The sequence below is a fragment of the Triticum aestivum genome, chromosome 7D, assembly GCF_018294505.1.
Source record: "Triticum aestivum cultivar Chinese Spring chromosome 7D, IWGSC CS RefSeq v2.1, whole genome shotgun sequence".
NCBI classification, from domain to species: domain Eukaryota; kingdom Viridiplantae; phylum Streptophyta; class Magnoliopsida; order Poales; family Poaceae; genus Triticum; species Triticum aestivum.
The window spans coordinates 607,219,059-607,341,405 of record NC_057814.1 but is presented as its reverse complement, the minus strand read 5'-3'; the positions used below and the strand labels follow the sequence as shown (position 1 = coordinate 607,341,405).

Below are 122,347 nucleotides of genomic sequence, written 5' to 3'. Positions count from 1 at the left end.
CCACTAGCAACACGGCGTCGTCTTCTCTTCCCAAGTCGACTGATGCAAGTTGCATTTTGCAAATAGCAAACGCGTATTACTATTTATAAAACATGCATTTTAAAGAGAAAACCTGACTTCAGGTTCAGTCAGGAATTACAAACACAGATCTCAACCCAGGATTATTTGAAAAGCGTGCAAGCACAGCACTGAAAAATTACAAACGCTTTGAACATAATGTCCGCAATTTACCATTCGACTTTGCACAACACGATCACACCACACCGCTCCTTCCAGTTGACGGCACCGGAATCTTGCATCATGCCGCAGCTCGAGACTGATGCTCAGATAGGCTTTCTAGGCACTTAGAGCAACTAGTGTAGAATCTGGGCATATGGTAGAAGAATAGAAAAACGAATCTGGGCCATCAGATCAAGCATGGATGGTACAGATTCTAGTGGAGGCAGCTCAGGTAGATTTCATGAAAACCCCCTGATACTACTTAGATATAAAACTTCACTTTTGCAGTAACCACCTTAACTTTCTCATATCCAATCATTTTGTCCTTGACTATTTTTCAAACCTGACAGCGTTGATGTCTCCTCTTTGGCTGTGGAAAAATATAAGACCATTTTCATATATGCACAAAACGCTGATGCCCCTCTCCTCTTCATAATACAAAGTCCTAATTATTCAAGAGAGTTGAACATGTTGACCACAAAACCCCCTAAATTTGAGCACATGAGGAAATTAAGCCATCCCAGATCAAGCTAAACTTTGTACATTTACATGTAACTAGAAGCATCTGAGTAAGTTATCACTACTCAACAAGCATTCGAGTATTTGAGTACATAAGAACACAACGCAAGAGGCAAACATATATCATTTTTAGTACATTTGCATGAAGACCAAGTATTAAGGACCTGATGGTACATGCCAAAAAAGATCTATCATTTTGCCTCCTATTTTAGTGATTCTTGATAATCGAGCTTTCATCTGTTGGAATATATGGCAACCTCCATGGACTCTATATACCCTTCATCGGTTCAATCCACCTAGTTAACCACAGAAAATAAACATGAGTATGTTAGAAACATGTACGAATTGCATACAACACATTTTGAGAAGAGTGGTGGTCATTATGTCCAGCTTCGTTTGCTGCTCCAACCCATGATACATAACCTAGATGTCAAACTTAGGATGAAATTCCTCAAACATATAGAAGGACCAGATAGTACTTTAAGCCATTTGCCACAACTGACCTAATAAAGAGCTCAATAGTTATTGTTCGGATACTCTAGTAGGCCATGGCATATGTAAAATACCTTGCAAAATTAGATACAAGCAAACTGGGCATGCAAAAATCTATCTGGATACCTTGAGAAAATATGAACGTAGGCTCCAGATTCACAGGGGGTCAAAGCTTGCACATCCATGCATAGACTTCCGATCAATAGATTATAGTTTCATGGAATAGGTTAAACATATAAATGGTAAGGACAAATAGAAGGACATCGAGAAATTTAAAGGGAGATTTATGATAGTCCTACAGATGCAGATTATAAACAAATAATTAGATGGCATGCATTATGCTATACCTTGTAATAATACGAAAACTACAATAGCACAGGAAAATAATAATAAACAAGATACCAGATATGCTAATGTCATCGAAGAAGGATTGATACTAAATCACATACATACATCTTTAGCGATACCAAAGGCCAGTCAAACTGAAAGGCATACATATCTTGGGTAAATGATCTATCTAAGCCGGAGTTTCAATCAACCTAGTTGAGGAGACAAAGCAAAACAAATAAGTGGTAGTCTTCGAAGCAAGAAGAAGCACATACCTCTACTACAGTGTCGTTTCTTTCTTAGAGTATGCTCTTGCATCATGGAACACCACTTCCTTAGAAATGTTGCATCATCAATTGCAAGTTATCTTTCTCAGGACGAAAGCTTTCGTTCGCATTCAAGAAGCGCTTCCACTGAAGCACATTATCAATGACCTTTTGTTGTCCAAGACGTACACCAAATTCAACATCGTGTAATATGTCCTGTAAAAATCTAGTACCGAGCCAATATCATCAAATATCATCCCTACTTTGGGCTTCAATTCGTCGTCACACTGGGGGTTTATACAAAGAACCCTGCAACAGCAATTGCAAGTTTAGTACCACTGACCTCGCATGAAAAACATGATGTCATATGGACTTGTAAAGACCACATGCTATTCACTTATGAGATCTCATTTTATCACAACAAACAACACAATTTGAAACAGACAAAATTGAACTACTATTGGCCTTATTCAAGGCATTTAACGAGCATTACAAGCTGTGGCCAGTGTGGGTACCTCTTGAGAGAAGGATTGTTCCGTTTTCGGTGTACCGAAATCATCAATGAGAAGCATTGGAGAATTAATCTCTGCTAATGAGGTAGCATCGCTGAAATCTTGATTTTGAACACTGTTGACAGATTCCACGGCTGCAAATAATTTTCAGCAAACAACATCAAAGAAGGGATTAACATAATATTAGGTAATGACAAGATACTCTTGCCTTTTTGGATTGTGTGTTCTCACATGATAGTGCTGGTACACAGTTTATGATTATTGGAACTGTAGGCTCTCCTAAAGGTGACGTCGCACTACTTCCCTCCAATTAGATTGACATGCAGTAGCAGAATGGTAGTTGCGGAGCGTAGCACTAGTCGACAAGCTCCGATGTATCCATCATACTTAGAACAGAAATTGTGTCCTACAAAAAAAATCCAAAAAGATAGTGAATTCCCATAAATCAGTGAAGTGCCACATATTTGCATGTATTGAATAAATTTCAGTCTTGTGCCTGCATGCGCACTTCACGTTCAGGTACTTTAATAGGTAGATGAGATTAGTTTCTTCTCATGTACAGTACCCGGTGAGTTTGCAGAATTTCTGTTTTTGTGATGGTAAATGAACACTGATAAAGGTCTCTCCAAATTAACTGAATTCGGCTCAGAAAAGTGCAAGTACATACTAACCAGGATTTGCAGTATAGTTGACATGTATCACAGGTGATTTTTAGCTTGATCGAAAAGATGTGAATAAGCATATATGCTGGCAATATGGTTATTCCGTTGGATTGATGGATTTTCTGTCCTAAGCAATTTCCTTTAGCTCCCTATATATATAGCATAGTGTCCTGCTAGTGGGTTAGCTACTGTACTGCTCAGGCATATCTATGTGAATATTGCATTTTCTCAAAAACCGTTCCAAGCTTCCAAGCTACTGCTAGTGACGATCAAATTATATCATCTACACTGTATGTGCATATGTTCAAATTTAAAAAATGTAGACATTCATATCACTTCCAAACATTCAAAATTTATAAATCTTCTCTCGATTGGAGGAACTCAGGTATTATTTACATGATATGGACAGTTGTAGTAAAATCTGAACCAAAATACTTTCTAGATAAAAGGCTACAAAATTAACTCTGAAATTGACAGCAGACTCACAGATGAGCATACCTTCAGATTGGAGTTTTCTTCTCCGACGTCGGCGGGGTGGGTGGCGACATGTGGAGAATGGCGGGTTGAGGTAGAAAAAAGAATGGGGCGAGGTCGACCTCTGGTCGCCAGAGAAGAGTACCATCCAGTTCTTGTTCTCTTAGGACAGAGCGAGGTCCGCCGGGGCAGCCAGACCGCCGGCGATGAGACGAACAGAAGCTGGAACGGGACCTCCGCTAGGCATACTCGCCCAGCTAGGCACCGGATCTGGATCGCCGCCACCGTCGGCAAGCCGGAGGAAGATGGACCAGAGGATTGGTCCAGGAGGCGGCTTGTACGCAAGCTAGGGTTGGGGAATTTGGGCGTGAGCTGCTGGCCTGGTGCTATCGGTACGAGAGGTAAATAAGTAGAAGTGAGGGAGTTTTGTGCAAAGAAGCCAGCAAGTGTGTGCTCACATCCACCCCCCACAATCTGGACCATCCATCCTGGAACTGACGGCTCATATAGATTTTTTCTATTTTTCTACCGGTGGCTGTTTTTCTATTGTAGTAGCTCCCGCTTATCCACGATGTCCAAACCACACATTTCCTTCACATGGGTCATCGGCGCAGGGACGTCGAGCTGGAAGATGAGCTCTGAGCTTCCAAACTCCTTCCTCGCCGCTCGGATGGCCTCTCTCACCGCGCAATGGACCGATGCTGCGAGAACCAGGGCAGGTTCCCCAGAGGCTGGCAGAGGCAGACTAGTTAAATCACTTTAACCAATGATAATTTCAACTGGCAAAATAGTAAAACTATATTCATGTTGCTTCAGTTCAGGGGAAAGCACTATCCTACTACATACCTTTTGACGAAAGAACACGGTTCTTATGGTACCCACTGTTGAGCACCTCAGCGTTGAACTGCTTCGGGATGGTGTCCACGCTCGGGATCTTGTAGACCCATGTGCTGTCGCTCACAACCAGTCCATCGGCATTTGTTTCGTGTTCTTCGTTTATGAAGAAACCAATTCCTTGTATGAAGGAGCCTTCAATCTGTAAGGTGGACGGTAGAGAGATCAGATATGAATATGTGATGCCATCATGTACTATAATGAAGAAAAACCCTGATCAGGGCTGCAATCTAATGTACTCGCTCTGTTTCGAAGTAAGGCATTATCAAATAATATCCATGTTCACTACAAAATGATAAAAGAAGAGCATAGCGCTGTGGAAAATATCTCAAACCTGGCCCAAGTCCACTGCAGGGTTCAAACTCTTTCCACAGTCATACACAAGGTCGCTCCGTAGTAAAGTAATAGCTCCTGTAAGAAGATCAATCTCTACCTGATTTTTTAGTAAAAAGTGAAAAGGAAGTTAGAAAAGTATCACAATATCCCATCCAGTAACAATTGAACTATACTAGTGTGATTGACATTTAGCAGAATATTTCTGTACCTCACTTATAGCAGCTCCATAGTTTAGATAGGTGCTGGATTCTAGGCCAGGTACCCAGTATGCACTTGAGGACAAATTAACATTATCCTTAATGGCCTATTTGGGAAAGTGTTAGCAAGTATAAAGATAACAATTTCCACACACAAACATTTTACACTTCTGTAGCATAAAAACCCAGAGGAAAATAAAGAAAATAACCTGAGCAATCAAAGCATCCCATGAAACAGCACCGCCGGATTGCTGCTTGAGCTTCTCCATGACTGGCTTTAATCTGTCAACCAGCATGTTGCAGGCCTCAAGGGTTGCTGCACAGCTAGATTCAGACGAAGTGCTGCCGGCGGTGAGCCCACCTTGGATCAAGTTCAGTGTATCAGCCTGAAGAACACGCACTCTATCAAGAAGGGATTCACATCCATCAGGCCACAGCTGTCCCAAAGCGAAAGTTGTCATTTGCTGTACTTTGGTCCACAGCCCTTGCCCAATCTCAATGCCTCCAACCTCAACCACAATGGAACCATCGTTGAGCACAGAAACTCTTCCAGGAGCTGGCCTTGGTGCCACCTTGAAGACGAGGGGCACACAAGAGATACCCCGCTTTCGCCACTTGGTGCAGCTGTTGAACTGCCTGATGGATCCGGCTCGATGCAGGTAGCTCGATGTCATGAGTAACCTATCAAAGATAGAATGCAATGTGTACGCAGAAGCTTCGCCTGTGCTTTCTGGATAGAACAGCACAAGACTGTCATAGGTGTGGAAATTCTTCTTCCTGACACTATTAGCATCGAGTGACAACACCGAAGCGACATGCTCAATGATAGCTTCAGCGATAAAAGATCCTTGAGCGTCTCCAGGAGCACGCATTACTGACTTGGATGTGTTGTTTGTTTTGCAGAGCTTGATGTCGAACGAGAGAGCACCCCAGTTGTATTTCTTCAGACCTGAAATGATGGTGTCTGGCATTATGGGGCTAGCATCTGGAGAAATTCCAGCATCGATTAGTATGTCCAGATGCAAGGTTGTGATTCTCCAATCAGACCTGAAACCAACAGAGTAATATGCTTTTATGGGGTGACGACCCCCGATCATGATCATGTCAGTACTGCGGTTGAGATACATCCGCACTGGACGACGTAACTTGAATGCACAGAGTGCAGCTGCCGTGGCTACCTACAAAAACATAAATTGTCGGATCACTGAGCACAATACAGCTGAAATGGTTAATGTCTTTTGCTTTCTTCGAAGTTGAATGAATGGTAAAATGGCCAAACTTATGTTAAAACCTATCACTAGAACCCTAATCCACCATAAAAAAGGAATGTTAGTTGTAAAAATAGATTTTTTTGGCGAATATGTTGTAAAAATAGATGACGCGTCGTGAACTCATCTGATGCGAAACCTAACTTATACACTCATGTTCGTTGAAGGTATATACTAGAAGTAAAAAATGCAATTATTCATATAAAGATACTACCTCCATCCGGAATTAGTTGACGCTCAAACGGATGTTCCGAACGGAGGGAGTACTTGTTAGATTCTTTCAGTTGTGCCGCATGGGCTATGAATTTCTTTTGTCGCTTTGTCGGGCTGTTGTTTAAACTTGTTAGATTCCTACTTACATTGCATGATCTGAATGCCTTCCCACCAAAGCCTCCTCCAACCCTCCTTGTAATGACACGCACGCTGCTGAACGGAATGCCGAGGCACTTGGCTATTGCACTCTGTGCAACCTCAGGGTACTGTGATGAAATGTATACGACCATGCTGTTATCTTCATCTGGAATTGCTAGAGTCGCTTGTGTTTCCATGTAGAAGTAGTATTGAGAGGCAAGTTTCACCTGTGATCATTGAAGGTATACATATAACTTTGACAAAGTTGCATCACAACAATACGAACTTTCATACAGCTACTATGTTACCGTGCAGATTAAATTTTAACTATAAAAAAAGAAGAATCAGATTAACTACAAGCACCATACCAGAAATGATAGTGACTGTAAAGTTATATATGTAATGAAAAGTGGCATCCACTAGTAATGCGTACGGTTCAGTTGAAAATAGATACTATCAAAAAATAAAATTTAGAAGTTTGTATTGCTAAGTATAAAAAGTTCCATTAAATTTTCAGTAATGCATGTTAAGTATAAGAAGTTCCATTAAAGTTATGAGTAATGCAAGTGAGATGTTAGAATGGAAAAGCTCTCATAGTATTTTGAATTAACATACTTCTGTTGAGAGGATCTTGTGGTCAGCTTCTGCCATGCCCTTGCAAAAGTCACCAACTTGTTTTGGATACATCTCAGGAGGAACTTCGAAATAGCTGTTGTTTTGTACTGCTTGTTCTACAGTTAAGATTGGTGGCTTCAAATCCTTTGTGTCATATTCAACAACAACCTGTTTTCCTGCCAAGTTGGCGTATCTCTGAGTTTCTGCAATCTGAAGTAAAGTCTCACATTTTAGGACATCAGTACTGAAGAAATACAGAATATGTATTTTCATTCTTAAAGGAAAAGGTAGCTAATGCTCACTTGTAGTTAGGGGCAAATGTGCACATAAATAATTAGTTTAATTTAACAAGATCACCTTCGGTGTTTAATTCAATACAATATATTTTTGGCATATCCACTTGCATTGAGTTTCAACAAGCAATCTTGTTACGAAACAAACAGAGATATAGGTTGTTCCTTAGGGCATTTTACAAGCAAATTTCTGGGTATAAATAATATATACGGATTTTTGAAACTAGGGTTTCATTATTTTAATTTTTACGGATTTTCCCCTCATCAAAATTTGCTTATTCCATAACATTCACAAACGTCTTTCTCAAAGAGAAATAATGAAGAAAAACCCATTTATGAATTTCCTTTATTATACAAGAATTTATTGTTGAGTGAACATTAAAATATGAAAAGATAAGTACCACGACGCCAAGAGCTTGTCCAGCGTACTCAGCAACTGGAGCACCAAAAAGTGGTTCGTCCCGAAACATCAAGCTTGATCCGATATTTTGCCCTCCACTTGGAACATCCTTTGCAGAAACAACCGTGAGGATCTTCTGTGATGTCAAAGAAGGCTTGAACTTGATATTCTTGACATATGCAAGAGGTTGCGTGCTGTAAATAAACTCTCCGTAAAGGCAATTTTTTGGAGCAGGAATATCATCTATATATACCGCCTCCCCTGCAGTACAGAAAATAAATGATATCAATCTGTAGCCTCATACCAGAAGGATAATCTGGAGAGGAAGAGAACTTCTAGATCCCATTAAGAGTTCTGATGATGTGAGATAACCACATACCAGAAGCCTGAAGCTCAACTGCATACTTTTTAATCGGCTCACCAACTGGTTTATATTCCTCACTGGAAACTGTTTCTCGACGTGAAGACAGTGGAAGGTTACACATATCATCTATATATAAAGAACCAGCAGAACTTATGTTCAGAGTTTTTCCAGGCCATTTGATTCCTTTAGCAAATGGAGACAGGTAACTGAAGAGAAAACCAACAGCCACACTGACTCTGTATTCAGGATGTGATGTTCCTTCCATTGGTACAATTGTTTCTCTAAGTAGCTGAACTGCTTCGAGCACAACAGATGGAGTGAGCACTTTTCCGTTCAGGTGTTGTTCGACTTTTGTTGCTCTAATAGCATGGTCTGTCCCATAGGCACCAAAGGCCATGTGTAGGTTACTCAACACAAGATCACCAGATGGTTCATTCAGGGAGACATGACCCAGCATAGCAGAGTTAGGGGGTGTTTGGTTTCAGGGACTTTTTTGTGTTGGGACTAGAAAAAGTCTCTAGTAAACCAAACAGGGTGGGACTTTTTTGAGACTTTTTGCTAAAAGTCCTTAGAAACACCTCCTTGAGAGTCTTTTTCAAAAAGTCCTAGGGACTAGAAAAAGTCTTAGGACTAGAGAACCAAACACCACCTTAATATATGAAACAACATTGCCAAGAGGGCGCGGGGCTGCTCCAATTTCAATACCACTGTCAATATACTTGTTATATAGATCCTGATCCTTTGTATCCCTTTACACCAGAACTTGTGTTCCCGACAACCACTTTAACTGTGCAGTCGCTAAAAATGCCAGAGTTCAGCAAGTCATAATACTGCCCGATGCTTTTAGGATGATATCCGAAACATCAGTTAGATGAATGAGCGAAGATTTTATCTCGGATTTCAGGAAGTCCGGGAAAGTGCAGACTCCACCACCAAGAGTGTAAGTTGGCAACTTGCAAACGTCGGCATCCTTATCACCTTTCTTCCAGAATATATTGAGGCCCAAATCCTCCAGGTCAACATCTGAAGCAAAACTTTTGCACGCATCGACGAGAATATATTGAGGCCCAAATCTTCCAGGTCAACATCTGAAGCAAAACTTTTGCATGCATCGACGATCGGTCGGTAACCAGTACATCTACACATGTTGCCTGAGAAAGCCCTTTCTGCTTCAGATACCGTCAACTTTGAGAACCCCTTTCGTGGTTCAGGCTTCTTGGATTTGTCAGCATTGGCAAGAGTAGTGAAAATAGACATGCACATGCCAGGAGTGCAGAAGCCACACTGGGAAGCATGTGTTGGGGAACGCAGTAATTTCAAAAAACTTCCTACGCACACGCAAGATCATGGTGATGCATAGCAACGAGAGGGGAGAGTGTAGTCCACGTACCCTCGTAGACCGTAAGCGTAAGCGTTATGACAACGCGGTTGATGTAGTCGTACGTCTTCACGATCCGACCGATCCTAGTACCGAAAGCACGACACCTCCGCGATCTGCACACGTTCGGCTCGGTGACGTCCCACGAACTCTCGATCCAGCTGAGTGTCGAGGGAGAGCTTCGTCAACATGACGGCGTGATGACGGTGATGATGAAGCTACCGGCGCAGGGCTTCGCCTAAGCACTGCAACAATATGACCGAGGTGGATTATGGTGGAGGGGGGCACCGCACACGGCTAAGAGATCAATGATCAACTTGTGTGTCTATGGGGTGCCCCCTCCCCCGTATATAAAGGAGTGGAGGAGGGGGAGCGCCGGCCATCTACTATGGCGCGCCCTGGGGAGTCCTAATCCCACCGGGAGTAGGATTCCCCCCTTTCCAAGTAGTAGGAGTAGGAGAGAAGGAAGGGGAGGAGAGAGGGAAGGAGGGGGGGGGCCCACCCAATTCGGATTGGGCTAGGGGGGCGCGCCCTTCACCTTTTCCCTTCCTCTCCTCTATTCCACTAAGGCCCAATAAGGCCCATATATTCCACGGGGGATTCCGGTAACCTCCCGGTACTCCGGTAAATGCCCGAACTCATTCGGAATCATTCTGATGTCCAAACATAACCATCCAATATATCGATCTTTATGTCTCGACCATTTCGAGACTCCACGTCATGTCCGTGATCAAATCCGGGACTCCAAACAACCTTCGGTACATCAAAACACATAAACCCATAATACCGATCGTCACCGAACGTTAAGCGTGCGGACCCTATGGGTTCGAGAACTATGTAGACATGACCGAGACTCACCTCCGGTCAATAACCAATTGCGGAACCTGGATGCTCATATTGGTTCCTAATATTCTACGAAGATCTTTATCGGTCAAACCGCATAACAACATACGTTGTTCCCTTTGTCATCGGTATGTTACTTGCCCGAGATTCGATCGTCGGTATCTCAATACCTAGTTCAATCTCGTTACCGGCAAGTCTCTTTACTCGTTCCGTAATGCATCATCCCGCAACTAACTCATTAGTCACATTGCTTGCAAGGCTTATAGTGACGTGCATTACCGAGAGGGCCCAGAGATACCTCTCCGACAATCGGAGTGACAAATCCTAATCTCGATCTATACCAACTCAACAAGTACCATCGAAGACACTTGTAGAGCACCTTTATAATCGCCCAATTACGTTGTGACGTTTGGTAGCACACAAAGTGTTCCTCCGGTATTCGGGAGTTGTATAATCTCATAGTCATAGGAACATGTATAAGTCATGAAGAAAGCAATAGCAACATACTAAACGATAAAGTGCTAAGCTAACGGAATGGGTCAAGTCAATCACATCATTCTCTAATGTTGTGATCCCGTTAATCAAATGACAACTCATGTCTATTGGTAGGAAACTTAACCATCTTTGATTCAATGAGCTAGTCAAGTAGAGGCATACTAGTGTCACTCTGTTTGTCTATGTATTCACACATGGACTAAGTTTCCGGTTAATACAATTCTAGTATGAATCATAAATATTTATCATGATATGAGGAAATATGAATAACAACTTTATTATTGCCTCTAGGGCATATTTCCTTCAGTCTCCCACTTGCACTAGAGTCAATAATCTAGTTCATATCGCCATGTGATTTAACACCAATAGTTCACATCACCATGTGACTAACACCCATAGTTCACATCGTCATGTGACCAACACCCAAAGGGTTTATTAGAGTCAATAATCTATTTCACATTGCTATGTGATTAACACCCAACGAGTACTTAAAGTGTGATCATGTTTTGCTTGTGAGAGAAGTTTAGTCAATGGGTCTGCCACATTCAGAGCCGTATGTATTTTGCAAATATTCTATGTCTACAATACTCTACACGGAGCTACTCTAGCTAATTGCTCCCACTTTAAATATGTATCCAGATTGAGACTTAGAGTCATCTGGATCAGTGTCAAAACTTGCATCGACGTAACCCTTTACGATGAACCTTTTGTCACCTCCATAACCGAGAAACATATCCTTATACCACTAAGGATAATTTTGAGCGCTGTACAGTATTCCACTCCTGGATCACTATTGTACCCTCTTGCCAAACTCATGGTGAGGTACACAATAGGTCTGGTACACAGCATGGCATACTTTATAGAACCTATGACTGAGGCATAGGGAATGATTTTTCATTCTATTTTTATTTTCTGCCGTGGTCGGGTTTTGAGTCTTTACTCAACATCACACCTTGCAACACAGGCAAGAACTCTTTCTTTGATTGTTCCATTTTGAACTACTTCAAAATCTTGTCAAGGTATGTACTCACTGAAAAAACTTATCAAGTGTCTTGATCTATCTCTATAGATCTTGATGCTCAATATGTAAGCAGCTTTGCCGAGGTCTTTCTTTGGAAAAACTCCTTTCAAACACTCTTTTATGCTTCCAGAAAATTCTACATAATTTCTGATCAACAATATGTCATTCACATATACTTATCAGAAAGGCTGTAGTACTCCCACTCACTTTCTTGTAAATACAGGCTTCACCGCAAGTCTGTATAAAACTATATACTTAGATCAACTTATCAATGCATATATTCCAACTCCGAGATGCTTGCACCAGTCCATAGATGGATCGCTGGAGCTTGCACATTTTGTTAGCACCATTAGGATTGACAAAACCTTCTGGTTGTATCATATACAACTCTTCTTTAATAAATCCATTAAGGAATGCAGTTTTGATATCCATTTGTCAGATTTCATAAAATGTGGCAATTGCTAACATGATTCAGACAGACTTTAAGCATCGATACGAGTGAGAAAATCTCATTGTATTCAACATCTTGAACTTGTCGAAAACCTTTTTGCGACAATTCGAGATTTATAGATAGTAACACTACTATCAGTGTCCGTCTTCCTCTTGAAGATCCATTTATTTTCTATGGTTTGCCGATCATCGGGAAAATCCATCAAAGTCCACACTTTGTTTTCATACATGGATCCCATCTCAGATTTCATGGCCTCAAGCCATTTCGCGGAATCTGGGCTCATCATTGCTTCCTCATAGTTCGTAATTTCATCATGGTCTAGTAACATGACTTCCAGTACAGGATTACTGTACCACTCTGGTGCGGATCGTGCTCTGGTTGATCTACGAAGTTCTGTAGTAACTTGATCCAAAGTTTCATGATCATCGTCATTAACTTCCTCATTAATTGGTGTAGGAATCACTGGAACGGATTTCAGTGATGAGCTACTTTCCAATTCGAGAGAAGGTACAAATACCTCACCAAGTTATACTTTCCTCCCACTCACTTATTTCGAGAGAAACTCCTTCTCTAGAAAGGATCCATTCTTAGCAACAAATATCTTGCCTTCGGATCTGTGATAGAAGATGTACCCAACAGTTACTTTTGGGTATCCTATGAAGACGCACTTCTCTGATTTGGGTTTGAGCTTATCAGGCTGAAACTTTTTCACATAAACATCGCAACCCCAAACTTTAAGAAACGACAACTTAGGTTTCTTGCTAAACCACAGTTCATACTGTGTTGTCTCAACGGATTTAGACGGTGCCCTATTAACGTGAATGCAACTGTCTCTAATGCATAACCCCAAAACGATAGTGGTAAATCGGTAAGAGACATCATAGACCGCACCATATCTAATAAAGTACAGTTACGACGTTCGGACACACCATTATGCTGTGGTGTTCCAGGTGGCATGAGTTTGTGAAACTATTCCACATTGTTTTAATTGAAGACCAAACTCGTAACTCAAATATTCTCCTCCATGATCAGATCGTGGAAACTTTATTTTCTTGTTACCATGATTTTCCACTTCACTCTGAAATTCTTTGAACTTTTCAAATGTTTCAGACTTATGTTTCATTAAGTAGATATACCCATATCTGCTCAAATCATCTGTGAAGGTGAGAAAATAACGATACCCGCCGCGAGCCTTAATATTCATCGGACCACATACATCAGTATGTATGATTTCCAACAAATCTGTTGCTCGCTCCATTGTTCCGGAGAACGGAGTTTTAGTCATCTTGTCCATGAGGCATGGTTCGCAAGTACCAAGTGATTCATAATCAAGTGATTCCAAAAGTCCATCAGAATGGAGTTTCTTCATGCGCTTTACACCAATATGACCCAAACGGCAGTGCCACAAATAAGTTGCACTATCATTATCAACTCTGCATCTTTTGGCTTCAATATTATGAATATGTGTATCACTACGATCGAGATTCAATAAACCATTTATATTGAGTGTATGACCATAGAAGGTTTTATTCATGTAAATAGAACAAAAATTATTCTTTGACCTAAATGAATAACCGTATTGCAATAAACATGATCAAATCATATTCATGCTCAACGCAAACACCAAATAACATTTATTTTAGGTTCAACACTAATCCCGAAGGTAAAGGGAGTGTGCGATGGTGATCTTATCAACCTTGGAATCACTTCCAACACATATCATCACCTTGCCCTTAACTAGTCAGTGTTTATTTTGCAACTCCCGTTTCGAGTTACTACTCTTAGCAACTGAACTAGTATCAAATACCGAGGGGTTGCTATAAACACTAGTAAAGTACACATCAATAACATGTATATCAAATATACCTTTGTTCACTTTGCCATCCTTCTTATCCGCCAAGTATCTAGGGCAGTTCCACTTCCAGTGACCGTTTCCTTTGCAGTAGAAGCACTCAGTTTCAGGCTTGGGTCTAGCTTTGGGCTTCTTCATGGGAGTGGCAACTTGCTTGCCATTCTTCTTGAAGTTCCCTTTCTTTCCCTTGCCCTTTTACTTGATACTAGTGGTCTTGTTAACCATCAACACTTGATGCTTTTTCTTGATTTCTACCTTCGCCGATTTCAGCATCGCGAAGAGCTTGGGAATCGTTTCTGTTATCCCTTGCATATTATAGTTCATCACGAAGTTCTAGTAACTTGGTGATAGTGACTAGAGAACTCTGTCAATCACTATCTTATCGGGAAGATTAACTCCCACTTGATTCAAGTGATTGTAGTACTTAGACATTCTGAGCACATGCTCACTTCTTGAGCTATTCTCCTCCATCTTGTAGGCAAAGTACTGTCAGAGGTCTTATACCTCTTGACACGGGCATGAGTATGAGATACCAATTTCAACTCTTGGAACATCTTATATGCTCCATGGCGTTCAAAACATTTTTGAAGTCCCGGTTCTAAGCCGTAAAGCATGGTGTACTAAACTATCAAGTGGTCATCATACCGAGCTTGTCAAACATTCATAACGTCTGCATCTGCTCCTGCAATAGTTCTGTCACCTAGCGGTGCATCAAGGACATAATTCTTCTGTGCAGCAATGAGGATAATCCTCAGATCACGGACCAAGTCCGCATCATTGCTACTAACATCTTTCAACTTAGCTTTCTCTAGGAACGCATTAAAATTCAACAGAACAACAGCACGGGCCATCTATCTACAATAACATAGACATGCAAAATACTATCAGGTACTAAGTTCATGATAAATTAAAGTTCAATTAATCAAATTACTTAAGAACTCCCACTTAGATAGACATCCCTCTAATCATCTAAGTGATCACGTGATCCATATCAACTAAACCATGTCCGATCATCACGTGAGATGGAGTAGTTTTCAATGGTGAACATCACTATGTTGATCATATCTACTATATGATTCACGCTCGACCTTTCGGTTCTCAGTGTTCCGAGGCCATATCTGCATATGCTAGGCTCGTCAAGTTAAACCCGAGTATTCTGCGTGTGCAAAAACTGGCTTGCACCCGTTGTATGTGAACGTAGAGCTTATCACACCCGATCATCACGTGGTGTCTCGGCACGACGAACTTTCGCAACGGTGCATACTCAGGGAGAACACTTGTACCTTGAATTTAGTGAGAGATCATCTTATAATGCTACCGTCGAACTAAAGCAAAATAAGATGCATAAAGGATAAACATCACATGCAATCAATATAAGTGATATGATATGGCCATCATCATCTTGTGCCTTTGATCTCCATCTCCAAAGCACCGTCATGATCACCATCATCACCGGCTGACACCTTGATCTCCATCGTAGCATCGTTGTCGTCTCGCCAACTATTGCTTCTACGACTATCGCTACCGCTTAGTGATAAAGTAAAGCAATTACATGGCGATTGCATTTCATACAATAAAGCGACAACCATATGGCTCCTGCCAGTTGCCGATAACTCGTTACAAAACATGATCATCTCATACAATAAAATTTAGCATCATGTCTTGACCATATCACATCACAACATGCCCTGCAAAAACAAGTTAGACGTCCTCTACTTTGTTGTTGCAAGTTTTACGTGGCTGCTACGGGCTGAGCAAGAACCGTTCTTACCTACGCATCGAAACCACACCGATAGTTTGTCCCATGTTGGTGTTGTTTTTAACCTTCGCAAGGATCGGCGTAGCCCCACTCGTTCAACTAAACTTGGAGAAACTGACACCGCCAGCCACCTTTTGTGCAAAGCAACGTCGGTAAGAACAGTCTCGCGTAAGCGTACCGCGTAATGTCGGTCCGGGCCGCTTCATCCAACAATACGCCGAACCAAAGTATGACATGCTGGTAAGAAGTATGACTTGTATCGCAAACTCACTTGTGGTTTCTACTCGTGCATTACATCTAACGCATCAAACCTGGCTCGGATGCCACTGTTTGGGGAACGTAGTAATTCAAAAAAAATTCCTACGCACACGCAAGATCATCGGTGATGCATAGCAACGAGAGGGAGAGTGTGTCACGTACCCTCGTAGACCAAAGCGGAAGCGTTAGCACAACGCGGTTGATGTAGTCGTACGTCTTCACGATCCGACCCGATCAAGTACCGAACGCACGCACCTCCGCGATCTGCACACGTTCGGCTCGGTGACGTCCCACGAACTCTCGATCCAGCTGAGTGTCGAGGGAGAGCTTCGTCAGCATGACGGCGTGATGACGGTGATGATGAAGCTACCGGCGCAGGGCTTTGCCTAAGCACTGCAACGATATGACCGAGATGGATTATGCTGGAGGGGGGCACCGCACACGGCTAAGAGATCAATGATCAACTTGTGTGTCTATGGGGTGCCCCCTCCCCCGTATATAAAGGAGTGGAGGAGGGGGAGGGCCGGGCCTCTACTATGGCGCGCCCTGGGGAGTCCTACTCCACCGGGAGTAGGATTCCCCCCTTTCCAAGTAGTAGGAGTAGGAGAGAAGGAAGGGGAGGAGAGAGGGAAGGAAGGGGGTGGCCCCCCACCCAATTCGGATTGGGCTAGGGCGGCGCACCCTTCACCTTTTCCTCTCCTCTATTCCACTAAGGCCCAATAAGGCCCATATACTCCCCGGGGGATTCCGGTAACCTCCCGGTACTCCGATAAATACCCGAACCACTTCGGAACATTCCGGATTGCCGAATATAAGCCTTCCAATATATCGATCTTTACCTCTCGAACATTTGAGACTCCTCGTCATGTCCGTGATCTATCCGAGGACTCCGAAAACCTTCGTACATCAAAACACATAACTCATAATACGATCAGTCACGAACTGTTAAGCGTGCGGACCCTACGGGTTCGAGAACTATGTAGACATGACCGAGACTCATCTCCGGTCAATAACCCAATAGCGGAACCTGGATGCTCATATTGGTTCTACATATTCTACGAGATCTTATCGGTTCAAACAGCATAACAACATACGTTGTTCCCTTTGTCATCGGTATGTTACTTGCCCGAGATTCGATCGTCGGTATCTCAATACCTAGTTCAATCTCGTTACCGGCAAGTCTCTTTAACTCGTTCCGTAATGCATCATCCCGCAACTAACTCATTAGTCACATTGCTTGCAAGGCTTATAGTGATGTGCATTACCGAGAGGGCCCAGAGATACCTCTCCGACAATCGGAGTGACAAATCCTAATCTCGATCTATGCCAACCAACAAGTACCATTCGGAGACACCTGTAGAGCACCTTTATAATCACCCAGTTACGTTGTGACGTTTGGTAGCACACAAAGTGTTCCTCCGGTATCGGGAGTTGCATAATCTCATAGTCATAGGAACATGTATAAGTCATGAAGAAAGCAATAGCAACATACTAAACGATCAAGTGCTAAGCTAACGGAATGGGTCAAGTCAATCACATCATTCTCTAATGATGTGATCCCGTTAATCAAATGACAACTCATGTCTATGGCTAGGAAACTTAACCATCTTTGATTCAACGAGCTAGTCAAGTAGAGGCATACTAGTGACACTCTGTTTGTCTATGTATTCACACATGTACTAAGTTTCCGGTTAATACAATTCTAGCATGAATAATAAACATTTATCATGATATAAGGAAATATAAATAACAACTTTATTATTGCCTCTAGGGCATATTTCCTTCAGTCTCCCACTGCCATAGACGTCAATTAATCTAGATTACACAGTATGATTCTACACCCAGGAGTCTGTTGTTGATATCGTCTTGCTCGTGGAAGAGCTTAGTCAATGCCGTCTGCAACATTTAGATCTATGTATTCGTTGCAAATTCTATGTCTCCCACCTGGACTTAAATCGGACTATTGTTTTTGATGTGCTTTGGTTTCTTGTAAAATTACCTTTCCTTGGAATTGAAGCAAGTATTTGTCCACAAGATTCATTGGTCCGACTCTCGGTTGACACCTAGCATCGGTTGAACTCTTTGCTACTAGGCTTTTCTCTGTTCCGATAACCTTCATTTCATCACTGAGGGAAATACCTACCATAGCTGTGTTGCATCATCCCTTCCTCTTCGAGGAAAAACTGACGCGGACACAAGCCATCACCTTACCTCATGGTAGGCTCCGTGGCTTTGGTTTCTCGGCGTGACATCGGGTAGATACCAAGCGAAAGCTTTGCGCTTCAACACTAGTGTCAGGACGCATGTGGGTGTTGCATTCCTCTCTTGGGGCACCACAGTGGTGTTTCTCCCCTATGTCGGGCCTCTAGGTGAAGCTCTGCCCGACTCAACAATGGTGGCACATTGTGCATTCTGAAGTGAGAGGAGGAAGAAGCTAGAGGTTGTCTCCAAAAAGCTCAATTAATGGTGAACCATAGTAGAGGTGTGTGGGCTCCCTGGCAAGCCACCAATATGTATCTCACAAGTGACCACTGGTAGAGAATAGGCCTTTAGTCCCAGTTCGCAAAGGCCATTAATCCCGGCTGTGCAACCGGGACTAAATATGCGCGACTAAAGGCCCCCCCCTTTAGTCGCGCCTCTTACGAACCGCGACTAAAGGCCCGTCCACGTGGGCGCCAGGAGTCCGTCGGGGCGGAGGACCTTTAGTCCCGGTTCTCGTGGCTAACCGGGACTAAAGGCCTCCTCCGCAGGTTTAGGGTTTTAGCCCCCCTAAACCTGGTTTCTTTTTAATTTGTAGTGTTTTATTTCTTTTATATTTTATTTTGTGTTTTATTTTAATTTTGATGAAGTTTCAGTACACATATTCTACGCTACTATATACATGCATATGAAATTTCAAACAAGAAGAATTCAAGAGGAATATATAATATATATTCAATCTCGGGTGACCATATACAACTTCGAACAAGTTTCCATACACAATTAGGATGGATGACCATATACAACTTCGAACAAGTTTCAATCTCGGGTATGCATATAAATTTCTTCGTCCTCGGTATAGTGTTCTCCTTTAGGATTGATGACTTCCCTCATGAAAAATCCTGCTAATTCATCTTGAATTGGTCGGAAGCGAGCTTCTGGACTAAGCCTCCTCCGCAAGTTATCCGTCGCCTTCCGCACGCTATCCGATGCCTTCCGCTCAGAGGTGTGTCTCCGGATGTTCTCACAAACATAGTATCCACATAGATTGGTCCCCGGTGGCTGCTTATCCACATTAACTAACCTTCTAAAATCTAGCTCATGTTTGAATTCACCGACAATTTCTTCTGAGAACCGTCTCCAAACCCTACAGGGCAAAGAAAATTAAATGAACAAGGGAGTTATTAGTTACTTGATATTAGGAAATGAACGAAAGAGACCGATCGATATAGAGCTCAAATGATTGAAAATAATTACTTTTGCAGCATTTTCTCATGTCGGCCCAACGCTTTGGATCCGAATCCATAGAGTCCATGATTAGAACTCTGGAGGTGTGAAGTTCAATATTTAGCAGAATCCAGTGGAACCTGCGGACACGTTACATGCACAGTCATGCATAACTCATCGATTAGACATACCATGCATGGAGTAAACAAAAGAGAATGGGCACAAGAGAGAAACACTCACCCAAAATGGTAAGGAAATAGAATATGACTTTTGAGTTGATGCTTTCTAAGAAACTTGTACAAGTCTTTCTCCACGTCTTCGGGGTGATTTTGTAACACATGTCCATTAACGATATGTGGGTCAATGAACCCAACATCATGGATGTTTCTTATTTTGCATTCCCAAATCTTCAATCTGCATAATAGCGTACGCAACAATATAGTTAGGACAATATATATATATATAGTGCAGGCAATGAAGAACGAGATGAGGTAGAAATAAATCACTTACAGAACGTAGCAACTCAGCATAGATTTGTCGAGGTCGCGCAGATTGAACAGCTGGAACAATTCACTCATATGAACTTGTACAGAGTACCGTTTGGTGTGATGCTCCTCTGTAACATCCGCATAAACATATTCTTTGTCGGCCCATGTTATGAATTGCTTGTACCAACGTAGCAGATTTCGCATTTGTGGTGGTAGACTCTTTTCCCGCGCAGGCTCGACGAGAGGCCCATTCCGCACATATTGTAATGCTATCTCACATACTGGCGCATCCTCAAGGCCTAAGAAGGCACGAAGAGTCAAACCCATCTCGGACGCTTGTTTCATGGCACTCGCTACAGTCAATCCAAGTGCTGCCGCAGCTGCTATGATCTCGGGGTCCTCTTCCGGACCGGCTTTCACTATGAGCGGGGGGATCGATTGTTTATTCTGCATCCCGAGCTGGTCAACTTGTTTCCCGCTTTTTTTACTTTCTTCTTTCTCCTCCTTCAATATTTTTGCTTGCCTACGAAGTTCATGTCCATAGTCGTCAGGCATATTCAGCTCGGCTTGGGACGGTGTCGTCAAAAAATCCTTAGCCCACTTCTTTTGCTTCTCAGTGAATACTTGCTTGGGCTCAGGCTCTTTTATCGCCTTCATATCCGCCTTCCATTTCTCATAATGAGCAGACGCGGCCAATTTGGTTTCAGCTTCACTAAGTTCCCAAGGCCTTGGGAGGAGAGGCTTCAGTGATGGCTCCGGTACCCTTGTGGTCTTAGGTACATAAGGGTCCGGGTTAATAGTCCAGGAGCGGGTTTCCTTGCTGTCCGCCTGCTTCTGCTTCTTCGCCGGAGGTGGATTGGGGGGCGTCGTACCCGCCGGAGGAGGATTGGGGGGCGGCGGCTGCGTACCCGCCGGAGGTTGTGGATCGGGGGACGGCGTCGAATGGCGTGAAGGAGGTGTAGGTGAACCACCACGACCACCACCACCGCCACCACCACCACCACCACCACCATCGGAGGGGGGTGGACTTGTTAGCCTTGGCGCCTCGCCTGGAAACACTATGTACTTCTTTTTCCATAGAATGATCTGGCGCTTGACATCTCCAAGTCTTCTCTCCCCTTCGGGTGTAGCTTTGTCAATCTCCAGGTCCTCAAACCCTTGGACTATGTCTTCCACCGTGACACGAGCATAGCCATATGCAATGGGGTTGTTGTGGTGGAGTGCTCCAGGTGTACAGGGTAAAGCACTGCCGGTAGCTACCTTCGTGGAAACGTTCCCCACGGGATAATGCAGATCACATTCTTTCATCTCCTTTACATCATCCACGGGGTAGTGAGGCTCCGGTGCACGAATCTCGATCATCGGTGCATTAGCACCAGGCGGGGCATCCGTGGAAGCCACGCTGCTTCTCCGCTGCTGGCTTCCGCGATCCGCTTCATGATCTTCATGCGGCCCTGCAGCCGATTTTTCTTTTACTAGTTCATGCACGGTCTGCTTCAACTCATGGAGTTCCGATGCAAACTTCGCCAAAAGATCTGCATCCCGGTCCGTCTTTCTCTTACGGCTTCTGTAACAGTACGGGTCATTGTCCTGGGAAAACCCTACTTTCCACGGAACTCTGCCTTTGCCTCGTACACGTCCTCCGTGTTCATCATTCCCGAGGGCTGTTGTCAGTGCGTCTTTCTCTCTGTTGAACTTGATCAAGCCCTCTTGAGCTTGGGTCATTGCGTCAATAAGGGCTTGGGTGGGAGCAAACTTTTTCTTCCGGTGAACACACACCCCTGTCTCCGGGTCTAGCGATCCCCCATGCCCGTACCACCAGCTTTTGGCCCTTGGGTCCCATCCCTCTGTACCTAGAGGGATTCCTCGCACCCTCAGGTCCTCCTCCATCTTCTGCCACTTAGGCTCCGAAAGGCGGTATCCTCCTGGCCCCATAATATGATGGAACTTTTTCTTACTCGCATTATCCTTATTTTTTTCGATATTTCCTTGAAATGCTCCGATTGCTTTTGCCTCACAAATTCTGGCCAATCATCTTTCAGTTTCTCATGTTGTCCATTGAAATCCGGAGTCTTGCCCTTGTTGACATAGTCACGGGTTAATTTTTCTTGAAGTTCCGGAATGCTTCGCCCATCTTCTGAAGAGCGAACTCTTTAACTAGCCTCCTCCTCTCACGTCCACCCGGAACCTCGTTACCGAATTCATCGACTTTGTTGTATTCCGGAGGTAGAATGAAATGTTCCATAAGCTTTCTCCAGCAATCCTTTTTCGTTCTCTTGTCGACAAAACTGAAACCAAGACGTGCCTTCTTTGGCTCCTTCCATTCCTGGACGGTGATCGGGACGTTGTCTCTAACAACGACTCCGCATTGGTTGATAAACTTTGAGGTGTGCTGTAGGGGCTTGCCGGTTTCACTGACAAAATCAATGGCATATGTTTCTCCTATTTTCATCGCCTTGGATTTGCCACGCTTTGTCGTACTCGATCCGGCCGAGGGCTAAAAAAAGAAAGAGAGTCGCGCGCGTTAATACATATGTATTCACATTTCAGTAAGTTTGTATCACGAGAGGCTCAATGTATATATATACCTCGCCGGAGGTGGTTGCTACTTGCAATTCGAGATCGTCGTTTGTTGACGGTTGACCTCCGTCGATAATGTCCGTTCCTTCACCTTCTTGATCATCGACAATGTCTGTTCCACCGTCAAGGTTCAGAAAAGAAGAGACTACATCCTCTTCTTGCTCATATTCTGAGCCCGGCACATAAGGAATCTCGTTGTTTATGATGCCCATTAAATAACGTTCAGCCTCCGGATCCCTAAGCGGCTCGGCTCTATCGTCCGCCATATGTCACTCCTGCATGTAGTAAAAATTAATTAAGTATAAAGGAATTAAAAAATAAGATTAAGGGGACATAGAGGAGGAGGAATTAAAAAATAAGATTATTGAGCACTGCCAAGTATTTTGTTTTTCCTTTTCTTATTTTGTTTTTCCTTTTCTTCTTCCTTTTCTTTTTCCTTTTCTTCTTCCTTTTCTTTTTGCTTTTCTTCTTCCTTTTCTTCTTCCTTCTCCTTTTCTTTTTCCTTTTCTTCTTCCTTTTCTTCTTCCTTTCTTTTCCTTTTCTTCTTCCTTTTCTTTTTCCTTTCTTATTTTGTTTTTCCTTTTCTTCTTCCTTTTCTTTTCCTTTTCTTCTTCCTTTTCTTTTTCCTTTCTTATTCCTTTTCTTCTTCCTTTCTTATTTCTTTTTTCCTTTTCTTCTTCCTTTTCTTTTTTCCTTTTCTTCTTCCTTTTCTTTTTCCTTTTCTTATTTTGGTTTTTCCTTTTCTTCTTCTTTGTTTTTCCTTTTCTTCTTCCTTTTCTTTTTCCTTTCCTTATTTTTTTTTCCTTTTCTTCTTCCTTTCTTTTTTCCTTTTCTTCTTCCTTTTTCTTTTCCTTTCTTATTTTTGTTTTCCTTTTCTTCTTCTTTCTTTTCCTTTTCTCTTTCCTTTTCTTTTTCCTTTCCTTATTTTGTTTTTCCTTTTCTTCTTCCTTTCTTTTTCCTTTCTCTTCCTTTCTTTCCTTTTCCTTTCTTATTTTGTTTTCCTTTTCTTATTTTGTTTTTCCTTTTCTTCTTCCTTTTCTTCTTCCTTTCTTTTTCCTTTCTTATTTTGTTTTTCTTTTCTTATTTTCTTTTTCCTTTTCTTCTTCCTTTTCTTTTTCCTTTTCTTAATTTTATTTTTCCTTTTCTTCTTCCTTTTCTTTTTCCTTTTCTTTTCCTTTTCTTCTTCCTTTCTTTTTCCTTTTCTTCTTCCTTTTCTTTGTTTGAGGAGGACGGCAGGCGGGGGCGGGCGGCGGAGGACGGCAGGCGGCGGCGGAGGCGGAGGACGGTAGGCAGGCGGCGGCGGGCGGCGGGCAGGGTAGGGGCAGGGGCAGCGGGCGGCGGGCAGGGGCAGGGGCAGGGCGGCGGGAGGCGCGCAGGGGCAGGGCAGGGGCGGCGGCGGCGCGCAGGGGCAGGGCAGGGGCGGCGGCGCGCAGGGCAGGGGGAAGTGGGGGGCGGCGGAGCTCACTGGGGGCAGGGCGTCGGCGTCGGGGCAGGGCGTCGGCGTCGATCGGCGTCGGGGCAGCAGCCTGGCGGCGTCGCGTCGATCGGCGTCGGGGCAGGGCGTCGGCATCGATCGGCGTCGGGGGCAGCAGCCTGGCGGCGTCGGCGTCGATTCCGCGTCGGGGCAGGGCGTCGGCGTCGAGAGGAGAATGGGAGGTGGGGGAAAATGCTAACTGCTGTATATATAGACAGAGCCTTTAGTCCCGGTTGGGGACGCCAACCGCGACTAAAGGTTCTTTCGCGCCGCTTTCGTTCCCAGCGCGGAAAGAGCCTTTAGTCGCGGCTTCGTGTCACGAACCGCGACTAAAGGTCCTTTTTCATATACTTTTCAGAAAATACAAATAATATATCAAAAAATTCAGAAAAATAAAACTATTCATTTTAAATCTTAAAAATAGAAATAATATATCAAAAATTCAGAAAAATAAAACTAATTCATTTTAAATCTTAAAATAGAAATAATATATCAAAAAATTCAGAAAAATAAAACTAATTCATTTTAAAATCTTAAAAATAGAAATAATATATCAAAAATTCAGAAAAATAAAACTAATTCATTTTAAAATCTTAAAAATAGAAAATAATATATCAAAAAAATAAAAAAATAAAACTAATATCATTTTAAAATCTTAAAAATAGAAATAATATATCAAAAATCCAGAAAAATAAAACTAATTCATTTTAAAATCTTAAAAATAGAAATAATATATCAAAAAATTCAGAAAAATAAAACTAATTCATTTTAAAATCTTAAAAATAGAAATAATATATCAAAAAATTCATAAAATAAACTAATTCATTTTAAAATCTTAAAATAGAAATAATATATCAAAAATTCAATAAAATAAACTAATTCATTTTAAAATCTTAAAATACAAATAATACATCAAAAAATTCAATAAAATAAAACTAATTCATTTTAAAATCTTAAAAATACAAATAATATATCAAATACGAATCATCCGGATTCGCCATCGTATGTTTTAATTCACATGATCCATTGAACAAAGTTTGGTACAATAAATTATTACACATCAATTCTTCCCTTGTGTCCCTGCTTGCTTACGATTGTGCCGTATCCATGGAGCATCCTCATCATTTAACTTAATGCTTGGGTCAGTGTTCACTTTGAAGGGCGGAATTTCACCAAACGTATTATAATCTTCTGACATGTCTGTCTTGTCCTCCACTCCCACGATGTTTCTTTTCCCTGAAAGAACAATGTGGCGCTTTGGATCATCGCATGATGTACTGATCGTTTTCTTATCTTTCCGTTTCCTCGGTTTGCTACTCATGTCCTTCAAATAAAAAACCTGAGCGACATCTTTGGCAAGGACGAATGGTTCGTCAAGGTAACCAAGATTGTTGAAATCCACCATTGTCATTCCGTATTGCTCGTCCACCTTTACCCCACCTCCTGTTAGCTTGAACCATTTGCACCGGAACAAAGGGACCTTAAAGGAGGGTCCATAGTCAAGTTCCCATATCTCCTCTATGTAACCATAATATGTGACCTTTTGCCCATTCTCGGTTGCTGCATCAAAGCGGACACCACTGTTTTGGTTGGTGCTCTTTTTATCTTGGGCGATGGTGTAAAATGTATTCCCATTTATCTCGTACCCTTGGAAAGTGGTTATAGTCGAAGATGGTGTCTTGGCCAACATGTACAGCTGATCTCCAACATCATTGTCATTCATTAAATGTTTCCGCAACCAACTGCCGAAAGTCTCCATGTGGGCCTTTCTAATCCAGGATTCAGGCTTCCCCGGGTTGTCCGAGCGTAAAATATTCTTGTGTTGCTCGAAGTACGGAGCTACCAAGCTGGAATTTTGCAGAACTGTGTGGTGTGCTTCAGTCATAGAATGACCGTCCATACATATCGTTGATTTCCTTCCGATCGTGCCTTTTCCACTTAGTCTCCCCTCGTGCCGCGATTGAGGAATACCAATCGGCTTAAGGTCAGGAACATAGTCAATACAGAACTCAATTACCTCCTCATTTCCATAGCCCTTGACGATGCTTCCTTCTAGCCTAGCACGGTTACGAACATATTTCTTTAATACTCCCATGAACCTCTCAAAGGGGAACATATTGTGTAGAAATACATGACCGAGAATGGAAATCTCTTCGACTAGGTGGAGCAGGAGGTGCGTCATAATATCAAAGAAGGATGGTGGGAACACCAACTCGAAACTGACAAGGCATTGGACCACATCGTTCTTTAACCGTGGTAGATCTTCTGGATTGATTACCTTCTGAGAGATTGCATTGAGGAATGCACATAGCTTCACAATGGCTACTCGAACATTTTCCGGTAGGAGCCCCCTCAAAGCAATCGGAAGCAATTCCGTCATAATCACGTGGCAGTCGTGAGACTTCAGGTTTTGGAACTTTTTCTCCGCCATGTTTATTATTCCCTTTATATTCGACGAGAAGCCAGACGGGACCTTCATACTGCTTAGGCATTCAAAAAAATGACCTTCTCTTCTTTGGTAAGAGCGTAGCTGGCATGACCTTGAAACCATTCCGGATGCCGGTCATCTGGGTCTTTCAAAAGTTGCTGGTCCGCCGTGCTTCCTTTGTATCATTTGTCTTCCCATACACGCCCAAGAAGCTTAGCAGGTTCACGCAAATATTCTTCGTAACATGCATCACGTCGATTGCAGAGCGGACATCTAGGACTTTCCAATATTCTAGCTCCCAAAATATAGATTTCTTCTTCCACATGGGTGCGTGCCCGTCAACTCCCCGCGGAACTGATTGTCCGCCAGGACCCTTTCCAAAGATGACTTTCAAATCCTTGACCATATCAAATATCTCAGCACCAGTACGTTCCGCAGGCTTCGGCCGGTGATCTGCCTTGCCGTTGAAATGCTTGCCTTTCTTTCTTACGTTATGATTTCGGGGAAGAAATCGACGATGACCCAGGTACACGTTCTTCTTACAATTAACCAAACGTACACTTTCAGTCTCATGTAAGCAGTGCGTGCATGCATTGTATCCCTTATTTGTCTGTCCCGAAAGGTTACTGAGAGCAGGCCAATCGTTGATGGTTACAAAAAGCAACGCTCGTAGGTCAAATTCCTCTCCTTTGTGCTCATCCCAGACACGTACACCAGGTCTGCCCCACAACTGTAAAAGTTCATCAACTAATGGCCTTAGGTACACATAGATGTCGTTCCCGGGTTGCTTTGGACCTTGGATAAGCACTGGCATCATAATGAACTTCCGCTTCATGCACAACCAAGGAGGAAGGTTGTAGATGCATAGAGTCACGGGCCAGGTGCTATGGCTGGAGCTCTGCTCGCCAAAAGGATTCATGCCATCAGTACTTAGACCAAATCTTATGTTCCTTGCGTCAGCTGCAAAATCTTTGAACACTCTGTCGATCTTTCTCCATTGCGTTCCATCAGCGGTGTGTCTCAACTCCCCGTCGGACTTACGGTCCTCTTTGTGCCATCGCAACGACTTGGCATGCTTTTTGTTCCTGAACAGACGTTTCAACCGTGGTATTATAGGAGCATACCACATCACCTTGGCGGGAACCCTCTTCCTGGGTTTCTCGCCCTCAACATCGTCACCAGGGTCATCGCCTCTGATCTTATAACGCAATGCAGTGCATACAGGGCATCCATTCAAATTCTCGTATTCACCGCGGTAGAGGATGCAGTCGTTAATGCATGCATGTATCTTCAGAACCTCTAAACCTAGAGGGCAGACAACCTTCTTTGCTTCGTACGTACTGGCGGGCAACTCGTTATTCTTCGGAAACATATTCAACATTTTCAGCAAATTTTCAAATGATGAGTCACCTACACCTTCCTGTGCCTTCCATTTTAGCAAATCCAGTGTGCAGCCCAGCTTTTTCAGACTATTATTGCATCCTGGATACAACGACTTTTTGTGATCCTCTAACATGCGATCCAAATTCTCCCTCTCCTTGTCAGTTTCGCAGCGTCTCCGTGCATCAGCAATGGTCCGACCAAGATCATCAGTGGGCTCATCATGTGCCTCTTCTTCACCTTCACCTAACCCTTCCCCACCTTCAGCATCATCCTCCATGAAAGTATCACCGAAATGATCATGATAGTTGTCATTGATATCATCCCCTTCTTCATCTTCTTCCATTCTAACCCCTCTTTCTCCATGCTTGGTCCAACAATTATAGCTTCGCATGAAACCGTGCCGAAGCAGGTGCATGTGAACGTCTCTTGAGGAGGAGTAACCCTTCTGATTCTTACAGACAGCACATGGACAGATAATAAAACCTCGCTACTTGTTCGCATTTGCCACTACGAGGAAATCTTTCAAACCCGTAGTGAACTCGCCGGAGAGTCGGGGACCGTACATCCATTGCCGATTCATCTGCATTATTATTATATAAAGTATATAATTAACCATCATGCATTTGTTAAACTAACTAGCTAGAAATAATACAAATTAAACAATGAACTACACACATGCATATTTTATCAATGACACATGAAAGGTTCAAGTTGCTAACCGCGATCGCGGAGGAAAAATAAATGAGAAAGCACAAGTGTGGCTCGGACACTTCATATCATGTTTGTTTCATGCTCTCGGGCATTTCATCGAACACCTTGTGTGCATAGGAGGAACCAAAAGCAAACCCACCACCCCCCTTCTGAATTGTGGCTAAGTGAAGTGAGCTGAGTCCTATATATAGGGATGGGCCTTTAGTCCCGGTTGGCCTGGCCAACTGCGACTAAAGGCCTTCGGGCCAGCCTGAGGACCTTTAGTCCCGGTTGGCCAACCGGGACTAAAGCCCCTCCCGTCCGCCAGCTGTCGACCGAGCGCGCTGGGCCCAGATAGTTGGTCGCGGGTCTCCTCCCGAACCGCGACTAAAGACCCCTTTTGTCGCGGTTCGATTATTTTAGGGACTAATGGGGGCGTATGGAAGTCTCTTTTTCTACTAGTGGACATTCATGCAAATTTAAACGTGACTACGAAGATACCTTTTACTAGCGTGTGTGTGTGTGTGTGTTTGACAAATGCATTAGAAGTGGTGAAGGTATTGGTGGCGTGGTGTTTTATTACCACGCCACTAGTAACTATTGCCCTTATCCTTCCTGGGTTGCACACAGCCGTGGCATTCGCCATCGTCTGCAGGCTTAATAAGTCACAAGTGGTGTTTTGTAACTTTGGCACGCCACTGGTATTTTCAGCAAATACATTCGCGTGGCACTTTGGTTGCGCGCCATAAATGTCGATTGTCTATAAGCATTTCTGCACTAGTGTAATCTTCTTGGGGCATCAGGTATATACCTTTTGGTTCCCCATTGACAACATTTTTTAATGGGTTCGGTTATAGATCGAAGTATCTTCGGCGCTGACACATGGCGGTCTTGATGCCTCCTATCTTTTAAACATTGTGCTCATGCTTGCCAGCGAGAGGGTATCATCCGATAATGCATGTCTTGTGCATTATTTTGCGTTGTCTTTCTGTTTTTCTGGCTTTGCTTTGATTTTTCTAAGTGGGCTGCGTGATCACTTTGTGTCGCTTGACCATATGACTATGTGTATAGCGTGGCATAAAAATCTGTTTCGGGAGAGTAGGCAGAATTAAATTATAAGCCAGTAAGCCACATGGTCATTAACTCGGTACATTATGCCATAACAAACGCGCTGATAGACATGAGAGAAACAGGTGATGGGTTGTTTCATCCTGGTGACAAAAACCTTCTTGTGTCATTGATAGAGGAAGAGATGGCAGGATAGTAGATTGATTGGGGTGGGCATATCTCTTTCGAAACAATTTATTATACGAACATGAAGGCAATAGAATATGTTGGGACTTTCTCGTGTCTAGATGGCCCTTAGTGGTACTACAAGTATATCGCGTTAGAATAAATTTGAGGCGCACAGCCGGTCTATTAAGGACCAAGTAATCATACGAGACACGACACTGAGAATTGTTAACGAGGTCCACCGAACTTGGTTACATCACGGGGCATGACTACGGGCGCTCCTTCCCATGATACCGTCACAATACCACACACCGGTCACCCGGGAGCCTGTACACGTCGCAGGCTCCCCCCTGTGTGTCTGTGCTATTATGTTGGCATAGGTTACATTGTGTCTACCCCGCATTATATGAGAGGCATACTCCCTGCGTCCTTGAAAGGGTCTACTTTCAACTCTGTTGGAGAGTCAAACTATCTCAAATTTTGACCAAGTTTGTGCAAAAATATATCAATACTTGTGAAACCAAATAGATATATGACAAAAATACATTTTATCATGAATCTAATGCTACTAATTTGATGGCATAAATGTTGGTATATTATTGTATAAATACGGTCAAACATAAAAAATGTTTAATTTTTCAACAAAGTTGAAATTACACTCTTTTAAGGACGGAGAGAGTAGGATACAAGTGTCCTACTAAGACACGATTACATACCATGTAAACACAATATAACTCAGAGTCCAATTGAAACCTACCTTGTACAATATTCTGACACAACTGTAAAAAACTCCACTTTGGCGAATATTCTTCACCACCATGAATTCGTTAATGCGTCAAACTTTCATGTACATTGGACTTGAGCTTACCCATGAGTATCACTGCTACTCCAAAGACTCCATATATATGACTCCACTTGCAACTTGTAGTCGCTTATTTTCTTGACCACAGTAAATGCTCGAGCGAAATTAAATTCCCCTTACTCTAGTTTGTGCTCCCAACTTTTAGAGTATCCGTTCAACGTCATCACACACCGATCACTAACCTGCGTGAAAATGAACAACTCACATATTGGGTGTCACATATAAGAGTTACCTGAACTCAACATCACCGCTCTTCCTTGACCGTCTGTCTGAAACTTGAAGGAATTTCACTGTTGCTTGTAGTCATCTCGAGTCAAATTCGCAGTCGTCACACCACATGTATGACCATCAGAGCCCTGATCCGTCTCCATGTCCCGTGCTAACCACATGCCTCGCTGCTATTACCACATCGAGTATCTGTTATCCCGGTCGAGTCTCAAGTGTCACGAACTCACACCACTCAACCCCCACTGCAGAGTACCACCGACCATCACTGACCGATGACGAGTTTCACATTTCCATCAGACAACTGGGCTCCAGTCCGAACTACGTGTCACCTCGCTTTCTCCCGCTGAAACAGGCTTCGACTCTCTAAGCTCTTACGCCGTAGCCCCTCAATTAGCACCGAGTGAAGGCTTCCATTAGACCTCAACTCCACCTTCAAAATGACTCCATTGTAGATGATCAGTCCACCCCGTGCCCCATCGACTTCAAGTTCTCATGTGCATAGTCCTGAATCAATCTCGCGCCATAGTCTTGTCAAAACCACACAAACCCTCGGGCATGTCCCACGTGTTTCCACGCCCAGAAGTCGGTCACCATTAGCTTCACACTCCTATGTCGTCGTCGCTGATCCCATCACCGTCTTCTATACCCACCGACATCCATGATGATCCGTCAGAATGTCTAGTCCAACCCTATTGAACTTGTCCAGCTGCATGACATGCTCAAGGCTCCCAAATCGTTTGCAACAAATTTCCATCCATCACATGATAATTCAATTTTAGCTGACATGACTTCCCGCAACGCTTTTTAGCATCCCTATTGTGACAACAAATCTTTCACCCTTGTCTACCATAACCCAAGGTTTCTAGTTCCATCAACTTCTTCACCTCAAACCTGGTACCCGTTGACGCCATGGTTCTTTGTACAACTGACCCTATGGAAAATTATTCGAGCTCACCTCACGTGATGCCCAAGTAAACAAGCAAAACCTGATGTGGTACACCCTCGTGCACTAAATAGCAAATTCCTACCAAAGAACAAAAAACTTTTGGTCTTCACGTGTAGCTCCGGTCTTGGCTCAACTTTCCAACGCTAGCTAATTGCTTTGCCAAAACCTTTGTCGCTAGTCCCTCATGGATGCATATCAAACGGATATCTCTCTTCGCCCAATCGATCTGCTATTGCCTCCCTTCACGTCATACGCACAGCACACGAGAACCCGGTCCTCTTCTTTTGTATCCAAATAAATCCACGGTATAGCTGCTCTTGATTCTTTTTTTAACACAGTACAAACGCACGCGCTCATATATATGTGCATATACTCATTCCTATGAACACGAGCGCACACACACTCTACACTATGAGCACCTCCGAGAGACTGCAGCCTTGTTTGGTTACAGGGACTATACTAGAAAATGGCCCTTTTAGTCCCTATGTAACCAAACAGGTGGGACTTTTCTTTAAGGGACTAGAAAAAGACTCTACTGGAGGGTCTTTTTTCTTTAGTCCCTGGGACTAAAACAAGTCTAGTCCCTTGTAACCACACACCCCTGAGCTGGCATATCATCTTGAGATTTTACAAGTCACCGTAGGCGCCTCGTAGTCGACAGAAACGTCTCCTTCAACTGAACGCGCATCGCCGGATATTCTGAAATAAATCCAAGATAAATGCGAGCGGCAGGACTTGAACCCTGGTGGGCTGGGGATACCACTGTCCATCTAACCATTTAACCACAGGTCAGCGTGTACGGCCACGCAGCCAAAATCATCGCCCAACTCGGCCGTGTCTCGCCTGGCTCAGCCAGCTCCTCGCTGCTGTTGCTGCGCTGCGATCCGATACGGATCCCGTCACCGCTGTCGCTACGATTGATCAACCAAGCCGCTGCTTCCGATTGCTTCCATGAATATTAGAACTCGGTCACGTCTTTATCCAAATTGTAACTCGCCGATGTACGACTTCGTCTCGTATTACGATTGCAAACTCCTGTCGATGTTCTTGCTCCTCCAGATCAACTCTGTGACCTCCTCAAAACCTGGCTCTGATACCACTTGTTACAATAAATCGGAGACACACATTCGATCTACTAAGGACCAAGCAATCATACGAGACAAGACACCGAGATTCATCAACGAGGTTCACCGAACTCAGACATCCCCAGGGCATGACTACGGTCACTCCTCCCCGTGACACCGTCACAATACCGCACACCGGCCACCCGAGAGTCGACACACTGTCACCGGCTCCCCTATGTGCATGTGTTGTTATATTGGCATAGGTTACATTGTGTGTCTACCCCGCATTATATGGGAGGCACTACAGGAATCAGCTATTTTGCCGTCTGCCACGGCGGACGGCAAAGGCATGAACGGCGGACGGCAATGGCCTTTGCCGTCAGCCGCGGACGGCAAAAGGCTCCGGCAAAGAAAGGTCCGGCAAAGAGCTACTTTGCCGTCTGCTTCCGGGCGGCTGACGGCAAAGGGCCTTTGCCGTCTGCAGCGGACGACAAAGGGCCTTTGCCGTCTGCAGCGGACGACAAAGAGAGCAGATGGCAATAATTGCGCTGTCAGTCCGTTAAGTGGCTAACGGCAGGCCTTTGTCGTCCGCCGCTGACGGCGAGTCTTTGCCGCCTGCCACTGATGGCAAACTTTCTAGTGTCTTTGCCGTCTGCCACTGTAGGCAAACTTTCTAGTGTCTTTGCCGTCTGCCACAGTAGGCAAACTTTCTAGTGTCTTTGCCGTCTGCCACTGTAGGCAAACTTTCTAGTGTCTTTGCCGTCTGCCACTGTAGGCAAACTGACCAAATGGGCCAGCTCCCAGGAAGCACAGTTGGCTGCCACGTGGCTTCTTTGCCGTCTGTGACTGACGGCAAAGAGCCCGTTGCCGTCGGTGGCAGACGGCAAAGAGCCTGCATATTGGCTCTTTTTTCTGTTTTTTATTAAATCCAACAATTTTCACAGCAAATATATATGACATATATAGATATATTTCACAGGCCTATTTAACAGCAAACATATCACATATCCAGCACATAACTTTCATCCATTCATACATAAGCAAGTTCCATCCATTCATACATAAGCAAGTTCCATCCATACATATTACAATGCAAAGTTTCATCAAGATAGCAAGTTCCATCATAGCAAGCTAGAAGAATAATTGAAGAGAATGAAAGAAAAAACAAGCACTCCATAGCAAGCTAGCTTCCATGAAGTGAATGAAATCTGCAAAATGGCAAAATAAGAAAGTTAGAAATAGGTGACTAGAATAAGAAGACTAGAACAAGAAGAGTAGAACAAGAAGAAGACCAGAACAAGAAGTATATGTCATTTATGAGCGAACTTACGTGAAATGGATCATATATGAGCTAACTAAGTTGAAATGGGTCGTTTATGAGCTAGCTAAGGTGAAATGGATCATTTATGAGCTAACTTAGTTGAAATGGGTCGTTTATGAGCTAACTAAGGTCAAATGGATCGTTTTTTAGGTAACTAAGGTGAAATGGATCGTTTTTTAGCTAACTTAGGTGAAATGGATCATTTATGAGCTAACTTAGGTGAAATGGATCGTTTTTGAGCTAACTTAGGTGAAATGGATCATTTATGAGCTAATTTAGTTGAAATGGATCTTTTTGAGCTAACTTAGGTGAAATGGATCATTTAAGAGCTAATTTAGGTGAAATAGATCGTTTTTGAGCTAACTTAGGTGAAATGGATCGTTTATGAGCTAAATTAGTTGAAATGGATCGTTTATGAGATAACCTAGGTAAGATGGGTCATTTTGGAGCTAACCTAGGTGAAATGGGTCATTTTAAAGCTAACGTAGGTAAAATGGATCATTTAGGAGCTAATCTAGGTAAAATGGGTCATTTTTGAGCTAACTTGGATGAACTGGATCATTTATAAGCTAACCAAGGTAAAATGGGTCATTTTAGAGCTAACTTAGGTAAAATGGATCGTTTATGAGCTAACTAAGCTAATTATGCAATTTTTGACATAAGTAAGCTAAGTACAGATCGTTTTAGAGCTAACTTAGGTAAAATGGATGGTTTTGGAGGTCAGTAAGCTTATTAAGTCATTTTGGAGGAGAAGAAGCTAAGTATAGGTCATTATGGTAAGCATTGGAGGAAATAAAGCTAAGTCTAGGTCTTTATGCATGTGTTAAGCAAAACACTAGATAAACTTACCATGATCCAGGAGGTGTAGGAGCGGGCTGGCTCGTGTCGGTAGCTGGAGAAGGATCGTGCGATGCTTGTCTGGAGTTACGCTGCACCAAAGATCATTTCCAATGTCTTGTTAGCATGATGACACTCAAATGTTAAGACTAGCAAGTAATGTCCATTCAAATTAAACTCACCGTGGTCCCAGGAGCAAACACTGGCATCGGCGGAGCGGTCTGACCGGTCTTCTCGCACACAGACTGCAAATTTGGTTTTGACGACTCAGTCATACTAGTTAGTAATGAGACAAACACTACATGAATGTTTTGGCTAATCTGCAGAAGAAACTTACCACAAGGAGCTCGTACATGGCCCTTGCCTGCATGTCATTCCGTGCCCTCTCCTCCTCCAACATCTTTGTCGTCCTCTCCTCCAACTCCCGCTGCCTCTCCGCCGCCTCCGCCAGAAGTTTCTCCGTTCTATCTCTCTCACTCTGTATAGCAGCCTGCAACACCACTCACATGACCATTTGTAATCATTGATGGAAGCGCACACAATGTAATGGAGAAAGATAGCTGAGTACGTATCACTAACCTTGATGGCGAGTTGGACTGGCCGTTCACGAGGCCTTATCTCAGGAGCGGAGCTCGATTGGCGCGCCTTGATCTCCGGGAGAGTGCTAGGACAACGGATAAGTCCATCTCCAATGGCTATGGAGCCATGGGACCTCCCGCCACCAGATATCATCACCAGCTCTGGATCAATGGGACCCTGGCTCGGGCTAAAGTCCTCCCCTTTCCTCGCCTTCCCCTCATCTCTATATCTCACGAGCTTGTTGTGGGAGGAGATGTTGGTGAAGTTGTTTGCATCATCGAGGTCAGACGGAGAGAATGCCTTGACTTTCTTGAAAGAGGCAGTGTGGGCCATGGCATACAGGTCGTACACCTCTGGCACCTTATCCACCTTATTGTAGCGTGCCTGAAAGAGAGAAACAATATAAATTAGTAATTAAAGGGCTCAAGCTAGCATGATGAATGAATTGCATGAATCATGAAGCAAACCACATACCCAGTTCCGCCCGAACTGATATAAGTTGGAGCTGCCTTGATGGTGTGGCACACCTTCCATTTGGGCACGTTTGTCCTTGGCCTCGTTGTGGAGGGCTAGCCATTCTTTTGAGCACCACTCATTGACCAACACCTCCCAACAATCCATCCGATCCGCACACCATCTCGGAGGCGCCTAAGTTAGCAAATAGAAACTTGAGCGCTACGGCTAAGAATTACTAAATGAAGGAACTTAAGTAGAAGGCCTTAAGAATTACCTTCATGTACTGCTCCTTACTCAGGAACTTCCCGCGGCACGCCGACTTGGTCTTCTTGATACCACGCAAGGCGTAGTAGTCTCGAACAGCCTGCACCCGAGCCTCGTGCCGTAAGTTATGTAGTAGGCGCTTGCAGACGTTATCGATAACATTTGCCGCGTCCTCGTATCCCTCCTCACACCTGTAGAATGTCTGCAATCAAATGAGACAATATTGATTAGTACAATTAATAACTAGCTAGTTCAAGATTTTTAATTGTGTAAAGGAGAAATTACCCAGAACTTTCTGATCACCACGTCTGCCCTCGTCTTGCACAAGACACCGTCGATAATCTCATCCGGCGGGGCCGAGGCAGCCAAGTAGTGCTCCCAGCTCAATCCAAGCTCTGGAAGCCGACCCTCACCAGGCAACGTGACAAACCCCGGGAAGTTTTGCCGACAAAGAACTCCAAGGACGGAGTTGGGCCGGCGGACACAATGATGGTGGTCCCAACCCCTGCAGCATGACAAGGCCAACGCATTAGTTATTTGAAGAAACGTGAATGCAGAAGGTACAAAAATATTAAATGTACCTCTCCCCATCAGGGAAAATTAACCACCTCTGCTCGCGGGTCGCCGGCACGGACGGGAGCCGTGTACAACCACGCTGGTAGACGGTGCCCCCCTCCTCCTCAATATCAGTCGGCTCCCCGCCATCATCAGCATGGCCACTCGGCTCCTCGGGCTGATCCGGCCAGGTACCCCATCCAGACGTGTGCTCCTCCGGGGTCTCGTGGGCCGAACTCTCGTGGGCCGAAGGCCCGTCGACCCGAGGCTCGTGGGCCCAAGACCCGTGGACCGGAGGCTCGTGGACCGGAGTCCGTGTAGCCTCCTCCTCGGACGAGTCCACCCTAGCAGTCACGTGCTCGGGTGAAACAGCTGGGGGTGGCGGCGAGGAAGGCGCCGTAGCAGTCACCCTACCTCCTCTCCCGTGACCACGTGCCCCACCTCCTCTCTTCTTACCTCGTCCCCTGCTGGGCACCGCGGTCGACGAAGAAGGGCCCGGCGGTGTCGCCATACTGTCTAGCAACGCTCGACGGAGAGGTGCGTGTGGAATGGAAGACCTCACACCACGCGCCGACGAAGAAGGGGCCTCGGCGCGCTCCCGACCAGCGCCCACCATCTTTCAACACCTGCCATGACAAACAGTAAACGAAATGAGTACAACATAAAAAAAGACCGACATGAATAATAATATGTGTATCACTTAAGTGTATCATCATCAAGTACAACATAAAAAAATTTAATACCTGACACTACTAATAATCTCGATCAGTATCATCAATAAATGCATAATCATCATCATCACTATAATCAATGACGGGCTCATAGGGTTCAGTGGCATCAACATGTGGAAGGCCACCTTGACGTAATCGGTCAAGCATTGACAGGTCATCCGCAGCAGTAACCTCTTCTTGTTCCGGCTCTTCTTGTTCCTCCTCTGGGGTGATGTCGTATTCACTGTCGCTGTCTACTTCAATGTTTTGGGGTGAAGTATAGCGGTTCTTGAAACGCTTTTTGGAAAGACGTGTCTCTTGGAATAATTCTCCTTCATATGTGTCTGGGTTAATGTGAGGTTCATAATCCTCTTCCTTTGGGGGAGATAGTCTAGCACGTGGCGGCACTTCATAAACGACATCCCAAGCTTTCAGATTTGGATTAGTTTGGCAGGCCCACGGTAGATAGAATACTTGGGTCGCCTGTTGAGCAGTAATATAGACATCAGGAACATCTAAATGGGTGCTTTGGTTGATTTCAACTAGCCCTATATGTTCATGAGTCCTTCTAGTCTCCTTCGGCTGAAACCAATAACATTTGAAGACTATGACATTCGGTGGGTTTTCACCATAGAATAGAAGTTCATAAATTGCTTCAACTCTCCCATAATACTCGGTACCTCCTTCGCCGATAGCAGATACACAACAATTTGTAGACTTTCGGTCGGCCATAGATAGCTCTTTGCCATAGGTACGAAAGCGATACCCGTTGATGTCGTATTTGTCAAATGAACAGACCTTATAGTCAAAACCATTAGCGACTTGTCTCAATTCGGCGTCCATAGACTCTGAATTAGCCTACAAGTTTAATATGAAAGGATTGTTGCATTACGCACAAATTAGCGAATGAAATGAAATTGTCTAATAGAAATTACCGTTTGTTTGAACCAAGAGATGAAACCAGGATAGCCGCCTCCTTGCTTTGCGAGAAGCTCATACTCTTCAACAGAATCCTTTTGGATCACCGCTCCATACGAGAATAAGGCGACGTATCGACTGTATGAAATATCCAGGAATAAGAGCAGTTCAAAGGAAATAGAAGTTGCGAAACAATGTACCAAGAACTTACTCGATGTACGGACGCACTTCTATCAGGTTGTTGAAGATATACAACGAAATGGTCCGCCATTCTTCGTTATCCAAAGATACTGGATTTGAAACACTGGCTGGTGCGAGATTCCCTTTGAATAGGCTGAGGTTGGATCCACCCTTTTTAGGGTCATCAGCATTGTACCGAGGCTTCGGATTATGCAAATGACGATTTTTGGCTTCGTAGTGTGCTGTCATGAAGTTTGCCGCCTCCTCAGTGATGAATGCCTCAGCCATCGATGCTTCCATTCTACGTTTATTTTTACATTTTTGTCGAAGCGTCTTCTGCATCCTCTTAGTTGGGTAGCACCAACGATTTTGCACGGGCCCCCCCAATCTTGCCTCGGTCGGGAGATGCAAAATCAAATGCTGCATTGGATTAAAGAAGCCCGGTGGAAAGATCTTCTCTAACTTGCAGATCAACTCCGGCGCCAACTCTTCCATTTCTTCTAGCACGCCAGGCGATAGTTCTTTCGCACAAAGAACACGGAAGAAATAGCTGAGTTCTACCAGTACTAGCCATTCATCGTTAGGGATGAAGCCACGCAACATCACCGGCATTACCCGCTCAATCCATATGTGCCAATCATGACTCTTGAGACCAAATATCTTCAATTTATCAAGACTGGCTCCCCTCTTTAGATTCGCTGCATACCCATCGGGGAACATCAACTGCATTTTCACCCACAAGATAATTTCCCTCATAGCTGGCCTTCCAAGATTGAACCATGCCTTTGGCTTCGTCCAGTTCTGCTTTCCTTTCGGTTCTTTCATGTTTTGTAACGGCCTATCACATAGCGCCTCCAGATCGACTCTAGCCTTAGTATTATCCTTTGACTTCCCATCTATGCCGAACAATGTACCAAAAAGTGCCTCGGCGATATTCTTCTCAGTGTGCATCACATGGATGTTGTGTGGGCAAAGGAGGTCTTTGAAGTAAGGCAGATCCCATAAGCATGTTTTGTGAGTCCAGGCGTGCTTAGAATTATACCCCTTGAAGTACCCTGGACGCTCTGGATCTGGCTCGAGAGCGTTTAACTGATCCAGGGTCTGTTGGCCTGTCAATGCAGGTGGTGCAGAGTTTTTGACAACTCTACCTCTGATGAAGTTCTTCTTGTCTTCCCTGAACTTATGGCGAGGATTCAGGAACTGTCTATGCATCTCGAAGCAAGAAAACTTGCGACCGGCCTGAAGCCAACGAAACTCAAGAGCTCCCTTGCATGTGGGGCACGGGAACCTTCCATGCACACACCAGCCAACGAATAGCGCATACGCCGGCAAGTCATGCGTCGAGTACATGTACCAGACACGCATTATGAAGTTCCGTTTGCTATAGGCGTCGTATGTCTTGAACCCATTATCCCAGTCTTCTTGCAATTCGTCCTTAAGCGGCTGCATGTACACATTCATATTTTTCCCCGGATAGTTGGGCCCTGGAATTATCAACGTCAGAAAAATGTTCTTTCTTTGCATAATCTGTCCGGGGGGGGGGGGGGAGATTGAGTGGAAAGACAAATACGGGCCAACAACTGTATTGGGCTGCCGTCATACCAAACACACTGAACCCATCCGTGCTGATGCCGACTCGAGGATGCCTCGGATCTGCCGCTTTGTCAGCATGTAATTCATCAAACTTCTTCCACGCAACACCATCCGATGTGTGTACGATCATCAGATTCCCATCTGCATCTAGTTCGGTTCTTTTGCCCGTTTTGTGCCATGTCATCTGTCTGGCCTTCTCTTCGACCATGAAAAGACGTTGAAGTCTTGGTACGATTGGCATATACCGAAGAACACTAACGGGGATTTTGGTCTGTGTCTTCTCACCCATACCGTTGTCTACCACAACATACCTGGAAGACTTGCAAATGGGACAATAGTTCAAGTCCGCATAGTCAAGCCTAAACAAGACACATCCTTTCTCACAGGCATGTATCTTCTCATAGGGCATCTTCAGTGCACGGAGGATTTTGTCCGACTGGTACAGGTTTGCAGGCATTACATGGCCTTTGGGTAGAAAGCGTCCAAATACTGTCATCATTGCATCATAGCATTCTCTGCCCAAGTTGAACTGAGCCTTCAGAGCCATTACTTGTGAGATGGCATCCAACTGACAAAGCTCAGTGTGCTCATGGAGCGGACGTTTTGAAGACTCCAACATTTCATTGAAGGCCTTTGCAGATTCCTCCATCTCCTCGTCCGAATCCCGAGCATCATCGAAGTCTTGCACCATGTTTTCCATCCCGGTACCATGCTCGTCGGTGCGACGACGATCCACCTCAGCTCGGTCACGTTGGGCAGACTCACCATGAAATGTCCACACCGTATAATCGGGCGTAAAACCACTCTTTTGCAGGTGTTTGCCCATTTCAGCCTCTGTCCTCTTTTCCCAACTGCCGCACCGTAAACAGGGGCACCAGGTTTTCCTCTGGCCATTTGCAAATGCGGCTTGCACAAACCCCTTGGTTTTTGTGAACCATTCAGTGCTCCATTTGTTCTGACCAGTGTGACCGGTGTACATCCACGCACGATCACTCATCTTGACTTTCAGAGCTACTAGACACACACAAAATATATATATATAATTCACCATGTATATATTCATCAGTTGATCTACTTTGTCAATTTTATTACGTCCATGCAACCTACACTCTAATAGGTAATGATAGGTCCTAATCCCACCCGAGTATGTTTAGATTGGGTTCATTTTCCCATGCTATGCTCCGGATCCTACGCAAAATTTCGGCAGCACCTCCCCGCTGTTCTCCTGATACACGTCTCTGCAATAAACAGAGAGGATGTGTACCCGGAGAACAACAGGGGAGGCACTAACGAAACTTATGTGTCAGATCCGGAGCAAAGCATATGGGAAAACGAACCCAATCTAAACATACTCGGGCTGTCCATGGATACCGTTGGACAATTCGAAAGAATCAAGGTTATAAATATGCAAATGCATGCATATTTATAACTATGACGCTTTCGAACGGGAGACACATATTGGTTACGCATACTGATGATTCAAGACACATATATAGCTAGCTATCAAGTTTCATCGGCACGAACACCGGAACAGAGCAAATAATTAACGGGGGAGGAGGACATGTCATTTGTGCTCACCCACGAACGAAGGGTCAGAGCTCGTCAAACGCACGGCGAGGTCGTCGACCACCAAACCTCGCAGCGATGAAACAACTGCACATTTAAATCTACCCGATCAACACAATTATTGTTGGAAATATGCCCTAGAGGCAATAATAAATGGTTATTATTATATTTCTTTGTTCATGGTAATTGTCTATTGTTCATGCTATAATTGTATTGTCCGGAAATCGTAATACATGTGTGAATACATAGACCACAAAGTGTCCCTAGTAAGCCTCTAGTTGACTAGCTCGTTGATCAACAGATAGTCATGGTTTCCTGACTATGGACATTGGATGTCATTGATAACGGGATCACATCATTAGGAGAATGATGTGATGGACAAGACCCAATCCTAAGCATAGCATAAAAGATCGTGTAGTTTCGTTTGCTAGAGCTTTTCCAATGTCAAGTATCTTTTCCTTAGACCATGAGATCGTGCAACTCCCGGATAAAGTAGGAGTGCTTTGGGTGTGCCAAACGTCGCAACGTAACTGGGTGACTATAAAGGTGCACTACGGGTATCTCCGAAAGTGTCTGTTGGGTTGGCACGGATCGAGACTGGGATTTGTCACTCCGTGTGACGGAGAGGTATCTCTGGGCCCACTCGGTAATGCATCATCATAATGAGCTCAATGTGACTAAGGAGTTAGTCACGGGATCATGCATTGCGGTACGAGTAAAGAGACTTGCCGGTAACGAGATTGAACAAGGTATTGGGATACCGACGATCGAATCTCGGGCAAGTAACATACCGATTGACAAAGGGAATTGCATGCGGGATTGATTGAATCCTCGACACCGTGGTTCATCTGATGAGATCATCGTGGAACATGTGGGAGCCAACATGGGTATCCAGATCCCGCTGTTGGTTATTGACCGGAGAGGCGTCTCGGTCATGTCTGCATGTCTCCCGAACCCGTAGGGTCTACACACTTAAGGTCCGGTGACGCTAGGGTTGTAGAGATATATGTATGCGGAAACCCGAAAGTTGTTCGGAGTCCCGGATGAGATCCCGGACGTCACGAGAGGTTCCGGAATGGTCCGGAGGTGAAGAATTATATATAGGAAGTTAAGTTTCGGCCACCGGGAAAGTTTCGGGGGTTACCGGTATTGTACCGGGACCACCGGAAGGGTCCCGGGGGTCCACCGGGTGGGGCCACCTGTCCCGGAGGGCCCCGTGGGCTGAAAATGGAAGGGAACCAGCCCTTAGTGGGCTGGGGCGCCCCCCTTGGGCCTCCCCCCATGCGCCTAGGGTTGGGAACCCTAGGGGGGAGCTTCCCCCTTGCCTTGGGGGGCAAGGCAACCCCTTCCCCCCTTGGCCGCCCCCCCCCCCCTTGGAGATCCCATCTCCCAGGGCTGGCGCACCCCCCAGGGGCCTATATAAAGGGGGGAGGGAGGGCAGCAAACTACAGCCTTGGGCGCCTCCCTCCTCCCCTGCAACACCTCTCTCTCTCTCTCTCTCGCAGAAGCTCGGCGAAGCCCTGCCGGAGAACCGCTACATCCACCACCACGCCGTCGTGCTGTTGGATCTCCATCAACCTCTCCTTCCCCCTTGCTGGATCAAGAAGGAGGAGACGTCGCTGCACCGTACGTGTGTTGAACGCGGAGGTGCCGTCCGTTCGGCACTCGGTCATCGGTGATTTGGATCACGGCGAGTACGACTCCGTCATCCACGTTCATTGGAACGCTTCCGCTCGCGATCTACAAGGATATGTAGATGCACTCCTTTCCCCTCGTTGCTAGTAGACTCCATAGATGCATCTTGGTGAGCGTAGAAAATTTTTAAATTATGCTATGATTCCCAACAGTGGCATCATGAGCCAGGCCTATGCGTAGTTACTATGCACGAGTAGAACACAAAGCAGTTGTGGGCGTTGAGTTTGCCAATTCTTCTTGCCGGTACTAGTCTTTTCTTGTTTCGGCGGCATTGTAGGATGAAGCGGCCCGGACCGACCTTACACGTACGCTTACGTGAGACAGGTTCCACCGACTGACATGCACAAGTTGCATAAGGTGGCTAGCGGGTGTCTGTCTCTCCTACTTTAGTCGGAACGGATTCGATGAAAAGGGTCCTTATGAAGGGTAAATAGAAATTGGCAAATCACGTTGTGGTCATACGTAGGTAAGAAAACGTTCTTGCTAGAAACCTACAAACCACGTAAAAAAACTTGCAACAACAAGTAGAGGACGTCTAACTTGTTTTTGCAGCAAGTGCTATGTGATGTGATATAGCCAGAAGATGTGATGAATGATATATGTGATGTATGAGATTGATCATATTCTTGTAATAGGAATCACGACTTGCATGTCGATGAGTATGACAACCGGCAGGAGCCATAGGAGTTGTCTTTATTATTTTGCATGACCTGCGTGTCATTGAATAACGCCATGTAATTTACTTTACTTTGTTGCTAAACACGTTAGCCATACAAGTAGAAGTAATCGTTGGCGTGACGACTTCATGAAGACACAATGATGGAGATCATGGTGTCATGCCGGTGACGAAGATGATCATGGTGCCCCGAAGATGGAGATCAAAGGAGCATGATGATATTGGCCATATCATGTCACTATTTGATTGCATGTGATGTTTATCATGTTTTTGCATCTTATTTGCTTAGAACGACGGTAGTAAGTAAGATGATCCCTTATAATAATTTCAAGAAAGTGTTCACCCTAACTGTGCACCATTGCGAAGGTTCGTTGTTTCGAAGCACCACGTGATGATCGGGTGTGATAGATTCTAACATTCGAATACAACGGGTGTTGACGAGCCTAGCATGTACAGACATGGCCTCGGAACACACGCAATACACTTAGGTTGACTTGACGAGCCTAGCATGTACAGACATGGCCTCGGAACACGGAGGACCGAAAGGTCGAGCATGAGTCGTATAGAAGATACGATCAACATGGAGATGTTCACCGATCTTGACTAGTCCGTCTCACGTGATGATCGGACACGGCCCAGTCGAATTCGGATCATGTTTCACTTAGATGACTAGAGGGATGTCTATCTGAGTGGGAGTTCATTAAATAATTTGATTAAATGAACTTAATTATCATGAACTTAGTCTAAAATCTTTACACTATGTATTGTAGATCAAATGGCCAACGTTGTCCTCAATTTCAACGCGTTCCTAGAGAAAACCAAGCTGAAAGATGATGGCAGCAACTATACGGACTGGGTCCGGAACCTGAGGCTCATCCTCATAGTAGCCAAGAAAGATTATGTCTTAGAAGCACCGCTAGGTGAAGCACCAATCCCAGAGAACCAAGACGTTATGAACGCTTGGCAGCAGCATGCTTTACAGCTTAGAACCGGGTCTCCAAAAGCGTTTTGAGAAACATGGAGCATATGAGATGTTCGAGGAGCTGAAACTAGTTTTTCAAGCTCATGCCCGGGTCGAGAGATATGAAGTCTCCGACAAGTTCTTCAGCTGTAAAATGGAGGAGAACAGTTCTGTTAGTGAGCACATACTCAGAATGTCTGGGTTGCACAACCGCTTGTCTCAGCTGGGAGTTAATCTCCCGGATGACGCGGTCATTGACAGAATCCTCCAGTCGCTTCCACCAAGCTACAAGAGCTTTGTGATGAACTACAATATGCAGGGGATGGAAAAGACCATTCCCGAGGTATATTCAATGCTGAAATCAGCAGAAGGGGAGATCAGAAAAGAACATCAAGTGTTGATGGTGAATAAAACCACTAAGTTCAAGAAGGGCAAGGGTAAGAAGAACTTCAAGAAGGACGGCAAGGGAGTTGCCGCGCCCGGTAAACCAGTTACTGGGAAGAAGTCAAAGAATGGACCCAAGCCCGAGACTGAGTGCTTTTATTGCAAGGGAAGTGGTCACTGGAAGCGGAACTGCCCCAAATACTTAGCGGACAAGAAGAAGGCCGGCAACACCCAAGGTATATGTGATATACAAGTAATTGATGTGTACCTTACCAGTACTCATAGTAGCTCCTGGGTATTTGATACCGGTGCGGTTGCTCATATTTGTAACTCAAAACAGGAACTACGGAATAAACGGAGACTGGCGAAGGACGAGGTGACGATGCGTGTCGGGAATGGTTCCAAGGTCGATGTGATCGCCGTCGGCACGCTACCTCTGCATCTACCGACGTGATTAGTTTTAAACCTCAATAATTGTTATTTAGTGCCAGCTTTGAGCATGAACATTGTGTCTGGATCTCGTTTAATTCGAGATGGCTACTCATTTAAATCCGAGAATAATGGTTGTTCTATTTATTTGAGAGATATGTTTTATGGTCATGCCCCGCTGGTCAATGGTTTATTTTTGATGAATCTCGAACGTGATGTTACACATGTTCATAGTGTGAATACCAAAAGATGTAAAGTTGATAACGATAGTCCCACATACTTGTGGCACTGCCGCCTTGGTCACATTGGTGTCAAGCGCATGAAGAAGCTCCATGCAGATGGACTTTTGGAGTCTCTTGATTACGAATCATTTGACACGTGCGAACCATGCCTCATGGGTAAGATGACCAAGACTCCGTTCTCCGGAACAATGGAGCGAGCAACCAACTTATTGGAAATCATACATACCGATGTGTGTGGTCCAATGAGTGTTGAGGCTCGCGGAGGATATCGTTATGTTCTCACTCTCACTGATGATTTAAGTAGATATGGATATGTCTACCTGATGAAACACAAGTCTGAAACCTTTGAAAAGTTCAAAGAATTTCAGAGTGAGGTTGAGAATCAACGTGACAGGAGAATAAAATTCTTACGATCAGATCGTGGTGGAGAATATTTAAGTCACGAGTTTGGTGCACACTTAAGGAAATGTGGAATAGTTTCACAACTCACGCCGCCTGGAACACCTCAGAGAAATGGTGTGTCCGAACGTCGTAATCGCACTCTATTGGATATGGTGCGATCTATGATGTCTCTTACCGATTTACCGCTCTCATTTTGGGGCTATGCTTTAGAGACTGCCGCATTCACTTTAAATAGGGCTCCGTCGAAATCCGTTGAGACGACACCGTTTGAATTATGGTTTGGGAAGAAACCTAAGCTGTCGTTTCTAAAAGTTTGGGGATGCGATGCTTATGTCAAGAAACTTCAACCTGAAAAGCTCGAACCCAAATCGGAAAAATGCGTCTTCATAGGATACCCTAAGGAAACTATTGGGTATACCTTCTACCTCAGATCCGAAGGCAAGATCTTCGTTGCCAAGAACGGGTCCTTTCTGGAGAAGGAGTTTCTCTCGAAAGAATTGAGTGGGAGGAAAGTGGAACTTGATGAGGTGATAGTCACCCCTTCCGAACCGGAAAGTAGCGCAGCGCGGGAAAATGTTCCTGTGGTGCCTACACCGACTGGGGAGGAAGTTAATGATGATGATCATGAAGCTTCGGATCAAGTTGCTGAACTTCGTAGGTCCACAAGGACACGTTCCGCACCAGAGTGGTACGGCAACCCTGTCCTGGAAATCATGTTGTTAGACAACGGTCAACCTTCGAACTATGAAGAAGCGATGGCGGGCCCGGATTCCGACAAATGGCTAGAAGCCATGAAATCCGAGATAGAATCCATGTATGAAAACAAAGTATGGACTTTGACTGACTTGCCCGATGAGCGGCGAGCCATAGAAAACAAATGGATCTTTAAGAAGAAGACGGACGCAGATGGTAATGTGACCATCTACAAAGCTCGACTTGTCACTAAGGGTTATCGACAAGTTCAAGGGGTTGACTACGATGAGACTTTCTCACCCGTAGCGAAGCTGAAGTCCGTCCGAATCATGTTAGCAATTGCCGCATACTATGATTATGAGATATGGCAGATGGACGTCAAAACGGCATTCCTTAACGGCTTCCTTAAGGAAGAGTTGTATATGATGCAGCCGGAAGGTTTTGTCGATCCTAAGAATGCTAACAAAGTATGCAAGCTCCAGCGCTCAATCTATGGGCTGGTGCAAGCATCTCGGAGTTGGAACATTCGCTTTGATGAGATGATCAAAGCGTTTGGGTTTACACAGACTTATGGAGAAGCCTGTGTTTACAAGAAAGTGAGTGGGAGCTCTGTAGCATTTCTCATGTTATATGTGGATGACATACTATTGATGGGAAATGATATAGAATTCTTGGAGAGTATAAAGGCCTATTTGAATAAGTGTTTTTCAATGAAGGACCTTGGAGAAGCTGCTTATATATTAGGCATCAAGATCTATAGAGATAGATCAAGACGCCTCATTGGTCTTTCACAGAGTACATACCTTGACAAGATATTGAAGAAGTTCAATATGCATCAGTCCAAGAAGGGGTTCTTGCCTGTATTGCAAGGTGTGCAGTTGAGCACGGCTCAATGCCCGACCACGGCAGAAGATATAGAAGAGATGAGTGTCATCCCCTATGCCTCGGCCATAGGGTCTATTATGTATGCCATGCTGTGTACCAGACCTGATGTAAACCTTGCCGTAAGTTTGGTAGGAAGGTACCAAAGTAATCCTGGCAAGGAACACTGGACAGCGGTCAAGAATATCCTGAAGTACCTGAAGAGGACTAAGGATATGTTTCTCGTTTATGGAGTTGACGAAGAGCTCGTCGTAAAGGGTTACGTCGACGCTAGCTTCGACACAGATCTGGCTGACTCGAAGTCACAAACCGGATACGTGTATATTTTGAATGGAGGAGCAGTAAGCTGGTGCAGTTGCAAGCAAAGCGTCGTGGCGGGATCTACATGTGAAGCGGAGTACATGGCAGCCTCGGAGGCAGCACAGGAAGCAGTCTGGATGAAGGAGTTCATTACCGACCTAGGGGTGATTCCCAATGCTTCGGGCCCGATGACTCTCTTCTGTGACAACACTGGAGCTATTGCCCTTGCGAAGGAGCCCAGGTTTCACAGGAAGACCAGGCATATCAAGCGTCGCTTCAACTCCATTCATGAAAGTGTTCAAAATGGAGACATAGATATTTGTAAAGTTCACACGGACCTGAATGTAGCAGATCCGTTGACTAAACCTCTCCCTAGGGCAAAACATGATCAACACCAGGACGCAATGGGTGTTCGATTCATCACAATGTAACTAGATTATTGACTCTAGGGCAAGTGGGAGACTGTTGGAAATATGCCCTAGAGGCAATAATAAATGGTTATTATTATATTTCTTTGTTCATGGTAATTGTCTATTGTTCATGCTATAATTGTATTGTCCGGAAATCGTAATACATGTGTGAATACATAGACCACAAAGTGTCCCTAGTAAGCCTCTAGTTGACTAGCTCGTTGATCAACAGATAGTCATGGTTTCCTGACTATGGACATTGGATGTCATTGATAACGGGATCACATCATTAGGAGAATGATGTGATGGACAAGACCCAATCCTAAGCATAGCATAAAAGATCGTGTAGTTTCGTTTGCTAGAGCTTTTCCAATGTCAAGTATCTTTTCCTTAGACCATGAGATCGTGCAACTCCCGGATAAAGTAGGTGTGCTTTGGGTGTGCCAAACGTCGCAACGTAACTGGGTGACTATAAAGGTGCACTACGGGTATCTTCGAAAGTGTCTGTTGGGTTGGCACGGATCGAGACTGGGATTTGTCACTCCGTGTGACGGAGAGGTATCTCTGGGCCCACTCGGTAATGCATCATCATAATGAGCTCAATGTGACTAAGGCGTTAGTCACGGGATCATGCATTGCGGTACGAGTAAAGAGACTTGCCGGTAACGAGATTGAACAAGGTATTGGGATACCGACGATCGAATCTCGAGCAAGTAACATACCGATTGACAAAGGGAATTGCATGCGGGATTGATTGAATCCTCGACACCGTGGTTCATCCGATGAGATCATCGTGGAACATGTGGGAGCCAACATGGGTATCCAGATCCCGCTGTTGGTTATTGACCGGAGAGGCATCTCGGTCATGTCTGCATGTCTCCCGAACCCGTAGGGTCTACACACTTAAGGTCCGGTGACGCTAGGGTTGTAGAGATATATGTATGCGGAAACCCGAAAGTTGTTCGGAGTCCCGGATGAGATCCCGGACGGCACGAGAGGTTCCGGAATGGTCTGGAGGTGAAGAATTATATATAGGAAGTCAAGTTTCGGCCACCGGGAAAGTTTCGGGGGTTACCGGTATTGTACCGGGACCACCGGAAGGGTCCCGGGGGTCCACCGGGTGGGGCCACCTGTCCCGGAGGGCCCCGTTGGCTGAAAGTGGAAGGGAACCAACCCTTAGTGGGCTGGGGTGCCCCCCTTGGGCCTCCCCCCATGCGCCTAGGGTTGGGAACCCTAGGGGGAGCTTCCCCCTTGCCTTGGGGGGCAAGGCAACCCCTTCCCCCCTTGGCCGCCGCCCCCCTTGGAGATCCCATCTCCCAGGGCTGGCGCACCCCCCCAGGGGCCTATATAAAGGGGGGGGGGGAGGAAGGGCAGCAAACTACAGCCTTGGGCGCCTCCCTCCTCCCCTGCAACACCTCTCTCTCCCTCTCTCTCTCGCAGAAGCTCGGCGAAGCCCTGCCGGAGAACCGCTACATCCACCACCACGCCGTCGTGCTGTTGGATCTCCATCAACCTCTCCTTCCCCCTTGCTGGATCAAGAAGGAGGAGACGTCGCTGCACCGTACGTGTGTTGAACGCGGAGGTGCCGTCCGTTCGGCACTCGGTCATCGGTGAATTGGATCACGGCGAGTACGACTCCGTCATCCACGTTCATTGGAACGCTTCCGCTCGCGATCTACAAGGGTATGTAGATGCACTCCTTTCCCCTCGTTGCTAGTAGACTCCATAGATGCATCTTGGTGAGCGTAGAATTTTTTTAAATTATGCTACGATTCCCAACAATTATATATGATGTTTTCATAACAAAATCGAAAAATATATGACCTAACTAATAATTCACAAATATATGACCCCATCGGCCTCTGCAAGGCCAAAGAACACCTTTTCGGGAGGTGTCGGGTGTCGTGTCGGTGTCCGGGTGCCGTGTCGGGGTCGGGGTGTCGTGTCGGGGTTAGGGGGTTAGGGGGTCGGGTGTCGGGGTGGAGTCGGGGTCGGGTGTCGGGGTGTGGTGTCGGGGTTGGGGGGTCAGGGGGTCGGGTGTCGGTGTGTCGTGTCGGGGTCGGGGTGTCGTGGTGTGGTGTCGGAGTCGGGGTGTCGGGGTCAGGGGGTCAGGGGGTCGGGGGTCGGGTGTCGGGGTGTCGTGTCGGGGTCGCGGTGTCGGGGTGTGGTGTCGGAGTCGGGGTGTCGGGGTCAGGGGGTCAGGGGGTCGGGGTGTGGTGTCGGGGTCGGGGTGTGGTGTCGGGGTCGGGGTGTCGGGGTCAGGGGTCAGGGGGTCGGGGTCAAGGGGTCGGGGTGTTTCCTTCTATCCTTCTTCTTCTTTCTTTCTCTTCTTCTTCTTCTTTCCTTTCTTCTTCTTCTTTCATCTTTTTTCTACTTTTTTACTTCTTTTCGTTTCTCCTTTTCTTCTTCTTCTACTTCTTTTCTTCTTCTTCTTTTTACAACTTTTTTGTACTTCTTTTCTTTTCTTCCTTTCTTCTTCTTCTACTTCTTTTCTTCTTTTTCTTTTTTCATCTTTTTTTCTACTTCTTCTCTTTTCTTCTTCTTCTACTTCTTCTACTACTTCTACTTCTTCTCATTCTTTTCTAACACTAACACTAACACAATCTAGCACTAACAATTAAACAGAAAAAAATGAAAAAACAGAAAAAAAAGAAGTAGTCCCTCACCGGAGCAATGGGACGGTCGGCGGGGGCGGTGGCGGGGGGGGGGGGGGGGGGGGGGGGGGCGCCGGGGGCGCCGCCGGGCGGCGGGGGCGGCGCCAGGCGGCGGGTGGCGGGGCGACGGGGCGTCGGGGGCGGTGGCGGGGGCGGTGCCGGGGGCGGCGCTGGGCGGCGGGTGGCGGGGCAACGGGGCGTCGGCGGGTGAGGTGGGGGCGGAGGGGTGGTGGGGCGACGTGCCAAGCGGGTGCGGGGGCGAGGGCGGCGGGGGGCGGGGGCGCGACGGCGGCGGTGGACGTGGGATCTGGTGGCGGGGCGCGTCGGGGAGGAGAGAGTAACGGGCGGGGGGGGGGGGGGTGGGGGCCGTTAGTTAGTCTGCTCTTTGCCGTCCGCCTTTATCTCTCTTTGTCGTCTGCTAGCAGACGGCAAAGAGGTGGGGCGTTAAGTTTTTCTAAACGGGCGGGGGGGTGGGGGCCACCTCTCTCTTTGCCGTCAGCCAGCTGACGGCAAAGAATCTTTGCCGTCCGCTGGCTGACGGCAAAGAGCCTGCAAAGGCTTGTTTTGTCGTCTGCCGTTTCTTTGCCGTCTGCTTTTGGGTAGCTGATGGCAAAGAACTTCTTTGCCGTCAGCTACCAGACGGCGAAGAGCTGGCAGATGGCAAATTAGCTGATTCCAGTAGTGAGGCCTAGGATACAATTGTCCTACTAAGACATGACTCCATACCATGTAAACACAATACAACTCAGAGTCCAATTGTAACCTACCTTGTACACAATATTGGACACAACTCTAACATATCACACTGGACATGCGTGCACGTCCGCGGACCAACCAGATCCCTGCCATATCGTCGATGTCCCCGTCAGGTCACGCTGGCCCGATCTCATCCCCTGCGCTCGGAGTCGCCGGGGCAGCTAAGCACTCGCCGTCACGCAAGTAAATAAGCAACAGATCAAGGTCGGCCACCATTCATCCAACTCCCTTCCTATATCTGCCAGCAGCAGCTCGCCCACCCGTTCCCACGTCACTCACATCACAGTGCACATCAATCAACCATTTCTAGCCGAGGTCGACCGCGAGAGGCGACTGGCGATGGTACCGGTGGGGCTGGAGAAGGTGACCCTTGCGTTGAACGGACGACACAACTACTAAGTGAGGCCCATCAGTTGGCCCCATCTACTCATAGCAGTATCGCGGGGTTTACACCCTGCTCTACTACTATCAACTTAGTAGTAGCGCGGGTTTTACAACCCGTGCTACTACTATGGCCTGTCTCAGAGGGGCACGGTTGGGACCACTTAGAAGTAGCGATGGGTGCCCATGCTACTAATATGCTCTATCAGTAGCGCACTTGTTTGCCCACGCTACTATTAAATACCAGTTGCAAGTGCCAAATAATCTGCGCCTCTACTTAGTAGTTACCTACAGGGGTTTTACTAGTAGTGGATGTGGCCGGCCGCGACGTCCACTCGGGGACCACGCTGCTTGAGTTCATCGGGACCAACACGCCCTTCACCGGCATCAAGCTCAGTTGCCGCCAAGGTAAGTACGCGGGGTGCATGCTGCATGCGCTCGCTCTCGATATACTCAACAATCTCATGCTAGCTAGCTTTAGAAACTTACGAGCACGTAATAGTATAGTACTCCCTCCGTCCGGGTTTGGCCCACTAGCCAAAACTCGGGTACCAAGGCATTAACGCTAATTATGTGTGATTATGAAGCGTGGGAAAGGCCAATCAAATTAGCTTGTAATTATGGCGTGCAGCCGATTGCCAGCTTCCCTTTTGCATGCATCCAATCCATGCCCACGTCCAGCGCTAGTAGGCAGTTATGGCATGCAGCAGATTGCGCACGCCGTTTTGCATGCAGCTGATTAATCAGAAGTTTACCGAATCAAGCGCGCATGCAGTAGAGGAGATCGAGGGAAATTAATTCAGGGCCTTATAAAACCGGACGCGGATGGCTGGCTCACGGGCACAATAAACCCACGGGCACAATAAACCCGGACGGAGGGAGAACATTACTCCCTCTTTTTCGGTTTATAGGGCTCAATCAGGGACGGATTTAAGGGGGGACGAGGGGGGGTGGGGCGAGACCCTCCCTGACGATCGCATCGCCCCCTTGATAGCGATCAGTTTGCTTGCTAAATTCTCTCGTTATAACTGCGTGTGACTTGCTTCGCCCCCCCCCCCCCCCCCTATGGGCTCCCTTAGCTAGGGCCCTTGTACTTTTTCCAAGCAATTGCATGCAAAAAGCCCAAATTACCCGGAAATGAAAAAAAGGAAAGCAGCCCACAGCGGAAGCAATACGCCTGTACACACAGTTTAGATCTCCTTTAATCACCCCTTAAAAGAGATCTCATCTAATCGCTTCCTTTCCAATCTGCTTCCGCGTTCGAGGCTGCCGCCGGCCGTCAAGGTGCCAAATCGTCTATCGAATCTCTCCGTCCAGAAAGGAATGGGATATACAAGCGCCTCCTGTTGATATACGCTGCATTCTGGCCGGCCGGCCGCACGGATGAGCTCAACCAAATGATAAAATCGGTTAGTTTATTTTTATCATCAGATTCGTTCGCATCTTTCAAATCGTAGACGTGTAGTCGTAGAACTACAGACACATTGACAACTAGCTAGAAAATTACGATCTTTGATACTGTCTCCTAAATCAAATTTTGAATTAATAGCTATGTAATCTTTGATTATCTAGGGCATGTTTAGATAAGAGCCCTCAAGCGCCCGACTAATTATTTGGCGTTGATGAGTTTGATAGCCACTGTTTAGTTGTGATCGAATTATTTGGGTCTCCCCAGCTCCATTACCTCACCCCGTTTACAAAACCAATTTGTTTCAACGAGGCGTTGGTGGTCCTTCCCTCCACCAAAATTTTGGCGTGCCGTTGGTTAGCTGGGCGAACACGGCACATATGAAATCTTCCAGTATGTACTATATATATATGTATCCTTTGATTTTTACACCTCAAGTTCTTGCCCCCCCTATCTTTATTTTCTGGCTCCGTCCCTGGGCTCAATTCAAAAATCTCACCAACCAAGGTAGATGATGAGTGGTGGAATACTTTTCGTAATTCGGAAAAGCACCCAATTAATGCTCTTGTTTTACTCAAAAATTTATGTTTACCAATGTATTAATTGCAATGCATGTATGCATAAAGTACATGCATTGGTCAATTTTCTCTTAATACTTACATGCAATTATTTAATGCACCTTGAAATCTGAACTTGTGATGGGGAACAACCAAATTGAGCCTTATAAAATGGAAAAACTAAGATTTTGAGATAAGCCCTATAAACCGGAAAGGAGGGAGCACTAGCTTGCTAAGAGCAAGTATAATGAGGCGATGTAGGCGGGCTATAAGGCTTTAAATATTTTTTTTACTGAGTTGAGAAGAAAGAAGAGGAAAGAGAAAGTAGAGGGCTGTAGATTTACAGACTCCAAGATACTTTATGAAAGTGTAAGGTGGGTCATGTGGTAATAAAGTAATACCTCCTTGTAGCTAAATACTCTATATGTTACTCCCTCCTTTCCGGTTTATAAGGCTCAATTCAAAAATCTCACCAACCAAGGTAGATGGTCAGTGGTGGAATACTTTTTATAGTTTGCAAAAGTACCCAATTAATGCTCTTGTTTTCCCAAAAAAGTATGTTTACCAATGCATTAATTGCATTATTTTCTCTTAATAATTGCATGCAATGATTTAATGCACCTTGAAATCTGAACATGTGATGGGGAATAATCAAACTGAGCCTTATAAAATGAAAAAACTAAAATTTTGAGATAAGCCCTATAAACCGAAATGGAGGGAGTAACTATTATATTGGTTATAGATAGCATGGTAACATGTTATAGCCAGCAGTTGAGTATATTATTAACCATGCTTTAATTGTACTCCCCAAGAAAATTCTTTCTTTTCTTTTCTTTTTGAGCAGCTGAGGGATCCCCAAGATCTCAAAGATTTATTCATTAAAACCCAGAGTACAACACATTTTTACAAAAGGACACCTAAGAAAAAAGACAGACAACCAAGTCCCTGGACTTATGCAACAAGGACCCTGCATAGGAAACAAAAACGTGATCGGGTCCAACCTCTCCAGGCCGGATTCACCTCGCTGTCGCCGAGGAACAAGCCGCTTGGGGTGACGAAGGCGCGACAGCTCAAAGCCATGGCTACCAACGCGAAGAGGAATTGCCTCCTATAAGGCAGCATTGCAGGAAGAAACGAAATGGGACCGCTTCCGGCCAGAAGATGCAATGGCATGGCGATGTCGGTCGGCCTTAGACCGCAGTTGCAGGCGCTAGCACCTCCGCCGCGATATCAACCGTGATAAGCTCAAACCCAGTCAGCAAGATCCAGTCTTCTACATCACCATCGGTGATGATCCACCACCTCGATGGCTTCATCAGCAGAGAAGAAGCAGTCGGCTTTTTGTAGATCAGGGACAAGGCGGGTGATTTATTGGGGTCAGCAGCGCCCCATCCTGATTTACCTTTAGCTCCCTTCATATCGTCATACTAGTACGCATGCAGTGCATTCTCGCTCGTGATAACTAGCTCTAGGAACCATGTGAAGCAGATTCTTTCTTTTCTCTTGAGGGCAACATCGCTTGTGCACAAGTCAGAGCTTCCAGCTGAGCTCAAACCCTTTGTCCTGCTACCGTGCTATGGAAGATTTGGGAGGCACGAAATTATCAGTTTTTCTAACAGCAAACACTGTCCACCTAAGATGTAATATCTAATTTTCTCTCTGATTCACCCTATGAACAATTTGACTAAAAACTGCCAAACTCAAAGAACGCGCCAGATTTTCTTTCCTCGCGTTTGCGCGACCTTTGAAATGACATTCAGGTCGGGACTCTCTCCACCTCATCCCACACGCGAGCTTCAAAGCCACCGTGTCCGATGACAAATGCAATATATGCAAACCATGTTCGATGATTTCATACTTGACAGATGTTAGGAATCGAAGACTCGTGTGCGATGCTCGAGACACCACGCGCAGTTTCCTTGGGAAAACGGTGTGCCATATGTAATATTTCGTAATTGTTTTGCGTTGAATCTCTGTTTGGATTCAATGACCAACTACGTGCGCTTAACTCAGAAAACACGTGTGCGAATGATGACCAATCCCACACGCCTGTCATAACTTTGGTATGTGCGATAGGTTTGTGCACCACATACAATTGCTTTTGCCAGAACGTCTGCGTTCTAGAGCCCTGTTGCAGATGATTAATCCATGTCGTAAGCGATGGACCCCTCTATTGGACAACTTCGCAAGGCGATGGTTTAAAACGAAAAGGAAATTTAGCCGTTTGCATAGTCCCAATCTGCACCGATGCCACCTCAAGTGCGGTATTACCTAGTATGCACCTCCATGAGGCCAATAGGCACACCCAGCTTCAGCAAAAGCCAACCAACACGGGTAGTGAATAAATAGAACACATGATATGGTAATGTGGAACATCATCACATGTTCATGAAAATTAAATGTGCATATGCCTTGAACCAAAAGTACAAAGCAATAAGATATCTCCATGTTGAGTACCTGACCAAATCCCGATGGCATTCATGTTTCTAGTCTTGTGGATTTAACTTAGAAGGTCTCAACTCTCGACTTGCCGACTGGAAATTTTGCTAAAGGTCCAAATGTTCATCTGACTACAATGAATAGTCTGAATCTGAATATGATCCTCTAGAAATATAAAAGGAAAGGGGGATTAGTTGGATTGGTGTACCACTTGCTTTAAATGTTGTGAAGCAAGAACATCTCTTTCTAACACTATGAAACTGATACAAAGTCTTATCTTATGTTTTACATATTTTGTAGTTCAATTAGCTTAATAAGTATACATTGCTAAAATTTATAAATATACATGGCACTACTAGAATGGCCTTTTGGCGGATTTCAAAGAAACTCGGTGGAGCCCATAATAAACTTGGCGAAATCTTCGTCGAGTCCCAAACTCGGCGCACAACACTCGGCTGGACGGGCCCAGCAATCATTAATACTGTCGAGTTCTTTCTATTGCGAACTCGGTGAATATTTAAAAAATGTTTGCTGAGTTCCTACCAGAAAAAACTTGGTAAACAAAACCGTCAGGCTAGACAGGACGTTAACGGAAATGCCACATGGCCCTAAGGTTTGACGAATTTTATCATCCTAAACATGGCAGAGTAAGGCGAATAGAAATAAGCCACGTGCCAGCAGTTATTGCCCAGTACAAAATATCAGCCGAGTTCCTTCGTTAGTAGCATTGGGCAAATTGTTTGTCGGAGTTTGGCACTCAGCACTAGTATGTCCAACAAGGCCGCCATCATGGCTCCGTCGCCTGCTCTACAACACGACCCATCTACCATTCTTTACTGGGCTTTTTAGCGTGGAACTCGATAAACTTGAGATTCTGCCGAGTTATTTTTGTTTGTGAGTCGTTTTTCATTTGAACTAGGCAAAGTCAAAGCTTTGCCGAGTTGCTTATCACCGCTGAGTTCAATTTTGAATCAAACTCGGCAGACAAAAGTTTGCCAAGTTCCCGATAGAATGAACTCGGCAAAGTTACGCAACTCGTCATAAAACCAGATTCTTGTAGTGTGGGATTGCGGAAATTTAAAATATCACCAAGACTGATAATTTCACGTACTATCTAAAGAGCATTTTTTCCTTGATGCTTATCATTTACTCATTTAGTTGTCCAATTAATTTAAATGAAGCATTACTAAACTTCACACATACATCGTATGGGAATGCAAAAACTTAAATATCTAGGAAGACCTATAATTTGACTTTACCGTGGGAAGATCAAATTATTTTCTTGATTTGATTTGCTCAGCAGGTACTCCACAGGAACTCAGAACCTTCAAAATTTTGTGAACAAACTTATCTTTTGTTCGACATTTGATCTCGACAACCCTGAATTGCTTTGATGCCAAAAATGGTTCCGCCGAATCGTAGCATCCCTCTGTTTCTTCAACGTGTCGATATGGCTATGTAGTTTACCAAATAAATGAACTATGCAATTGTAACTTTAACAGCACAAAATATTTTATAATTGCAAAACATACCTTAAATAGATGGATGTTGAGCTTCTCAAGATTTGGTGACCAACGTAGAAAGTAAAGTAGTGGTCCAAAATCAGGTTCCACACACCATTCATTGAGTGACAAGATTTTGAGCTTGCTAAATGTGGTGCACCGTTTTAAAGCTGTCCTGAAAGCAAACTGGGCAAGCACAAGTGCACAACACATATGGGATGAGCATGTCAAATGAGACTAGCTAGAATTTAAGTGGATAAAAACATATATGTATACCGCTTGAGGCCCGGCCATGAGGTCTAGATTAGAGGAATGTGAGAGGCATCCAAGAAGCAATGAGCAACCCATGTCGTCCTTGTTGCAACTGCGGTCAAGCTTGATAGATGTGTTGTTAGCAACGACGGCATCATGCTCTCAAACGCAGGAACCAAGCCACAGTCCTCGGTCAGCTCCAGGTCCAGGTGCACGAGGCTTGGGATAGAAATGAGGGCACGTGCCCGGACAAAGTGATCAAAATCACAGCGTGTAATGCTCAGACATCACACAGATTGCGACGATATATTCATGGAACGGTCGCCTCCCAAGAATAGGATGGAGCAGCGGTTCATCTTTAGAGTCTCCAGGTTTGGGCAGCTCGAGAAATCTAGAGGGTGGGAGCATTCGCTCGAAAGTACCACCCCGTCGAGTTCCAAAGTGGTAAGACGCCCGGACAAGATGGGAACGTCAAGCATAACACTCCGTATTTTATAATCGTATTCAGCGTCAAGATCATTGGGGTCATGGTCACTGATCTGAAGCAGCCGAGCGTGGCACGACAAGGCATACCTGACCACACAGATCGATGTATTGGGAGTGCTCGCGGCGATCTCCGTTGCTGTCGTAGTACCCACCGCCATTGTATTCCTTATAGGCGGCGATCTCGCACTCGCGGAGAGGCGTCCGGTCGCGGAGGACGATGAGGTGGTTGACGAAGCCGTTGACGTGGCGGGCGCTCCTGAAGGCGTCGACGTCGGTGACCCGCAGGGCCGGGGCGGACTTCCACAGGTGGCGCCAGCGGCGGGCGAGCACGCAGGTGCACACGGCGTCGCGCGACGGCAGGAACGACAGCGCATGCTGGAGGATCTCGTCTGGGAGCGCGCCTAGGCGGTCTACTCCTCCGTCACCGGTGGCCGCAGCCTTTCCAGCGATCCTCCGACGCATGCCGTCCAAAAGGTGACGACGGCGCCCACAACTGCCGAATCAGCCGCCGCACAAGATGGAGGAGCACAGAGTTGCATGGGGTTTTAACGCCCCAAGTGGGCCGTGGGCCGTTGTTGTCACTTGTGAGGCCATGGCCTGGTCTATGAATCCATACAAACTTTGGCTCATGCCCAAATAAAATACCATGTTTAATGCTCAAAAATGTCTCAAATAATTTTTTAATGCTCAAAAATAAAAATAAAAGAATAAAGTACAATATACAGTTGGACACCCCTTAAAAATGCTACGATATAGGAAGAAAAATGACGCTCTCACCTACCACCCGCCCTCGCGCCTCACCTACCACGAGTAATGGCGCCGCAACCACCGCGATTAATGGCCGCGCGGCTTATCTAGCCTCCCTCCCCCCTCGCCATATCGTCTCCCTCCCCTGGCGGCTGCTCTTCGTCAGATCCCACGGCCAAGTCGAGCGAGAGAGATGGTGGGGGGCGCGCGGAGGGGTGCAAGGGCGCGACGGGTGCGTCCCAATCACCAGGTGGCAGCGCCGATGGCCCCCCTGCCGCCGGTGCCGGTGTCGCAGTTGCCGGTGACCGAGCGGGGGTCGCCAGAGGCACATGCGGAGATGATTCGCGTGGTGAGGGAGCGATTCCCGAACCGCGACAACTGGCCAGCGACCCTCATCGAGGTCATCCAACACGCGACGTTCGAGGAACGCGCGCGGTTCGCCGGCGACGATGGGGGGATGGATTACGAGCTCATCTTCTGGGCCATTCAGGAGGCGGAGTCAACGGATCCAAGACAGGCGGCGAAGTGGGCGAGATTCAGGACAAGGAATCCGTCGCGGCTCAACATTCGGCCTCCGGCGGTGGTGCAGATCGCCAACATACCACCAGAGTACCTGCCGCCGGGGACTGTCCTGCCTAGGGTCCCCTGAATCGAGGGGAGCCAGCGTGCACGCCCCGCAGGGCTTCTCTAACCTGTGGGCGCGGCGTGGGAGGGGCGAGGAGCGCTTCCTCAACCTTCCACCATGCCCGGGCGACCGCGGGGAGATCCCACATCTCCCTGACAAGGTGAGGAAATCCAGACCCAAATCATATGTTCGTTCGAGATCTGATGGTGATTTGTGCGCTGAATTGATCATTAAGGAAGATAGGGTTGTCCCTTGCGAGAGTATTTGTGACTCCACTTCTATTTTCCCTGAGTCAGTGAGAGATTCTTATGAATCTGCGGGTCCGGCGAGCCATTCCGCCGCCGACGAGCTCGCTTCTGTGGGAGGGGCGGGATTGGATTCGAAGCTGGAGGTCCCACAAACAGGGCCGATCTCTCAGCCACCGCCATTGATTTCGGGTCGTGTGGTTGGGAAGAAAACGGGTCGTAAAAATACGCTTTCTACCTCTGCTAGCGGGGACGGGGAGGAAGTGGCGGATTTTTATGGCCAGTTATGGGTGGCTCCTTCTCCCAGCCGCCGCCAGCACCTACATATAGAGAGGCAGCCGCCGCCGAACCCTAGCCTTGCAATCCCCAATTTGTTTTGGGTTAGAAAGGATCTGTTTAGGGATAGAAAATTCTCAGCACAAGACTATTTCCCGATTCGGGCAGTGGGCAGATTTGATCCAACTCCTACTATCTTTAAAATCTCCACCGAGAAACTAGGTTTTCCTAGATCGTTTCTTGAGGTGGTTAAGGGAGGGACGGAGCGGGGGCAGGGAGGGCAGCGGCAACGCCGTCCACCGCCAGGGAAGAAGCCTGCTCCTCAAGATGGGAAGATAACGGCCCCGCTGGCCGGAGGTGCTGCTACGTTGGCAGGTGCTGCCAAGCCGGGGCAGCATCCTCCCAAGCAGGCGGCGCGTGGGATCCAGCAGCAGCAAGTGGCCGATACAGCAGTCCCAGCTCCACCTCCTCCTCCTGCTGCTACAATTCAGGCGCTGGATCCAAGGTACAAGGATATGAGCTGCTTTAACTGTAGTTGGCCGGGGCACTATGTGGGGAACTGCATTGAGCCGAAGAAGTGCTTTATCTGCGCGGGAGGTCATAATGTCAACAACTGCGCTGCCTGGGCAAAGCCACATCCTACAGCGACCTACTTTGGTAGCGCAGTGGCTGGCCTGGGGTTTTACCATATTGATGTACCCACTGCTTCAGAACTAAGTTGGCTTAACTACAAAAATTGTGCAGCTCTCAAAGTGGTTAAGGGTGAGGTTTCTGCCTCAGAGTTGCCGATTCAGCTCAATGGAATTTTTTTGCAAAAACAAAGAGTGGCCTTGACAGATTAGGGACTTGGGAGAGAAGAAATTCTTGGTGAGATTTCCACCTTGGAAAAATGTTGAAGACCTAATTGAGTTTCTTGCATTCGAGCTCCCAATTGATGGTATCTCTGTCAAGATCTGCGAATGGGTGGGAATGCTAGATGAATTTGGAGGACTTACTGAGGCCTGGGTTCAAATTGAGGGGATTCCTCCAAAGTGGTGTGCATGGAAGGTGCTTGCCCAGATTACAGCTTGCTTTGGGATCCTGGTAGATGTGGACTGGAATGGTATATTTAAGAGCTTCTATGAGAATATCAGAGTGAAAGTGGCTTGTAGAGACCCCAGGAAAATTCCATTTGAGAGATTAGTTGAAATGAAAAGGAAGTTATACATTCTGTTCTTCACTGTTGAAGGGTTTGAACAAATGGGAGAGGACTCTGATGGAGATGATCTGGACCCAGATTTGGATAATATGGAGAAAGAGGATGAAGAAAACAATGAAGACATGTCTAACAAGGATAAATCTCAAGGAGAAGACATGGGAGAACCTATTGATGAGCTGGACAAGGCAAATTTCCCTTCCAAAAATACTCTGGCTGCAAATTCCAGTCAGTCAAACTCACAGAAAGATGCTTCTGCAGTGGAATTCCACCCTCCCCACATGCTGGATACAATTCATGAGGATTTTGTGGAAGAAATTAGGAGCAAAACCCCTGAGAAGAATAAGGAAGCAGATAATGAAAAAACCACTCCTGCAAAACCATTTCCTTTTGAAAGATCTGATTCCATGTCAGCACATCTGGAATATTGCTCTGAACAACTAAGTAGGTTTGAAATGGTTGAGACTGATGAAGAGGAGGAAGATTTGGTGGAAGAGATGCAGTGTCTCCCTGAGGATTTAGCTCTGGCAATGGGATCTGTTAAGAGATCTCTACTGGAAACTCTGGATAGTGTGGAATCGGTGCAGAAGAAAAAACGAAGTGTAAAAAATTCTCCTGTCTGGGGGCCAGTGCTCACAAGCAAACCAATAACTAGGAATCATGGAGACATTAAGATCATGGACAAAGCAGCTGCATATATGAAGATGACGAATTTGGAAATTCCCACTACTTTCAAAGGTAAATCATTTGCTGTCCTTGATCCTGATGTTCTTGTCTCAAATACTAGTAAGGTTGATTTATGCATTGGTAGTAACATCGATGATCAAGTAGCTATTGTCATGGATATGATTGATGAGGAGAAAAATCGTTGCCTTAAGTTTGCTGACGATAATCCGGAGATTGTTCTCCCTGAGAATCTAGATTTAGAAACAATGGTCGATGAGACCAAAGCTACTAGCAGTGACTTTCATATTAATGGCTCAGATGGCACTGCTGGACCGTTAATGGAAAGCCATGTCTTGAATACAAAAAAAAGCCTTGTGGCTTGTCGCACCCATTTAAGATTAAATGATAGGGGCCTTTTGGAACATTCGGGGAATGGGCCAGACTGGGAAGAATCAATGCCTAGGTGACTTTGTTAGTAACAATCATGTGGATTTTGTGTGTTTCTTTGAAACCAAGAAAGAAAATATTGATAACTGTGTTCTCAAATATATATTTGGTAAGGAGGAATTTATATGGCATTTTTTACCGGCTGTGAACACTGCTGGGGGGATCCTTGTGGGTCTTAAGAGTGATTTATTTGAGGTGATAGGCTTTATTAATAGAGAGTTTTGTATTGTGGCTACTGTTAAGAATAAATGTGATGGTTTCATGTGGCATCTAGTGGCTGTTTATGGCACTTCTTATAATGATAAAAAGTTAGAGTTTATTGCTGAACTCCATGACAGTATGGATAACCTTACTTATCCAGTTTTATTGGGAGGGGATTTCAATTTGGTTAGATCGGCTGATGATAAGAATAATGGGAGTATTAATAACCAGTTTTCCTATCTTTTTAATGATTGGATCAATAAATGGTCTCTTATGGAGATCAAGAGTGCTAATAGAAAATTTACTTGGAGTAACAACCAGAATAATCCTATTTTTGCCACTATAGATAGGGTTTTTTTCTTCTGGTTCTTGGGATTTTAAATTCCCTTTGTCTGTTGTGACAGCTCTCCCATGTGTTGGGAGCGATCATACCCCTTTACTTATTGACACTAGTGCTTGGAGGGTTACCTCCCCCAAAATATTTTGGTTTGAGAAGTGGTGGCTCGACCAACCTGATTTCAAAGATTTAGTACGTAAAATTTGGAACACTCCAGTCCCTGGCAAGACGGCCATGGATGTTTGGATGAATAAAAGTAGACTATTGAGGAAGAAAGTAAAAGGCTGGAGCATTAATATTGAGGCAGGCATTAAGAGAAAAAAGAGAGAGCTTCTGCTCGAATTTGATATCCTTGATGTTTTTTCAGAGAGGAATCAAATCAATGACGTAGACAGGCGCATGATGGAGGAGATTAAGAAGGAACTAGCTGGTATTTGGAGTAAAGAAGAAACTGCTTTCTGGCAGCGCTCGAGAGACCGCTAGATTGTTGATGGTGATAAGAACAACGCTTACTTCCAAGTTGTAGCTAATTATAGACATAGAAAGAATCACCTTTCTGAGCTTAATGGTGATAATGGCCCTGTATATAGCACCAAGGAGATGCTGGAAGTAGCTACTACCTTTTATAAAAATCTATTTGGAGCTGAAGAAAAACCTCATGTGCATCTTGGGCCTTCCTTCTGGGAGGATGGTGACTTGGTTACTGAGGAAGAGAATGAACGTCTCCAAAGTAACTTTTCTGAGAAGGAGATCAAGGAGGCGATTTTTGGTTCGTATGCACATGGTGCACCCGGACCTGATGGATTGTCATTTCTTTTCTATCAAACCTTTTGGGATGTTATCAAAACTGATTTTATGGTGTTAGTGAGAGACTTTGAAGAAGGCAAGCTAGATATGCAGAGAATGAATTTTGCTTTGATAGTCCTTATTCCTAAAGAGTCTGACACCAAGGATTTGAAGAAATTTAGACCAATTAGTTTGAGCAACTGTGGTATTAAATTTTTTTCTAAAGCCATGACCAATAGGGTTTCCCCTGTTGGCCGTAGATTAATCTCTTCAAACCAAACGGCCTTTATTAAAGGGAGATATATATTAGAGAGTGTTGTCATGGCACATGAAGTGATTCATGAGGTCAAAAAATCTGGTTCTCAAGGCTTAGTGCTTAAGTTGGATTATGAAAAAGCTTATGACCGGGTTAACTGGGATTTCTTATTTGAAATGTTACAATCTAGGGGTTTTTGCCCCAAGTGGATTGCTTGGATTAAATGTACATTAATTAACAGCACCTTTGCTGTGAGAATCAATGACACTAATGGGACATATTTTGTTGGAGGGAAAGGGCTTAAACAAGGAGATCCACACTCCCCCTTGTTGTTTAACTTAGTAGCTGATGTGTTTACAAAAATGCTAAAAAAGCTGCCTCCCAAGACCTGATTTCTGGGCTTCTGCCCAATATAATTCCAGGGGGTGTTGTGAGTCTTCAATACGCAGACGACACTATCCTTTTTTTGGAGAACTCGGTTCACAAAGCCAGAAATTTCAAATGGTTTTTATCGTGTTTCGAATCCCTTTCTGGGATGAAAATTAATTTTCATAAAAGTGACTTAATGACCATCAATATTGATGAGGAAGTGGCTAATGATTTTGCCCAGATTTTCTGTTGTAAAAAAGGAGGCTTTCCTATTAAATATTTAGGTGTGCCTTTGCATTATGACAAATTGAAGAGGGAGGATCTTCAGCCCATTATTGATAGAATTATTAAGGGCATTTCTGAATGGCTTGGGAGATATCTCACATATAGAGGCAAGATTATTTTGCTTTGTGCATGCTTGATCAGCATTCCTGCTTATCTCATGTCTGTCATTAAATTTCCCAAGTGGGCAATTAATGCCATCAATTTCCAAATGGCACACTTCTTTTGGGGGAATATTGGGGACCAACACAAATACCATCTAGCTAATTGGGGCTATGTTACTAGGAGAAAAGAGTATGGAGGTTTGGGGATTCCTAATATCAAAGAATATAATATGGCCTTGCTAGCTTCCTGGGGCAAAAGGTTCTTTGATGAATCTGATTCAGATTGGAAAAAGATCATCCGTTACAAGTATAGAGTGAATGCTCCTAACCTATTTTGGGCAAAAGGTGATGGTGGTTCAACCTTCTGGAAGAGCATCACCTGGGCGTTAGCTGCCGCGAAAAACTTTTACAGATGGAAATTGGGGAATGGTGAGTTAATTAGCATCTGGCATGATACCTGGGTCGGGGATTGTTCCCTGAAGGTACAATTCTGGGATTTATACTGTATTTGTAACCAAACGGAGTGTACTGTTGCTCAGGTGTGGGACGGGCGTGAACTTAAGTTAACTTTTAGGAGATGCGTTGACCAAAATGGACTTGATAGATGGGAACTATTGTTGAGGGTTGTTCAGCAGTATACATTATCAGACGAATCTGATATACCAAGTTGGTCTTTGGAATCTAATGGATTATACTCTATGAAATCCTTCTACAAAAGCATAAACTTTGGGGGAATAGCTTCTGCTATCAAAGATGACCTTTGGAAAATTATGTGTCCTCAGAAAATACATGTGTTTTTGTGGTTGTGTGCTCATAACAAAATCCTGACTAGGGATAATCTTGCTAAAAGGAGGGAGGTGGAGGACCCTTCCTGTCTTTTTTTGTGCGGAGTTCGAATCTGTGCAACATTTGATATTTGATTGTGTGGTGGCACAACATGTGTGGGGCTTTATATCCGATTTCTTTGAAATTGATAGAATTACCAGCTTTGACAATATTTTTTCTTTCAGGCGAGTACATAAAAAAAGCATGTGCTTAACATGGTTATTGCTGCTTCCTTGTGGAGCTTGTGGAGACTAAGAAACAAATTTTGTTTTCAGGGGCAGAAATGGAGAAACGTGAACTGCATTCTTGCAAAACTAAGCTGTTATTTGCACCAGTGGAAGGTTCTCTACGACGATGCTCAAGCAACCCTGCTGCAAAGGTGCATTCTTCTGTTGGACAAGCGACGTGGAGAACTGATGCGGATCGCCTGGAAGTGAGGTGTGGGAGGGGAGCATGAGGGGAGCGACCAGTGAAAAAATCTATCGTTGTTCCCTTTCCTTCTGATGTGGCTTTGTAATAATAAGTACCTAGATTTCGTTCCTGTTATTTTGGAGAGAACTTCTGCTCTCGAACTTTAGGTAGCCTAGTCTCCTGGAGAGTAGTTTTATTCCCTACTTAGGCGCGGTGAAAACTGGTTGTGGCTGCTTTATCTGGTTCGATCTATAAAATTGGGGCGGGGGGGGGGGGGGGGGGGGGGGGGGGAACCCCTTTCATTCAAAAAAAATGCTACGATATACACATGAAAATGTCACCCCTTTTTTTAACGTCATGTGTCCTTAGAGTGAAGTTGATTTTCTTTGCGAGATCAATAGATGTTTATTCCATCAAAGTACGTCATAGGGCTGGGCTATGTCATCCCCTTTTTTACGTCATGTGCCCTTAGAGTGAAGTTGATTAACTAAGCCGACTACTAATTGTTGGCCAGCTTACGACACGGATCGGATCCACCTCACGATGGCCATCCAATTTGGGCCGCATCTTCCAGCTGACGTGTTTTTACAACACGGACATATATTGTGATAAAAAATATTGCACTCGAAGGTTTGCAAGACGAGTGTTTTCAACATGAGCCATTATGAGCTCAGAGGTTTGCACGCACACTTTTGCAACATGAGCGATATTGTCACTGCAACATACCCTCATTAATCGATGTTCCTCCGCAACATCATTTCGCAGCATGATGGCGCCCCTCCACAACATTGACTCACAACACATGAGATATTGTGGCAGTTCGTAACATAGGGGATGTTATGGCGGGGCCTTGCGGTAGCCTAGCTGTCGGCGTCCTGGGAACGGGGGTATCCAGACATGCCTGCCTGCGGCCCACGACATGGCTCCATCGACGGCCTGGTACGGCCCATCTTCATCAGCAACCACTCAAGACTCTCGCGAGGGGCCAAGCCTCGCGAGGCGGACGACGCAAGGCCTCCGCAGGGGCAGCCTCACTAGGCTGGCTCCCGAGGAGCGGAGATATCAAGGCAGAGGGCACCTCGCGAGGTTCGCGTGACGTGAGCCATGACGACCGACGCCAGGCGGGCGCCAGCGAGCGCAGAGTACCAGTTTCCTCTTTGGTGCTAAAGAGGCAAGCGCAGGCGAGGAGTCCCGAGGCATAAGGCAAAGGTTTTCATATCGGTGCAACAAGACCAAGACCGGCAGGATGGCAGGACGGAGGTCACCGCAGAGCCCACAACTACATCACCACCAGAGCCTTTTGGCAGGCGAAGACCATCTTTTGTCAGGATACCTTGTACTAATTTTCTCCCTTCAAAATTGGTCGTTGTGGGATCCCTTCCCGCCTAACATTTGGGAAGAGGACCAGGGCCTCTATAAATAGCACTAGCCACCACTATAGGAGGCAACTCATCTTGGACGGATCATTCAGACCATCCTCGCACACACCAGCTCACCGAGCTCAAGAACACCTCTCCCCAGGAGGCTATTCCCACCTTGTACTTGTTCATCCTCAGCCTGCAATGCAATCCACCACACCACACTGGAGTAGGGTATTACATCACAACGGTGGCCCGAACTGGCATAAACTCTCGTGTCTCTTGTTCCTTGGGTTTGGCGAGCTAGGCCTTGAGATCGTTGTGAGAGCGAGCTAGGAAGAGAGAGATCTTCGTGCGCACCCCAGAGTTCGAACCTCAAGGGTTTGCTGGAACCCTGAATCCGACATTTGGCGCCCCAAGTAGGAGGTGCGCCGAGGCCTTTCTTCCGTCAATCCTCGCTCCCCTGCTCCGCCGTATCCATGGCTGACGCCCGCCGAGCCTGTGCTGAGCGTCGGGCCGCCCTTACTGCTCGCGTCGCTCAGATGGCGCCCATTGGCGGACCTCCCCGCCGTTCTCCATCACCCGCTGCCAACGCCGCCACCGGCCCGACAGGGAACGAGCAGCAAGCTCATCGCTGCACCCCTCCGTGCGGCGGGACGGACACACCGCCACCCCGTCACTGACTCCGGCCGGCTCGTCGTTCCACGCTCGTCGCGCAGGCCGCGCTGCTCATGGCATGCGAGCTCCTGCGTTACCTCCCGGTCGACGACCTCTATGAGGACTGGCTGGACCGCATTGCCGAGCTCGTCAGCGCTGCTGGGGGCTCTCCCGCATCGTCTCTTTGGCAGCCTCGCCCACCTCCAGCCGCGGGCGGCGTAGTTCACAGAGCGCCTCCACCACCTCCGCATCAAGACGGCGCCCTCGCACCACGGCGGCCCCGCGGCGTGACCCGCCGCGCCGGGCGCCCGCGCACGAAGAAGGAAGCTGCCAGGAAGTCCCGAGGCCGCAAGAAAACGCTCCTGCGCTCACAACACCACTGCGTCAAGACCGCGTGCCGCCCGCGGCGGCGGCGCGCGGATATCAGGACCAGGCTCCGGTGACCACGGTAGGCTATTGTGCCTTCACTCCCGAGCTGCGCAGCGTCGTCTGGCCCGGCAAGTTCAAGCCAGACCTGCCTCCGCACTACGACGGCACTCCCGACCCCGCGGAGTTCTTGCAGCTCTACGAGCTGAGCATCGAGGCAGCCAACGGCGACGAGAAGGTCATGGCGAACTGGTTTCCCATGGCCCTCAAAGATGGCGCGCGCTCGTGGCTCCTGAACTTGCCTGCGGGATCGATCTCCTCCTGGGGCGAGATGCGCGAGCGTTTCGTCGCCAACTTCTAGGGCACTTGCGACCGCCCGCCGGCCGCGGGTGACCTGCGGCGCATCAAGCAGCAGCCAGGGGAAACCTTGCAGAAGTACATCCAGTGCTTCAACAGCGTTCGCGTCAACATCCCCAAGGTGACGGAAGAGGCCATCATCTCCGCGTTCTCCAACGGTGTCTGCGATGTCAACATGAAGGAGGAGCTCGCCATCCACGAGGAACTATACACGGCCCTGGAGATGTTCAACATGGCAACCAAGTGCACAAGAGCTGAGGAAGGGCGCCTCTCGCTCCTCGAGCTTCCAGCTGCCGACCCGGAAGGCAAGAAGGCCAAGGCCAAAGATGTGAAGCGCAAGAGGGTAGCCGTGCTTGCGGCTGAGCGAGAGACGAAGCGCGGCCCAGACCACCTCGAGTCATCCAAGGGCAGTTGTCCGTTCTGCGCCTTCCACAACGTATACAGCCACAACACCAATGACTGTCAACAGCTCAAGGCCATCCGCGACGGGCACTTCGGTCGACGCCCCGAGCGCAGCGACCGCGGCTATGGTCGAGGAGGAGGACGAAGTGGAGGAAGTTGGGATGACCGCGGCCCCCGCCAGGAGTGGCGCGGCCTACCTTGTGAGGATCGCTGGCAGGACCAGCCTCGCGGGGGTGCAGCCTCGTGGGGACCGTCCTCAGGGCAACGCCGGCCTCCCTCCGCTGCCGCCACCGCCAAGGAGAAACGATGACCACCATCAGGACGACACTAGTAGAAAAAGAGTCAAATGTTCAGCTCATTAGTCCCGGTTTGAATTTGAGCCGGCACTAATGTGACCATTAGTACCGGTTCCAACGGCTAGGCGGGCTGCTCTCATTCGTACCGGTTCGTGCCGAACTTTTAGCACCGGTTCGTGCCACGAGCCGGTACTAAAGAGAGTGGTGGCAGGATGTTGTCAGTCTAGGGCCCCTCCAGCACCTTTAGTACCGGTTCGTGCCTCGAACCGGTACTAAAGGTCGTCCTATATAAACCCTTCGTCCACCCGCGCTCTGTTCTTCCCCCTTCCCCTCTCCTCTCTGTTCTTCCCTTCTTCCTCTCGATCTCATCACAAATTTTGCCCAAATGTTGTCAAGATTTGAAGGCCCCCATCCATTCAAATGATCGCAAAGGTTAGCAACTTTGTCCTTTCATCTCTCATTGCTAGATTAGCTCTTGCTATGGTTTATATAGTGATTAATTTGTGTGTTTTAGTAATTTGGGAGGAATTATATATATGTGGTAGTATTTGATTTATATGCAATTTGAGGTCAAAATAACACTTAGTTTGCATATGTAGGTGTGGTTTACTTAGTACCTTCTAAATCTCCGTCGTAACCACCATCGATCGCCCGCACCGTCCCGTCGCCGGCACCACCTTGTGGTGAGCCTCTTGTTCTTATCTTTTTTATATAACAAATTCATGTTTGTGTGATTTGGATATATAGTTACTCGTATAATTATCTTACCCGTACGGTGTTTGTTATACATAGTGCCATGGTTTTGATATCCGTCCCCGTCGGCCCTCGTCCGTGTTATGATTCGGATGTGGTATATTCTCTTTTAAACTATTTGTTGCATTTCGTGTTTATGACAAATTATGCCCATCAAGTTGACATAGATATTTTTATCTAGGAGGTATGTGAACCGGAAATTCCAACCGACCCTATTGTCGAGAGGTTAAATTTAGTTGAAAGAGAAAATGAGTATTTGAAAGAAAAATTGAAAAGAATTGAGGGGGAGAAGATGGAATTGGAGTTGCATGTTGCCGATATCGTCGATGATCACGAGATCAAGATGGAGAAAATGCGCTTGAGGATTAGAAAGATTAGAAAATATGCCATTGATAGTGAGGCTTGGTATCATTATGCTGTTGGATGAATTGTTACCTTAGTTGTGATCTTGATCGCATTTGTTGTTGCATTTAAATGCTTTAGCTAGAGAGTTATTTGTTTGTTGCATTTAAGTGTTGTATGAACTTTATGTATGAACTTTATATGTGTGAACTTTATGTATGAACTTTATATGTGTGAACTTTATGTATGAACTTTATGTATGAACTTGTATTAATTTGGTCTTTTCGGTGTTCTGTAATGAAGATGAGCCGACAATGGATGTACGATGACCGATGCTCTCCCGAGCTCATTAATGGCGTGCATACTTTTCTGCTTGCGGCTAAGGCAAACAAGCAGGAGGATGGTTTTATGCCTTGTCCATGTGCTGGCTGTAAGAATGATCACAATTACTCTAACTCAAGAACGATTCACATCCACCTGTTTTAGTCCGGTTTCATGCCCACTATAATGTTTGGACCAAGCACGGAGAAAGAGGGGTTATGATGGAAGACAATGAAGAAGAAGAGGACGGCGACAGCTATCCTGGCCATGGGTTCCCTGAATACGATGATACAACAATGGGGGAAGAAGCTGAGCCGACAATGCGGGAAGAAGCTGAAGAAGAGGCATCAGATAAGCCCGCTGATGATGTAGGTCGGGCCATTGCCGATGCAAAGAGAAACTATGCAAGTGAAAAGGAGAAGAAGAAGTTGCAGCGCATGTTAGAGGATCACAAGAAATTGTTGTACCCGAATTACGAAGTTGACAAGAAAAAATTGGGCACCACACTGGAATTGCTGCAATGGAAGGCAGAGAATGGTGTATCTAACAAGGGATTTGGAAAGTTGCTGGTAATGATAAAGAATATGCTTCCAAAGGACAACGAATTGCCGGAGAGTACGTACAAAGCAAAGAAGGCTATCTGCCCTCTAGGGTTAGAGGTGCAGAAGATACATGTATGCCCTAATGACTGCATCCTCTACCGCAGTGAGTACTAGGATTTGAACGCGTGCCCGGTATGCGGTGCATTGCGCTATAAGATCAGCCGCGATGACCCTGGTGATGTCGAGGGCGAGCGCCCCAGGAAAAAGATTCCTGCCAAGGTAATGTGGTATGCTCCTATAATACCACGGCTGAAACATTTCTTCCAAAACAAAGAGCATGCCAAGGCGATGCGATGGCACATAGAAGACCGTAAGAAATACGAAAAGTTGAGAGTACCCGCTGACGGGTCGCAGTGGAGAAAAATCGAGAGAAAGTATAGGGAGGAGTTTGCAGGTGACGCAAGGAACGTATGGTTTGGTCTAAGCGCAGATGGCATTAGTCCTTTTGGGGAGCAGAGCAGCAACCAGAGCACATGGCCTGTGACTCTATGTATGTATAAGCTTCCTCCTTGGTTGTGCATGAAGCGAAAGTTCATTATGATGCCAGTGCTCATCCAAGGCCCTAAGCAACCCGGCAATGACATTGATGTGTACCTAAGGCCATTAGTTGAAGAACTCTTATAGCTGTGGAATGGAACATGTGTACGTGCGTGGGATGAGCACGGACAGGGAGAATTTGACCTAAAGGCGTTGCTGTTTGTGACCATCAATGATTGGCCTGCTCTCAGTAACCTTTCAGGACAGACAAACAAGGGATACCGCGCATGCACGCACTGTTTAGATGATAGCGACAGTATATATTTGGATAATTGTAGGAAGAATGTGTACCTAGGACATCGTCGATTTCTTCCGAGCAGGCATCCCGTAAGAAAGAAAGGCAAGCATTTCAAAGGTGAGGCAGATCACCGGACGAAGCCTCGCCACTGTACTGGTACTGATGTACATGATATGGTCAAGGATTTGAAGGTAGTCTTTGGAAAGGGTCCTGGTGGACAACCTGTTCCGAATGACGCCGACGGACGCGCACCCATGTGGAAGAAGAAATCTATATTTTGGGACCTGCCGTATTGGAAAGACCTAGAGGTCCGGTCCGCAATCGACGCGATGCACGTGACGAAGAATCTTTGCTTGACCCTGCTTGGCTTCTTGGGTGTGCACGGGAAGACAAAAGATACACCGGAGGCACGGGAGGACCAGCAACGTATGCACGGAAAAGACGGCATACATCAGGGTCATGCCAGCTACGCTCTTACCAAAGAAGAGAAGGAAATCTTCTTTGAATGCCTGCTCAATATTAAGGTATCGACTGGCTTCTCGTCGAATATAAAGGGAATAATAAATATGGCAGAGAAAAAGTTCCAGAACCTAAAGTCTCATGACTGCCACGTGATTATGACGCAACTTCCGGTTGCATTGAGGGGGCTTCTACCGGAAAACGTTCGATTAGCCATTGTGAAGCTATGTGCATTCCTCAATGCAATCTCTCAGAAGGTAATCGATCCAGAAATCATACCAAGGTTAGAGAATGATTTGGTGCAATGTCTTGTCAGTTTCGAGTTGGTGTTCCCACCATCCTTCAACATCATGACGCACGTCCTAGTTCACCTATGCGAAGAGATTAACGTTCTTGGTCCTGTATTTCTACACAATATGTTCCCCTTTAAGAGGTTCATGGGAGTCTTAAAGAAATATGTTCATAACCGTGCTAGGCCAGAAGGAAGCATCTCCAAGGGCCATGAAAATGAGGAGGTCATTGAGTTTTTTATTGACTTTATTCCTGACCTTAAGCCGATTGGTGTTCCTGAATCGCGGCATAAGGGCAGACTGGATGGAAAAGGCACGCTAGGAGGGGATCAAATAATATGTATGGACGGGCATTCTCTCACTCAAGCACACTACACAGTTCTACAGAATTCCGCCTTGGTGGCTCCGTATATGGACGAACACAAGAATTTTCTACGCTCCAAACACCCGGAGCAGTCTGACGACTGGATTACACGTGAACAAACGGGGACTTTCGCCGGCTGGTTACAGACACGTGTCATGCATGACACCGCTATTCAAGATGACCTGTATTTGCTGTCCCAGTTACCATCTTCGAATATAATGACTTTCAAAGGGTACGAGATAAATGGGAATACATTTTACACGATTGCCCAAGATAAGAAGAGCACCAAACAAAACAGTGGTGTCCGCTTTGATGCAACAAGCAAGACGGGAAAGGAAACATATTATGGTTACATAGAGGACATATGGGAACTTGACTATGGACGTGATTTGAAGGTCCCTTTGTTTAGGTGCAAATGGGTGAATATGACACGAGGCGGGTAACGGAAGACCCGCAGTACGGAATGACAACAATGGATCTCAACAATCTTGCGTATGCAGACGAACCATTCGTCCGAGCCAATGATGTGGCACAGATTTTCTATGTGAAGGACATGTCCACAAAGTCGAGAAAAAGAAAAGATAAGGTAGCGAATGCATCATACGATGAGCCAAAGCGCCACATAGTTCTTTATGGAAAAAGAAACATCGTGGGAGTGGATGACAAGACAGACATGTCAGAAGATTATGAAAAGTTTCATGAAATTGCTCCATTCACAGTGAATATTGACCCGAGCATCCAGTTAAATGATGAAGATTGTCCATGGTTACGGCGCAAAGGGACACACGCGAAGAAAAAGTTTCACACGGCCCAAAGATCCCACTCTGGGATGTGATCGGCTTCTCACTGTCATCACTTTCTTCTCTAGTGACTTTCCAGACTTATATATTTGGAAAGTCCCGCTTCGAACAAACCGGAGGGAATCTTTGTAATAGTTAGGGTACTTATGTGTTTTGGCATTTGAAACGCGAAGAAATTTTATGTGCAAACAAATTCTTTCATGCATTTACTAATTTTTTCAGCTAAATGACCCTCAAATTGAAAAACACTTCAAATGAACCTCTAGAAAGGTTGAAAGTTGGCATGGTATCATAATTTCACTGACATAGCATGTGCAAAAAAGTAGAGAGGGTTACGGCAAAAACTGGATGCACTTCGTGTACAAAATGGACAATCTCTTCCGAAGTATCAGGGTTTCGGACGAAAACTCATCTGTTACAAAGGCATTTCGTTTTTAAATAACCTAAGTATTACCAAATTGAATATAATGATAAAACACACTAATATTAAACATAAGAAAAAAGACTCACTGAAAAATCTATTTTTAAGGTTAAGTTATTCACAAACTAGTGATTCACACAAATTTCATATAATTCAAATTTAAACTATTCAAATTTGAAAACTACCGGCACTAACAGAAAGTTTGTAATTTTTTGTACCTAAAGCAAAAATATTCACAAAGAAACTCTAAATACAGCAAAAAACAACTCAAAAATAAATAAAGCATAAAAGAAAATAAATAAAGCATAAAAGAAAAAGAAGAAGAAAAAAATAAATAAAAAAAGCCCGCTTACTGGGCCACAGCGGCCTGCATACGACTAGAAACCCGACCACTAGTTGGGCCAGGATGCAGGCCCGCTAGTCCAGTAGGCCCAACAGGGCATCACAGCAGAGGTAGGCCCAGAAGGCCTACTTTAGGGAGGAGCTCGAGACAGCAGCGGCGGTAGGGCTTATAAGAGGTGCGGGCGCCCCTCGGCTAGCAAGGTGGGACTAAACTTCTGCGCCCCTCGCCTGGCAGCGCACCACCTTTAGTACTGGGTGGTGGCTCCAACCGGTACTAAAGACCCCCCCTTTAGTACCGGTTGGAGCCACGACCCGGTACTAAAGGGGTGCCGTCCCCGCCGCTTGGCCTGGCCAAATTTGACCTTTAGTACTGGTTGATGCCTACAACCGGTACTAAAGGTCCCTCCTATATAAACAACACTTGGAAAATTTTCATTCTCCCTCTGTTTCTTCCTCTGTTTCTCCATCAACGACGCACCGCGCGCCTGCCCCGCTCGATCGACGCCGTCGCCGCCCCCGTCCCGCGCCGTTCCCGTCGCCGCCCCCGTCACGCGCCGTTGCCGTCGGCGCCCCCGTCCCCGTCGCCGCCCTCGTCTCCGTCGCCGCCCCCGGCCCGTCCCCGTCGCGCCGTCCCCGCGTCGCTGCCCCTGTCGCGCCCCCGCACGTCGCCGCCCCCGTCGTCTCGCCTCGCCGTCACCGTCGCCCCGCTGTGAGCTCTCCCCCTCTCCCTCGCCTGCGGCCACCATGGCCGCCCCTCCCCGACCCCACACACACACACATGCATGATGAACACACACACACACACACATTTTCTTAAGTTAATTAGTATATATCTATTTTTGTATGTTTAATTAGTTTAGATGTTTTAGATTATTATTTTTTGACTAGTATATATGTATGAATGCACGTTAGATGCATACAATTAGTGTTGAATTAGTATGAAATTTTTGTATATAATGTTGTTTTTCTATTTTTTAATGGATGTATCGAAGTTGCCTTTTCTGTTTTTAGTGTTAGATGCTTAATTAGTGTTTCTGTTGCATATCCTAGTATAGAAAAAAATTGCATATAAAAAAGTTGCATAGGAAAAAGTTCCTCAAAATTTCCTAATAAAATGACATTGCATATATAGGAATTTTTTTTCATAAGAATTTGTTATCGATGTCCACGATGCCCCGCCTGCATCCTCGCCGTCGACCCGTTTGCGACGACGTCTTGGTTCAGAGGACCCATGTCCGGGACTGGGCTCCACCGGGCTGGCATTGGGAGGTGCTACCTTCAGGGGCTCGCCGCTTGGTGAGGAACCCGGCGCCGGGTCCCGTCGTCGACCCTGAGCTCCTTTGGCGGCGTTCGCATGGGCCACGTTCGGTGCAGAGGGAGCCGGCCCCGTCGGAGGTGGTGCGTCGCCGTGTCAGGGAGGAGGACGAGCACGTCCGTCGCTACATGGCTGCTATGGACGTCAGGTTCTCCAATACCTGGCAGGTTCTTTGGGGAGATGACCGGAGCTATGATCCTGTGATGGTTCCTTCTCTTTGGGTGCCCACTGCCCGCGCCTCAGGAACCGCGAGTGGCATAGATTCTTCTGTAGTATTCGATCTTTATTAGCTAGCTAGCTAGTGATGTATTTGATATATAATATTCGAGACGATGTATTCGAGATTATATATATTATTCGAGATGATGTATTCGAAATTATGTACTATGATTCCGTTTTTACTTATTGATTGCATGCATGCATTGTAATTTGAATACTAAATTGTTTTATATTTCTTCTCTATTAGTTAAATAAAAGCTATGGCGGACAATACCGGCAGAGAGGGAGAAGAGGCCCTGTTCAAGGTCATACGCTCCCCTCGCGAGCCAGATGCTCAGAATGAAGAAGATGACGGCTCCCAATATCTGAACAATACCGGGGAGGGTGATGATATGATATTCGATCGCGACGACCGAATTGATGAAGTCATGAACTATGATTATGATGACGCCAAAAATGATTATGATGACGCCGAAAATGTTGATCTTGAAATAACAGAGACCCGCGGCGAGGTATATTTATATAAGCAGGCATCTGGTGATCATCACATGTTTTTATTGATTTGAAGATATATTAACGAATCGATCTTTCTTCTTTCAGCCCTCCGGATCGAGCAAATCTTCTACAGGCAGCAGGATAGTGCGAGGCCAAGGCAAAAAGTTGAAGGAGGGCGTAAAGTACAACATCGATGCCATCAAAGCTAATGGCGAACCTAGCTCACCTAAGAACATTGCGAACAAGTTCATTCGTCAGTGCGGAGTTCTTGTGAGGGACCAACTCCCGATCTCCATTCAAGAATGGAAAGAGCCAACAAAGAAACGTCCAGATCTTACTTGGGTCGACGACAGAGCAAAATCAACGCTTTGGGAATCTCTCATGGAACATTTCACCCTACCAGATCATTTCACTGATGCAGATGTGGAGAAAGTCAAGGACACTGCTCTTAGGAAGATGGCAATTGCATTCAACACCCACAAGAAAACTATATGGGCCAAGTACGTCGAAGGAGGAAAGAAGACTCCAGAATTCAAGGGAACACTGGAGAAGCAAAGAGAACACTGGCCCGTTTTCGTGAAATTCAAGGAATCAGAATTATCTAAGGAATGGTCGAGAAAAAACAAGGCCAATGCCGCAAAAAAGAGCAGTTCCATAGGCTGGGGCGAGGTGGCTACGCGGTGGCAATGCCTAAGTGGGATAAGTCTGAGCAAGAGGTGCTGGATGCAGAGGTCACTCCAGTTACTAAGAGCTGGCCCTCCATGTGTAGAACTTGGTTCTATGCGCATGGGGGGGGGCGTTGGACCCGAAGACAGGCCAGGTTTCAAAGAAGGCAAGTCTTAAAGGAGCCGAAGATAAGTACATTCAAGAAATAGAAGATGCTCGAAAGGGGGTGTTCACGCCCAACAGAGAGAACGACGAGCTTATGCGCGCCCTGGGAAATCCTGAACACGTGGGAAGAACACGAGGCAAGGGCGTTGTTCCGTGGTATGAGAGCTTTTCAGACTGGAACGCCGACTACAGAAGCCGTGCAAGAAGGAAGATGGAGGAGGAGAAGAAGAGGAAGCTGGAGGAGGAGCAGGGGAAGCAGGAAGCAGAACGCCTTCAAGGCCTAGAATCAGCGCACGCGGACTTGGCACTCAAATTCCAGCGGCAGCAGCAGCAGATCAACTCACTTAGCCAGGAAAGGGGGTCTCAGCAGCGGCAGCAGCTAGCGGATGATCCAGAATTGTATAGCACCATCCCATCCATGCCGAGAAGCAGCGTTGGTTCCGCCCCGGGCGACGCACTGCTGGATAGATAGCCTGTGGATGACATCATGGAGAGCACTAACTGTGAGATACACTTCAAAATGAAGAACATATCCATGAAGGTGGAGGACGCCATTGCTTATACAAATTCCCCCGATGCAACCTTCCATTGCAACCCGATTCCAGTCGGCTATGCTCGTGTCGTGGTTGATGAGGTGGTGGACCAATATTCGGGGTTAGAGCTTGACATTCCTGAAGGTGGCGAGGAGCACACACTAGGAGAGGCCAAACATCGTATCATCCTATGGAGAAAGGATTGCATCAACTTTCGAAGGCCACCGACACCGCGTCAGCCGACTCCTCCTCGAAGTCCGCCACCGCGTCAGCAGACTCCCGCTCCTCCAAGTCCACCAATGCGTCAAGCCACTCCTCCCCCTCCAAGTCTGGCACAACGTCAGGCCACTCCTCCTGTTTCAAGTCCGGCACAGCGTCAGACCACTCCTCCTGCTTCAAGTCCGGCACAGCGCCAGACCACTCCTCCTACTTCAAGTCCGACACCGCATCAGGCCACTCCTCCTGCTTCAAGTCCAGCACAGTGTCAGGCCACTCCTCCTGCTCCAACTCAGCCACGTCAGCCGTCTCCATCGCCTCAGCAATCGGGGAAGAGAGCTGCCGCAGCTATGGTGCGTACCAGTACGAGTCAAGGTAGTACATGAGGTACAGGCGGAGGCAAGCGATATAAATATGGTCCAAGCCTCACTCCTCTTCCTCAGAGGCCTTACGACATGACCGAGGAGCAAAAACGCAGCCATAGTGAAGGCCCTAGTGGACGCCCATTTTGGACCGAAACCGGCACCGCCGCCAAGGGAGAAAGTGCCTGGGGAAAATATTGACCACTTTATTCGTATGGCTAGACCACCAGCTCCCAAGCCTGTTGACTCAGACTATGAGCGCCAAATCAGGAAGGCACATCGAGCACGACTATAGAAGGAGTCGAGCTCGAGCTCGAGCCAAGCAGCTGGCAAAAAAAGCGGGAAAACCGTTCCCCAGCTGGGAGAACAGGCGGCGCAATCGATCCCCCCGCTTGTTGTGCCAACACATGAGAGTATCGGCGCCCCATGTGGGCAAACCGTTCCCCAGCTGGGCAATCAGCTGGTAATAACCGACGAGCATAGAAGCCAGGCTAAAATGCTCGGTATCACTATTGGACAACTCCTCAAGATAGAGCCCATGTCTCCGCTCAGAGAGGAGGACATAAAACGGAAATATGTCCGCGGCCAACCTTTGGTCGAGCCTGAGGAGGTCAAGAAACTCCCAACGAGAATGTATGAATTGCATGATTGGTACATGAAAATTACCAAGAGTTCCAATCGAGAGTCCCTCATGGTGAAAGTCAAGGAGGAGCATTACTTCCATGGGCTAGCTGTCTCTGTTGAGTATTCAGAACTATTTCAGTTATTCCATTAAGATGCATTGGACAAATCTATCATCAGTTGCTATTGTCTGTAAGTGATTTCTTTCTGTAATTTAAGTCTCAAGCTAGCTATAGTGCTCATTGATCGATCATTACCTGTAATTATCCTCACTATATTCTTTTCTGTGGTATTATGCAGGATGAAGATGTATGAAATGAAAAAAGCTGGATGCTATGGCATTGGGTTCATTGACCCAAATTCCACATGGAAATATGAATGGTATAAAAAAGATGTAGAGAATAACATGCTAGAGTTCTTCAAGCGCCTCAATACCAATGGTATAAAAAAGATGTAGAGAATAACATGCTAGAGTTCTTCAAGCGCCTCAATACCAATGAAGATATACTACTTCCTTACAACTTCCTGTGAGTCACACTGTCTTGTACTACAAATTTTTTTTGCTTACTACCTAGCTAGATGTTAATAATTAGGTGTATAGGGTTTAGGGTAGTTGATTAGTGTTATGCACATGCCCGCTTAATTAAGACATGCAAACGTGTGCGCATGCAGTTACCACTAGATCTTGTTAGTCATTAAAGTTGAAGAAGGAACAGTTGAAGTACTGGACTCACTACTTAAAAAAGAAAGTGACTTCATCATCTTGAAGGGGATAGTCGCCAGGTAATTTCAATCATTATTAACTATATCTCGGCCTTTTTAGTTTGTCATTTCCTGATATCAACTATTTAATAACCCCTTTATTCATTTTCTTTGCCGGCGGGTAGGGCTTGGGAAAAGTTCATCAATGTGACTCCAGGCAAATGGCGACAAAAGCTGTTTTGGTTTCGACCCAGGGTAAGTAATTAAGTAGTACTAGCTAGCTACCATATCTTTAATTCTTGTTTCAATACCATTAATTAATTATCATGCTTGATTAATTATTATCTTATTAAATTCCATTCTCGTAAAGGCCCTGAAGCAGGCGTCGGGGACTGATCTGTGTGCATACTATGTTTGCGAGAACATTCGCATGATGGTGTCCAAAAGGAGCAAATCTGATAGACAGCAATGGGTACGTTTGCCCGAACACTATTCACAATTTTTACATGATTATCGATATCTAGTCACACAACTAATACACATGCATATTGATCTCCTTCTTACCAGTTCAAAGACGTGCGGGAGTAGCTCCTACCACCTCCATCGAAGAGACTCGCCTCGTCCGCTCCAGCAGGGCGGGGCGGGGAGGAGCCGCCTCCGGCAGCGGGGGCCGGGCGTGGAGCCCTCGTGCCGCCATGCCAGAGGCAGCCAGCAGGCGGGGGCGTTCCACTGGGACCGGGCCGTGGTAATGCTAACTCGGGCGTGAGGCCGCCGGCGCCCGTTGCTCAGCCGGTAGCAGGTCGAGGTGGGTCTAGGCCTCCAGCGCCGGGGGTGTCCTTGCAACCGGCAGCTGGAAAGGGAGGGCTCAGGCCTCCGGCGCCCGTCGCTCCGCCGGCAGCGGGTCGATGCGGGCCTAGGCCCCCAGCGCTGGGCGCGGCTGGTGTAGCTGGTACTGGCAGAGGTGGTGCTATTCCCGGGATCGTGTCGTCACCTGTGGGTGGTCAGTCTCATGCCGCGCCTCCGCCTCACTTCGTCGCGCGGCCGGCTCAAAACCGGTCGGGACCATCTCACACGAGGCAGAATTCAAGTTCTAAAGAGTCCCGTGCTCCGCCCCGAGGCCAATGGGGGGACGATGGGTTAGATGTGTATGGCGATGGACAGCACCGTGGTTCCTCTTCCACGGGAGGGGGGCGTGGTTATGCCTGGCAGAGTGACGGGTCTGCTGAGCGACCGTTTCTCGGCCGTCCAGGAGGTTTTGTTGAGGGTGCCTCCGGTCCGGATCACCGCCAGAGAGGGGGTCATCGTGGACATCGTGGTGGTCGGGGCGGTGGCCGCGGGAGGTATCATCGCAGACCGCCTCCGCCTTCGGCAGTTGTTGACCAAGCGGCGTCAGTAGTGGAGACCGATCGCGCTTCCACGGAGCTCCCTCCACAGGCGATGGAGGTGGTAGCGGCTTTAGCCAATGTTGAGGTTCCTGCGACTGGGAGTGGGACTGAGGTTACCGACAGGTCTTATGCTGAGAGGGCGTCCAAGTGGGTGCGTAAGAAGGAAAGGATGCTTTGCTACCGTTGTGGTGAGAAGGGCCACTTCATTGCTGAATGCGTGGCAGAGCTGTGTGAGTCCTGTGGTAAGCCGGCACATGCCTCGGGGGATTGCCCGTTGTTGCGTGACCAGGCTCCGTCTTTGACAATGTATGGAGTTTATTGTGCTGAGCTAATGTTCTTTGAGTCCCCGGCCGCGAGAGAGATTCCGGAGGAGACTTTGAGCTTGACCACCGGGGTTGTCAAAGCTACTCAGGGTGAGGTTTCGGAGGCTCAGATTGTGTAGAGGCTTCAGGAACTGGCACCGGGGGACTTCCATTGGGAGCTCGTTACTCTCGAGGCCAATGTTTTTAAGGTGGAGTTTCCTTCTGTGGATGATCTGCAGAGACTGTTGAGTTTTGGTTTATGTAGAGTTCCTGGCACTAGGTGCATTCTGGAGTTCCATGAGTGGCAGCAGGTGGAGCCTAAAGGAAAGCCGCTTACGCAGGTCTGGTTGAGGTTTTCGGGGGCTCCATCTAAGCCTTTGCAGGATGTTCGAGTTGTGGCCAGTATGGGCATTATGGTTGGCAAGACGGAGAAAGTGGATATGGCCTTTACTCGTGCACATGGAGTGGCCCGCATCTTAGTGAGCGTTTTGGATATTGAGTTCGTGCCTGATGTGGTCAACTGGACTTATAGGGGAGAGGTGTTTCCTCTTGAGATCGAGTTTGAGGACGCCGCCCTGTTTGCTGAGGCAATGATTGGGAATGATGTTGATATGCACGAGGGGGACGACAGTGCGGGAGCTGAGGGGGCACCGAATGACGAGTCGACTCGTGAGGGGACCAACGGCTCTCGTCCTGTGGCTCAGTCCGGGGATGGGACCGGGGTTGAGCCGGCAACCTCACCATCGGTGCCTATGACTTCGTTGCGGTTTGGGTCCTTTGAGCCAGCCTCTGCCCCTCCCAGACTTTGGAGAGACCGGGTAGATTCTGATGATGCATTTGAGCAGTCACTACCTTTGTTGGAGTTCGAGGATGCCGGTGGGGCACTGGCTGGATGCTTGACGCGGACATCATCGGTGAGGACTTTGGTTGGCTCCGGGGACGGGGAGTCGGTGGTTGCTCCTCCTGAGGTCGAGGTTCCAGGGATAACGGCTGCGGCTGAGGTGGGGAGTGGGGGAGGGGGGTCGGGGCAGGTGGCTTCGACTTCCCTCTTCACTATCCCGACGTCGGCATCGCTGGTCATGGCGGGATCGGCGGGTGCTGGGAGAGGAGGCCCGAGGCAGGCGGCCTCGGCTCTCTCTCCTTCGGGCGTGGCGGCGGCGGCCACGCCTTCTGTGGCGTTGGGGGAGGGGGGTTTGGGGCAGGCGGCCCTGACTCCTCCTTCCTCGCCGGCGGTCAGGAGGACCGCATCTCCTTCGGTAGTGGTGGCGCCCGCGGCTTCTGAGACGTTGGGGGAGGGGGGCTTGGGGCAGGTGCCCCTGACTCCTCCTTCCTCGTCGGCGGTCAGGAGGACCGAGTCTCCTCCGGTCGTGGAGACGGCACCTGCGCTTGCTGAGACGCTGGGGGTGGGGGGTTTGGGGCAGGTGGCCCTGGCTCCTCCTCCCTTTTCGGCGGTCAGGAGGACCGCGTCTCCTGCGACGATGACGACCCATTCTTCGCCGAAGGGTGGGGCGGGAGGAGGGCTCAGGCAGGCGGCCCCCGCTATCCTCCCTCCCAGCGTACCCGTTGCTATGGGTCTCGGCTTGGGGCACTTGTCCGAGGGGTATGGGAGCCCGCAGCCGCCTCCTCCGGTAACCTTGGTTGACCTCGCGGGTTTCAGCGCGACGAGTTACTAGGGAGGAGGTCGTTGCTTTTGGCGGGATCCCGGACCCAGCCTCGACGGGGAGGCGGATGAGTGCTCGCATCCAGGAGCTTCCGGAGGTTGATGACATGCAGCAGAGGTGCGCTATGAGGGCGGCCAAGCTTCATGATGCTGAGATCTCTACTGGTATGTCCGTCAACATATCTAATTCTTTATTGCATTTTTCTAATGAGGAAATTATAAATAATGCAAACCAATTAGGAGTTTCACTCGGGGCTACAGATAGTGAGATTTCCAATTCGGTGAATGATTTGTTAGATTTGGAGGCGGAGCGTGCCTTAGAGACTATTCGTAATCTTGCAGCGGTTAAACCCATGACTGACAATGAGATTGATGCATTAGGGGTTAGAGTGCTTGATAATATGTGTGTGGATCTAGCACCATCCAATCATGAGTCTGAGGACGATGATATGCCCATAGATAATGCAGTTGTTTATTCCGCTGAGCCCGGTTATGAGGACCGGGAGTCAGGACCTAGTAAACCAAAGCGTAAGTGGAAACGGAAAATTTATCCAGATTCTGCAGTTCTTAGGAGTGCTAGGATTCGGACTACTAAAAAATTTCATGATGAGTGATGAAAGGAATCTTTTGGCATAGCAGAGGTCTGAAAGACTTGGCTAAAAGAAGGTTTCTTGCTGAGGCATCTCTGGAGCATCGTTTAGATTTTATTGCTCTATCGGAAACTGGTAGAGACAACTTTGCGCCCCAGTTCCTTTCCTCTCTTGCGGGTGGTGTTGATTTTGATTGGCATTGCCTCCCTCCGCGAGGAAGATCGGGTGGTATCTTGCTGGGTGTGAGATGCGATTCGCTTGAAGTCCGTAGTGTAGTGATGGGCGACTTCGCGGTTAAGTTTCGAGTCAGGTCTAAGGTTGATGGTTTCAACTGGGCGTTGGTGGCGGTTTATGGTGCCGCACAGCCCGAGCTTAAACCGGAATTTTTGGCGGATCTTGTTCGGATTTGTGGGTCCGAGCAGCTTCCAATCTTAGTTGGGGGTGATTTCAACATCATTAGGAGGAGAGAGGAGAAGAATAATGATAACTTTGATGGCAGGTGGTCGTTCATGTTCAATACTATTATTGAAAGCTTGGATCTGAGGGAGATAGAGCTTTCTGGTAGAAAGTTTACCTGGGCTAACTCTTTGCCCAACCCGACTTACGAAAAGCTTGATCGAGTTCTTGCGAGTGTGGAGTGGGAACAGAAGTTCCCGCTTGTGACGGTTCAAGCTCTTTCGCGGGGTTTTTCCGATCACACACCCTTGTTCGTTGACTCAGGGGAGCCGAACCACGTGGGAAACAAAAACACCTTTTCTTTTGAGATGGCTTGGTTCGAACGCGAAGGGTTCTTAGACCTGATCGCTAGGGAATGGGCGAAGGGTGTAGGAGGTAGGACTGCGGTTGAGCGTTGGCAGAATAAGATTAGGAGTTTGAGAAGCTTCTTACGGGGTTGGGCTAAGCACCTTAGTGGGGTTCATAAGATTGAGAAGGACAGGCTCCTCTCTCTTGTACAGACTCTGGACATTAAGGCCGAATCCACGATTTTGATGCCTACTGAGCTCCAGGTTAAAACTGAGGCAGAGAAGAGGTTGAAAGAACTTCTCCGCGAGGAAGAATTGAAGTGAGCTTTGCGGGCTAAGGTCCGCAAAGTGGTCCAAGGGGACGCGAATACTCAATTCTTTCATCTGATTGCTAATGGTAAGCACAGAAAGAAGAGAATATTCCAACTTGAACAAGATGACGGCACTATTTTAGGACAGGATAACCTAAAAACATATATAACCGAGTATTATAGGCAGTTATTTGGACCTCCGGAGGACAATTGTGTAGCCCTTGATGAGTCCAGAACTGAGGACGTGCCTCAACTTTCGGCTGCTGAAAATGATATTCTGGTTGCCCCGTTCTCGGAGAAGGAGGTGTTTGATGCTATAGCACAATTGAAAAATAATAAGGCTCCCGGACCGGACGGATTTCCGGTGGAGTTCTACAAGAAGTGCTGGCATATTATTAAGGGGGATTTGCTACCTATGTTTCATGATCTGTTCTCTGGACAGCTTCAATTATTTCACTTGAATTTTGGAACTATCACACTGCTTCCTAAGAAGACGGATGCTGTGAGAATTGAGCAGTTCAGGCCAATCTGCCTTCTCAATGTTAGTTTTAAAATCTTCACCAAGGTCGGGACTAATAGGCTCACACAGATTGCGCATTCTGTGGTGCAGCACTCCCAAACTGCCTTCATGCCGGACAGAAACATCCTTGAAGGGGTGGTCGTCCTTCATGAAACGCTCCATGAAATCCATTCCAAGAAATTAGATGGTGTAATTTTTAAGGTGGATTTCGAGCAAGCGTACGATAAGGTCAAATGGCCATTTCTCCAACAGGCATTGCGTATGAAAGGTTTTGATGAAGCCTGGCGCCGCTGGGTTGAATCATTTACGCAAAAAGGGAGTGTGGGAATTAAAGTGAATGACGATATTGGTCATTACTTCCAGACACATAAAGGCCTAAGACAAGGAGATCCGATGTCCCTATCCTGTTTAACATTGTGGTTGATATGTTAGCCATATTGATAGGAAGGGCTAAGGAGAATGGTCAAGTAGGTGGCTTGATACCTCATCTGGTTGATGGAGGTGTATCCATCCTTCAGTACGGTGATGATACAATCATCTTTATGGAGCATGACTTGGCCAAGGCGAGAAATATGAAGCTGGTGTTATGCCTTTTCGAACAATTGACCGGGTTAAAGATTAACTTTCATAAGAGCGAGTTGTTCTGCTTTGGTAGAGCCAAAGACGAACAGGAGGCTTATAGGCAATTGTTTGGGTGCGGCTTGGGGGATTTACCTTTCTCTTACCTAGGTATTCCAATCCACCATCAAAAGCTGACTAATAGAGAATGGAAGTGCATCGAAGACCGGTTTGAGAAGAAACTGAGTTGCTGGAAGGGCAAGCTCATGTCATACGGAGGCCGATTAATTCTGATTAATTCGGTGCTCACGAGTATGCCTATGTTTCTCTTATCGTTCTTTCAAGTCCCAGTTGTTAGGAAAAGACTGGACTTTTATAGATCGCGTTTCTTTTGTCAGGGTGATGATCTAAAAAGAAAATACAGACTTGCAAAATGGGATATCATCTGTAGACCGAAAGACCAAGGGGGTCTTGGTATTGAAAATCTTGAAGTTAAGAACAGATGCCTTCTTAGCAAGTGGCTGTGGAAGCTTTCTTTTGAGACTGATGCCATGTGGGCCCAAATCCTTCGCAGCAAGTACCTACAGACAAAATCCTTGTCCCAGGTCACAGTCAGGCCAACTGACTCACCTTTCTGGAAAGGACTGATGAAAGTCAAACAATCTCTGTTTAATAGGACAAAGGTTGTTATTGGCAACAGCGCTAGTACACGCTTCTGGGAGGATACTTGGCTCGGCGAGACACCCTTGGCCATTCAATATCCGTCTTTATATCGCATTGTTCAATGACATGAGGTGTTCGTTGCTACGGTGTTTCAATCCATCCCCCTTAATATTCAGTTCAGACGGTCGTTAGTGGGCAATCGTTGGGAAGATTGGCTCCTTCTAGTTCGGAGACTAATGGATGTACATCTTTCTCAACAACCCGATGAATTACGCTGGAAACTGACTAGGTCTGGAGTATTCACGGTTAAATCAATGTATATTGATGTAATTAATTCGAGCTCCATTCCTACCTCCAAGCATGTTTGGGCTGTCAAAGTTCCTTTGAAAATAAAAGTGTTTATGTGGTTTGTCCATAAACAGGTTATTTTAACCAAGGATAACTTGATTAAGCGTAATTGGACAGGACCTACGAGGTGTAGCTTCTGTGATCGGGACGAGACGATCAAACATCTCTTTCTTGATTGCCCGTTTCCCAGAGTCCTTTGGCGGACGGTTCACATTGCTTTTAATATTACTCCACCGAATTCTGTCACTACGTTATTTGGGACATGGCTCACTGGGATTGAGCCTGACTTAGCGAGACATATTCGTGTTGGAGTTTGCGCTTTGTTGTGGACTATCTGGACTTGCAAAAATGATTTGGTTTTTAACAGAACATCACGTATTCACTTTTTGCAGGTTATTTTCCGAGCCACGGCCATGATCCGTTCATGGTCGCTACTCACTCCGATGGAGGCCAGGGAGCATTTGGTTACTGGATCTATCCGCTGGGAGATGGTAGCTCGGGATATCTTCAACCGGTTTGGATGGCGGTCATGTAATAGGATAGGCAATTAGTTTACCTATCTATCTTTAGCCAGCCGGTTGTGGCGTCTTATCTTGGCTAGTCTGTGTTTCTAGCCTCTTTAGCTCTGTGTGAGCTTTCTTTTTTAATATCTTGTTGGAACCTTTTTTTCGTTACTAAGAGGGCCGTATGCATCACTCTGATGCAGAGGCCGGGGAGATCCCCCTTTTCGAAAAAATATATATATGATCGGTTCTATGAGAAATTCTATTTAGATATATATGCATAACATGTACAATATGTAGTATCGTAAAATACCAGCAAACGAAAAAGAATTAAATGGAAAACACATAATTAAAGGAAAAAAGAAATCATGAAACCAACCCCCCCCCCAACATTTTAGTACCGGTTGGTGTTACAAACCGGTACTAAAGGGCTCCCCGCCCCCGGCGCTGGCTCGTGCCACGTGGTGGCCCTTTAGCGGCGGTTTGTGCAGAACCGGTACTAAAGGGGGTGACCTTTAGTCCCCACCCTATAGTGTCGGTTACAGAACCGGCACTAAAGGCCCTTATGAACCGGTGCTATAGCCTGGTTCTGCACTAGTGCGAGGGGGCTGGGGGCTTCCAGGAGCCTCGTGCCATCGCCTGCATCTTGGGTGGTGCTCAGGCCCCAGCCTCCCAGCGCATCTTCAAGCAGTTCGCCCGCGAAGTGAACGCGGCCCTCCTCAGGCTCGAGGCCACGCGCCCGCTCAGGTGGTCCAAGTGCACCATTACCTTCAGCTCGTCCGACCAGCTCAAATGCGCGGTAACTGCCGGCGCCCTCCCGATGCTATGCTCGCCCATCATTAGCAACGTCCAAGTCACCAAGACGCTCATCGATGGCGGCGCAGGGCTCAATGTCCTGTCCGTCGAGACGTTCGATCGCCTCCAGGTGCCAGACGATCAGCTGCAGCCTACCAAGCCCTTCTCAGGAGTGACCGATGGCTCCACCACCCCGATAGGGCAGGTCCGCCTCCCTGTCACCTTCGGCAAGCGCGATAACTACCGCACCGAGCTCATTGACTTCGACGTCGCCCACATCCGCCTGCCGTACAACGCCATCCTCAGGTATCCAGCCCTGGCCAAGTTTATGGCAGTGACCCATCACGACTACAACGTCCTCAAGATGCCAGGGACCAGCGGTGTCATCACGGTCGCCTGTGAAGAGAAGGATGGGGTGTGCTCTCTCGAGCGCGCTTACCAAGCTACACCAGCCGAAGACCCAGATAACGAAGGCGCCATCTACCGTCCTGAGGCCATCCCCAAGAAGAAGATGCAGCTGCTCCACCAAGGGCCTCAGGAAAGCGGCGTTTCCAGCGGCACCACCCCCAGGATCTGCGCCCGCAGGTGGGGCGCCCGTCGGTGTCAAAACCGGCGGATCTCGGGTAGGGGGTCCCGAACTATGCGTCTAAGGTCGATGGTAACAGGAGACGGGGGGCACAATGTTTACCCAGGTTTGGGCCCTCTCTATGGAGGTAATACCCTACTTCCTGCTTGATTGATCTTGATGAATATGAGTGTTACAAGAGTTGATCTACTACGAGATCGTAATGGCTAAAACCCTAGAAGTCTAGCCTATATGACTCTGGCTATGAGTATTGGCCTCTACAGACCTAGCCCTCCGGTTTATAAGGTCGGTTACAGAGAAAGGAATCTTCATATTCGATCGCCAAGCTTGCCTTCCACGCCAAGGAGAGTCCCATCTGGACACGGGTGGAGTGTTCGGTCTTTGTATCTTCACAGCCCATCAGTTCGGCCCATGGCTAACAGGCCGGACGCCCGAGGACCCCTTAGTCCAGGACTCCCTCAGTAGCCCTCGAACCAGACTTCAATGATGAGGTGTCCGGCACGCAGATTGTCTTCGGCATTGCAAGGCGGGTTCCTCCTCCGATGACTTCAAAGTGATGTATTCGGCCTTCCATTTAATGTCATACCCCTCGGCTTCTGTGTATCAGCAACTTCAGCCTCCACATGTTGAGCAAATGCGAGAGGTTAGGTTATTTTTGCACATAACACCCCAGCCATGTAAGAATAGCATCAATTAAAGAGATTGGATCTCAGATCCATTCAGCACCACACAGAAAAATTCCTCAGAGCTTTGCTAGAAAAGTCCATTCCAACATGGCTAGCGTTTCCAGCTCTTCCTCCCTTCCCTGCGGCACAGAAAAGGCGAGTGGGGGAGATGTTCCGTGTCTCATGGTCAGCTGGTGAAGCTGTAAACACAGGGATTCCTTCCCTCCGCAGATCTAGTCCCTGTTCGAGTAGGACTGACCTCCTTCAATGGTGGGGCTCAAGCTGAAAATTTCCCCAATCCATCCAGGGGGAACGAGTGTGCTTTGTCCCTTATCTGCTAACAGGTGTCAGATTTCCAATTCATCCGTTCCTCCGAGGGCTTCTGGAGTATTACGGCCTCCAGCTGCACAACTTTACTCCTGCCTCCATTCTGCATATCGCGGGTTACGTCGCTCTTTGTGAGCTCTTCCTCGGTTGTGAGGCTCACTTTGAATTGTGGAGAAAGTTGTTCTGTCTCGTCCCGCGTAACCACGAGGGGTCCATATTTGAAGTGGGCGGAGCCAAGGTATGGCGCATCGCTGGGACCGGATACCTGTCCGGCACACCAAAGAAAGCATCCGATGAATGGCCTTCCGAATGGTTCTATATCGAGGACGTCGCGCTTCCCGACCCAGTTTGGAGGGGTCTTCCCGAGTTCACAAGTGTTCCTTTGAAGAAACGCCACAGTTGGCGCCCCCGAAGCCTCGAGGAGGAAGATAGTGCAGAAGTTCGTCAACTCATGAGCAAGATATAGACGCTCACCCAATCCGGATTGTCAATAGTCGAGGTAATGGCGACTGCCATAGTACGAGGGGTTTAGCCACTCCAATTCAGAGGGCTTCCCGTGTGGCACTACAATGGGGAGGATGACGCCTCCCGCTGCGGCCGAAAGGGTCCGGACACCCCCGCCGCTCTGGCCAAAATGTTGGCCGAACTGTTCAAAGGGGAGGAAGAGGAATTTCTTCGTATCAAGCGCAGAGATGGATTTTCAATGTACAATCCTCCTACCTGGGTAAGTCCCCACCCCTCTGCTTTATTCACTCCACTCCTCGAGCCACTTTCAATGAGTGTTTAATCCATCCATTTATAACAGCAGTGGCAAAAGATCTCCGAGGGGCTTCACAGCCCCGCCCCGCAGCCAGAGGGCCACAACCGGGATCTTGACCCAGGATTCGAAGAGGATCCGGATATATTCGTGGTGCTCGAGGATGGAGTGTTTTACCGGGTGAGCTATGACGGCACGAAAGTGGCCATCACCGCCGACTATCCCGGTCTTCTCCCCGCTTCGCATGTAAGTAATCAGGAGACATCTCCTCCGAAAGAGTTCCCCCGTTCTGCCTCACCCACCGCACTGTTTTGCGATCAAAAGGGGAGGCGTTCGGAAAAGCGCCATGCTGCCACTGGGGCATCTCCCAAGAGAGCGACCCCCACGCCGGGCAAGCCTTCGAAGAGGAAGGCGAATGAAGATACGGCCGAGCCTTTATCAAAGAGGTACGGTTCTGCAAATATGCCCCTTGGCACTCGCATCCGACTGTGACATTTTTGTTTGTCCTGTATCAGGAAAAGAGTGTGCCGGACTATGTCCGGGGGTCCGGCCGGTCATACTCCCCACTGCCGGATTCCAGATCCTGCCGTAAGGACGGGGGCTGATACGGGGGTGATGCAGGATTGTCCTCGAGCCGAGGATTCAGATGATGTATCCATCACCAACTCGGAAGTGGAGAGTGAGGGAGTCCTGGACTAAGGGGTCCTCGGGCGTCCGGCCTGTTAGCCATGGGCCAGACTGATGGGCTATGAAGATACGAAGATCGAAGACTGCACCCGTGTCCAGATAGGACTCTCCTTGGCGTGGAAGTAAGCTTGACGGCCGAATATGTAGATTCCTTTCTTTGTAACCGACCTTGTGTAACCCTAGATCCTCCCGGTGTCTATATAAACTGGAGGACTTAGTCCGGAAGGATAGAGACTCATTACCATAGTCATACAGGCTGGACTTCTAGGGTTTAGCCATTACGATCTCGTGGTAGATCAACTCTTGTAATACTCATATTCATCAAGATCAATCAAGCAGGAAGTAGGGTATTACCTCCATAGAGAGGGCCCGAACCTGGGTAAACATCGTGTCCCCTGTCTCCTGTTACCATCGACCTTAGACGCACAGTTCGGGACCCCCTACCCGAGATCCGCCGGTTTTGACACCGACATTGCTGCTTTAATTGAGAGTTCCACTGTGCCGTCCCCAAAAGGTTTGATGGCCCCTTCAATCGTCAACAATGCTGTCCAAGGGGAAACCTTCCTCCCCGGACAGATCTTCGTGTTCGGCGGCGTCGCGCTGCGGGCCACCTCGCTTGGCCAACTGGAGCAGATCGACAGCTACGCCCTTGGCCATCAAGTCAGATTTGGGAGCTTGAACTATGTCGCGGACATCCGTGGAGATTTGATCTTCACCGGATTCGAGACAGTGGTGACCGCTCCTAGTCACCGTGATGAACATGGCCTAAATCTGTCATCGGGCCGCATCCAGGAGATTGCTCCTGTAACTGCTCTGGCCATAGATCCGGAACATATTGCGCCGTCCAAGGACGGGGGGATCAACCCCACCGCGGAGGCCGCAGATTCCACGGCGTTGGAGCCGAACATAGACCTAAAGTCACTCGATGCCTTGGTCACCGGAACCCCGGACTTGTCTTCGGTCATGAATTCCGAGCCATGCACATCCGCGGACGCTGAACTGGATCGCTTATCGATCTTTGAGTTTAGCGCCGCGGACATCTTCCAGCATTCGCCCTTGGGCGATGTGCTAAATTCATTAAGAAACTTGTCCTTGGCGGGGGACTCACAGCCGAATTATGTCCGGTTTGAACTGGAGGCTGATGACGAAGGAGAATCTCGCTTACCACCCAGCACCCACTTCATAGCCACTATCGAAGACTTAACCGACGCGCTTGACTATGACTCCGAAGACATCGACAGTATGGACGACGATGCCGGAGACGTGGAGGCCCAAAACCCGCCGTTCACTGGACGATGGACGACCACTTCCTCATATGACGTCTACATGGTAGATACACCGAAAAGTAATAGCGGCGATGACAAGGAAGACCCTCCTAAAACACAGCCAAAGTGCCGGCGTCAGCAGCGCTGCTCTAAATCCCGCCGCAGCAGGGACAACAACACCTGCACAGGAGACGACAACACTCCGGATGGTGCCGAAGACACACAAGAACCCAATGAACAAACTGCCGAACAAGACAATCGAGAATCAGGGCATGCAAGCCTTGACGAATAGGCCATAGAAGAAGACTAGGAGGACAGTAGTTACCGTCCGCCCTCCAAGGAGGAGGTGAGCCTTGGCAACGAAGACTTCATCGTGCCTGAGGAGACCCTAGAGCAGGAGCGCTTTAAGCTTCAGTTGATAGCCACTGCGAGGAGCCTGAAAAAGAAGAAGCAACAGCTTCAAGCTGACCAAGACCTGCTCAATGACAGATGGACTGATGTCCTGGCAGCCGAGGAGTACAGCCTTAAACGCCGAGCCAAAAGTTACCCGAAGCGCAGATTACTACCTCAGTTCGATGATGAGGTGCCATATCCCGCACCAGCATGACGCAACGCGGCTGATCGTCCACAGCACGGTCAGGATAAAGCTGCAACCCGAGCCGAAAACCAGACTGTCCCACCTCGCCGTAAAGGCAGGGATAAGACAGCTCGAGGCTATACATATGACCTTCGTCAAGACCTGGACAGTAGAGCAGGACATACAAGATCGATCTACGGATCGCGAGGACGTTCGTTGACACACGACGATGGTACCTATTTGGATGTGATAAACCTAACCACGCCCGGGCCGAATGCCGCAGACGGACTCCATCAGAGCTACGTCGCGATGTGGCCCGATATAGAGGCGCCGTGCACCCTCTTTGCTTCACTGACGAAGTAATGGATCATGAATTCCCAGAAGGATTCAAACCCGTAAACATCGAATCATACGATGGAACAACCGATCCCGCGGTATGGATCGAGGATTTTATTCTCCATATCCACATGGCCTGCGGGGATGATCTTCACGCCATCAAATACCTCCCACTAAAACTCAAAGGGCCAGCTCGGCACTGGCTAAACAGTCTGCCTGAAAATTCTATTGGCAGCAGGGAGGACCTGGAAGAAGCTTTCCTCGACAACTTCCAAGGTACATATATTCGGCCGCCGGACGCCGATGACTTAAGTAACATAGTTCAACAGGCCGGGGAGTCAGCCACGAAGTTCTGGACTAGGTTCCTAACTAAAAAGAACCAGCTCGTCGACTGTCCGTATGCCGAAGCCTTAGCGGCCTTTAAACATAGCATCCGTGACGAATGGCTCGCCCGCCACCTCAGCCAAGAAAAGCCAAAATCTATGGCAGCCCTCACGGCACTCATGACCCGCTTTTGCGCGGGTGAGGATAGTTGGTTGGCTCGCAGCAAAAACACAGCCAGCGAGGCAGGCCCCTCCGAGGCTAAGAACAACAACGGCAAGCTCCGACGTAACAGACACAAACGCCAAAGCAATGGTGATAATACCGATGACACTACACTCAACGCCGGATTCAGTGGCTCCAAGTCCAACCAGCGGAAGAAACCATACAAGAGAAACAATCAGGGACCATCCAGCCTGGACCGCATACTCGATCGCCCGTGCCAGATACATGGCACCCCAGAAAAACCAGCCAATCATACCAACATAGACTGTTGGGTTTTTAAACAGGCCGGCAAATTAAACTCCGAGAACAGGGAAAAGCGATCACAAAGCAAGGACGAAGACGAGGAGCCCCGGTAATCGAACACAGGGGGGCGAAAGAAGTTTCCCCCTCAAGCGAAAACAGTAAACATGATATATGTTACACACATCCCCAAAAGGGAGCGCAAACGCGTGCTAAGGGACGTCTGTGCGATAGAGCCAGTCGCCCCAAAATTCAATCCATGGTCGTTATTCCCGATCACCTTTGATCGTCGGGACCACCCGACTAGTATCCGTCATGGCGGCTCAGCCGCACTAGTCCTCGACCCAATCATCGATGGATTTCACCTAACGCGCGTCCTTATGGACGGAGGTAGCAGCCTCAACCTGCTTTATTATGATACAGTGCCAAAAATGGGCATCAATCCATCACGGATCAAGCCCACAAAGAGTACCTTCAAAGGAGTCATACCAGGTGTCGAGGCCCGCTGCACGGGCGCAATCACGCAAGAAGTTGTCTTCGGGTCTCCGGACAATTTCCGAAGCGAGGAGTTAATCTGCGATATCGTCCCCTTTCGCAGCGGCTATCACGCACTGCTCGGACGAACCGCGTTCGCTCGATTCAATGAAGTGCCACACTATGCCTACCTTAAGCTCAAGATGCCCGGTCCACGCGGCGTCATCATGGTCAACAGAAATACGGAACGGTCCCTCCGTATAGAGGAGCACACCGCCGCCCTAGCAGCAGAAGTACAGAATGGCCTTCTCAAGCAGAACCGTAATCCGGCTGCCGAGCCCCTGGACACTGATAAGAAGATCCAGACTACGCCGCAACAGAATAGCTTGGCTCGTCAAGAGCTCGGTTAGCAATATGGCCTCCGTCCCAGTCCTGATCAGGCAGTGGCATTCGTACCACGCGTACATAATTACGCACTCAAAATTCCATGGGCATCGACGGACGCACAGAAAAGGTTGTGATCCACAGTTCGACTCGACCGATCCCGAACACACACATACTTTTACTATTTCCTTTTTTCTTTTCCAGGTTTCTTTTACATAGGCCTTCTTGGACGGCCTGATTATCAGTCCTGTAAAAGGATAAAAATACCAGGATGTCAGGAAGCACATACGTATAGGGGAAGCTCTAGAGGTCACTCTACCTGTTGTCAGGACCCACACGCAGCTCGCCCTTGGTCACGGCATGTTAAATAGCCGGATTGCTTATCGCACTGTTTGTATCAATGCGCTTTGACGCATTAACCCAATTATCATGGAAACAGTTCATGGCTCAAGTTTAAGGGCCCAAGATATCACCTCTGCTTTATTCCTGTTTTCCTTTAATAATTTATCTTCTGGCACCCGTACACTTTGGTACGTTTCACATTTGACAGGGGCTCCCAGGCGCCCTACAATACGACAACAAAGTCTAAACACTTTTTATAGTATAGTTCGGCACCCCAAATTTAGCATTATATGCATTGGCTCTGAATCATGTCTTTGGTCAAAAGTTGGGTTGCCCGGCTCCTGTGCTTGCTACCTTACATTCCGCTACATCGGCTAAGGTAGTAAATGGAGAACTACTGCGATTGTGCCCTGGTTTATCCAAAGGAGCACCTCATGAGAGAAAGCCGAAAACTGACTGTCATGATGCAGCGAGAGCCGGTCAGCTGTTCGGAGGTCGCAAATCATTGGAGATTTCTTCCGCGTTACGCGAAGGATCGGCACTTCCCGATCAGACGCTTATAGCACTCTAGTTCGGAAACTAGGGGCTGCGTCAATGTTTTTATTGTCGAACTCCTATGGCTAAGTGAGGGCGTTAAAGCTGAATAGTCTAGTTGCCTGGTTCGTTGTGCTAAACAACTCCTTCAAGGACCATACAATTGTATCAAGATTGTTTAGATTCCATCCCGAACACCTCCGTACTATCTACGTGGGGGCAGAAGCCGATGACTGGCCAACCCTCAGATTTCATATAAACATGGCCTCACAGGAGGTAAAATTAAAAACATAACAGTCATTATATTACAAACCAACTTTGTTTCATTATACAAGGAAAAGACAACACGAATGCATTCATTCAAAAATAATGTCCTGCCCACACTGCGCTGCTACAATGCGAGACCCCTCCAGGACATCCGCGAAATAGAGCTCGGGTGTGCGGTGCTCCTTGCCCTCTAGCGGCCCCCGAGCCAGCTCAATGGCATTCATCTTCGCCCACCACATCTTGCAACGGGCGAAGGCCATACGAGCACCCTCAATACAGGCTGATCGCTTGACGATATCCAGCCGAGGACAGGCGTCCACCATCGACCTCAGGAGTCCGAAGTAGCTGCCGGGCATAGCTTCGGCTGGCCATAGCCGGATTATCAAATCCTTCATGGCTAGTTCGGCCACCCTATGCGGCTCCACCAGCTGTTTCAGCTGATCGGTGAAGGGCACGGGAGGCTCTGGCGCAAGATATTGCGACCAAAATAGCTTCTCCGTAGAGCACCCTTCTTCGGCTCGGAAGAACTCCGCGGCGTCAGACACACTGCGCGGAAAATCAGCAAAAGCTCCTGGAGAGCTCTGAATCCGGGTTAGTAAAAGATACTTCCTCTTCGCATATTTGCTTTGCATACAGAATGCCTTACCCGCAGCAATCTTCCTCGCCTCCTGGACCTCTTGGAGGGCGCCCCGGGCCTTGTTCCGGGCCGTCTTCGTGCTCTGATGAGCCTTAGAGAGTTCGGCCTCTTTAGCCGACACGTCACGCTCCAAGGTCTCACACTTCTTCACCGCGTCGTGGAGCTCTTGTTGAACCTCGCTGACACGGGCCTAGAGCTTCTTACGGGGAGCCTGCTCCTTCACGGCCGTCCCCTCGGCTTCGCCCAGGGCCTTTTTCAGGGCCTCGATTTCGGTCGTTACTCCTATTTATATTAAGACACTTCGGTCAATAACATCCTACTCTTTCCGAATACTTCTGGGGTTATTACATACCTTGATTCTCCTGGAGTTGCCTCTTCACCCGGCCGAGCTCTTCCTCGGCCTGCTCCAGCCTCCACTTGAGTTCGGAGACTTCGGCAGCATGTGAGTCCGCGGCCAGCAGTGACGCCTGCCTTCGCATTCCAAACAAATTTAGTTAGTTCCCTGCAATAAAGGAATGATCCTCTATCCGGATTTTCTTTCCGAACACCAGACAGTGTCTCAGGGGCTACTGTCTATATGGGGATTTTCTCTTTTTGCGTCGCTTACCTCAAAACCTGTCAGCAGGCTGCTGCAGGCTTCGGTTAGTCCGCTCTTGGCGGATTGAATCCTCTCAATCACCGTGCCCATAAGAACACGATGCTCATCCAGAATGGAAGCCCTCGCAGCGCTTCCAGTAGATTATCTGGTGCCCCTGGTTTGACAGGGGTCACCGATGGAATAGGCATACCCCCTTCTTTCGATGGAGGTTGTGTGCCGGATTCCGGAACTGTATCGGTCTCCGGAATCAAGTCCGGTTGAGGGCCGAACTGAGTGCGACCCTCCTCCCTAGTCTCCCGGGGGATTGGTTCCCCCTGGTGTCCGGCGACGGGGGCTTCGCCTTCGGGCGCTTCTCGAGACTCTCCCCGGCCTGGGAAGGTCCGTTGGGAGAGCACCTCGTCGTCCCCTTTGGCCTTGGGAGAGTAAGCGGCTGGCGGTGTCTCGTTGGCCATCTCCCTTGGGTCCAACGAACCTCTTGATGAGGATCGCTGGGAGCTGTCGTGGGCTGGACTGTAATAGCATGATTGATCATGTCAATACGACAAGGAGGAAAGGTTAGATCTATGGGCATGTACGAGTCTTAGCACTTACGATGCGGCCCAGGGCTTAGTGCAGGGGCGTCGCTCCGGACTGCTGCCAACGTCCCACGCGGTGTTGACCGCAAGGGCGCCCTTCCCCTTCTTGGGCGTTCCAGCCTCCAGATTTGTGGAAGCCGTCCTCTTCTTCTTTCCCTCCTCAGGGGGAGGGTTGTTCTCCTCCTCCTCCTCCTCTTCCTCATCGTCATCCTCAGGGACGGAGGAATGGGTCTCTTCGTCTTCGGACGTCACGTCCGAAGCGCCCTTGCGACGGGGGCCGCTTTTGGCCCCCTTGGCCTTCTTCTTGGCCTTCTTCTCCGGCGCCTTATAGGGTGGCGGCACCAGCATCTTCGCTAAACGTGGGATGACTGGTTCTTCAGGCAGTGGAGCCGGACACTGGATCCGCTTCGCCCTCTCCATCCAGTCTTGAAGAAGCAATGATAAAAGCTCAGACATCATCCTCGAAACAGGCAAGTAGGGGATGCGTTAAAAAATAACATATCTCGCTGGCGAGATGGTTAATGTCGTGTCCGCGGTCTGAATCTGTGGTCGGCGGCTTCTCGTTGCCCTTAAAGAGCAACTTCCAGGCGCCTTCGTGAGTGGTCTCAAAGAGCCTCTTCAGAGTATGGTGCTTCTTCGGATTGAACTTACATAGAGGGGGCTTCGGCTTTGGCACGGAAGAGTCCGGTGAACTAGCATCACCTGGATTATTATCGGCAAGTTTGACATCCTTGTCCACCATGCTTTGAACGCGCGTCTGTAGCGTTGTCATCTCGTCTGACGAACACCAGTTCGGGCTCTTCTCGACCAAGGAGGTGAGCCGCATTGGGGCACCGGGGTTGAATTCGGCAGTCGCGGCCCAGCTAGTGTCGTGGGGTTCTGTAATGTAGAACCATTGTTTCTGCCATTCCTTGACTGTCTCCACGAAAGTGCCTTTCGGCCGGGAGACATTGGACAGCTTACTCACCATGGCTCCTCCGCACTCCGCATGCTGGCTATCCACCACCTTCGGCTTCACGTTGAAGACCTTGAGCCACAGCCCGAAGTGGGGTTGAATGCAGAGGAAGGCCTCACACACGACGATGAACGCCGAGATGTTGAGGAAAGAATTCGGAGATAGATCATGAAAGTCTATCCCGTAATAGTACATCAGCCCGCGGACGAAAGGGTGGAGAGGAAACCCAAGCCCGCGGAGGAAATGAGGGATGAATACCACCCTCTCGTTGGGCTTCGGCGTGCGGACGATTTTCCCCTGGGCTGGAAGGCGGTGGGCAATTTCCTTTGCCAAGTACCCAGCCGCCCGAAGCTCAGTAATATCCTTCTCCTTAACGGAGGAGAGCATCTACTTGCCCTGACCTCTGGATCCGGACATGGTTGAGTGCTAGCTTGAGTGGGAAGAAGATGAGAACCTGGGCTCTGGAGCTCAAGATCAGAATGGCGGAGAAAGATAGAAGGCGTGGGAGAAGAAGGGAATCCTTATCCCCTTATAAAGGCAGTGAATATTGAACGCCTCCTCACTCTCCTAAAAACTCGCCTATTCCCAAGGGCTGTGTAAACGGCACGGTTGGGTTACCCATACCCGTATTGATGAGAATACCACAATAAGGGGACACGATCTCCGCTTCGACAAGACGTGCCAATGGCAACCGCGTCTCGAAATGTGGAATGGCAGAGCAAAACGGTCCGAAATTATGACCGGGCAGACGTGATGTCACGTTGTAAAAAGTTGTCGGCGGATTGGACCCGTGGAATATTATATTCTCTCTGTGATTGTGTGTGTGCGTTACAGGTCCAGATACAATCATCGCGTCCGGAGACTATCTTGGAGTTTGGAAAGGGGAACCCACCTTGCAATGCCGAAGACAAATCTGCGCGCCGGACTCCTCGTCATTGAAGCCAGGTTCAGGGGCTACTGAGGGAGTCTTGGACTAAGGGGTCCTCGGCGTCCGGCCTGTTAGCCATGGGCCGGACTGATGGGCCGTGAAGATATGAAGATCGAAGACTGCACCCGTGTCCGGATAGGACTCTCCTTGGCGTGGAAGGCAAGCTTGGCGGCAGAATATGTAGATTCCTTTCTTTGTAACCGACCTTATGTAACACTAGATCCTCCCGGTGTCTATATAAACTGGAGGACTTAGTCCGGAAGGATAGAGACTCATTACCATAGTCATACAGGCTAGACTTCTAGGGTTTAGCCATTACGATTTCGTGGTAGATCAACTCTTGTAATACACATATTCATCAAGATCAATCAAGCAGGAAGTAGGGTATTACCTCCATAGAGAGGGCCCGAACCTGGGTAAACATCGTGTCCCCTGTCTCCTATTACCATCGACCTTAGACGCACAGTTCGGGACCCCCTACCCGAGATCCGCCGGTTTTGACACCGACAGAGCGCGCCATGAATCATCGGCGCCAAAGGGCCGTTTTACGAGACCCCAGCTTTACAAAAGAGGTGTTTAATGCCTTTAGCTCGGCTGATGCATACATCCGAGCTGCTCGAGATGGGCTTACCAGAGCCACCAATCAACATTTAAAAGACGTGCAGGTAAATTTACTTTGTCCGAATATGATAACCATATGCCAGTAGCCCCCGAGACTTGAAGCAGTTGGTACAACTGATTTGAGGATCATTGTATAACCAGGTTCTTACGGAGAAGAACGACCTACTAACCCAAGAGCTAGAAAAGTGTCAGACACAGCTAACTGTTGTTACCACCGAACTGGAAAAATCCAAAAAGGCATCACCTGGTAATGTTCCCCTCCATCGAGAAAACATGATTATACACCGGCGATGCTGACACTGTTGCTCATCTTATGACAGGATCGTCAGATCAACTGAAGGAGCAACTGAAAGCCGCCCAAACGGAAGAACAAGAAGCCAAAAGGCTGCTGGCCGCGAGCGAACGTGTGCTGACACGAGTCAGAAATGAGAAAAACAAGCAGTAGGATGCCCACACCCAGCTGGGCGAAGAACTAAAAGATGTATGGACCCAGCTGGCTGATTCCGTGATGGAAAATAAGAGGCTGTGCGGCGGTATATTTGGTATGTGGTCACACTTACCTCCGTGTAGTTCGGAGATGAAAGGGACTTACATAATTATATCTGTAGGTATGCTGACTGGTCGTCCCGAAGAGGAAATGTCTAGAATCTCGGGCGATCTGCTGCATGAGCAATCGCAGATGCACGAGCAAGCTCGGCAGGCGATGCGAAGTGTTGCCAAGGCTTTATGGCCATCCACCTCCCCTCCAGGAAGGATGGAGGAGCTTATAGAGCTATTCAAGGGAGCGCGGCGGCGCTTCCGATTATGGAAGATATCAGCCTGCCGGGAAGGTGCACGAGAAGCCTGGGCCATGGTAAAAACACGGTATACCAAGCTTGATCCAAATCATATAGCTCGGGTCGGACCTTTAGGGTCAGATGGGAAAGACATTCCCGTAAATTTGGTGTATGACCAAGTAGAAGTAGCCGCCAGGTATTCCCAGCAGGATTGTAAGTTAGACAACCTGTTAGACGGTATAGAGGAGGAAATTTATGAGTCCAAGTGACTATGTACTTTCCTTGACATATTTGTCCCTAGCCGGATTGTAAAAACGATTGTCATGTTAGACCTTTTCTCTTCGACCTCTGGGCCCGAAGGTGCAGAGTGTTTCCGAATACCCGAGCGGCAAAATATACCGGGGCACGCGTGGAAACCAGGCGTAGGGGTCTGCTACCTCTTGAGCACTGCGTTGGTTTTCCCTTAAAGAGGAAAGGGTGATGCAGTAAAGTAGCATAAGTATTTCCCTCAGTTTTTGAGAACCAAGGTATCAATCCAGTAGGAGGCCACGCTCAAGTCCCTCGCACCTACACAAACAAATAAAAACCTCGCAACCAACGCAATAAAGGGTTTGTCTATCCCTTCATGGTCACTTACGAAAGTGAGATCTGATAGATATGATAAGATATTATTTTTGGTATTTTTATAATAAAGATGCAAAGTAAAATAAAAGGCAATAAAAATAGCTAAGTGTTGGAAGATTAATATGATGGAAAATAGACCCGGTGGCCATAGGTTTCACTAGTGGCTTCTCTCAACAGCATAAGTATTATGGTGGGTGAACAAATTACTGTTGAGCAACTGATGGAATTGAGCATAGTTATGAGAATATCTAGGTATGGTCATGTATATAGGCATCACGTCCGTGACAAGTAGACCGACTCCTGCATGCATCTACTACTATTACTCCACACCTCGACCGCTATCCAGCATGCATCTAGAGTATTAAGTTCAAAAGAACAGAGTAATGCTTTAAGTAAGATGACATGATGTAGAGGGATAAACTCATGCAATATGATATAAACCCCATCTTGTTATCCTCGATGGCAACAATACAATACGTGCCTGGCTGCGCCTGCTGTCACTGGGAAAGGACACCGCAAGATTGAACCGAAAGCTAAGCACTTCTCCCATTGCAAGAAAGATCAATCTAGTAGGCCAAACCAAACTGATAATTCGAAGAGACTTGCAAAGATAACAAATCATACATAAAAGAATTCAGAGGAGATTCAAATATTCTTCATAGATAAACTTGATCATAAACCCACTATTCATCGGTCTCAACAAACACACCGCAAAAAGAAGATTACATTGAATAGATCTCCACGAGAATCGTGGAGAACTTTGTATTGATATCCAAAGAGAGAGAAGATGTCATCTAGCTAATAACTATGGACCCGAAGGTCTGAGGTAAACTACTCACACATCATCGGAGAGGCTATGATGTTGATGTAGAAGCCCTCCATGATCAATGCCCCCTCCGGCAGGACGCCGGAAAAGGCCCCAAGATGGGATCTCATGGGTACAGAAGGTTGCGGCGGTGGAATTAGGTTTTCGTGGATGCCTCTGTTGGTTTGGGGGTATGTAGGTATATACAGGAGGAAGAACTACGTCGGTGGAGCAACGTGGGCCCCATGAGGGTGGAGGGCGCGCTCAGGGGGGTAGGCGCGCCCCCTGCCTCGTGCTCTCCTGGTTGATTTCTTGACGTAGACTCCAAGTCCTCTGGATCACGTTTGTTCCAAAAATCGTGTTCCCGAAGGTTTCATTCCGTTTGGACTCCATTTGATATTCTTTTTCTGCGAAACTCTGAAATAGGCAAAAAAAACAACAATTTGGGCTGGGCCTCCGGTTAATAGGTTAGTCCCAAAAATAATATAAAAGTGTATAACAAAGCCCATTAATCATCCAAAACAGAATATAATATAGCATGAAGCAATAAAAATTTATAGATACGTTGGAGATGTATCAAGCATCTCCAAGCTTAATTCCTGCTCGTCCTCGAGTAGGTAAATGATAAAAATAGAATTTTTGATGCGGAATGCTACTTGGCATAATTTTTTATGTAACCCTCTTAATTGTGGTATGAATGTTCAGATCTGAAAGATTCAAGATAAAAGTTTAATATCGACATAAAAGTAATAATACTTCAAGCATACTAACTAAGCAATTATGTCTTCTCAAAATAACATGGCCAAAGAAAGTTCATCCCTACAAAATCATATAGTTTAGTCATGCTCCATTTTCGTCACACAAGAATGCTCTCATCATGCACAACCCCGATGACAAGCCAAGCAATTGTTTCATACTTTAGTAATCTCAAACTTTTTCAACCTTCACGCAATACATGAGCGTGAGCCATGGATATAGCACTATGGGTGGAATAGAATACAATGATGGGGGTTATGTGGAGAAGACAAAAAAGGAGAAAGTCTCACATCACGCGGATAATCAACGGGCTATAGAGATGCCTATCGATTGATGTTAATGCAAGGAGTAGGGATTGCCATGCAACGGGTGCACTAGAGCTATAAATGCATAAAAGCTCAACAAAAGAAACTATGTGGGTGTGCATCCAACTTGCTTGCTCACAAAGACCTAGGGCATTTGAGGAAGCCCATTGTTGGAATATACAAGCCAAGTTCTATAATGAAAAATTCCCACTAGTATATGAAAGTGACAAAACAAGGGACTCTCTATCATGAAAATCATGGTGCTACTTTGAAACACAAGTGTGGAAAAAAAAGAGGATAGTAGCATTGTCCCTTTTTATTATATTTTTGTTGGGCCTTCCCTTTTTTTATTTGGCCTTTCTCTTTTTTTTGGGACAATGCTCTAAGAATGATGATCATCACACTTCTATTTATTTACAACTCAGTGATTACAACTCGATACTAGAACAAAGTATGACTCTATATGAATACCTCCGGCGGTATACCGGGATAGGCAACGAATCAAGAGTGACATGTATGAAAAATTATGAACGGTGGATTTGCCACAAATACGATGTCAACTACATGATCATGCAAAGCAATATGACAATGATGAATGTGTCAAGATAAACGGAACGGTGGAAAGTTGCATGGCAATATATCTCAGAATGGCTATAGAAATGCCATAATAGGTAGGTATGGTAGCTGTTTTGAGGAAGATATAGGAGGTTTATGTGTGACAGAGCGTATCATATCACGAGGTTTGGATGCACCAGCGAAGTTTGCACCAACTCCCAATGTGAGAAAGGGCAATGCACGGTACCGAAGAGGCTACCAATGATGGAAAGGTAAGAGTGCGTATAATCCATGGACTCGACATTACTCATAAAGAACTCACATACTTATTGCAAAAATCTACAAGTCATCAAAAACCAAGCACTACGCGCATGCTCCTAGGGGGATAGATTGGTAGGAAAAGACCATCGCTCGTCCCCGACCGCCACTCATAAGGAAGACAATCAAAGAACACCTCATGTTTCAAATTTTATACATAACATTTACCATACGTGCATGCTACGGGACTTGCAAACTACAACACAAGTATTTCTCAATTCCACAACTACTCAACTAGCACAACTTTAATATCACTACCTCCATATCTCAAAACAATCATCAAGCATCAAACCTCTCTTAGTATTCAGCACACTCATAAGAAAGTTTTTTACTAGTCTTGAATACCTAACATATTAGGATTAATTTCCCAATTTAAGCAAATTACCATGCTGTTTAAGACTCTCAAAATAATATAAGTGAAGCATGATAGAATAATAGTTTCTATAAAACAAAACCACCACCGTACTCTAAAAGATATAAGTGAAGTACTAGAGCAAAAACTATATAGCTCAAAAGATATAAGCGAAGCGCATAGAGTATTCTAATAAATTCCGAATCATGTGTGTCTCTCTCAAAAGGTGTGTACAGCAAAGATGATTGTGGTAAACTAAAAATCAAAGACTCAAATCATGAAAGACGCTCCAAGCAAAACACATATCATGTGGTGAATAAAAATATAGCTCCAAGTAAAGTTACTGATGGAAGTACACGAAAGAGGGGATGCCTTCCGGGGCATCCCCAAGCTTTGGCTTTTTGGTGTCATTAGATTATCTTGGGGTGCCATGGGCATCCCCAAGCTTAGGATCTTGCCACTCCTTGTTCCATAATCCATCAAATCTTTTACCCAAAACTTGAAAACTTCACAACACAAAACTTAGCAGAAAATCTCATGAGCTCCGTTAGCGAAAGAAAACAAAACACCACTTCAAGTTACTGTAATGAACTCATTATTTTATTTATATTGGTGTTAAACCTACTGTATTCCAACTTCTCTATGGTTTATAAACTATTTTACTAGCCATAGATTCATCAAAATAAGCAAACAACACACGAAAAACAGAATCTGTCAAAAACAGAACAGTCTGTAGTAATCTGTAACTAGCGCAAACTTCTGGAACTCAACAAATTCAGCCAAAATAGGAAGACCTAGACAATTTGTTTATTGATCAGCAGCAATTGGAATCAATATTTTATCACGTTCTGGTGATTTTCAATAATTGTTTTCGTGAACAGAAAGTTTCTGGAATTTTCAGCAAGATCAAATAACTATCATCCAAGAAGATCCTATAGGTTTAACTTGGCACAAACACTTATTAAAACATAAAAGAAAATCTAACCAGAGGCTATATCAAAGATTTATTCCTAAACAGAAGCAAAAAGCAAAAAACTAAAAATAAAATCGGGTTGCCTCCCAACAAGCGCTATCGTTTAACGCCCCTAGCTAGGCATAAAAACACGGATAGATCTAGGTATTGCCATCTTTGGTAGGCAATCCATAAGTGGCTCTCATAATAGATTCATAAGGTAATTTTATTTTCTTTCTAGGGAAGTGTTCTATGGCTTTCTTTAACGGAAATTGGAATCTAATATTTTCTTCCTTCATATCAATAATTGCACCAATCGTTCTAAGGAAAGGTCTACCAAGAATAATACGACATGAAGGATTGCAATCTTTGTCAAGAACATTAAAATCTATGGGCACATAGTTCCTATTTGCAATAAATAACATCATTAATTCTTCCCATAGGTTTCTTAATGGTGGAATCCGCAAGGTGCAAGTTCAAAGAACAATCATCAAATTCACAGAAACCTATCAAATTACACAAAGTTTTTGGAATCGTGGAAACACTAGCACCCAAATCACACAAAGCATAGCATTCATGATCTTTAATTTTAATTTTAATAGTAGGTTCAAACTCATCATAAAGTTTTCTAGGGATAGAAACTTCCAACTCAAGTTTTTCTTCATAAGATTGCATCAAAGCATCAACGATATGTTTAGTAAAAGCTTTATGTTGACTATAAGCATGTGGAGAATTTAACACGGATTGCAACAAGGAAATACAATCTATCAAAGAGCAATTATCATAATTAAATTCCTTGAAATCCAAAATAGTGGGTTCATTAATATCTAGAGTTTTGATTTCTTCAATCCCACTTTTACCAATTTTTGCATCAAGATCTAAAAACTCCGAATTTTTGGGACGCCTTCTAGGTAAAGGTGGCTCCTATTCAGTCCCATCATTATCAAGATTCATATTGGAAAACAAAGATTTAATAGGGGACACATCAATAACTTTTAGATCTTCATCTTTGTTCTCAAAAAAATCTGGCTTAGCGGCCATCTTATTAACAAAGGTGGCCTGCTTATCCGAAATTTCAGCAATTAATTTCTCGAGATGAGCAATTTGAGATTTCAAACCATAAAATTCCTTAGACATATCGTCGAGCTCTTTGTTCATGTAACCCATAAAAGTTTTTTGTTCTTTAAGCTCGTTTCTAAAGAAATTGTTATGCTCAAATTGTAAAGTCATGAAACTTCTGACGTTGTTTTCAATCTCCTCTAACCTTTTAAGGTGAAGATCACCAAATCTAGGTAGAGCCATCGTGACAAGCAAGCAATCCAACATACGAGCAAACAAGAAGCGAGCGAAAAAGAGGCGAACTGAGAGAGGGCGAATAAAATGGCATGGGTGAAGTGGGGGGGAGGAAAACGAGAGGCAAATGGCAAATAATGTACTGCGGGAGATAAGAGTTTGTGATGGGTACTTGGTATGTTGACTTTTGCGTAGACTCCCCAGCAACGGCGCCAGAAATCCTTCTTGCTACCTCTTGAGCACTGCGTTGGTTTTCCCTTGAAGAGGAAAGGGTGATGCAGTAAAGTAGCATAAGTATTCCCCTCAGTTTTTGAGAACCAAGGTATCAATCCAGTAGGAGGCCACGCTCAAGTCCCTCGCACCTACACAAACAAATAAAAACCTCGCAACCAACGCAATAAAGGGGTTGTCAATCCCTTCATGGTCACTTACGAAAGTGAGATCTGATAGATATGATAAGATAATATTTTTGGTATTTTTATACTAAAGATGCAAAATGAAATAAAAGGCAATAAAAATAGCTAAGTGTTGGAGGATTAATATGATGGAAAATAGACTCGTGGGCCATAGGTTTCACTAGTGGCTTCTCTCAAGAGCATAAGTATTACGGTGTGTGAACAAATTATTGTTGAGCAATTGATAGAATTGAGCATAGTTATGAGAATATCCAGGTATGATCATGTATATAGTTATCACGTCCGTGACAAGTAGACCGACTCCTTCCTGCATCTACTACTATTACTCCACACATCGACCGCTATCCAGCATGCATCTAGAGTATTAAGTTCAAAAGAACAGAGTAATGCTTTAAGTAAGATGACATGATGTAGAGGGATAAACTCATGTAATATGATATAAACCCAATCTTGTTATCCTCGATGGCAACAATACAATACGTGCCTTGCTACCCCTACTGTCACTGGGAAAGGACACCGCAAGATTGAACCCAAAGCTAAGCACTTCTCCCATTGCAAGAAAGATCAATCTAGTAGGCCAAACCAAACTGATAATTCAAAGAGACTTTCAAAGATAACCAATCATACATAAAAGAATTCAGAGGAGATTCAAATATTGTTCATAGATAAAATTGATCATAAACCCACAATTCATCGGTCTCAACAAACACACCGCAAAAAGAAGATTGCATCGAATAGATCTCCACGAGAATCGTGGAGAACTTTGTATTGAGATCCAAAGAGAGAGAAGATGCCATCTAGCTAATAACTATGGACCCGAAGGTCTGAGGTAAACTACTCACACATCATCGGAGAGGCTATGGTGTTGATGTAGAAGCCCTCCGTGATCAATGCCCCCTCCGGCAGGACGCCGGAAAAGGCCCCAAGATGGGATCTCACGGCTACAGAAGGTTGCGGCGGTGGAATTAGGTTTTCGTGGATGCCTCTGTTGGTTTGGGGGTACGTAGGTATATATAGGAGGAAGAAGTACGTCGGTGGAGCAACGTGGGCCCCACGAGGGAGGAGGGCGCGCCCAGGAGGTAGGCGTGCCCCCTGCCTCGTGCTCTCCTGGTTGATTTCTTGACGTACACTCCAAGTCCTCTGGATCACGTTTGTTCCGAAAATCACGTTCCCGAAGGTTTCATTCCGTTTGGATTCCGTTTGATATTCTTTTTCTGCGAAACTCTGAAATAGGCAAAAAACAGCAATTTGGGCTGGGCCTCCGGTTAATAGGTTAGTCCCAAAAATAATATAAAAGTGTATAACAAAGCCCATTAATCATCCAAAACAGAATATAATATAGCATGAAGCAATAAAAAATTATAGATACGTTCGAGACGTATTAGGGTCATAGTTGCTTGAACAGATAAGTTGTATCCGGCTAGCTATGTTATATTACATTGTGATTGTAAGAAACATCTTCCAGAGAGAATAGTTCCATTAAGGGTTCCTTTCCCTGGGTGTACATGCGTTAATTTGCATGTCCGAACTGTGATTGAAAAAATCGTAGTATGTGAAATATCTGGGGGTTCGTATTTTAACGACTGTAAAAACATCTTTAGTTCGCCGACCGAATATTCCCTTAAGAACGCTAGCTTTCGGCTTCACCCAGTCTGAGGTACACATCCGGATGACTCGGCAGTAACAATCACAGAGGTGCTCCCTTTATGCCCTAGCCGAACTAACGGGAACGTAGGGCATAAGCACAGGAGCCAGGCAACCCAGCTTGGCCAAAACTTAAGTCATATCGATGCATACAATCGAGAAGAAAAGGTACATATGGGGAAAACACGCATATGTGATGAGCTTGATGCTTGGAAAATAACAATAATAAGCTTCTGTCAAAGAAGCCCCCAGGTATAATTGACGTACATATTTAAGGATGTGTATGTCACAAGTGCACGGTTTTACCGCACAAAAAGCTTTAAGGCTAAAAAAGGAAAAAGCAAAAAGAGAGGAAAAAGTAATGGAAACAATGGGGAGAAGGAGACAAACAAAGAGTTCAGCGCTTAGGCGTAGAATCTTTGGAGTCTGGCCGCGTTCCAGGGGTTCAGCTCTAGGCGATTGTCTGACGCATCACGCAGGCGGTACGCTCCTCTAGTGAGAACTTCGTCGATGATGAAGGGACCCTCCCACTTGGGCTTGAGTTTGTCCTTTTTCTTCTCTGGTAGGCGTAGAACAAGTTCGCCAACATTATAAGTCTTGGCCCGCACTTCTCTGCTTTGATACCTGCGAGCCTACTGTTGATAAAATGCGGAACGGGCTTTTGCGACATCTCGCTCCTCCTCTAGGGCATATAAGCTGTCCTGCCGGTCAAGTTCGGCTTCTCTCTCTTCGTTCATGCACACTCAAGGTGAGTCGTGAATAATATCGCAGGGTAACACAGCCTCTATGCCATACACCATGAAGAAAGGTGTATATCCGGTAGTGCGATTGGGCGTGGTCCGCAGCCCCCAGAGTACGGAGTCGAGCTCCTCAACCCAGTGCTTGTCTGATTCTTTCAGAGACCGCACCAGTCTAGGTTTGATGCCGCTCATAATAAGACCATTGGCTCGTTCGACTTGACCGTTTGTTTGCGGGTGATAGACGGAGGCGTAATCGAGCTTATTGCCCAAATGGGCGCACTAGTTTTTTACCTCGTCGGCTGTGAAATTGGAGCCGTTATCGGTGATGATGTTGTGTGGGACACCATAACGGTGTACAACACCGGAAATAAAGTCTATCACTAGTCCGGCCTCGGCTGTTTTAACTGGCTTGGCCTCTATCCACTTAGTGAATTTATCCATCATGACCAGCAGATATTTTTTGTTACGGCTTCCTCCTTTAAGGGGTCCGACCATATCGAGCCCCCAGACCGCGAAAGGCCAAGTGATGGGGATTGTTTGTAGGGCGGTGGGGGGCATATGGCTTTGGTTGGCAAAGAGTTGGCATCCGACACAACGTTGGACAAGGTCCTATGCATCTGCTCGGGCCATCGGCCAATAAAACAATGTACGGAAGGCCTTGCTAACAAGGGCCCGAGCTGCGGCGTGGTGCCCACCGAGACCCGCATGAGTTTCAGCCAGGAGCTGCCGCCCCTCCTCCTCGGAGATACATCTTTGAAGGACTCCGGTAGCGCTTTTCTTGTAGAGCTCTCCATCGTGAACCTTGTAGGCTTTCGAATGCCGGACAATGCGGCGGGCCTCATTCTGATCCTCAGGGAGTTCTTTCCTATTAAGGTAGGCCAAGAAGGGTTCGGTCCATGGGGCAATGACTGCCATAATGAGATGGGCCGACGGTGTTATTTCGGTGGCTGAGCCCCCGATGATATCAGTGTGTTCGGGATCTAGAGTTGTGTTCGGATCCAGACTGATATTGCCGCTCTCCCCTTGCCACACCACGGATGGCTTAAAAAGCCTTTCCAGAAAGATGTTGGGTGGGACGGGGTCACGCTTGGCGCCGATGCGAGCAAGGACATCCGCCGCTTGATTACTTTCTTGGGCCACGTGATGAAACTCGAGCCCCTCAAACCGAGCCGACATTTTTAGGACGGCATTGCGATAAGCCGCCATCTTCAGATCTTTGGCATCGAAGTCTCCATTTATTTGAGATATTGCGAGGTTTGAGTCCCCGCGCACTTCCAGGCGTTGTATGCCCGTGGAGACAGCCATCGGAAGACCATGCAATAAGGCCTTGTATTCGGCTGCGTTATTGGAGCTTGTGTATAATACTTGGAGTACGTACTGGACGACGTATCCAGTGGGGGACGTTAAAACGACGCTTGCTCCTAGTCCTGCCAGCATTTTGGAACCATCAAAATACATAACCCAGTTGGAATATGTGCCGTACTCTTTAGGGAGTTGGGCCTCTGTCCATTCGGCAACGAAGTCAGCCAGTACTTTGGGATTTAATGGCTCGACGCGGTTTGTATGTTATGTCAAATGGAAGGAGCTCAATGGCCCATTTGGCAATCCGGCCCGTAGCATCGTGGTTGTTTATTATGTCATTGAGTGGTACTTCGAAAGCCACCGTGATCGAACACTCCTGGAAGTAGTGTCGTAGCTTCCGGGATGCCATGAAGACCACGTATGCTATCTTTTGATAATGAGGGTACCGGGATATGCATGGTGTGAGGACAGTGGATACGAAATATACTGGCTTCTGAAGCGGGAATTTGTGTCCGCCCTATTCTCGTTCAACGACGAGCACGGCGCTCACCACCTGGTGTGTTGCCGATATGTATAATAACGTGGGTTCGCCGATGTTCAGCGCGGCCAGGATTGAGTTGCTCGCTAGAGGAGCTTTTATTTCTTCCAGTCCGGCCGTTGCCGCATCCGTCCACTCGAAGTGATCGGTGCGCCGTAGAAGGCGATAGAGTGGCAATGCCTTTGCTCCCAATCTGGAGATAAAGCGGCTTAAAGCTGCCATGCAACCGGCGAGTTTTTGGACCTGTTTAAGGTCTGTTGGTGTAGCTAATTGTGACAAAGCTCGGATTTTTGCTGGATTTGCTTCAATTCCTCTATTGGAAACGACGAAGCCCAGCAGTTTTCCAGCGGGGACGCCGAAAACACACTTTTCTGGATTAGACTTAATTTCGTATGCACGGAGGTGGTCGAATGTGAGACGTAAATCGTCTATGAGTGTTTCGACGTGTCTGGTTTTGATGACGATGTCCTCCACATATGCTTCAACTGTCTTGCCGATTTGCTTCTCCAGGCATGTTTGAATCAAGCGTTGATAGGTGGCGCCCGCGTTTTTTAGCCCAAAGGGCATGGTGTTGAAGCAGAATGGCCCATATGGGGTAATGAATGTTGTTGCGGCTTGATCGGACTCCTTCATTTTAATTTGATGGTATCCGGAATATGCATCGAGGAAGCACAGTGAGTCATGTCCTGCGGTAGCATCAATGATCTGGTCGATGCGGGGAAGGGGGAAGGGATCCTTGGGGCAAGCCTTATTGAGGTCTTTGAAATCGACGCACAGGCGCCAGGATTTGTCCTTCTTTGGCACCATCACCAGGTTTGCCAGCCAGTCCGGGTGTTTTATTTCTCTAATGAATCCGACCTCGATTAGCTTGGCTAGCTCCTCCCCCATAGCTTGCCGTTTGGGTTCGGAAAAGCGCCGCAGTGTTTTCTTGACCGGTTTATATCCCTTCAATATATTGAGGCTGTGTTCCGCCAACTTGCGTGGGATTCCTGGCATATAAGAAGGGTGCCAGGCGAATATATCCCAGTTTTCGCCCAGGAACTCTCGTAGCGCGGCGTCAACCATTGGGTCTAGTTGTGCTCCAATAGATGCTGTCTTCGTGGGGTCCGTTGGATGGACTTGGAATTTGACTATTTATTCTGCCGGTTTGAAGGAGGTGGATTTGGGTCGTTTGTCTAGGATCACATCGTCCCTGTCCACCGTGGAGCGCAGTGCCGTTAATTCTTCGGCCGCGTGGGCTTCAGATAATGCCTCAAGGGCCAGGGATGCGATTTTATTTTCGGCGCGGAGTGCTATGTCCGGATCACTGGCGAGAGTGATTATGCCGTTGGGCCCGGGCATCTTAAGCTTCATGTACCCGTAATGAGGTATGGCTTGGAAGCGTGTAAATGCATCTCGCCCCAAGAGGGCGTGATATCCGCTGTTGAAAGGGGCCACTTGGAAGGTTATCTCTTCGGACCGATAATTCTCCGGCGTGCCGCATACTACGTCAAGTGTGATTTTTCCCGGACACCGCGCCTCCTGACTGGGAATGATTCCTCGGAAGGTCGTGGTGCTTTGCTCGATGCGGCTCCTGTCTATTTCCATTTTGTGGAGTGTATCCTCATAGATGAGGTTTAGTCCGCTGCCGCAGTCCATGAGAACCTTGGTGAGCCGAAAGCCGTCCACGATTGGAGTGAGGACCAAGGCGGCTGGTGCTCGGACTGTCCTGTATTTTGGTTCGTCACCGGCATTAAAATTTATAGCCGTGTCATTCCAAGGGTTTATTGCTGCGATGTGGCAGACTTCGGCGAGTTCACGGAGTGCCCTTTTGTGCCTATTGTTTGAAGCAAATGTCTCAAAGACCGTCAATACTTTGAGTTTGTCATCTTCTGGGGGGTGTTGTTCTGGGGTATTCTTGGTGAGGATATCCTCACTAGTAGAAAACAGGGCTTTGGTCACAGGGAAATATTCACATTAGTCCCGGTTCAGTCACGAACCGGGACTAATGTGAGCATTGGTGCCGGTTCGTGTGGCTAAGGCATTAGTCCCGGTTCACCTGAGCCCTTTAGTCCCGGTTTGAGACACGAACCGGGACTAGAGGGTGCGATGCCCATTAGTACCGGTTCGTGGCACCAACCGGTACTAAAGGTTAGACCTTTAGTCCCGGTTCGAGCCACCAACCGGTACTAATGGGGTTCGAGGCATTAGTACCGGTTCATGGCACAAACCGGTACTAAAGGTCCCATTTTTCAAACTCTACCCCCCCTGGATCGCCTTTTCAGTTTTGTAAAAAGCAAAAGAAAATGATAAAAACTTCAAAAATTAAAATCCTTCCAGATGTAGTTATGTTACTACATGTACTAGTTAGGAAAATTTAAAAACTTAAATTTGGACATGTTTTGCAAAAAGTGTAGGGAAATGTAAAACAGCTATAACTTTTGCATACGATGTCAGAAAAAAACGTATAATATATCGAAATGTTCAGCACGAAAATCCGCATCCGATTTTGACGGCCTATGGCCGGTTTGCAAATTTTTAGAATCCTCAAATGCTAAAAGGAAAAAAAGTTAAGCTCAAATTTCAGTTTTTTTTTGAATTTTTGTTAAATCTGGTCAAACTACTTATTCAAGAAGTATTAGTGTTACTAAATAATTATTCAAGAATATTAGTGTTACTGAATAATTATTTCAGTTTTTCTGAATTTTGGTCAAATCTGGTCAAACTATGGTCAAACTGTGGTCAAACAATGGTCAAACTAATTATTCAAGAATATTAGTGTTACTAAATAATTATTTCAGTTTTTTTGAATTTTGGTCAAATCTGGTCAAACTGTGGTCAAACAATGGTCAAACTAATTATTCAAGAAATATTAGTGTTACTAAATAATTATTTCAGTTTTTTTGAATTTTGGTCAAATCTGGTCAAACTGTGGTCAAACTACTTATTCAAGAAATAGTAGTGTTACTAAATAATTATTTCAGTTTTTTTGAATTTTGGTAAAATCTGGTCAAATTGTGGTCAAACTATGGTCAAACTACTTATTCAAGAAATATTCGTGTTACTAAATAATTGTTTCAGTTTTTTTGAATTTTGGTCAAATCTGGTCAAACTGTGGTCAAACTGTGATCAAACTATGGTCAAACTACTTATTCAAGAAATATTAGTGTTACTAAATAATTATTGTTTTTTAAAACAATAGTTTCAAACTCAAACAGTGAAATGTGTGACTTCATGCTCAAGCTAAATTCCTGAGGGTTAATAGGATTGACATCTTACTATTGTCAGGAAAACAACAAGTGCAGACTTGGAAACGAGGGAGAATAGAACCCGGAAGTTAAGCGTGCTCAGGCTGGAGTAGTGAGAGAATGGGTGACCATCCGGGACGTTAGATGATTTGGAATGATGAGGGGTGATTAGAGATTAGAGGTTAAATTGAGCAGTGATGAGGGGTGGTGATCAGAGATTAGAGGTTAAATAATTCAGAAATTTGAAAATCAAAAAATTCAAAAAAAAAATCATAAAATTTCCTTTAGTCCCGGTTTAACACCAACCGGGACTAAAGGTGGAGCTCCAGGCTGCGGCCACGTGGACGGCCTTTAGTCCCGGTTCGTGTAAGAACCGGGATACACAAACCGGGACTAAAGGGGGAGGCTTTAGTAACGACCCTTTAGTAATGACCCTTATAAACCGGGACAAAAGGCCCTTTTTATACTAGTGCCTCGCCGCTCTTGGCCACTTGCCGGAGTATCCAACATGCTCGAAGGCTGTGGGTTGGTGTGTTATCTGGTGTTGTGTGTATTTTGCATGGCCCATCGAGCCATCCTTCCAGAACGGTTCCGCGCCCCGTAATGGGCTTATATTTCTTTACTATTGGACCGGGCGTACCACGAGGGTGCGCCCTTTTCGCCTGAACGAGGGGTTGAGTGGGGACCGATGATTCCCGACGGGCCGCCTAAGTTTTCCAGGCGCTTTCCATTGCGCTGTACTTCTGTACGATAATTGCCAAGTCAGCGAAGTGTAATATGCGACGACGGTTGATGGCGTTAAGGATTCCTTCGTCCTTGCAATTGTTGCAGAACGCTGAGATCGCGTCTTCGTCGCGGAAATCTTTAATCTTGTCTTCGACAAGGAGGAATCTGGCCCAGAAGTGGTGGACCGTTTCCTGAGACTGCTGTTGTATGCTCATGAGAGCGCTTATGTCCGGGTGGGTGGGTGGATTTAAATCCGAACCCTGACCCAACTTTGGATCCGGAGTCTGAAGATCTTCCGGACTTAACAGTTCGGGCTCTTTTTCTACTAGTGCCTCGCCGCTCTTGGCCACTTGCCGGAGTATCCAACATGCTCTAAGGCTGTGGGTTGGTGTGTTATCTGGTGTTGTGTGTATTTTGCATGGCCCATCGAGCCATCCTTCCAGAACGGTTCCGCGCCCCGTAATGGGCTTATATTTCTTTACTATTGGACCGGGTGTGCCACGAGGGTGCGCCCTTTTCACCTGAACGAGGGATTGAGTGGGGACCGATGATTCCCAACGGGCCGCCTGAGTTTTCCAGGCGCTTTCCATTGCGCTGTACTTCTGTACGATAATTGCCAAGTCAGTGAAGTGTAATATGCGACGACGGTTGATGGCGTTAAGGATTCCTTCGTTCGTGCAATTGTTGCGGAACGCTGAGATCGCGTCCTCGTCGCGGCAATCTTTAATCTTGTCTTCGACAAGGAGGAATCTGGCCCAGAAGTGGTGGACCGTTTCCTGAGACTGCTGTTGTATGCTCATGAGAGCGCTTATGTCCGGGTGGGTGGGTGGATTTAAATCCGAACCCTGACCCAACTTTGGATCCGGAGTCTGAAGATCTTCCGGACTTAACAGTTCGGGCTCTGGGATATCAACTGATTTTTTAGGCTTGTCGTCCGATTCTATGTTCGAAGGACAAGGCATGTCTTTCTGCCGGTGGGTGTCCGGCTCTTTGAGATCGGAGATCCCAACATAGTTCGTCCTCAATATAGAGGAAGAGTTGTCATGCTCCTCGACTACCGCTATCTGGTGGGTGATCGGCGGAGTTTTAATTTCTCTCTGGTCGGGTTTAAGCCCAATCCGATCGTAGTCTGTAGTGACTCCCAAGGCGGCGATGCGATCTAGTAGTTCGTTTAAAGATGATAACTCTGTCGGATCCATCCATTTGGAGTATTCAGAATCAACGCAGAGGCGATTTTCGATGACTCGAGAGGTCATCGTCGGCTTAAGGGCCGAACAGGCGGTCATGATGAAGCCGCCCAGCCGGAGGGTTTGGCCTGGGGCCAGGGCTCCTCCAGAGGTGATATTTTCCTTGACGACATGGCGAGCCATCAACCCTTTTGACGACGGTACAGTGGAACTCTCAATGAAAGCACCAATGTCGGTGTCAAAACCGGCGGATCTCGGGTAGGGGGTCCCGAACTATGCGTCTAAAGTCGATGGTAACAGGAGACGGGGGACACAATGTTTACCCAGGTTTGGGCCCTCACTATGGAGGTAATACCCTACTTCCTGCTTGATTGATCTTGATGAATATGAGTGTTACAAGAGTTGATCTACCACGAGATCGTAATGGCTAAAACCCTAGAAGTCTAGCCTATATGACTATGGCTATGAGTATTGGCCTCTACAGACCTAGCCCTCCGGTTTATATAGACACCGGAGGGATCTAGGGTTACATAAGGTCGGTTACAGAGAAAGGAATCTTCATATTCGATTGCCAAGCTTGCCTTCCACGCCAAGGAGAGTCCCATCCGGACACGGGTGGAGTCTTCGGTCTTTGTATCTTCACAGCCCATCAGTACGACCCATGGCTAACAGGCCGGACGCCCGAGGACCCCTTAGTCCAGGACTCCCTCAGCGCCTCCTTCCCTCGCATAGGAAGGCGCGCCCGGCGCCCTCCTCGGGCTGGGCTCGTGGGCTGTCTTCTGGAGGGCCTTAGACCTAGCCAACATCACGTGGGAGGCGCTCGGGCACCACGTGGAGGCGTGCTTCGCCGCACGTTTCCCCCAAGAGGGCACAAGGCATGGAGCGCCTGGTGCTCAGGATTTCATCACCAAGGCTGTCGTGGAAGTGTCACGGCAGATGTCCTCATGGAAGGACTTAGTTGTGGAGCCATTGCGACGAGGTTAGCTTAAAGGGGTTAAACGGGACAAAGGACACGAGGAGTTTATACTGGTTCGGCCCCTTGCGGTGAAGGTAAAGGCCTAATCCAGTTTGAGGTGGTATTGCTAGGGTTTCGATGACCAGGGAGCAGATACGCTTTGCCTGGCTCTCGAGTTGTTGTTTCTTGCCCTAAGCCGCTGCCGGGTCGTCCCCTTATATACACGGGATGATGCCCTACGGCCTACAGAGTCCCGGCCGGCTCATACAACGTGTCTGGCTCGGTGACTTATCTTACATGCCTTACAATACAAGTTTACATATACATGGCGGTTTATACTTGTGGGCCTTAAGCCGCCTTCGGGTTTGGGCCCTCTAATAAGCATGTCTATGAACCGCCATCTTAACATACTCTTGGGCTTCTTCGAGATGAATCGCCATAGGGATGACCCGGCCCCTCCTGGGCGGGTCATATCTGATAGTCATATCCCCAACATTAGGCCCCAGGTTGATTTGAACTCGTTCATATCAATCTTCAACACTCGGAAAAATCCTTCTTCATCTTATTGTGAAATATTGTAACCCACCATGACGTCATCTCCGGAAATGGTGGTAACCCGCCATGACGTCACCTGCAATTAGTGCTTCACAAAAGTCAAATCTTAATAAATCTCTTTCTTTACTGTCCCTCCGAAAATCGAGGTGCCCGCGCCGTCACTTATCCATTTTTCTGCCTCCTCGATTCTCGCGCCTGCCGTTTGTCCTTCCAGCCCTATAAATAAGACCACGAACTCTCCTCTCATTCTCCCCCTTTTCCTTCTCACCTTCTTCTTCCTCCTCGCGAGGCACCAGACCGCACGAGCTCCGCCGCCGTCGACCTTCGCCCCTTCGTCAACTCTGGCCGCTGCATCACCCTGAACGGACCAGAAAAACGCCGTGGCTTCTCTCCGCTATTTCATCAGCATTAGTAAGTCCTTCTTTTCTTTGCCATAGATCTATCATTTAGGGTTTCAGTGTTCTTCGGTGTTCGTCGCCGCCCCTCTTTATTCTTGTTTAGATCCATGGATTATATCCAAAAATAACCACATAAATCTTGTGCGGCGGTAGTTTTAGCACCTGTTTTGATACTAGAACATATCCTCATCGCGACAGATCTCCTCTGGGGCACCTCCGCTTTTCTGCTGCCGCCTCTGTAGTTTTAGAATTTATTTCCTTTTTCTGAACAGTTGCAAATCCAAATTTATATCCTTAATCTGTGAAACCTGTTTGTCCAACACTTAGTAGAATTTTGCTCTTTGTCAGATTTTGAATACCTGTACATGTCCTGGCGGCTTACCTCACGGCTTATAATTACTTATACATCATTAGTCCTCACTTAAGCCGTCATGTTGAATATATACTGTAGCTGTTTAATCTTGTGCTTTCACCAACTGACTTAAGCCGGCAAATTGTTCCTTTCCTTTAAGTTTTCTCTCTTCACAATGCCACCCAAAACAACCTATACATGCAATTGGGTCCCTTCCATCTTCACCGAGGGCACACTTAAGGACTTTGTCAAGATCGGGTATCTGCCTGCAAAAAATGTGATGCATTACCGTGCTTCTGACCCGGGCGAAGAAAAACCTCACCCGGAAGATGGCGAAGTCATCGTTTTTACTGACCATATGAACCGGGGCTTCTCGCCGCCCAGCTCTAAATTCTTCCGGGACGTTCTGCACTTTTTTCAACTCCATCCTCAAGACATCGGGCCCAATTCCATGTCAAATATCTGTAACTTTCAAGTCTTCTGTGAAGTATACCTTCAAGAGGAGCCCAGCGTCGATCTCTTCAGAGAGTATTTTTATTTGAACCGCCAGACTGAGTTCACGAATGGCCCTAGCTTGGAGCTTGGTGGGGTATCCATTCAACGCAGAAGAGATGCTATCTTCCCTTATGCCTGCTTGCCAAGCCACCCCAAGGATTGGAACCAGACGTGGTTTTATTGCAAAGATACTTCTCCGGCTGACGAGAATCCGCTGCCGGGTTACCTTGTCGAGCGCTTAGACCCAAAGCACAACCTTCCTGAAAAGCTTACTGTTGCTGAACGGAAAAGAATTGCTCGTACCATCGTGAAGGTCAAAGCTCTGCTAGGAAATGGGCTAACTGGCGTTGATTTAGTCAGGTGTTGGGTTTCTTGGCGGATCATACCCTTAAGCCGCTGCTTTGGCTTAATGTGCACTTATACTGGAGGTGTAAAGGATCCACTACGCCACAGCTCTGCACCATTAACTGACGCGGCAATAGATGAGATGGTTAAGTCCCTTCTGAATGAAGACCCAGAAGATTGCATTAAAGTGGGTCTGGCCCCGTTCTGCAAACTTAACCCGGCCCCAGACGTGAGTCTATAAACTTTCTTACTTTTACCTTATTATCCAAATACCTTATTAACTCAACCTTCGCCAACTTTTACAGGCTAAATCCAACTTTTGAAAGACAGAGTATGATCGTGAAGCCGCCAAGAAGGCTAGGGCTGTCAAGAAAGCCGCCAAGAAAGCCATCAAGAAGACCACCAAGAGAAAAAAGAAACCAAGCGCCTCTGATCTGCTTAAACTCGATGATACCTCTGAGTCGGAGGTAGCCCTTGATTCTCTTGGCTCATTTTTCAATCATCTTATTGACACTGACTATTATCAGGCTGACACGGGAGCCAGT

The 122,347-nt window shown here is 46.8% G+C and overlaps 1 protein-coding gene, 1 long non-coding RNA gene and 1 pseudogene across 5 annotated transcripts; 1 reads left to right on the top strand and 2 right to left on the bottom strand.

Annotated features, from left to right (window-relative positions):
• Positions 1-771: 771 nt before the first annotated feature.
• On the bottom strand, positions 772-3,858 carry LOC123167053 (uncharacterized). Of its 3 annotated transcripts, none has more exons than XR_006483760.1 (5): positions 3,496-3,858; positions 2,567-2,741; positions 2,339-2,469; positions 1,357-2,132; positions 772-1,034 (listed from the first exon to the last, which is right to left on the bottom strand). It is a non-coding gene; the product is annotated as an uncharacterized lncRNA (long non-coding RNA). The 3 variants fall into 3 exon arrangements; XR_006483759.1 differs by having other exon boundaries at positions 1,833-2,132; XR_006483758.1 differs by having other exon boundaries at positions 772-2,132.
• A 106-nt stretch (positions 3,859-3,964) lies between these two features.
• Positions 3,965-59,998, bottom strand: LOC123171402 (putative aldehyde oxidase-like protein; annotated as a pseudogene).
• Positions 59,999-60,338: 340 nt separating this feature from the next.
• On the top strand, positions 60,339-67,563 carry LOC123167594 (uncharacterized). Of its 2 annotated transcripts, none has more exons than XR_006483995.1 (2): positions 60,339-61,068; positions 67,173-67,563. XR_006483995.1 is itself a non-coding variant. In XM_044585432.1 (2 exons), the coding sequence occupies exons 1-2, from the start codon at positions 62,399-62,401 to the stop codon at positions 67,352-67,354; spliced, it is 1,146 nt and encodes a 381-aa protein (XP_044441367.1). In that variant the 5' UTR covers positions 61,628-62,398; the 3' UTR covers positions 67,355-67,563. The 2 variants fall into 2 exon arrangements, 1 of the variants encoding a protein (XP_044441367.1); XM_044585432.1 differs by lacking the exon at positions 60,339-61,068 and adding an exon at positions 61,628-63,362.
• Positions 67,564-122,347: the final 54,784 nt, after the last annotated feature.

Bases quoted from the DNA above. Each gene is read 5' to 3' on its own strand.
- LOC123167594 (XM_044585432.1), top strand. From the start codon at position 62,399: ATGCTAGATGAATTTGGAGGACTTACTGAGGCCTGGGTTCAAATTGAG. The intron at 63,363-67,172 runs GTAAATCATTTG...TTTTGTTTTCAG, and splicing joins AATTCCCACTACTTTCAAAG to GGGCAGAAATGGAGAAACGT.